Genomic DNA, 121,896 nt, shown 5'->3' with positions numbered 1-121,896 from the left:
AAACAGGAAGCAGAACCCAATCGCGTAACTTTACTCACGGTTTATTGGGGAGAAGAGGAATGAGCGCACACTCGATCCGTGGATCGTTGGCTGCGGAAGTAGATTGATTGCCACGAGGAAGTGGTCACAATCAAACAACACAGGGCGAGGACAAAACGGGGGCAAAACCCAGGCAAAAACGGAGATACACAGAGCTTGACAAAACGAGCAAAAAAAAAAAAAAACACGCTAGACAGGGATTCACAGGCTTGGCATATCACAGGAGTTTTGCAGACGCTTCGACAGCAAATGGCTCAAAGGACAGCGTTTAAGTACTCCCAGGGAGCAATCTGTTAACGCGTTTCAGCTGGGGTCCATGGGCGGGGCCAATTGGACGCGTGGCAACCGTGACAGAGCCTGGCGCCACACGGCTGGGACCAGCTGGGCGCCATGGCAACCTTGACATAGAGTCCTTCAGTTATTAACTCTTAACTACTTTTAGGCAAGAAGTAACGAGTAAATATAATAAATTACTTTTTGAAAGTATCATTCCAAACACTGAATATTACACAATGCATATTTAAGCGAATTAAAAAAGCTGAACCAGCCAGACACTCTGGGTGCTCAGCACCCCAAAGCTCTGAACCTAAAACCTCCCCCTGTGTGTGGGTCTAGTTTGTGCCTTATGTGTGTGTTTTTTTGGTTTGACGACTCTCAAAATAGGATGAGGATGAGGTTCTTTTTTTTTTTTTTATATATATTTTTAATCAAGAAAAATGTTAGAATGAACTTAAACGACACCTATTTCGTGTGCGTGTGTCTGGTTGTGCATTTGTGTGTTGGGTTTGTGTGTCATCGTGTGGTCAACCACAGCACGTTTGTGCTGAGCCAGTCTTTCCACTGAGTCTCAGAGTTTGTGTTTTTGGAATATTTTCTCTCTTTCTCCTTTACTTATTTTGATGCACACAAATGATTGTCAATCTAATGGAGTCAATTTAATTAAATGTATTCATGCCAGCGACTGGGACTTCATTAGCTCATGAGGACACAAACGAAAATGACACAATGCATTGTTATTGCCTTCACTAAGGAGGAGGAGGGATTTCTAACTTTTTTATTGGTGAAATGTTTTTAATTCCCCCCCTCCCAGATTACATTTTTGGCTGGCCTGACTCTTTCTGTGGGAAGCCATAGTTTGGAAGGCCTATGTGCATTGTGAGTTACTAGGAAACGCATTCCTGCAGCTCCAGGCGGGCTGGAACACAGTCAGGAGGTGAGCAGACCTGCCCACTCATGGGATTTTTTTCCTTTTTTTGTGTTAGTCTCCTCCTTCTCATCTAACGGTGGGGGGAACAAGAGTGACGGTGGGCGGGGTGGGCAGGAAGCGGGCCTGACAAGCGAGGAATTTCAAGTTTCAGTGTGGGTCAGGGGACCAGACCAGACGGACGCCAACATGGAAGCCGCCGCCAAGGTAGGATAAAGTGCGAGTGCGTGGGGGACATGTACTAATAAACGACTTCAATCCCCTTGTGTTAATGCTTTTTTAGATTTCAAATGCATGCAAAAAATGCAAACTTTTTTTTTTTTGCATCTTGATTTAGTTAGGAATGTCTATTTCACCAAATAAAGAAATACCATTTCACTACATTATAAAATGCTCCGGTTGAAATAGTGGCATTTGTAATATTAGGGTGACTTTCGACCTGGCTAAAAAAACAAGATCATTAAACGCTAACTACCGCTAAAACTGAAATCAGAAGTGACACAATGACAGCCAGCCCTTGTCCCACTCATGTGAGCTTAAGGGGATTCTGATTTTGGCATTTTATAGTGTATCCGCACAAAATAAAACATACTTGAGACGAGTAAAATAAATTTAGTGTAGAGCTGGTCATTTCCTGGTCAATAATGTCTCTTCAGACCTTTCGGATGAAAGTAAGCCAGGGGAGTATGGCATCAAAAGAAAGAAATTACAGGACGAGTTGACTTTCTGTAGCTTGTTAATGCTATCATGGTTTGGGGCTGAGGTGTGTGCTCACTATAGCCCTGTGCCATGAGGCAAGATAATTTGTATACCTCACTCAGCATCTGCAGACGCTCAGCATGGTGATGGGATGGGATCTAGTTCCCCACTGACCCCGAGGGAATATGTAATTAAGTAAATGAATGAACGAATGAATAATTGGATGACATGCCAGTGTCAGAACATAAAAGCGTAAAATACTGCTAGAGCCGAAAAGTGTTAATGTCATGATTATTAAATTCCGGAACATTATTTTGTTTTATTCTTATCTCTTTGCGTCAATGTCAACAGAGAAAAAACTACAATGGTGCACAACCATTAGCACATCACCTGAGTAAAATGTGAAACCATTTTTTTGTGGCATTCCCCTTTTTGGCGTGGTCTTTGGAACATGATAATGGAGTAAGCCTGCTTCCAGATGGAGGCTAAAACCCTGAAATGGTGTTATGATTCATTGTCGTTCTTGCCTGGGAGAGTGGAATGTCTTTCTACAAAACAACGCAGCGTCAACAAAACTAAAAGTGATGATTAGACTTTTAGGGCATTTTTCACATTTTAGGTAACCTACCTGACTGCCTGTGAAAAATGGTGGTCACTTCTGAACTCATTCTCTTTTCTTGGGTGTATAGTAGTCTGTAGAGACCTCTGAGACTTGTGATTAAGGGCTATACAAATGCATGACTTGACAAACAAACATATATATATATATATATACACATATATATATATATATATATATATATATATATATATATATATATATATATATACCACAGCCACATCCCCCTAGAGTCATTTCTGACTCTTTTTGGGAGATTGATTCAGAGGAGGGGATTCCCAGCCCCCTCGCTCAACCCAACTGAGGTGTTGGGAGTCATTAGGTGACCAAACCCCCCATTTCCAACCCCTAATGCTGATCGCCAAGCAGGGCGAGGTTTGAACCACAACCTCCCAGTCTTGGGGCGGGCACCATACCCCCAAGGCCACCGAGCTTGATATATATATATATATATATATATATATATATATATATATATATATATAATATTCAAAAGGAGCAGCTCATTGAGTTCATTTATAAAGACATTAAAACAATTTTCCCATCCCACAGTTTATAGATTGGTTTCTTGCTTTGCCAATCCAATGATGGATAGGATTTATGTTCATTTTCTGGTAAATCTTACTGTGCATTACCTAGATACAAACCTCACCATATGTCACTGCCAACAAACGTGTACAAGATTGGTCAATTTGACCGTATCATATCAGGAGGATGAAGCAGTCGAGAGCTAAATAAACAGCAACCATGCAAACTAACAGATTTGTAGTGACAGCTTTGCTCAAATGTTGTTGTTCACTCGTGATCACCTTGTGGATCAGGATCACCTGTCAGGGGCTAAACTCCCCCACAAGATCCCTTTGATTTCAAAAACACAAAACACACACAACTTTACACACACTCACATACTCCTGTCTGTTGTGGGGAGCAGGATACGTAACACTGACAAATTTAGCACTCACTAAGCCAGATGTGATTGTTATTGTTCTGACATTTGAAATGGAACGCCTGTCCTCATCTCACACCCTAATAGCAAGTGGCCAAATATATAACAGCACCTTTTGGAAAAAGTGTCATAGTCTTCCTTGTTGTGATTTTTGTTTTTTTATTTCGTCACTGCTGAGAACTCAAAAGCACAAATGGACAAACATCCAGTCGGCGTTCGACTGTTTGACCTTGACCTTCTTATCGCATTAGCATTTCCTGCTCGTTTCCGTCACATAGTTGGCATTATTCGAATGAGCAGGCCGAGCCAGACTTTCGTTATCGCGCTTTCTAAATATAAACGTCGGTCCTTCGTCGTTTCTCCGAATTGGCTTCCGATTCTTCCTCATTCTCAGCAGTGGTTCTACGGGGAACAGGGAGGTAAATCTGTTAAAGGTGGTGTATGTAACTTCAAAATATTCTACTTAGTAGTCTTCTGGCAGATATCATTATTGCAGCTCCTTTAATTGCGCGTGCAATTATGTGAAATTCTAAGAAGCGCTCAAATTAACTTTTCCTTTTACATTTTTTGAGAGGGTTAGGTTGGCATTTGAACCATGTTTGAAAGGGTCATTTTCTTTTACAATTTTCATCCTAGAATAAAAGAAAATAATGACCACGCGCATGATATTCCACTGTACCCCCCTAACCATCATGGCTCCTTCCCTTCAGTGAAATGGCTTAGCGGCCGGAACACTGATGACAAAAGTAAGCTAAAATAGAAATAAAGGCCATTTGAACTCATTTGGGCATTGTTAACACATCCTTAACAGAGAAAATCTTTAGTCTTAAACTTTTTAAGGACACCTCAAACTACACACCCCACCTTTGAATAATTTTGTGAGATTTCTTATCTTTAAAGTCAAAATTAGTTTTTGAATTGAAAAAAATAAAATGTCAAAGGACGTCGTATCTAAAACGCCACCTTCCTCCAGAGGGGGAAGCAAGTCACAGCTGAGCCCAATCCCCACACGCTTACACTAATTAAACCAAGACTTTATATTGAATGCTCGGACAGCACACGGCGTCGGGTCAGGGCATTTCAATTTCAGCCTTTGTTTTAAGTTTGGATATTGACAGTTTTGAGTTTGTATGGACATGTTATTCATTTGGTGACCTCTTGTTTGTTTGTTACCATTTTACTGTTTGTTTAATAAATATCGTCCTTATTTTGAGCACCCCTTTCTTCAGTTCCTGCTTCACTTCACTTAGGTCCACCGTGTAAATGTGACACTTAGTGTATAATTTAACGCTTAGTAGTGGTGAAAAAAAAAATACTTTAATCATTAAAAAAAACATATACGATTGAATAATAAGCAAAAATAATCTTGGACCAGAATACAGAACACTATGCACTATACAAATCTGTGAAGCAGCAAGCCCATGAAAGGTGAATCAGGCAGTAACGGGTGGTGATGTCCGTGTCTGGTGAGACACAGTCAGTTTTACAAATACATTCACCTACATCCTATTCAGTGTTTGATTGGCAGAGCAAGAAAGCAATGTATAAACTGTAGCATAGATAAAAATTTATGGTGTTGTACCCAACCATTATCTGCACCGCTTATCCTCAGTAGGGTTGCGTGGGTTCTGGAGCCCATCCCAGCTATCTTCGGGCAGTGAGCAGGGGACACCCTGAACTAGTTGCCAGCCAGTAGCAGGGCACACAGAAACAGACAACTCTCTTGCTCATTCACAGCTAGGGACAATTTGGACCGGCCAATTAACCTGACATGCATGTTTTTGGAATGTGGGAGGAAACCGGAATGTCCGGAGGAAACCCATGCAAGCACAGGGAGAACATGCAAACTACACACAGGAAGGTTCAGTCTCATGACCACAGAACTGTGCCACACACGCACTAACCACTGTGCTGCCGTGCTGCCCTGGTGTTGTATCCTAACTTATGAATAAAGTTTATGTGCTTGAAGGAACTTTAATACTAAATGAGTATAATCGTTTAATATATATTTCATTTTATATTTCCAGGTGATGACAGGTGAAGCACAGCCTCACTCGCCTCCCCTCCATCACCGAAATCAGGTTATACTGTAGTCATTTTGGGAGCACTGTAAATATGTACAACAGGAAAGGTCAAATGATATAGAATATTAGTTGATTTAAGTTCTCAAATTTATAACTGCTTTTGGAAAATAAACGGATGTACCGTATTTTCTGGACTGTAAGGCGTCCCATAAAATCCTGGCCTTATACTCATGCATTACCATATTTGTGCCGTTATTGATCAGTTGATAAATTCTATCCCTGGATCGATCCACTGAGCAATTGTAAGAGCACCATGGTGGACTACATCGGGGAACGCCAGACCTTACCCACTAGTCCAGTTGAGATACAGATGACATATGAAAAGGTATTAGGTCTTATCTCATTATAACACTAATTTTAGAGAATGTTGATTTACTTTTTCTCAGCTCAAACTAAGCATTGTAATCGACAAATGATTTGAATACATGCGGCCGTGCGTTTAACAATCATTCAGGTCAACCATATTGCTTCCCACAATGCAGTTCCCTTTATTCAGTTCAGAACCACCAAATTACTTCCCAAAATGCCTTTCTCGTCATTCAGTTCAATATGTAAAGCGGACCGGTGTATGTCTGACAATACTTTCCCGGCACGGTGATCTGGCAAAATGTCCTGCCCTGTTGAGACGTCCGATTGTAGGCTGATCCCACAGCAATTTTGTTTCATTAATAAATAAGTAAAACCGGCAACAATGAAAGCCACAATTACTGCTAACAGAACTTTTACTGATGATATAAAACGAGGGTTGGCATGCATACATACACTGCGTGATAACTGCAGTCAACAAACAGCATGTTAACTTTAGAATGCACAAGTGGTCAAAAATGACCCCATGGGTGATTATTCTTCAAAATCTTTAAAAATAAAAAGTATTATTGTCATATTCCGGGTATTCCTCATAACACATGTCTATGATATGATGCCATTGGTAATTTTATATTTTTTTCACCACCAATTTTCACCATAGTGCTAGTAGGTCTTGTTGAAATGCTACCACAGAAAAACACTGCAGGCTTAAAAGCTACAACAGAATACAGTATTTCAGGGCAGTGAAAAAGTCAAATATGAAAACAAAAATTGCAAATACTCACCGCTTTCATCTGAATGTATCATAACTTTAAAGGGCAAATATAGGATGAAAGCCCATAATCCCCGGCATTGGTAGGATATCTCAATGGGTAGGAAGGAATTTCAGAAGACTAGCTCAATAACAACATCAACAATTTGTTACGAGAGTAAATATAGTATGATGATGAGATAATTCTTAATGCCTTTGCATATTTCGTGTGTATAGTGGTCTAGTATGTATGATCTAGAGCGCTTACCATTGCGATCCGGGTTCGGTTCCCGTTGCATCTGAGGTAACAATTGTGATCAGTGACATGTTCTGACTGATCGATTAATGCGCAAATGTGGCACTTTTTATTTACGGTATTATGAAATCCTAGTCCTTACAGTGGTGCGCCTTACTATCTATACGAAAACATATTTATTTAAAAAGACTGTTTTCTGAGGTGCACATTATAGTGCGGAAAATACGGTAGTTCCTATTCTTGAGTTAACATGTCCCGACCCCTGAGCAATGACCTAAAGCCCATCAGCAGTGATGAACCTGAGTGGCAATTTCCTATTAATACCTGCTGACAGACAAAGCGGCGGCTGGACTGACTGTCCAATGTCACAACGTGAGCCAAAATATTTTAATAAAGCAAAGTCTGGATGGGCTGAGCATATCATGATGCACACTGCCTTTTTCCAATTGGCCTGCAGCGTATTCTAAAAGTAAATGTTACCATCAACTACCGCTGTCCTTGTGACCTCAAAGATGATATCACATTTAATAAAGGGACAGTGTGTAGTATTTAGTGCCTCCTAGTGGTCAACAAAAACTTCAGTCATTAAAAAAGTATTTTGATTTGCATGAGAAGCGAAAATACATGGACTCATGAATGTGGAATTTTCTAAATACTGTCAGCACCCGAACAGACGGAGGACCCAGACGCGTAACGTTTTCACACAAGCTTTATTTTACGGGAATGGGGCAGTCATGCGGGTGAACACAAATGCCAGTGATTCAGCGATCGCTGGGCGGAAGAAGTGAGTCAGACAAGTCAGGCGCGGGAAAACAGGAAGCCAGAGGCAGACGAGATCAAAACCGGACAGGACAGACGGGATCGATACCAGATACAGGATACACGAGCAGATACCGGACAGGACGGAACAGACATGATCGATACCTGATACTGGATACCCGAGCAAGATACCAGACAGGACGGAACAAACGAGATTGATACCGGATACTGGAGCAAGATACCGGACAAGACAGGACAGACGGGATCGATATCGGATACTGGAGACTGGAGCAAGATACCGGACAGGACGAGACAGATGGGATCGATACCAGATACTAGAGCAGGATACCGGACAGGACAAGACAGACGGGGTCGATACCGGATATTGGAGCAAGATACCGGACAGGGTGAGACAGGCATGATCAATACCGGATACACGGGAAGGATACCGGACAGAGTCAAAATACAAGTCTTGCAAGTGCAGAGGTTCGTTGACGGACTGACAAGGAGTGAATGTGAGCACTAAGTTTAAATAGGAGGGAAGCCAATTAGGCAATGAGCAGCAGCTGGCGCCAAATGGGCGGGCCCAAGTGAGGGCAATGGGCAACCGTGACATACGTCTAGAATTTTTTTTTGTTTATGTATTGTTACAGATGTTACATAAAAGAAGGATGACATGATTGATTGTTTTTCCTTTTTTTTTGCTTTTTTCCACTTTGTTCCCATGCTTTTTTACTTTTGTTCATTAAACAAATATGTGTGCATGCAAATTGGGTTTGTTCTTGAGTACCGGTAATAAATGAATGAATGAATAAATAAATGTTTTTACTTTGTGGGTTTAGATAATTGCTGGACTTTTTTGGAACGCGACCCTGCGAAAAAGAAGGGATTACTATATATCACTTTCCTTTTATTCAGAGTGTTTCAAACCCAATTTTTATGAAAATAGTAGATTGAGTGACTGAGTTGTCTGTCCCTGTGCGCCCTGCGACTGGCTGGCAAAAAGTTCAGGGTGTCCCCTGCCCACTGCCCGAAGATAGGTGGGATGGGCTCCAGTACTCCCGCAAACCTACTGAGGATAAGCAGTGCAGATAATGGATGGATGGATAATAATATAACACATGCCAGTGGATGTCTGCATGTATATTTACTCCTAAATGTATATGAGAAAATTAGAAAAGGCCTACATGACCTTTTTTTCTCATGCATTATCAATGTATTGTAATTGAGACTCCATACCAGTAGATGAAAACGAGTCTGCCCACCTATGTCCTAAACAGTGTTTCTTATGTTGAATGACATTGTTGAAATGTGCTCATTAATAAAACTCAGAAACGAGCAGAGTAATTGTTCATTATTTTTTATTTTTTCACTCAGATGTCAGTGGAGGCGAGTGCATCAAAACCAGCGATGTGTCTTGTATGCAAGGCCGGCTGCACTGGTTTCCAGCCGCATTCCTGGAGGTGACATCAATTCACTGTCAACTACTGTCTAGCATTTGTTTCAGACAACAAATAGTAATAAGGATGTCACAATCACACTTTTTTGCCCTCCAATTCTTTTAGTTTTAGATATCCACTGAAACCGAGTCTTGGTCCCACAACTCTTCAATAAATGTGGGGAAAAAATAGATATGTTTTCTATTTGTCTCTGTTGCTTATAGACCGTTGGTTCACAAAGTCAAACTGGGCCCGGACCCCCCAGTGAATCGTTCAAAAAAGTCCCGGACCCTTTATCTTAAATTACACCAATAATCTAGTGCTGCCGTTCTGGTACAAAGAAATACGAAATTTTAGTGGCTACCTGGCTCTTGCTTTTTTTTTTTTTGCGCAATAAATAAAAATGGGGTTCAACACTGGAAAGGGAAATTCTCATATCATGATTAGCTTATGGACAATTTCATTTTTTCATCTTTAAAACTAATAGAGCTGAAGATCCCGTGTCACACTTGTATGTAGTAAAAAAAGGGAACATAGTATTCCAGAGCTGTTTTGTAAAGTTCCAACCCCTTGCACCAAAAGGATCAATGACCAGTCTTCTCTTCCACTTCACCTCTTCAATCTCGTCCGAGTTGTCACTTCAAAACGATATTTGCAGCGCAAATCCCTGTCAAAGTCAAGTCGACTCCTGCTTCTTGTATCACGCGTCCCCTCTCTATCTTCTTTCTCTGTCCTTCTCTCTCTTTCTCTCCCGCCAAGCGCCCCCCCCCCTTTCGCTAAGCTACCGGCGCTGGGGTGTGGCACTGCCTGAATCACTCGTCTGGGCAGGGCTCAAAAGAGGATAGATAGGATATGAGACTAAGCGATTGTTAGGAATTAAATATATTGAAATGTACCGTTTACCAAATTGTTCGAATTAGTTATCTGACGCCATTAACCAATCATAACCTTCATTCTCCTAACAATGCATGCTCGTTTCTTTTTGGGAAAATATGGACAAGAGACCGGCATTTCCACACGGGGGCGGATTTAATTTCTTAAAGTATTCAACTAAGTGAACTCCATCAAATTAGACGAATTAGTGTCGCTTGAGTCTCCATCAAGCCTTCTCTCTCTATTCTTCCCTCTCGATCTTCTGAAGTTCTTCCAGCCAACGCTTTTTCCGCAAGCCGGCGCACCGGCTGCACCCATGAGCGCGCCAGGAAAAGCCCCCACGTGGCCCTACCATCAAGGAGAAGAGCGTCTCGATGTCTGTCCTTGTGCGTCTGGCCTTCTCCGTCAACAGAACTAAACATAACATTCGCATTCGGAACGGAGTGACCTGAAGCTCACTCAGTGAAAATCTTCTTTGCACTCGATAAATGTAACTTGTATTTAATAAAATCCTTTATAGTAAAATGTATAAAATCTTTCGTGACACAGAAGAAAATAAAAAATGGTTCTTTTCTTCAGAAAAATATTTCATTATTACTCTGTCTCAGACATTGAGATGCAGACCCCCCGGAAAAACGTTTTGTATCCCCAAGGGATCTGTGGACCCCACTTTTGGAACCACTTATATAAACATATTCTTACTGACATCCACTGTATGTGTATACATTACTAGTTTGTTAATTTATATTTAGATTTTAAGTGAAAATATATCAAATATGTTTTTAATCCAACCACAATTAACTCAAAGTACTAATTCAAAGTTAACTATGTAGTACAGTGTTTTGAGTAAAAATAAAATGTTCTAATTCACATGGCGGATAAGATATTTGTTGTAGTCCACATTAAGAGAACACCCAGAACCCAATATTGTTCACTTTCTAAATTTCTAACACACTCTGGAACTTCTTTTCATCTCCCTCTGTCTTTCTAGTGTCAGTAATTTAAATCATGACGACACAAATGATCCATGAGTGCATTATGTACAGCATATGTTAATCTAAGACACGTGTGTGTATGAGTGGATTAATGGATGTGAGAGCGAGAGAGAAGACTGTCAGGACCAGAACGAAAACAGGACCCAAATTGCGTAATGTTTACCAAAAATTTTATTGAAGGAAAGAGGAAGGGCTGCGCCCACGATCCGGTGTTCGCTGGACGCGGGAAGCAAGTCGCTCTCGTACTCGGATTGTGATCCTAACACGGAAGTGGATCTTCCGTAGCGAGCGATGGCGGTGTCAGGGACAGGAAAACTGGTCGGTGGCCGGGACTGGGAGAGCACGGCGTGGTCGGGGTCGTAAACGAGTCGTAAGCCAGAACGGGAGAGTAGACGTAGTCAGGAACAAAACAGGTCTTAGTCGGAGTCAAACGGGAGTAAAAATGGAACATGTGGCAGTCAGGGTCGAAAAAAGGCTTGCCTTGTATACACAGAGGTTCGCAGACAGACTGACCCCAGGGGATTGACAGGAGTGGGTTTAAATAGGGACAGGGAGCCAATCAGAACCCGCAGTGGTTGGCGCCAAATGTGGGGGCACAGGTGATTCGCATCGGTAATCATGACACAGACATGGTGAATGAAAACAAAGCTAATGCGAACTAGAAAGAATAAAAAGAGTTAAAACTAACGGCAAATCAATCCTTATTTTTACAAAATACACCTGTAATTTGATTAGGTCTTTTTTTATGTAAGTGTAACATATCACAATGAAAATCTTTTGTATCCTGATTACGTAAAACAGTTACATGAAATCTCTTACTCCCCAAGCCTGATGAGGACTGTACCCAAAGCCTTAAAATCCCAAAATTCCTTTCGATTATACAAAATAACAAACATAACACTGAGAATCATAAAACTAAGCTATTTTACATTATTTGTGTTTTACGGTAGCTTTGTTACCCTTAAACGGGCAGTGTTTGACCACTGGATGTCACTGTATTCTGTTGTGAAACCGAGATCGAGTGCTTAAAAGCAAGAGGAAGAATACAAACAGCAGAGACTCAAAGTGACCAAACAGCACCAGAAAAAAAGAAAATATGAAAATGAAGTCATGGTTCAAGGGTAAAAAGCAGGTGAATTTATAAAAAGGAAAAAAAAAATCAAAGTTAAAATTAGTTTTGAATCTAAAAAAAACCTTGAAAGGAACAGTGTTTATTATTTAGCACCTCTTAGTGGTGAAACAACACAACCCATACTATGCTTCAAAGCCTAGGAGCTGGGACACTTACTCTTAGCCAAAAGGCCAAGCTAAGGTCCTAGCCCTAAAGCCTTGCTGCGATCATTGCGAATGCACCGATCCCGGAAGTACTGCAATACCAGGCCAGGCCGACGCGTGGAGTGGACAGAGCAAGCTTTTAAGAACACAGTCCAAGATTCCAAGCCGCAAAGCCAGTAATCCTAATCAATAATCATATAGAGATGTAGACACTATTGGAAAAGGCATTCGAATTTATCTCATCATCAACCTACTTTTACTCACGGTGCAACTTTGTACAACATGGAGCATTATGGGAAAGAGATAAGTAAAAAAAACATTGTACATTTTAGTACTGTGAGTAAAAAACAATGTGATATTGAGATAAAATCGAATTAATTTTTCAATTTCATCGAGATCCCTAATGGTCTAGTGATTTTTGTTATTATTGTTTTGTTGTTATTGTTATTATTGTTATCGTTATCATTATTATTAATGTTATTATTGGGCCAGGCTGCAAGAATATTGTCAGAGTTTAAACTGGTCAGTGGTACAGAAAAGGTTGCGGGCCACTAAACTGTCTTGTTAATGTGCATTTTTTAGATGCTTGTAGGTCGAGAACTGTTTATTTATATTACAATAAATGCGACTCAACTAAAGGTAGCTGATATAATTGTTTGCCACCCTGCTGCTCCGGTTACCCCAGACAAACAAAAAATCCTTGTGAAGGATGTGCAAAAACTGAGAAAAAGAATTGTGTAGTTTTGTCACGTTGATTGTCTGTGTTTTGTGTTCTTCCTTGTACTTTTTAGCACTTGTTTTCCGTTGCCTGAAAAATACGGAAACAAACAGTCCTTTTAAAAAAAGTGTTATATGCAGAGACGCAAACAAACGGCGATACAAAAGCATGGGAGTCATCATTGAACATAATCCTGACTTTTGGCCTTGCTGTCAGGAAAGCGTGCGTGGCGTGCGGCTGCAGCACGGTGGACCACGCTGTTGGTAACCATGCAGATGATGACCGACAAATGGGACGACTGCTTGCTGACTCGCCCTGCGCCCACCTGACTACCAAAGTAAAAGGGGGCGGCGGCCTTCGGTTATACAAGAGGAACCGTATGATTGTGACCAATCCCATGGTGTCGCGCAAGGACCCTACCTTTAGCACCACCACCTACGATTGGGCGCCTGCCGGCCTCAACCAAATACTGGTGAGGAAATTATTTGCTCCATATACGGATGTTTTGATATTACTAGACACATTTATGCGCTGTAAGTCAGTGGTCGGCACCCAACGGGTACCAGACCATGGGTCAATTGGTACCGGACCGCACAGAAAATACAATGTCTTATTTTTCGCTTAATCCCCCAAACAATAAGTGCTAAATTCGACTGCTTGGAGTTCCGAAGTTGGGTGGTCAGATCCTGATTTTAGGACATGCAAAGATTAAGCATTACTCAAGTCAAGTCAAGTCACATTTATTTATATAGCCCTTAATCACAAAAATTTCTCAAAGGACTGCACAGGATTACAATTACACAATTACCTGATCTTAAACCAACATGCGGGCAAGGAACAACTCAAAACCTCAGCGTGAGGAACAAGAGAAACCTTGAGAAAGGATCTCACAAGTGGTAATCCCCCTTCCAGGATGACCAGGGTGAATCACAATTGTTTTCTGCAATCTTGTTTGAGTGACCTGGTTTCTTCAGTAAACCAAGGTGTATGCTTCTCAGGTTGAAATTTATGCCTTAGGGGCGCCACAGAATCAAGAACATTAACCAAAGCAGTATTGAAGTTGTTTGTAAGTGAGTCAACAGACCCAGTGTAGGAAGGGAAGGCTGCAGTTACCGTAGGTAATAGTTCTTTTAAAGCTAATATTGCGACTGCTAAAGCCTAAATTTTCATTATCACAGTAAACATTAAACAGCACCTCACACTTAACAAGATAGTGATCAGAGATGGCATTAGGATACGGTAACACTGTAACATTTGAGGCTACTACGCCACGGGTCAGAACGAGATCTAGAGTGTTACCATCTTTATGAGTGGGCACATCAAGTATTTGATTTAAATCAAATGTATCAATCAGTGACTCAAAGCAATTGCAAGTGAATTTGAAGGGGAGTTTATGTGAACATTAAAATCACCAATAATTACAACATTGTTCGCATAAGTTACTAAGTCTGTTAACAGTTCCGAAAATTCATCCAAAAAATTTGAGTATGGTCCAGGTGGGCGATACACAACAACTACTTACTGAGCGTACTCGTGGTTCAGTCCAGTACATATAGGGCATATTCTTAACTACCTTTATCATTCCGGGGGTCATACCAACATACCCCTTTTTGGCAGTAGGTCACTAAGAAACCCTTCAAATGGAAGCATATTAAACCATGTATGTTCACTACTGAGATACTTTATGATGAAAACGCACAGAAGAAATTAAGCAGGAAAGCAATTTGACTGGGTGAGCTGCACAGCGCAAAGTAATCCGTTCTCTCTCTCGCTCAGTGGAGTCTGTGTCTAGGTAAATATGATGATATCTTTATTGTTTGCAGTATTTTGTGACATTCCCACCAAACAATTTTACTCGCACCTTGTTTTGAAACCATTCTCTAAGACAAAAATGACAATTAAAATGAACCTCAACACGCTCAAGAAACTCGGGGAGTGAGACAAATTTTAAGTGGTACATGTATATTGATATGGGACACAGGCTCTGGCTTCATCATTATTTCATAGATTTGATCAAATCATCAAATAACACACTGTGAAATAAAATGTGCTGAAGAAATAGCATTTGTCTGGAGAGCAGGTTTGGCAGTTTTGCAGAATTTTGTCTTATTTTGCAGAATTTTATGGCTCTCTCACAATTTTTTTTAAAAATGTTTTGGTTTTATGTCTCTTTGGGTCGAAAAGGTTCCCAACTGCGCTGGATTAATAAGAATTGCTTTCCAGTGTTAGAAATCAAGTCCAGGTTGTATATTAAGCAGAAATTGTTGAAAAAAGTGCACATTTATGAGTTGTTCGCATACTTAAAAATGTCTGACTGACTGTGAAAACTGGCAAAAATGGGATTCTCCCAGGTTGAAAGCGCCATAAAAATGAATAATCTAATTGGCCTTTCTGCTTTCAATTAATAAGCCTCATGTCTGTTTCGGGTTTCACAGGCTACCACTGCAATGGCGAGTGTGTGTGTCGGCGAAGGAGAGTAGAATTTGCCTTTGGGGAATCTTGCATCATTGTGGTGTATCGTTGTCAAGCCAAATCTGTTAGTCATTCAAAGATAAAATGCATTCCAAAAGCAATTATACAGTATACATCAGAAGGCTGCTGCTATCATTTGAGAACATCATGGACCACAAAATGAGTCATGCTGTGGGTGGATAGACTAGATGGGCACTAAGAAAAAACACGGTAAACACTAGATCATGGTTGTGAACATGAATTACTGACATTACTTCGGTCTTGTGAAGTTTGAGTGAGCAAGTGATGACAAAAACATGAACAGAGAGTGATGATAATCCGGGTTTTCTAATGTACAGGCCAAGCAGTACATGGAGCTGATCCCAGAGAACCTGCGTCCTGTTGCTGGGACCAGTGGGGCTTTGCTTCGTCGCAGATGTCTTCTCACCCAGCTTCCTCTGTACGACCAAGACCCCATGTCATGTCAGAATCTGGCCAACAACGATGAGGTCGAGTAACCGACTGTATCGCTTACATAATCAGCATAAAAAACAGTTTTAAACTTTCAAACTTTTTAAAACGCTTATTTTGAACCTCAACTCCTAACACTCCCCAACACTTAAATTTCAATTATTTCCATCATTGCAACCATAGCCCTACTTAACACTTCATCACAAAGATAAACTCTGCAGTCCTGTCATGAACCCAATCCGGGTGGTGCAGAGGCAAAGTGCAGAAACACCCATTTGTACAACAAATAGTGGTATTTTATTTGGTACACGGGAAATCAGGTAGATTGGCATCAATAGTGGTCAAACAGGCGGGCGAGAGATCAGTGTTCAAAACAGCAAAGGCGACAGAGTTCGTCAGGCGGTACTTGTGATCCGGAGGGGGAGACAAGGGTTTCGGTAACCTGGGAAAACAAGAAGCTGAGACAAGTTTGCTCGGGACGTGATGCTGAATACAACAAACTAGCACGGATTCAAGGAAACAGACAAGGAGACAGACGAAGGAGAATCGTGATAGGAGGAAAATCAAAGCAAGTGTCCGCAGCTGTGCAAAGAAAATTTAACCCACAGATAGGAATGAGAAGAAGAAAAAAAGAGACAGTGTGAAAGAGAAAAAAACAACAGAGAAAGAGAAACCCGAGTCCAGGATTGTAAAAAGTACTTTAACCAAATCCTAACCCTAAATTCAAACGAAAAACAGACCCTAATCCTTCAATCCTTGCACTCAAAACTTTCATTTATGCTCACAATAGTCGTCGGGATGCTGGAGCCTATCACAGCTGACTTCAGAGAGTGGACAGGGGACACTCTGGACGGATTGCCAGTCAATTGCAGGGAGACTTTAAAAACGGTTTTGGTAAAAATAACCAAATTAGGTCCCAGCACAGCCCGATCCCCTTCTTTGGTTAACTATCAAACCTCCTTGCAGTGAAATCAAATCAATTTGGGACTAAATATGACTTGACAAAAATTTTGCAAGGAACTGGGTCATTTCATTTTGGATGTTACATTTTGTCCCTAGTTTTAAATAAACCCTAATTGGATCGTTTTGTTATAAGTCTTTCCCAAGAATATGTTATATTGTTAAAAAAAAAAAAGACGGGATCAATGTATTTGGAATAACCAAAGAAATCGGTTAATTCTGTACAGGAATCGAAACATTAAGTTTTGTATCAAATAATTGCCCAATCTGGTTATTTATTTAAAGGGACATTGGGAAATATGTGACCACTAGATGTTGCTGAATGGTGTAATGCAACAAAAAACAGGTGCAAACAAGCAAAAGAAAGTTACAACCGTTTTTAGCCTTGTACCATATTTTGGAGTATCTACTAAAGGAAACAATTGGCTTATAGGCAATGCATTCCCCGGCTGGCCTCATAGGCCACTATACTATATAATTGAACTTTGCAAGTGGGTAAACCAACCTAATTTTGAATGAAGGCCTCTGACTGACATCGCTAAACTCTTGCAGGTTACCGCCATGTTGCTTTTTGTCCAGCACTACAAAATGGAAGTGCTGGGCGTTGGCGAAGTGGCACTGCCCAGTGAAGGTGAAGTCCTGAGGGAAACGTCCCTTCAGAGGGTAGCAAAGGAACAAAACCACAGCAACAAAGAAGCTGCAGACCCCCACCAAGCACGCAGCGTCGTCTCAACTGAGGAAACTAAAAATGGTGCAAAGGAAAACATGCAATACGTAAGTAGTTTGGCCCATTAGCACATTCTGCTGGACTGAAGAAAAAATGCATTAAGAAATCAAAGTTTGAATTTTCCAAATCATGGGGAACACCCAAAAACTCCAAATTGGCCAGAAATTTGAACGTGCACCTTATAATCCGATCAAGCAGTTATTGATTAGGGGTAGGCCATACTGGGAATTTTAGTATCCATCCAATCCAAGTAAATACATGGTAGTATTGATTTGATACTTTTTGTTTGGAAATGTCATTATAAATGAACAATTTAACCCTCCCTCCTTGAGTTAGTTTATATTTTCGAATGCCACAGAACAAAAATATAATGCACTTATATTGTTTCAGTTTTAGTTAAATAACTGCCATTCAAACTTTAACAGTGAAGAAAAATAAATATAGAATATTTCTTTAACAACTGTTTCAGAACAAAAACCAAGAGAGTCAAATACAAAATCAGCAATGTCACAAATGTAACAATGTCAACTATACTTTGAAGTCAGAAAGTGCAAATAGTGTAAAAAAACACAAACTAAAAATCTTTAGAAGTATAAGAAAATATCAGAGCAAAAGTCAAGAGAGTCAAACGAAAAAAATGTAACGTAATGTAAGCAACAGAACAAAGAAGCCCTTTTGGGCTCTGTTGCCGTAGTGACAACTGATTTGCAGGTTTTTGTTCAGGAACAGTAACATGTTTACATTTTTGGTTGCAGCTCCTTGGTCTCTGTAACTTTTTTTATGTGTTGATATGAATTTGCCACCGTGGCGGACCACTTTACAACGCAAATAACACGTCAAATTGATTTGACGTCGATTTGGCCCTCTCTTTTGCCTGGCAGGCAAGATGCAGCAGCAGGCCAGGTTTGGAGAGTTGCTTAAAGTGTGCCTGTCAGCCACACACTCAACATTAAAGTTTGTGATATTAATATTAATATTGATATAAGGAGTGGCCGAGGGCGCTGGATAAGAGAGTGTAAGGCTGCGCAGTTTACATTGAGAAAGGGCGCTTTGAGTAAATTGGTGGAGGAGCGAAGTATCAATCCCAGGACAATCGTATCGATCTGATCTAGAGGTAAGGTCCCAGGCCTGCAGCCCGAACCCCGCCAGACCCAACCTGAAATTTGGGTTGGGTCAGGCCTAAAATGTCAATTATTAGGTTCGGTTTGAGGCTCTGACTCTTCTTTAAAAATTATCTTTCGTGTGTCATGATTGAATGTAAATGCAGTACTGTATTGTTAACCACCACTAGATAAAGCTAGTGCTTCATTTATGAATGAGCACAACTGCTTCTTACAGCAAACACAAAATGTAATTGAAATCCAGTTGAATGCAATGCCATGTTGGTTGTTTCATAAGTTCCAAAAAACAAGTGTTTATTTTAATCTTTGTCATTGTTCTGTTTCTTTTTCTTTATGGATAATCAGTGTATTCGATTTTGTGTGGCTCTCGCTGCCCCAGCGCGTACCGCTCTGGCGGTAGGGAGGAAGGGGTGGATTCATCCAAAATCACTATTCCTGTTCCCGATTGCCCACAAATATAATATGTAAATCTGGGATTTCTTTGAACTTGGTCACTCAAATCAACTAAATTTGTCGGGCCGCGCTTTAATACCCACGGGCCAGGTAGGGTCAGGCTGGACTCTTTAGGCCCAATCTTACCGCTAATCCAATCAAAGTACTTACTTTGTATGAATAATAGTATTGCCCTTTACACATTGGTTAACTGCTGTTAAAAGTGTCTGTAAAAATTGTTCAAACCTCATATTGTTAGAATATGATATAATGAAATTGTGAATGTATTTAATTGCTGTTAAAAGTGTCGATAAAAACTTATATTGTTGGGATATGATATAATGAAATTGTGTGTTTAATTACTGTTAAAAATGTCGGAAAAATTTGTTAAAACGTCATATTGTCAGATATAACGAAATTGTGAATATGCTTAATTGCTGTTAAAATTGTCGAGAAAAAATGTTCAAACCTCACATTGTTTATTTGCTGTTAATAGTGTCAATAAAATTGTTCAAACCCCAAAAAAAAAAAATTCGGATCGATCTGCTCACCCCTTCTTTTCGTGTGTTGCCCGTATCCCATGTAGCCTAAGGGATGGTATCTGGCGCTACGATCCAGGTTCGATTCTTGTGACCTCCAAATTTTGCAATTGTCATCAGTGATATATCTTGACGGATTGACCAATGCCTAGATATTGTACATATTTATAGTTCAACCCTTAACTTTGATTTAGTCAAAATTCTATGTGGCTTATAGTCCGGTGCGCCTTATATTTGAAAAATTATCACAAACGGCTCGTTTTAGGTTGTGGCCTTATAATCCGGTGTGCCTTCTAGTGCATAAAATACGGTATCATTGCACATTTTTTATCATCATTTTTCCAGCGATGCTTTGCTTGCGGCGACGATGTCCCAGCTGACAGTCCGGCGGTTTTTGCCCAACGTGCTGGTTACCACGCTGCCCTCTGGCATCCCACATGCTTCACGTGTGCCGAGTGTGGTCAGGGATTGGTTGACCTTGTCTACTTCTGGTCCAATCAGAGGCTGCTTTGCGGAAGACATTACTGCCAAAGCGTCAGGCCGCGCTGCTCCGGCTGTGATGAGGTGACCAGTCGAGGATGCGAGTCTCAATTTTCAAACAACCCTAATGATATTATTTATAATGGAATTGTCTCAACTTACTTCTAACAAGTAGACACTCCAAATAAGAAGAGGAGACATCAATACAGGAGAGGACTGTACAAACAACCCTTAGATAAGACATTTCCAATCTGTTCTAATGTTCCCCTGAGGCCTTTCTTTTTATTAAATATCCTAGATTACAAAAAGCAGATCTTCCCTACAGGATGTGGATATCAAAGATTCTCATTTGAAAATCAGAATTCAGATTCTTTTATTATATTCTCCTTTTAAAGTCAGAATTCTGATTTATAACCAAGGATTCTCACATTTTTCCCAGAATGCTCACTTTAACGTCAGAATTCAGACTTTTTCCTGTGAATTGTGACATGTTTCTTAAGTTTGATTAGTCCGAATTCAGAATTTTTTTCTCAACTTCCAGACTTTTAAAGTAAGGATTCAGACTTTTGGGAAATCAAGTTTTTGACTCCAAAGTGACTTTTGAGTCACTGAATTCTTATTTAGAAATTTATAATTCGGACTTTTTCCTATAATTCTCTATCAAAATTGGAAATCTGGATTCTCTTTTCTCAACTTTCTGACTTTAAAGTGAGGTTTTTAACTTTTTAATGTCTAATTTGTGACTTTAAAGGGAAAATTGATACTTTGTGTTCTAAGAATTCCCATTTTAAAATGAGAATTAGGACCTTTTCCAAAAATTCATTTTAAAGTCTTAATTCTGACTGATTACCAAGAATTCTTGCATTTTTCTCATAGTTTTCATCCATCCTCAAAATGTATCATAGTTCATTGAGTTGAATTGAATTGTCTTTATTTTCATTGACGACAACGCTGTGAATATAGTATGCAACAAGATTAGACATGGCACTCAATGATAAACATCTATTGAAGATTTAAAAGATGAAATAATTTCAGGATAAAGAGTGGAAAATATTCACGAGATACTGCTGAGATACTGGCTTAATGTTATCATAAAAGTGCAATAAAAGCAGTAATATACACACAGACATTATATACATACACACTATATATATATATATATATATATATATATATATATATATATATATATATATATATATATATATATATATATATATATATATATATATATATATATATATATATATATATATATATATACATATATATATATATATATATTACTCTATATTTAAAATGTAAAATAAGCTTCATGTGAGTTTTGTTTTCCATATATCATATTATTTATTTTCACAATGTATTATATTTTTTAACCAAATGCAATGTATCATTTATATATATATTTTTTTCTTCAGCTGATCTTTGTGGATTCCTTTCGCAAGACACAAGACGGCCTCGCGTGGCATCATCATCATTACTGCTGCTGGAAATGTGGGCAAAGTCTGGATACACCCTGCCATCACTGACCCATGCTCAAATATGCAGATTACAGTGCTACTTTGATTTTATGAAGCCAGCTACATTTCCTCACATTTTCTTCTTTTCTCTGACATTGATATTTTTAAAAATTGGCCTCACCCAGAAAAGTAATTTCGGGTCATTTAAGGTATTACTGTACGCATGTCGCTTGGCATTTCAGAATGTCCTAGAGCATTATTTTGAGTGCTTGCAGGACTTTTAGTTTGCAGTTGGCACCCTAGGCTGATTTAAAGGCTGGTAAACTGCAAGCAGAGTGACTTGATCCAGATGTGAGCATGTCATTTGTGGACTACAAGGCACTACTTTTATGTTACATTTTTATGACTGTGGCTTTAAAGGTAATCCCAAATTCTTAAACATCCAAAATGTTAGGAAACAGTGCATGTTTTTTGCATAAAATCTATATATATTTTATCAGCATATTCCAATTATTTTCTGAGATATTGCATTTTGAAGACAGCATGGTTTCACAATTTCACCCTGAGCTGTGACATCATTGGAGGAACAACAGCACCCTAGCAAGCCAATCGCCACATTGTTTTAAGTGTTGATTAGTCGAAGAGGTTATGAGTGTTTTCAGCCAAGTTTTTGTGGAGAATACCTGGGCGTTGTGTTGCAGGTGGATGCAGTAATGGTGCAACAAAGGGCGAGCAGCCAATAAGGATCAAAAATCTGTTTCTGAATCACTTTAAATACGGTGAAGCTTATTATTTTTGGGGCAGAACCAAGGATAACAGCTCCAACATAATTCGTCTTATACATTACAGGAGCAAAACGGGAGGTTTGACAATATTTCATTGAATATTTACCACATATTCAGGATCATTTTAATTTTTCGCCCACAAATTAAGCTTGCAATTTATACGGCCAAATTGAATAGCAGTGGAATCTATCAACCATAAAGTCTACACTTCTCTTCCCATATCATCGGCGTCAATGTCAGGTTGGTAAAGTTTCCCTTAATCATTGACGAACGATAACAAGTGAATGTAATTTGGTCTTTTACCGTGCAAACCACCAATGAGAACAACACGTGTTGCAATTTAGCACTATTTTCCACCGTATGGCTGCCTTGGTGCTGGGGTCTATAAATATGGGGCTCACATTTTGCACGACGCAGCCCTCAATCGCGTTTTCTTTCAGCGTATGTGCACATCTTTGATGATCATTTTGATGATCCGGAAACTCCTGCAGACAAAGGTGTCGATGCCATATTCCCCACGCGGCTTGAGCCAGGTGATGCTAGGCTTAAAATGTAAAATATGGACATGACTAATTTGTTCATTTTTTTCCTGTTTAAGCTTTTGGCTCAAAAATAAGGTGCGGCCTGTATAAAGTAAAAAAAAAGACATTTGAGCATGCGGTTTTTATTCAGGTGCGCTCTGTAGTCCGGAATTTACCGGGGGTCTTATTTGACAATATGTGTCAAAAAGGAAAGGCTTTGAAATTGTAAATAAAGATGTGTCAGGTATACATCAACAGACACACAAATTTAACAGGTGCTTGGTTTTCTGTTAAGTAAAAGAATACAAAACTGCTATTTCATTCTCCTGATCTGTTATTTTCCCCTGTCAACTAATGGTAAAAAAAAAGCTTAAAAACTCAGGCCCTCGTTGAAACAAAATAAGAGAATTTTATTGAAAAGATGTGAGGAACTCCATCATGTAAGAATTTATCAGGGCGAAAAAATGTTGCGTCAGGATGACGTACTCCAGGCGGGAATGTCAGTTTTTTTATAGCGTTCTTTGGCAGCTACATAACCAGTCAAAGGAAGCTCTATTAAAGCATATTTAACTCCAAAATAGGAAGTTTACTTTTATTTTCACACACTGGGTTCCTGGAATGATTACTGCCAGTAATTTACTTGGGTCTTAATTGAGTGCACATGTCTTGCTGTAGGTAAGTAAAGCAACTCCAGGGGGCGCGGTGCATTTTAAAATCGTTTGAAAATAATTATTCATATTTAAAATAAAAATATAACTTAAATTAAAACCAATACCGTATTTAAAAGGCTTTTCATTCATAACGAATAGTCCATTAACGGATGCTTTTGCTCAATTTAAGTTCTGCTCCATTTTTGCCGTGTTTTAAGTAAAATAAGAAAGTTAATAAAAAAGCGAAGATTTTTTGTAATCCCGGAAATTTTACTAACATAAATTTTATTTTTTTCCATAATAACTTTAACAAAGTATTAGCGATTCTTAAAATTGTAAAAACCATGTGTCACATCACACGATTTAGCTCATTTCAAGTGTTCTTATTCTTGTTTTACAAAAATAGTTTTAAAAAACAAAAAATATAGTAAATGTTATAACTCTATAAATCATCCATCTAGGGCTGCAACAATGAATCGAATTAATCGATCAAAATCAATTATTAAAAGGGAGGATCAGTCCTCGATAGTATTTAAACCCAATGTTGAAAGCGTTAATTTTTTTGGGGTGAATCTTGAATGCAACGTGAAATTTGTGTCCGTAGGGTTCATTACTGATCCATTAAATACCTGGGTCGTCGGTCAAAGAGCCTCTAAGCCTTTATTATGTTAGAAAAGCAAAGGATTTGACGTCATCACCACAAAGTTTGTTTTTTTTCAACAAAAATATGAAAGCCACAAGGGATGCAATGTCTCATCTCATCTCATCTCATCAGCCGTACCGCTTATCCTCATTAGGGTCGCGGGGGAGGCTGGAGCCCATCCCAGCCATCTCCGGGCAGTGGGCAGGGGACACCCTGAACTGGTTGCCAGCCAATCGCAGGGCACACAGGGACAGACAACTCATTCGCTCATTCACACCTAGGGACAATTTGGACCGGCCAATTCACCTGAAATGCATGTTTTTGGAACGTGGGAGGAAACCGGAGTGCCCGGAGAAAACCCACGCAAGCACGGGGAGAACATACAAACTCCGCACAGGAAGTCTGGAGCTGGATTTGAACCCACGACAGGTTCCCATGACATGAACTGTGCCGCACAAGCGCTAACCACTGCGCCGCCGTGCTGCCCAGGGATGCAATGTGTATTACACAATATGATACTCAAAATTTTGGAACCAATTTCTACCCCAAAAACTAGCCCGGAGAGGGCTGGGCGCTGAGAGGCTGGATTTATGTACTTTTAACCCATTCAGTGCCATAATGTATGAATATGTTGTCAAAAGCATTTTCCTTGAGTGCCAAAAGGTAAAAACGTTTTTTTTTACTTCTTTTTTTTAACTACTCTAAAGCCTTTGATGCTGATGATCAGTAAGTATCAAGCCTCTGGTAATAATTCCAGTATGATAAATCACTATATATGGTAGGAATGGCGCTGATCAGATCTTTTTCCACACATCAAGGAGCCCCCACTTTTTTGTGTTGCTTTGCTTCCTCAATCCAGCGACTGAAAGTGTGTGGGCGCATCTGAGTGGAATCATTTCACCGCGAACATTGGGCGCTAAAATGTATGCATAAGTTCAGTGTTCTTGCAATAATATGTCATTTTGCGGGCAAATTGCCTTTGTGTTTATGGAAAGCATTTATTAGATATTGGAGGTATCACAATGCAAAAAAAGCACTGAAGTGAAAGCTCTGCTTGAAATATCTCATCTCATAAAAAGATGGGTTTCTCAGAATTTTTGGGAAACGAGTATTTTCTAAGAAGCTGAGCAATGATCAAATGTTTTTTACTAAAGAATTGTAAAAGCTAGAAACGTACAGTGGCTTGCGAAACTATTTGCCCCCCTTGAATTTTGTGACCTTTTGCCACATTTCAGACTTCAAACATAAAGATATAAAACTGTAATTTCTTATGAAGCATCAACAACAAGTGGGACACAATCATGAAGTGGAACACACTTTATTGGATATTTTAAACTTTTTTAACAAATAAAAATTGAAAAAGTGGGTGTGCTTTCAGTGCAGCAAACTCTGTCCAGATGTTCAGTGAGGATCTCTGAATGATTCAATGTGATTCAATGTTGATCTAAATGACTAACGATGGTAAATCCACCAGTGTGTAATCAAGTCTCTGTATGAATTCACCTGCACTGTGATAGTCTCAGAGGTCTGTTTAAAGAGCAGAGAGCATCATGAAAAACGAGGAACACACCAGGCAGGTCCGAAATACCGTTGTGGAGAAGTTTAAAGCTGGATTTGGATACAAAAAGATTTCCCAAGCTTTAAACATCCCAAGGAGCACTGTGCAAGCAATACTATTGAAACAGAAGGAGTATCAGACCACTGCAAATCTCCCAAGATCGGGCCGTCCCCCGAAACTTTCAGCTCATACAAGGAGAAAACCGATCAGAGATGCAGCCAAGAGGCCCATAATCACTCTGGATGAACTGCAGAGGTCTACAGCTGAGGTGGGAGAATCTGTCCATAGGACAACAATCAGTCGTATACTGCACAAATCTGGCCTTTATGCAAGAGTGGCACGAAGGAAGCCATTTCTTAAAGATATCCATAAAAAGTGTCATTTAGAGTTTGCCACATGCCACCTGGGAGACACACCAAACATGTGGAAGAAGGTGCTCTGGTCAGACGAGACCAAAATCGAACTTTTTGGCAACAATGCAAGACGTTATGTTTGGCGGAAAAGCAGCACCTCTCATCACCCTCAACACACCATCCCCACAAGCATGGTGGTGGCAGCATCATGGTTTGGGCTCTCTTTTTCTCATGAGGGACAGGGAAGATGGTTAAAATTGACGGGAAGATGTATGGAGCCAAATACAGGACCATTCTTGAAGAAAACCTGATGGAGTCCGCAAAAGACCTGAGACTGGGACGGAGATTTGTCTTCCAACAAGACAATGATCCAAAACATAAAGCAAAAGCTACAATGGAATGGTTCACCAAAAAACATATGAAGGTGTTAGAATGGCCAAGTCAAAGCCCAGACCTCAATTCAATTGAGAATCTGTGGAAAGAACTGAAAACTGCTGTTCACAAACGCTTTCCATCCAACCTCACTGAGCTGGAGCTGTTTTGTGAGGAGGAATGTGCAAAACAGATAGTTATACCCCAAGTGACTTGCAGCTGTAATCGCAGCAAAAGATGGCGCTACAAAGTATTAACTCAACGGGGCTGAATAATTTTGCACACCCACTTTTTCGGTTTTTATTCATTAAAAATGTTTAAAACATCCAATGAAGTGTGTTACTCTTAATGATTGTGCCCCACTTATTGTTGATTCTTCACAAGAAATTACAGTTTTATATCTTCATGTTTGAAGTCTGAAATGTGGCAAAAGGTCACAAAGTTCAAGGGGGCTAAATAGTTTCGCAAGCCACTGTACATCTAATGAATGATGAGGGTTCAAGCTTTCTTTTGATATTTCCTATGACTATATAGTTATAGAACAATATTTTCTGTAGGCCCTCAAAAATGAGTCAAAATGGCAAAAATTATGTCGAGGTCTGGGTCATTCATTTCCAACCATCAATATCACCATCACCCTTTTTTCCGATCGCATCCTGATTTGTGAGGTTTGTGTCAAGGTTAAAACTTGAGATTGTATGAAAGATTAAGAAACTCAAGTGAATAAAGAAACACACTCTGAGTTGAAGATTGAGTTGGGTAGCCCTTTCATCGGAGTTGCATCCCACCTGAGCCATCTCTAAGATCTGCTTCCAAGATTGGCTCAGAGAGGAATCACACACATTCGATAACTACTTTCCCATTTATTCAAAACACAGGCGGAGAACCAGACCTCATATTGGCTTTAACAAGATCACATGATTACATGAACTGACATACTGCTGTTCGCTAGGTGTCAAACTATCACAATAAACGATAAAAGAAAGTTAAAGTATCCAGCCAGGCGCCCAACTGACCTTAGAAGATAAAGAATAGCCCTCCTGTTGAGAGAGGAGCTAATTATTTATGGTAAGCTTAAACAATCATGCAGTGTATTTCTAAGGGAGCATAGATAAGGAGGAGAGGCACATTTTAGGGAGGTGAGACAGGCAGGTGCCATCTCTGAAGGACTTCTTTTGGTTAAAGACCGTAAGGCGCCATATCCGTGTCTCAACTATTATTACCCCAATTATTATTATTTTTACGCAGCTCTAATGCGCGTTAAACATAAACCAGCGGCACATCAATCAGGAGCTTACTTCAGGTTTCATTATTTAAAAAGATAGACAGATAGCTCTCTTTTAGACGCCTTATGAGGTAATCCCCCTTTCCAGGATGACCAGGCTGCAATGGATGTTGCATTATCAAGCAATAAATTAAAAAATAAAATATAAACTAATTAAGGTATAATATAAAATAAAATAAAAAGGATGACCAAGTTGCAATGGACGCGGTCTTAACAAACAATACACAGATATTGTCATCATGAACTATAGGTCATTCATAAGCCATGAAACATAAGTGTGTTATAAATAATTCCAATGAGGTTGCAGATCGAATCTCAGAGGGTAGAGCATTCCACAGCACCCGGGCCCGAATGGAGAACGCTCTCAAACCTGCAGATTTCTTCTTGGCTCTTGGGATCACTCGTAGACCAGCATTTTAAGAGCCAAGGCTTCGGACAGGAACATAAGGGGAAAATAAATCTGAAAGGTATGAGCGAGAAAGTCATGCATGATTTGTATAATACCGGCAGAACCTTAAAATCACATATAAGCTTGTGCATATTACATTCTAATTGGTGTTGTACTGATCAAGAGACCCCTATAATCCATGTTTTTTCTTCTTTTTTTCCCTGCTTTTTTCTTCTTGTGTGCTTCTTTTTACTTCTTTTTCCACTTCCTTCCTTAATCCCCTTGTTCTTCATTATCCTTTTTGCTTTTCTTCTTCATTTGCTTAAAATTTTTATACGTCCACTTCTCTTTTTGGTGGGCAGAGCGTATATGTGGGTGGGCACTTCTCATCACCGCCCCCCTCTGATAACACTCCTGAACCATTTCGTTTTAGTTTATTATTTTTTTATTAACTCATTTGAATTGGAAAATAATAAATAATAATAATAAATTAATTTTTTGGTTTAAACAATTGTATTGACACTATTAACAGCAAATAAACAATGTGAGGTTTGAACATTTTTTCTCGACAATACAAGAGTTATTCAATATTAATACAAAAAAGAATAGGAAACGCCAAGTTGTTGTCCTTTAAGCGCGTTTTCGACATGTTTTCGTCGTCAATGACGCAGCGCTGCGTGACTATTGTACTTGCCCTTTAAGTACGGATGAAGGCGATTTCAGAAGAAGACGAAACTGGGGGAGGAGAAAGCGAATAATCGGACGGAATGGAGAAAAAAAACATTTCAGTTGACATTTACCGGTGATTTCTCAAAGTCTACCCAGTCAGGTAAGTACCGCTTGGCATAATATGACATTTGACTCCAAACGCTTTAAAATATTATCAAACAACTGCAAGTATGGACATACGCCTATGCGGTCAGGATTCATTAGTTGCACTTGGGTAATGTTGACCTTCTCCGACAGGAAAGAAGCGTGATTTTAATATTTTGTTTTATTGCTTTTTATTTTTTGTGGTTTCACTGTAAAAAAAAAATGATTATAAAAATCTCATACTGAACCCGAATAGTTCGTTTTTATGTGTGATATAATGCTGGTCAAATTGTATGCACCTGATGACGCAACCGATCCAAGCACCTTTGCCCAGAACTAGAGGTTTCATGGGATTCACGCCACAAAAATGTAGATTGAAAAAATGTATTGATGTTGAAAGTACCTCTTTGTTCCCCTGACCTTGAAACAGTAATGCATTTATTTTGGGTCTGCCCCCGTGGTGAAAAAAAATTCTAGTCCGAAATGGGTTTAAACCATTTTGAACTTTGGTTATATGACTCCAAGACGCATAAGTTAAAGGGACAGTCCGTGTGTAATATTTAGTGCTTCCTAGTGGTACCAAAAGCTTTCATTTATCAAAATACGACAAAATTGATTTGGATAATAATACATTAGTTATTATATAAACTTTGATTAAAAACAAATACCATAAATGGAGAAAATTGTATTTGACAAAAGATGAGGCTCACATAGAGGGAGCTTTAAATGTTTGTCTGCGATCTTGCTGCTACATTCTTCCCTTTTTTCTTTTTTTGAGCATTTTTTCCCCTTTTTTCTTTTCTCTTTTTTGAGCATTTTTCCCCTTTTTTCTTATTTGTTATTTTTTTACCTACTTTCCCCCTTTTTCATTTTTTCCTTTCTTTGTTAATTATTTATTGCCGCCTTTCTCCTTTTCTTTGTTTTTCTTCAGTTTGTTTCTCTTTCTGTTGTTTTTTTTTTTTTGCTTCTTTTTTCCTCTTTTTCTGTTTTTATATTTCTTAGAAAAAGGCTGTGCAACAAAAGAATAGGGCGGATTGGTCACTGAATTTTTAGGATTTGTAATCCTGTTACCTTTTTTTCCTACACTACACAAATCAGTGACGTCTAGTGGTCAAATATTACACACTGTCCTTTTAAGGCCAAATTAAACTTTATTGCCAATCTTATTGTCATCATAACCAAATTCTACATTCACAAAAGCAATTTCACTGGTAGAAAAATCTTTCATTACCTTCCAATGTGCAGTAAGACAATACATTTTATCCATAAAGCTTCCGCACAACCAGAAGGTCATACTACCAGTGTTGGGAATAACGCCTTACAAAGTAACGCAATTAGTTTTCTCAGGTACGATTACTGTAACACGTTACTCATAAAATTGTTTAATTCAACTGTCGTTACAACATTTTGCGTTACTCTGCAACTTATAAAAAGTAGATCATGAATTACAACGTCCTCTGATTGCTGTTCATCCTTGGCTCATGATGTAACATAAAACATTTATCCATAAAATTGTTTAAATCAACTGTCGTTACAACATTTTGCGTTACTCTGCAACTTATAAAAAGTGGATCATGAATTGCAACGTCCTCTGATTGCTGTTCATCCTTGGCTCATGATGTAACATAAAACATTTATCCAGCAACGTTTAAGATAGGTGGGCAAAGTACAACTTGATACAGTTACACTGGCGCAATCTCAAGCTCTGAGTATGAGAACGCTGAATTTCTCCTCATGAAGATATTCACCCTACTGAATATACAGAGACTCCTCACTACCTCACGCTTCAGTTATCGCTGGTCCAGTCCTTCGCAGATTTTAAATTGAATTATTTTTTTCTTTATAGTTATTGATATCAACGTATTGTGTTCTGCACACATCAGGGACTGATTGGGGAGGGCGCTACGTTTGGGTGGGTGTGACTGTCTGCGTAATATATGTAATATACAGTTGCTTTTTGAGTGGCACCTTGCTTTGGTGATATCAAGTGGACAAATTTAAAAGTGCAACTGTTTTTTTCTCTTGCGCTGCTCTCATTGTGTCTCACGGGCCAGATTAAATCTTTCGGCGGGCCCACTGGTCGCATATTTGGCACACGATCTCTTCTATTTCTTTTATTATGTAGCTATCTAGAAGCAGTTTCAGGAAGTTGGCTATTTAATTTGTTGGTTTCAGATCAACCCGCTACTTTTGGGTAACAGAAAAACTTTTTAAATTAATTAACTTGTAACTGTAACTAATGACTGTTTTTTTAGTAACACGCTCAACTCTACTACAGGTCAAAATAAGAATATCTGAATATCACTTAATTTGGGAAAAAATGAAAACAACACACCAAAAAGGACAAAATTGTGACCAAAATTCATCAAAAAGCACGTTTGCATTTTGATTGCTGTAGTAGTTGGAAGTAAAAAGGACACAACTACTAAAGCACCAATTGGAGACACCTAATGGGAAAATAATACCAAAAACTTCCTAAATTTATATCCCCATAACACTTTAGATGCATTTAGATAGCTGTAGTAATTACAGGTGGATAGCAACTTCCCACTCCTGTTCCAATTCTAGGCATAAGTACCAGTTGGAGGTAGCTATTTTCTGGCACGCTCTTCAGCCTCCTCAAAAGAGCAATTCCTCTTGCGCCCCCAAAAAGTCTCTCATCCTCCGGGTTAATTATTTTTAACGGGGTCACTTAAGCGTCTGCTCCACTTCTTTCTACATTTCACAGCCAAAGCCTATACTCTGTTCTATATGCATGGTGTGAAGGTTAAATGTAAACAAAACCCTGCCAATGAGAGCACCACTGCCTCCTATTGTAGAGGAGGTGCGATTGCACTTGATTCTTTAAAAAGTAAAGATGGGGGGGAAAAAGTTTCTTGTGGTCTAACAAGCCGGACTCCCCCTGCCCAGAGCCTAATAATGTAGAATAAGTACCAAAAATCAACAAAACGCTTTATTGTATTTTGATTAAGGTAGTACGGATGCTGAATGCAGATAAATAGCATGTTGCAATTGCAGGTTGATAGTACATAAGTTTGAGAGCTTCAATTTTAACCATAAGCCCCAATTCAGTGCTGTTAATCGAAAAACAACCAGAATTTGTCAAAAATAATCACCCAAAATCTAAAACCCTTTTTTGCCTCCTGATTGTTGTTGTAGTTGCAAGTGAAGCACAATCTTCTACTGTAGTTTCATTTTTGTTTTCATCAAAAACGATATGTGAGCTAAGAAACTTACTCTTTAGAAAGCAATTCAGAGTACCTGGACATAAATTCAAGTAAAGAGGAGCCAGAGTGGTGTACTCATAAACATTTACAGGAGTTCATGGTACAATATTCAATGTATGAGGTTCAACAAGTCACTATATTCTTATTAAGTGACTTTTCTTAATGAAAAAAAAATTATATATATATATATATATATATATATATATATATTTTACAGAGGGTTCTGAGACTAACAATTACTTATTCTTGTAATTTATTGTTGATTTGATGGACTTTGATGATTTGATTAAATTGCTACAGTTACTCAATACTTTAATAGTTATTTTCACCCTGTACCTTTTTGATTTTATTCAAGCAATTACAGAATTTGAATGACTACTATTTAAAGGAGTCAATTCTGAAGTAATGGTTCTTTTACTTGAGTGAAATGTTTGGCTACTCTACCCACATTTGGTATTATTTCGTGCCTCCTATTGGTTAAAAACAACCTTCATTCAAAAAAAAAAAAAACAACTATTGATATATTAAACTATCATATAAACTGCATTTTGTAAAATTACTCGTAGGTCAAGAAATTCTTATTCATTTGATATAAATTGCTGACTTAATCATCGGCCATCTTGCGACGGGTTCCCCCAGAAACCTTGTGACAGGCTAGACAACAAAATGAGAAGAAAAATGGTGCGCTTTGGTCACTTTGAGTCTTCATATTTTGTATTGTTTTTCTTTGTAGCACTCATGTCCTGTTCCACTACACATTATAGAGACATCCATCCATTTATCTGCACCGCTTATCTTCAGTAGGGTCGCGGGGGTGCTGGAGCCCACAGAGACATATAGTGATCAAGTATTTCACAGTGTTCCTTTTAGAGGAGTATGCAATAGGTGCCCAATTTGATGGCATCATTGTAGACTTGTAGATGTTAAAGATTTTATTTTTGGATTGAACGGCACAACCTTTGTCGATCCATTAGTATGTAGACTGCAGCAAAAGAATCTGAAATGTTTCACAATCTTAACGTGTTTTGTCATTTACACAGCGGCAATGGATGAGAGTCTCACCGTGGTGATGACGCTCATTGGTACCCTTGTGGCACTTCCCTTTGTGGCTTTTTTCTCAGCGCTGTGGCTCTGGCCCAGTCTGATCATCCACACATATAACTGGTGAGTCTGTTAATACGTAAAAAAATGTCACTTGAGGGGCATTTTGAGCAAAACCCTCCAATAAGTTGCAAATGAAGCCTGGCGCCAACCGCGTGGGGATGTTTCTGTCAATGCCTTTGGCTGTAGAACGCATTCACTTGTCATGGTTCCGAGGTTTAAAAGAAACTCCTGATGTGACCTGACAATGACTCGGACGACGACCTTTTAAGATTGCAACTACCACAGAGATCGAGTGAGCATTAAGACAAGCACCTATTTAATACCGCGTCAAACGAGACCGTGAATGAGGGCTGTGTTGCATAAAATGTGAGCCCTATATTTTTAGACAACAGCGCCAGGGCAACCATACGATGGAAAAAAGGGCCAAATTGCACATGTGATAAGTCGTCTTTTTCTGTTTTTGCCATTGAATTCCTTTTGCTTGCCATTGTTCGTCAAGGATTAAAAGAAACTGTGGTGCGACCTTACAATGACTTTGATGAAATGGAAAAAGAACAAAAGTTTTTTTGATGGCTATATTACCATGTTGTCTAATTCGAATGTATGAAATTAAGGACTTGCTTTTTGGATGAAAATGTTTCAATATCGTGAGTACGTAATACATATTGAATAAAGTACTGTCAAACCTCCCAATTTACTTCTGTTATGTATTATATGAAAAATGTTGAAAAAACATTGACTATTTTTTCTTCTGGAAGTGTGTCATTAATGTTTTCAGACGTCACCGCAGTGTACTTCGCTAGCAAGCATTTGTTTTGAAAACGGGCAGCCGTTTTCCTTTCTTTCCCGCACACTTTAAAAATTTGAGGATGGAGCGCCAACATTTTCAAACATGTCTGATACTTCTGTGTATCGACCCTTTGCAAACATGTGACCTAACCATGCGACAATGCTATGTTGGACAGCAGTAAATTTGGGTAAACATTACTCCCAGTGAGTGAGGCCAGTAAAAGTTAGACCACAACGAAAAAAAAAACTATACAATTCAACACTATTGGCAATGACTTGTCAAACGAATATTGTGCAGCTGTTTGATGAGGTGGCCCTTCTCGTCTGAAAGCACAAGGAGCACTATTTAGAATAACTGAGGATAACATGGCTAGCTAACGATCATACCTTTATCCTGACATATTCACAGATCTAACCAAATCATCTAGTCTGTTTGACTTCAGTCCACACGTTATATACCACTATATATCGTTGCTGGTTGTCTTACTGGTATACATTGACACGCGGATGCACCTCATAATGGCAAAGGTAAGACACTTGTGTTAGCTGTGTATGCTAATATGTTTTATCCAGAGTGCCATCAAGTCTCAAATCCATTGTAACCGAAAGCTGCCATTTTTATTATCATTTATGGTCATTTTGAATGTGTTTATTGAGAGTACACATCAGTCACACTCTGCTACAGTAGCACCAGCTAACTTATTGGTAGCTACATTGAGTGTCTTTGACACGACTTGTATCCACTTAACATAAAATTGCTCGGAAATACGTAAAAAGTACCTTGTAAAAATTGCTTCTTGCAAATCCTGGAGTACTTTAAAGGCTGCCAGTCCTTCCGGTTGATTGCAGGTGTCCATCGCCGTCTTCTGTTTTCATCAAAAGGCATACGACAAAATGCCAAAATTGGCTTAAGAATCTTGCCGGTTTGCACAGCAAGAAATCATCATGAAAATTCGTAGTTATATTCTTCTGACGTGGTTGATGTTTGTTTCAACTCGACTGCTTTTTCAACTGCCAGCTTCTCAGATACTTTGCCTACTTCCAGATGTGCAAAGGGTCAATACCTGACACCAAAATTTGTAAATGGTGTTTTACACATATCAAAACAATTATGTTTTGGTGTCCTAATCTGGGTCTGCGTTTTCCATCCTGCAGGTTCATGCGTCTCAAACTTGGCCTGGTGGTCAGCTACTCGTACAATGGCAGCTACCGCTTCTGCTATTTCAGCCGCGGGAAACCAGAAAAATCCAAAGCATCCCTATTGCTCCTTCATGGCTTCTCTGCCTCCAAAGACATGTGGTTTCCCCTCATTAAGGTAACACTCTAATGCATGCCCATCAATCTGGTTTTTTTTTTTTTTAATCAATTCAGTCATTCAAAATGCAAAGGAGTGCCCCCTTGTTTGTTCTGAGTGCAAGCAAGTCACACAGAAAAGGGGCAAAAAATGATTTATATTTTTACAGACATTACTCCTAGTTTGTGGCTTCTATCTCATGTGGCTGCTTATTGGCACCTCATTGTTTGCTGTGAGGGCCCATTTTTTTTCTAAGAAGCTTTTTTTAATGATTCAAACTTCAAACATAAGTGGATTGGGAAAAATATACTTCTCTGGCACATTGGCACACAAATAGACAACTCACTCGCTCATTCAGACCTAGTGACAATTTGGACCGGGCAATTAACCTGACATGCATGTTTTTGGAATGTGGGAGGAAACCGGACTGCACGGGGACAACATGCAAACTCCACACAGGAAGGTTTGATCCCATGACCTCAGAACTGTGCCGCTAACACGCTAACCACTGCGCTGCCCTGTATTATTGATCACCATTTATCAATAAGTAAATATTTGAAGAAACAAACCATTCGAATATTACTTTACTTCGAATGTAACACACAGTTTAATGCAATATAATGGCACTCACATGTAGTGCGTGGATGTGTTTCTTAATGGCACTAATTCCTACTAAACTAAACTTTTTATTCCCTGTGATTGAAATTAGTAGGTAGCTCCTAGATTAATACATACAATGTTTAAAAATAGCACCTCTGTGTCTTTGCTGGAGTTTAACCCCTTAAGGTATTAACAGTCTGACTGCCCGCCAATGGATAAATTTAAATCTTGTCTTCACGATGTCACCAGTTACTGAAAAATGTCATGCTACATATCATTGGAAAGCTTAAACTCTGGAGTCAAGATACCTTTTCGAAATGTATTCATCACAGAAACATCTCGATCATTCTGAAACAAGATACCCGAAAACTGGAAAGTTTTATCACTCTCCCAAAAGTGCTGTGATACTCCACTCATGAAACAATTCTACACAAACATGGTCTGGTTATATTCACACGAGTACAGTGAATCCAACTGTGTAAAATATTTACTCCAAAACACACGATAATGTCGACAGTTGGAAAAAGAAATCTGCCTAAAAGCATTCCTGCATTGTTTGATGATCCTTGTTGTAATCAGTCTGTTTTGCCCCATAATTCCCTTTTACAAGTCAACAAACTAGAAATGATTTCTGATATGGCTGTGGGCTCTGACCGTTCGATTGACCCCACTCTCAGCCAATTGCAAGGTTTTTGTATTTCTTATGGGCCTTACCCTGTGACAACTTATGAGGGCCCATATTGAAAAAAAAAACATGACCTACTTCGGCTTAAAAAATCTTTAGCTAATAGTGACCAATTTAATTGTTGATTGACAAATTGGTTAGCCAGTGAAATTTCCAACACAATTGTATGCAATTTTACTGGGTTTATTCAAATCAGAGCCAAAAATAAACATGCGTAAATGCAACCCGGGATCCATTCTTGCGCGCGATTATCATGCGTTAATGTGCACAATCAGTGATTGACTTTTGAAGCATAAAATCAATCATTGAAATAATTTGCACCCAAATTTGTATTTGTGTGCCATTTTCATCACTTTTCAGTTTGCATGAGTTTCCCCATGTTAAATAAACTGTATTTGAAATGAATTCAATTGTTGAGGAGAAAACCCTCAACCCTGCATGGGTGTTTTTTTCTACCATGTGGCCCCTAAAATGATTGTGACACCCTTGATCTACTGGACAGGGATAACTAATACTTTCTCTTATATTTATTTAAAGATCGCACAGATATGCGACAACAACAACATGCTTTATGCAAATAGTTGAACACTTTTCTCTGGCACACCCAGACCCGGTCTCACCGTGTGACCCGACACTTTCAGGGCATGCCTATTACTTGTCACACTGGTTGAGATACACTGTCATATGTGAGGTATAATCTCTGTGCAGTGTTTGAACAAGCTGAAACAGTCATTTAAAAAACGGAACTTTATAAATGCAAAGTTTGTTTAAATGTTACACCGTGTGCTTGTTTTCTATACCAGTACATTCCTGTAGAGCAGCACTTATTGTGCGTGGACATGCCGGGTCATGAAGGGACAAGTCGAACTGGGTCAGAAGACTACACCATCCAGGGTCAGGTCGCACGAATCCATCAGGTGAGCGTGTGAATGTTTTCTTGATGTAAAAATGGCAACCTTACTCAAACTGGACTTGATTAAAGGGAGACAAAATGTATATTCCCTTAGGTTAATCCCACCAGCAAGCACTACCATAGTGCAAATATCAAATACAGTGGTACCTCTTTATACGAGCACCTCTACACATTTTGGCGCACAAGTTTCCCTTTATTTAACAACTGGCTAGATTTAGGAAGGAAAATCCAATTCATGCGCAGGCGACCACTATAGAGCGCTTGGTGTTTTTCACGGTGCCCTTGGTTATACATGTAGGGTACCTGTATTCTGCAGCAAGTTTGTTTTGATCGCATCCCTTTAATCATATTTTATTGCATCTCCTTTATGTGACCTTAGTCACGAGTTCTGGAAAGGTGTCTGAGGATAAAAAAAGAATGAAAATTGAAACAAAACAAAAAATAATGGAAAAACGCAAGTGCTGTGTTCGATTATGATTCAAGGATCATAATCGGGAAGCTGCGAGTGCCGATCACAAAGCTGCGGAAAAATTTAGGCAGTACTTCCCTGCAATCATTTCTGAAGGATGTTATGATCCTGCTACAAAAAAAAAACAGAAAAGAGGAGAATAAACAAGAAAATCTGCCATCTACAAAAGAGATTAAAGAGGTGCTGGTTAAGTAGGAGGAAGTTGCTTGTTTTGTTGGAAAAGAAAAACACCCAGAAAAGGTGGCAACCGGTTGTGCGATAGCTCTCTTTAATGACACCGACCTTACGCATTCCTATTACATTTTGAAGGGAAAAATCTCTTTGGTAAGTTTTTCTTTTCTTTCAAAATACCTGTAGTAAGTGATTCCAGCTAAAAGGGGGGAAGCGGGCAAAAAAAACATAATAACTGATCTTTTGGGAGGTCTGGAACGTGCAATTTGTTTTGAATTATTTCTTATCTAGAAAATGTGCCTTTTACACGAGCAATTCAGTCTACGAGCATGATCCTGGAATGAAATAGGCCTGTATGTAAAGGTACCACTGTATTTAAAAAATTCCTTTTTTTCTGTTTTTAGTTTGTGCAGAGTGTTGGTCTGGACAAAAGACCATTTCACTTAGTAGGAACATCTATGGGAGGCAGTGTTGCGGGGGTGTATGCTGCCACATACCCAATGTACCTGTCTGGCGTGACCTTGATGTGCCCTTCAGGTAAAATGGCCAATCGTCACTTTCAGAACAAATTTTACATGCTTGGAAACTTGATCCTCTTTTGTATTCGCTTTCTGTGGCCACCTATGTGTAGCATTGTTTCCAAAGTTACCTTGCAAAAGTAACTTTACTGATTACCTTCTTTTAAAAGTCATACTTTTTGTTACTGATTACTTGGTTTTAAAACCAACACAAGTTTATTATAAGTATGTATTTCATTGATGCACATTCTGCAGCTACTGAAAACATCATCTCAAAATAATGGCAAACAACTATGGCGTTTTTTATCTTGTGTTTCGAAGTAAATGGGTCTATAATTTGAGTGCCATTTGCAGTTACCTCAGATTACCAAAACGGGACGTCAAATTTTCACTCTATAAAATAACTGAGTCTCATAATTCTGTTAGAGCTCCACTATTATTCGTGATTGTGGTTCATTGATGAATAACACAGGGTTCCTGTAGATCCTTGAAAACTTTTCAAAGGCATTCAATTCATTATCCTAAAAAGTAAAGCTTGAATAGCATTAAAATGTCTTAAATCCAATTTTAATCTTAAAAATGTGGACACATTCATGAGAATTATCTCTTTTGAACTAAAAAGGTTTTGTAAAACAAGGAATTCTTAATGCATCACGAAAAATTCTTTATGAATGTAGCAGAAACGTTTTTGGGAATTAGTGGTTGTCTGCCAGTTTTTACTGAGGATCCATGCATGATGTACTGGAAACATCCTTTTTATTGTTTTCCATGCCTAATGTCTAACTATAAATCATTGGGGAAAAAAACGCTGTGTCTCGCGATTATATTATCGCACTATGTAATTGCGGTATTGATTAGATTTCGGTTAACCATGTAAACTGACCCCCTATTTTAGTACCGTATTTTCCGCACTATATGGCGCACCATGTTATAAGGCGCACCTTCAATGAATGATATATTTTAAAACTTATGCCATACATAAGACGCACCCCATTATAAGGCGCTATAAGTGCATGCTGGTTTAAGATCAGGTAATTGTGCAATTTTGTAATTGTAATCCTGTGCAGTCCTTCGAGACATTTTTGGGATTAAGGGCTATTTACGGTAAATAAATGTGACGACTTGACTACAGTAGAGAATGTAGTTACTTTATGCAACCTCTAGATGTTGCCACGCTCAAGGGAATGTCAACAAAATATTCAAAAAGGTCAAACTTTATTAACAAACAAGCTTTCCACAACTCCATTCACTCCCAAAATGAATAAACAGCCGTTTTATTATTTTCTCTGAGGTAAAGCATTTTCGTGACACATCTTTGACATCTTTGAACAACATCGACATATTTTATTTTTTGTCCATTTAGTCAACACGCAAAGAAAAAAACGTCTGATACTGTTATTTTAAATGAAACGTTAGTGCAATCGCAATAAAGTGACACTCGTAATGTGCAAAAACAACGAGTGCAAAGCAATAACATAATAACTGTAAAATGTAAAACGTAAACACACAAAAGAAAAACAAAGATCACTCTATAAGCTCCTCATCGACGAATCCCTCGAATTCTTCTTCTGCTGTGTTCGAATTGACCATATCTCAGTGAATGGGCCATCCAACACGTCCGGTGTTTTTGTGCCAGCGCTGTTGCCTTCATACGTATAGTTATCGTACTGACACTTCTGCTTGCCGCTCTTTGTTGAACAACCCACTGTTCAAGTGTCTCCTCTAACTCTGGCCATCTTGCTTTATTGCCACGGAAACTTTGTTGAGTTTTCCTTACTTGGCGGAGCTTATCTTCATCCTTTCTCCACTTCCGTACCATCGATTCATTTAAGTTTAACTCTCTCGCTGCCGCTCTATTGCCGTGTTGTGCTGCGTGACTGATCGCTTTGAGTTTAAACTCGGCGTTGTACGCGTGTCTCTTAACAGGAGCCATTTTCTTATACAAATGCACGTATGAAAGAGAATCTCGCTCTCTCTCTCTCTCGCTCTCTCTCTCTCTCAAACGTGACATTCTGAATAATTCTGCGTTTGTTTAAGGTAAATTGTGCTTTACATCTTCACCAGTCATAACCCTGGATTCAGACAAATACTGTATTTGTTGAATATGAATTAAGCAGTTTAATGGGGTAGCCATTTTGCCACTTAGTAAACAAATACAACACGAGCCCCGGCAACTACCAATCGTTTAATATTTCCCAGTATGCACAGCTCGAAAAATGGAGTCGGCGGCTGTTTCTCGTAGTTGCGAGACCTTGCGAATTTAATATTGAGCCATATATAAGGCGCACTGTGTTATAAGGCGCATGGTCAGCTTTTGAAAAAAAACAAGACTTTTAGGTGCGCCTTATAGTGCGGAAAATACGGTATTTTGTTTTTATGGTTGTAAATACGGCTCGATGCGAGTAAACGGATTTGGGGGAGTATCTCGAAAAATTCAGTGCCCTCATATATGCTTGAGACAGTGCCACCATAACTGTCATCAGGTGTACTTTATAGGTATTTATAAACTTGCTGGTAATGACTTGTAGGTTGTTATATACTGTAATGTGCGAAGAAGTGACAAATAGCAATAAGAGAACGTTGTCGTTATTGATTAGCCCCTTATAAGTAGAGTATCACACCATATTGTAACGGCAGTTGAGATGAAATATTTTACTAGTGAGGCATTGCAATACTCGCTACCAAATTATTGCGTTCCAGGAAATTGCATATTATTATAACGCGTTAGTCCCAACACTGCCCGACTCTGAGAAAGATCCCCTGATGGATTTTTTTTTCCCTTCTTCAGGTTTGGATTACCCAACAGATTCTAAATTCATATCTCAGTTGAAGGAGATGAAGGAGAATCCTGGGAATTCGTCCATCCCTTTGATTCCATCCACCCCGCGGGAATTGGAGGACATGTTCCGTCTCTGTTCCCATAGGACCATCAAGCTGCCGCGACAGGTAAAAGAACTACAAACATGGCTGCCTGCAAGCATGGTTTTGACCATGGATGGTGTTTTTTTTCTGATAGATTCTGCGAGGCTTGCTGGACAAAAGGATACAACACAATGACTTTTACAAAGAACGTGCGTACATCATCTTACCTTATCCCACATGTGTCAAACTTGTGGCCCGTCACATCATTGTATGTGCCCCTTGAGATCTCAAATGTCTGAGCGTCTGAAAATAAATGGGTCAAAAGAGTGCTTTGACCAAAAACTAAATCAATTTAGTTTTATTTAGTCGACTACGATATCCGAGGAATGACATCTAAGCGTCAGCATATTTGTATCGATAAAGTGGAATTGAAAAATATCCTCAAAATGTCCAAGATAATTTGGTTGTACAGTGATACCTCTACATACGAGATTATTTCGTTCCCAGATAGTGTTCGTATCCAGATTTGCCTGTGTCTCGATTGCATTTTCCCGTTACCAAACAACAGAAAACCAATTAATTCGTTCCAGCCTCCCAAAAATATCCAAGTTAACCCTAAATAGCTATGAAAATCTTTCTGATCATTAACAACACATTGAAATAGCAACTGAAAAAAAGGGTAATAAAATACATATAAAGCCCTGGCCTTTAGTAGTAATGTCTGAAAATTCTTCTGACTTGGATTTTCTCTCATGTCAAGCAAAAGTCTTGCTCGAAAGACATCTCATATCTTAAATTTCTTGTAGATGGTATGTAGAGGTATCATTGAATGTTACTCGTAACGTATATATGTGTAATGAAATGTTTAATGCAACTGTAGTGTTGGTGATTAGAATAATTACTGAATGTAATAGCTAATTTACATAAAGGATTAGTTACATTTATTTTACATACCAATTGTATTTGGTTACATCTGGCCCTTTGAAGGCAGCCCTTATGTTGAGGTGGCCCTCGGTGAGAATGAGTTTGACACCCCTGCCTTAGAAATTCACCTGCTCATGATTGCTACACTGCTGCTAAAAGAATGAATATGTTTGTTTATGTTTTAAAGTGTTTATGGAACTGGTTGATGAAAAGTCTCGCAACTCTCTCCAAGAACATCTACATTTGATTACATCACCCTTGCAAGTACTTTGGGGAAAGCAAGACCAGGTAATTAAAATGACACCTTGAATAAAAATGAACACAAAATTGTCTTTAAAAAAACAATAATTATAATGATCAAAAGTCACTATCTCTTGTAAAACTAGAATGGCTATGCGCCATTAGAGCATCAGCTGCGTCGAGATACGAAACATTCCCTTTTTGGCAGGGTCATTCACCTCTTTTCTCACCCCGGCCACCACCTCTTTGACCTGCTGCCTTCCGGCAAGCGCTACAGGTCACACAAAGCAAAAACAAACAGACTCAGAGACAGTTTCTTCCCCACAGCCATTACCACCCTAAACAGACACCGCACAAAAAACTGAAAACTGTTGCAAAAAACTGCCTCACACGAATGTAAAATGGTACTCACGTACATGCTATCTGCACTATGTTTGTTCACTGCTCAAAACAGACACCGCACAAAAAACCTGAAAACTTGTGCCAACACTACCTCATACGAATATAATGGTACTCATGTCTATGTTCTTTCACCTGTCGACTGCACTACGTTTACTGCTCACCTTGCACAATGTCTGACCATTTCCTCTTTCTGCACTATGATGTCTGTTTGCACCAATGCATATGCTGACCATTTTTTTGCACTATGATGACTTTGCACCAAATGCAATATTGCACAACCCTTACGATACCAACGGTATCACGACAACACTGTATGTAACATCCCACATGCCGACATTTCTTGTGTAAATACCATGTAAACTATAACTATAGCCTTATCCCCCTTGTTTTATAACCTTATCTTCTCTGTTCCTTTATCTTCTTGGCTCATACCTCACTGTGAATGTGTAAAACTGGAGTGTCATGCCCAATTTCGTTGTCACAATATGTTAACCCGTTTTGTAACAATGACAATAAAGGTATATTCTATTCTATTCTATTCTATTCTAAAGTGACCTACCGGATTGCTTGTAAAATATTATGATCCTGGCCTAAGAGAGTGAGAGTCTTTTTAGCATAGTACTGAAAACCAAAGCTACACATTAGGCGTTGACATTCTGTGCTCTGATTAGCCCTTTGAGACCCCTTGTGATTAAGGGCTATACAAATAAACATGACTTGACTTTCTGGGAAAGCTATTGAGTCATCAAAACCAAAAATACTAAATCAGCTTTTTGGGGGAGGTTTTCAGCTCTGGGGTAACCCACCTGACTGCCTGTAAAAGATGATGTTGGTATTCAATGTTGTGGGGGAGAGTGGAAAGTCGGTTGTCATGGTTGCCATGGCGCTCAATTGGTCCCCGCTGTGTGGTGGCAGGTTCTGTCACAGTTGCCACGGCGACCAATTGGCCCCGCCCACTGACACCAGCTGAAACGCATTGACAGATTGCTCCCTGGGAGTACGCGGTCCTTTGAGCCGTTAAGTGTCAGAGCGTCTGCAAGACTCCTGTTAAACTCTGTGTGAAATGCCTAGTTCTGTGATTTTGCCTGTGTTTGATCCTGTTTTATTTTTGGCCTGATCTGTTTGATTTTAACAATTCTTTTGTTCGGATTTCAATCCAATCTGCGACCGTCGATCCCCGGATCGAGTGTGCATGCATTCCTCCTCTCCCTAATAACCTGTGAGTACGTTACGCGATTGGGCTCTCCATTCCTGTATCCTGTCCTGGTTCGTGACATCAGTATGGAAAAAGAATGACGAGTCAGCAAAACCAAAAGTGCTGAGTGAAGTTTTGGGGGATTCTTGTTCTTATAAAGGTCACTCCTATTTGCAAGGCATTGTTTTGAAAATTAATGTTGTTCTGGCGGTGGGGAGAGCAATGTCTCTGGGAAAGCGGCTGAGTCATCAAGCCAAAAAATGCCAAGTCAGCTTTTTTGTGAGGTTAGTTTTCCACATTGGGGGTAACCTATATGAGTGCCTGGAAAATGTAGTTCTGACTAGGCCAAATGGAAGTTCTTCCTGGGAAAAAATGTTGAGTTAACAAACCTTAAAGTGCTGAGTCAGCTTTTTGGCATTTTTTTCCCATCTAGGGTAACCTACCTGACTGGCTGTGAAAGCTGGTGGTCATATTTAAGCTCGTTCCCTATTTTATTGGGTGGGCAGACACACAAGCAAACGGATATAGTTTCTGAAATCATCAACACCACCCTTGCCTTGGTCACTGGTGAAAAGTACACAGTCTTTAGTCCCTATTGATACTCCTGTCGGTTTTGGTCTACTGCTGTGCCACATGTTGTGGTTTGACTGACATTTGTTTATGGTGTTTTTTTTTGGTTTTGTTTTTTAATGTTTTATTTTTTTTCCTTTCAGGTTCTGGATGTTTCCGGGGCATCTGTGCTACAAGAGGCGGTGCCGCACTGTCAGCTGTGTCTATTGGATGACTGCGGACACACCATTGGACTGGAGAGGCCTCGGAAGGCAGCACAGCTCATCATGGAATTCCTGTCTGCAGAGGAAACTCACAACATGGACACAAAGGAAATGTCCTCAACAACGACATGAAAACAAATTATGGAGCTGGAGATTGATTACTGTTGAATCAAATTATTTAGACGATATAGTTCATTACCATCGAGATCAGAACAATATGATTGACCACGTAACCATACTGTACACCTAATGTTTCAAACTCCTGGCCCAGATGTGGCCCTCTGTATCATTTTATGTGGTCTGTGAGACAATGCTGAGAAGCACATGAGAAAAATGACCTGCATCTTGTCGAGCAATGACTTTGAGTTTTAAATATGTCCACTGGATGTCGCCAAAGCCAGGCCCCACTCACAAAGCCTCCACTGTAGCTGCATTTGCCGTAATAATCCAATTTTACATCCCTGAATCAGAATTAAATTGTGATCCTTCAAAAAGACCCAAGCCCTCCAGTTAAGGCACACTTTTTAAGGCATTCATTTATTTGTCAGGCCCCAATGAGAATGTTTTTTTTCCCTACCACGTGGCCCCCGAGCTGAAATGAGTTTGACACCTCTGCTGTACATACACATTTATGATTTCCTTTAAATATTCCTCAATTAATCTGGTTGTTTTTAGTTTCTCCTCTGGTTGTGTATTTGTGTTTTTTTTTTTTCCAGAAATCGAAGGACAGTTATCTTTTACACATCTAACAACAATGAAATTAATTATGTTGTCCAATATATTTGTTTTATTTCCATTGACTTCATGTAAGTGCAGTAAAGCGGCCCAATAACATCAGACCTATTTAATAATTTAATAGGTGAATAAAAGCATCAGTGTACTTTTTTGACCACTAGATGTTGAGAAAGTGATATTGTGCAAGGGGTCTCCAACGTGGTCGTCGTGAACAACAGGTCACCCCCTAAAGAACACCTGAGTAGCCCGCAGAAAAGTTCTGAAAATGTTCACCATTGTTGTTATTGCGATTATCTAGTGAATTTGATGATTTCCAATCGATGGGATGTTTTAATGGTCGACTTAAAGCCTCATTGAGTAATATTGAGGTGGGGCCAGTGATACACGTCACAGCATGGTGGCAATATGTCGGACAAACCTGGCGCCGACTTAAGTGGGGATTCTTTATAAAATGTTCATTATAAAATTTAACATTGATATAACGGTTCATGTATTTTCTCCTGATATTCAAATCGGTGTTTTTTTTCTTTTACTGTATGAAAGTTTTTTGTACCACTAGGTGGCACTAAATATCCTCCACCGACTAGTAACCTAGTAACATAATAAAAACATAGAAATAAGTTATTTTAGAAATATATATAAAAATAATACCACCTTTGCGCCAATGAGTTATAGAAAGTAGCTCTTTGCTTTAAAAAGGTTGGTAAACCCTGGTGTATTGCAACCACAAACAAGTGCTTAAAAGCGCAAGGAAGAATACAAACTACAGGGACTCAAAGTGACCAGAACGCACCATTATTTATTTAAAAATGCATGTTCATATTATAGTTTATGTATTTTTATTTATTTATTTCAATTGTTTTTAATTTTTGTTTCCCACTTAGAGGTGCCAAATAATCACACTGTCCCTTTAAATATACTTGTCAACCGATAATGTTTGATCTTTTTTTCAAACGAATTGTTAAAATATTTTAAGGAGATGGTATTTAGAAAAAAAAAAAAAAATTTGAACATTTGATTTATGATAAAACCTTTCTATTAAATGTATTTTTCTTTAGCCATGGATTACAGAATGTCATAATGCATGTAAGATTTTGTGTGCGCATTGGTTCATTTCTGTAATTGATTCTTGTCCTGAATATGGGCATTGTGGTATAAAGGCAACAAGTACAGTAAATCTACAGCTTGACAAACCGAAAAGTATCTTGAGCAATAGAGCGACACTTACAAAAGTGTAATTAAATCACTAAAATGAAATGTAACAAATGCCTTGCATTCCTTTGAAGAATATTTGACAAAAATAATATAACCAAAACAAATGCCCACAGCAATGGAAGAGGTTTTTTAACATCCTCAGTATTTCTAGTCAAGTCATGTTTTTTTTTGTATAGCCCAGTGATTTTCAACCACTCTGCTGCGACACACTAGTGTGCCGTGAGAGATCGTTAGGTGTGCCATGAGAAAGCATCCAATGTCACTTTTTTAAATTTAAAATTTGATAAAACATTTATGAATCATTTTCTGCAAATATGTCATTTTCAAGTGTATGTGCTGTAAAAAACGGGGGGTATTATAAATTATATTGTAATTAAACATAATGTTCTGTTTCATTTTATAACATTTTGGTTAGTCGTGTACCGCAAAATTGTTCCAATGTAAAAAAGATGCCCTGGCTCAAAAAAGGTTGAAAAACACTGGTATATCCCTTAACCAAAAGATGTTTTAAAGAGCTGCACAGACTATTATCGACAACAGACTATCATTTCATCATCCCCTGATCTAAAAACCTACATCAGAGAAAGGAAAAACTCAAAACCTCAGCATGAAGAAAATTAAGAAACCTTGAGAAGGGGACTGACTGCACATGAGGTAATCCCCCTTCCAAGATGACCAGGCTGCAATGGATGTTGCAAAACACACACATTGGCAACATGAAATAACAGTCATTTAAATGCTATAGAATATAAGTGGGTTTTAAGTCTAGATTTCAACAGTTCCACTGAGGTTACAGATCAAATCGGGCACAAACTTTCTTGTCCAGCATGGATCAAAATTCTTTATTCCTCTCCCACAGTGAGCATCAATATTAATGGAGTAAAATCTGATGCATTTCCTTTATCTCTTGGTACCCGTCAAGGATGCTCCTCCTTACCTCTGTAATTCGCACTCGCTGTTGAACCACTAGCACTGTGGCTTCGGAGCAAAGACTCAGTATTTTTTATTTTCCCTGGATGGTGTGAACGTTCAGCACGGCGGTGCATTGGTTAGCACGTGTACAACACAGTTCTGAGGTCGTGATATCATACCTTCCTGTGTGGAGTTTGCATGTTCTCCCATGCTTGCTTGGGTTTTGTCGTGGCACTCCGGTTTCCTCCCACATTCCAAAAATATGCATGTCAGGTTAACTGGCCGGTCCAAATCGTCCCTAGGTGTGAATGAGCGAGCGAGTGTGTGCCCTGCAACTGGCTGGCAATCAGTTCAGGGTGTCCCCTGCCCACTGCCTGAAGAAAGCTGGGATGGGCTCCAGCACCCCCGCGACCCTACTGAGGATAAGCGGTGCAGACAATGGATGGATGGATGGTGTGAGCATGTGGTTGAGTGTGTTGTTTAGGTGGGAAATTTCACATTTATTGTTTTTCAATGGAGACCCCTATGTTTACTGTCTCCTTCAAGTTTCTGTACCACTAGTAAAGAGAAAACGTAAATAAAAATATTTTGGAAACAAAAAAGTTTGCCCCAATGATTATGCTAAAGTATTGTAAAACCATTCTACCCGTCAAGTTTATCGAATGATCTCTAATAGTTCAGTACTCCCCACAATTCTCAACAGGGAGCAGTGTAAAACGAGTGTCGTCCAAATTAGTGAACATAAAGAAGAAAATATTCGCGCATGCGCCGATTGGGATAACATGCAGCACTTTCTGTATTCCCCAAACCATGTGAGTTTATTTCCTCAACATACTTTTTAAGACTAAATTTGTCGAAAAACTCAAGTCTTACTTTAGGTTAGCAGTCTGGTTTAACAGGTTGAAACCTTCTGTTACCTTACTTTTTTATTTTAAGGAATCATGGAAAGGTCACCGTGAACTGTTTGATATTAAGCTGTAGTGTACTGCACTTTTGCAACCTAAATTGGAAATCACGCAGTTTCGCGTTGGACAAACCGAATACGTTTCTAAATATTCTTACGTCTTGTACGTCGAGAATTCGAGCAACATAAAGGCTTAATGAAATCATCTGATCCTACTGGCTACTGCTCTAAACCGTGACAAATCTACGTCGCCAAATCACGCAAGAAGTTTTTTTTCCTCTTAAAATCTCATCTCATCTCTTTTAAAATCATCGAGAAAAATTGTTTAAACCTCACATTGTTTATTTGCTGTTAATAGTGTCAATAAAATTGTTCAAACCAAAAAATTAGATTAGGTTTGATATTTAAGTGTTCCTTTTTGCAAAAATCACGTTACTCCCTGTCAGATTCGTCAACGTGTATGTGTTTTTGCAAACCACTCGACAATGCTAGTATGGCCCTGTTGGAATTGCCCATGCAAAATACTGAAATTTAAAGGGACAGTGTGTATTATATAGCGTATGCTATTGGTAAAAAACGGATAAGCGAGAATACAAGAACTATCATATAAATATGCAATTTAAAAAAAATATCACAATCTGTAGAATACAACCGTGTTAAATATTTACTCTAAAACACACGATTAAGCTGGCAGATAAATAGGAATCTGCCCTAATGCAGTTTTGCTTCGTTGGACGTTGCCTATTGTAATCCGTTGGTTTCGCCACATTATTTTCATTTATAAATAAACACATATAAAATGATTCCCAATGTGGTAGTTAGCCCTCCCCTTTCGATTGACACCTTTTCCATGATGAGGGTCTGTTCATGCTAGTTTTATTCATGCATAAAGCACCAAATTACATTAAACTTGCATCTTCCTCGACACTTATATTCCTCGTGTCTCACATTTACCTTTACTGCTCGGGTGTCCCTGGCAGCGGTTAGAAAAAGTGCATAAATTAGCTGCAACATTGCATAAGATGCAGTGTTGAAAGTTTAGGAAAAAGTTGCGGCTTATAGTCCGGATTTTATGGTAAATTAAATAATCCAGTGTTTTAGATGGAAACCATTTTCCATTATGCTTTTAAATTCCCTTTCTGAGCTCCAGCTCTATTTCTATTGAAACATGCAATAAATTCAAGATACTGACACATGCTTGGTAGGGCTTTGGCAGTGATCACATCTCAGTTGGTACAAGCATGGTATTTCTTCTTTTGCATGAGTTTGTATGTACAGATCTTTTTTTTTTTTTTTTCTCAGAACAGCTGCTGACGCTTAAAAAAGAAATGAATTCGGAGAGCAAGGACAGGCCTGTAGTTTACCAAAGAGTTGTGTTGAAGAACGCTGCACCCTATCAGTACATGAAAGTCTGCCTGTAAGTCAGCATTACTCTTTGGTCTAAGCTCGCACAATCAACAACGATTATAATGCTGTATAATTGTATTTCAAGTGTATTGGAGGACAAGACCACAAAGCTGAGTGCAGTTGAATTGAAGCATTTTATCATCACTGGCTTGAAGAGTCTCCATGGGGAGGTAATGTGTTAGAATGAACAATGCCATTGCAATGAAATTGTTGCTAGTTGTGTATTTCTGAACTTCAGGTGGGGGCCGCATTACACTTTGATGTCCTGAAGTACGAAGAAGACACCCAAACTGCTTTGTTGCGCGTATCAAAAAGGTAAGGCTATGAATTTTTTGTTTGTGTTTGCAGGGTTTTTATTTAGGCAATTAATTGACTTTACACGATACATTATAATAAAAGTTTTTCTTCTGATACTACTTATCACTGCAATGTTTTTTACTCTTTTGGATTACATACTATCTATTCTGGGTATCCAGCTAACATCATAGGTAAGAATCACTCTGAAAAACGTATACTTTTTAACTTTTTCCATTTGAACATTACCTATAAATTATATTTATAGACGCTCCCCTATTTACGACCATTCAACTTGCCTAAAACGGCAAATACGAAAACAAATTTCGAGATCGAAAAATATAAGGACATTGCTATAAGTTGGATTTTGTATTGTGTGCACCTTTTTCCGAGTACTGGACGGGACTGTAGTGCTTTTTTCCGTCGCTACTTGCGTGTGGCACTGTGAGAGGTCACCCAGCATCCACCCGGAATTAAAAAAAAAATCAAAATGCTTTTTCTTCCGAGTTCACGTGTAAACATCTCCCCTTCACCTGCTCTTAATCTCACCGCTGCCACCAATGTAGCGTGTCATTTTGTGTCGGTAATAGATTGCTTCCCGTTCATGAAAAAAATACTCAGAAACACTTATGGTCTCTTTGGAGAGTGACTACCGTCAGCACCCGTTTATTGTAAACACACCGAACTCTCTGCAAAAGTAAACTCTTGCACCAACTCTCGCGACATTTGTGGCCCTACTGACATCATTCATGCGCACCTCACATTCTATGCCTACACTATCTCCAGCGTGCTAAGAACTTTGACATTTTTATTGTTTAACATCTCTTGCATCCATTCTGTATGGTTGGTGTAAAGAAGAGGAGAGCCGTTTCTTTTGAAATGGAAATGGAATAAGAAAGCTTGATGCGGTTGAGAAAATGGTCAGAACGCGTTTTTTCGGCCACTTTTTACCATGAAGGAGGAGGTAGCCTAACTTTTGAAGCCCATCTTCCACAAGAAAGTTAAACTTGACTTTATTTATCTTCATAGAGCAGGGGTCAGCAACCTTTTCGGTGCGGAGTGCCACTTTCAAATTTCCTTGTAAATCAGTGTGCCACACCAACATTAATGACTCACACAACATTTTTGTAATATCCAACGGAGCTGTAATTTTACACCAGTCCAAATATACAACATGGATAGACATTTTAATCATATAACTCAGTGTTTTTCAACCCTTTTTGAACCAAGGTACACTTTTATTTATAAAAAAGTTCCGTGGCACACCGTCTGTCGAAAATGTTTGAAAATGAAGTTAGGTCAAATATTTCACTGTACTACCTCATAAGCTGATAATTAGTATATAAAAGAAGAAAATAATACTTAACATAAAAAGGAGTGATGTGCTTTATGATTTTAATTTTTACAGTACAATCTTAAACCGCTTTGTTAAACAAATTAAGTTATTAAATGTACTCTGCTAGTGGACTACTGATCTGGATGACTATTACAGTTCCTCGTCTGGAGAGTGCAAAAATACTGAATAATGGCCTCAATTTTTGGAAAGATAAAATTCCAGCAGAACACTGGTATAACTGACTTATTTATCTTCCACTATTCTTGTTCATCAATTAACTAAAATATGAATGTGAACAACATGTGGAAAGGTCTATAGCCATTCTCTTCAACTTTTTAAGTCAAGTCAAGTCAAGTCATTTTTATTTGTATAGCCCTTAATCACAATTAGTCTCTAAGGGCTTCACAAGTTATTACCTATAAGATTAGGTTACTCGTATGCTATAGAGTAGAAGTGAGTTTTAAGCCTAGATTTAAACATTTCCACCGAGGTTGCAGATCGGATCTCAGGGGGAAGAGCATTCCACAACACCGGTGCCCGGATGGAGAACGCTCTCGAACCAGCGGAACACTTCTTGGCTCTTGGGATCACCAGGAGACCGGCGCTCTCGGAACGAAGGCTTCGGGCCGGGACATAGGGGGAGATCAGATCTGAAAGATATGAGGGGGAAAGTCCATGTATGATTTTGTATAGTAGTAGGAGAACCTTAAAATCGCATCTTAGGCTAACAGGGAGCCAATGCAGGTTAGCCAAAATTGGGGTGATGTGATCGTACTTTTTTGTCCTTGTTAAAAGCCTCGCTGCAGCATTTTGTACCAGCTGAAGACTCTTGAGTCTGGTCATCGGAAGACCGGAAAGTAGTGCATTACAGTAGTCGAGACGGGAGGTAACAAACGCATGAATTATGATTTCCGCATCCGACTGAGAAAGTATAGGACGAATTTTAGCAATGTTACAGAGATGGAAGAAAGCGGTTCTAGTAATTTTCTTCACATGTGTTTGAAAGGACAGATCAGGGTCGAAAATGACACCTAAATTTTTAAGTGAGTCACTCTGTGTGATGTGGCAATTGTCCAAGTTCACTGCGGTTTTAGAGAATAAGTCACGGGACTTAGAAGGACCAATAACTAACATTTCAGTCTTTTCAGGGTTAAGACGCAGGAAATTGAGTGACATCCACTCTTTTATCTCAGTGAGGCAGGCCTCCAAAGTTCCACAGTTTAGTGTGGCAGATTCCTCCATCGGGAGATAGAGTTGAGTGTCATCTGCCACAAGAATTAACCAGAATCAACCATTCTTCATCAACTATAAACTACAATCAAAAAACAAGTAATATGGTCAGCCACTATAGCAGGGGTCGGGAACCTTTTTGACTCAAAGAGCCATAAAAGCAAAAAATATTCATTTTATTTTGGGAAAGAGCCACACCATATATTATGAGACAAATTTACTAAATTGCTAAACCGGCGCCCCAGACAAAAGCTTAGTCTTCAGCACATTTATTTTTGATGATTTGATAAAAATTATGAAAAGAGAATAATGCCAGAGCCCCTGTCCCAAATTCAACAAACAGACCACTTTAAACTTGTCTCTTTCTTGCAATTACTCAAGATCGGTTAAACTCCTTTTGACCCTTTTTTTCATACATATTGGTTTCAAAACCAGATGCAAGCATTTATTTTGTAAAAACGTCACAACATTCTGAGAATAGGGAGCCTTATGTGCTTACCTTTGGCGAGAGATGGGAGGGAATGCTTGTACTTTTTGCATAGCTCCACCCATCCCTCCCACTCACCCAAACAAATGACTAAGTTCTCTTCCGGTGTTTTGGCGTATTTACAGTTCTGTGGATTCATCATAAAGTATCTGAACACTGAACACAGATTATATAGTGAACTTTTAAATAAAGGATTCTTTAGCGTTGTACAGCCAAAACGAGTTTTTTTTTCCCCTTTTTTTGTGTGACACCTTGACTGTAAATTGTAGTGAAAAACGTGCCCTATATATACTGCGAAGTGTTTCCTTCGCATTTAGCTTTGGCTTTGCGTGTACTTGGATAGGATAGACAATTCCGGTTTTGAACAAGATGGAGAAATTTTGCATGCAATCAAATTGGTCACTGAGCCATAGATACTCATAGAAAGAGCCATATATGGCTCGCGAGCCATAGGTTCCCGACCCCTGCACTATAGCATTCATCAATGATATCTTGCAGAAAATATCAATAATAGCAGCAATGCGGAAGGCACGTGCGCACACACACGCTTCTTTAAAATATTCGCCATCAGTAAATGGTTTTCAGTGCTTTGCTATTCAGTGAGCAATTTGTCAGATAGCTTCAGTGGTGGTGTTTTTAGCAGCGACAAAAGTTTTTAGTGTCTGTGTTTGTTTGCCGTATCCGGACACAGCGGGTTTTATTGTCTCCGCCATGTTCATGTTTCGTCTCGTCATGACGTTTAACACTTGATGCGCAAGGTACAACGCAAAAACAGCATTTTTTTTCACCATTTTTTTTTTTTTTTTTTGCACAAAGCCCCAGTCATCTGTCCACGCTGGCCCCGTAGAGCGCGATCTTTTCGCTCGAGGAGCTGTTGTTATACCGAGAAATGCATCCCTGTCGAAATTTGCATCCCGTGACGTTGGATCATTTGTACTAGAAATACATGACACTGTTGCTGTGACACTGTTAGGCACAGGATGATCTGTTTATTCAAGTAAAATACAAAATACAATTTTTGACGTGTTACGTCTCGTTTGACGATGAGAAGAAATCAAACACGTTCGTCTCCCGTTTATCTGTTGATGATTTGACAGTTCATTTCAGCATAATAAGCTTTATGGTAGAATGCATAACAGTTTCAATACGAGCGATTTGAGTAGAAAAAGGCAAAATAAACACGTTACACGCTCAAAAGTGATCTAAATACTGTGTGCATTACCGTTCGATTGCATTCACAACAAATACAAGACGGAATGGTTTAAGTCGTATTACATTCCCAACAACTGCAAGACAAAGTGGTTTTTGTTATATGTTCGCCATTACATTCCCGAAAAGTGATATAAAAGTTAGATAAAACGAGGTAAAAGTGGTTATAGTACGTTATATAAGTGGTTATAGTTACGGGATGCAAATTTCGTCAGGGGTGCATTTCTCGGCATAACACCGTCATGATTCGTTGGCTGGGTCTCTCTCTTTCTCTCTTTCTTTCTTTCTCTCTCTGCAAGGCGCCGGGCAAACTCACACTGAAAAACCCACGTAAAACGCAACGTAAATCCTTTACATAACATGGCGCGCAACTTAAGATGTCTAAATTTCAGGTAAATGCGCTTTTAAAAAAAAAAAAAAAAATCATGACTATTTGGCCGTGCGCTCGCGTGCCACTGGTTAACCCCTCATGTGCCACTGCTGGCACGCGTGCCATAGGTTGCCGACCCCCGTTATAGAGCATCTTATTTTATAAAATGTTTATTTTTCAGTACAAAACAATACAGGTTACTTATACAAGCCTTAAGCATACTTATATAAACGTTAAACATACATTCCATACAATATATAGCACTGAAGCAACTTAAGAACAAACTCAACTTACCAACAATCGTCTTGTTAGCTGCGTCTGTATTTCTATTTTAATGTCTTTTGGATTTCCCAAATACCATAACTTAGGTTTTGATGAGTTTAATGATAATTTGTTTTTATCAAACCGTTCCTTGACTTTAGGTTCTACGGTCATTTCTGTATGCATTTGCTGTAAACTTGTACCTGAGCCTAATAATGTGCCATCAGTCAATACATCAATCCATCCATCCATTCATCCATTATCTTCCGCTTATCCGAGGTTGGATGGCGGGGGCATCAGCTTTAAAAGGGAAGCCCAGACATCCCTATCCCCAGCCACCTCCTCCAGCTCATCCGACGGGATTCCGAGGCGTTCCCAAGCCAGCTGAGAGACATAGTCTCTCCAGCGTGTCCTGGGTCGCCCCCGGGGCCTCCTGCCGGTGGGACATGCCCTGAACAACTCCCGAGGGAGGCGTCCAGGAGGCATCCTTATCAGATGCCCGAGCCACCTCAACTGGCCCCTCTCAAATGCGGAGGAGCAGTGGCTCTACACAGAGTCCCCCCCGGATGACTGAGCTTCTCACCTTATCTCTAAGGGAGAACCCAGACACCCTGCGGAGGAAACTCATTTTGGCGACTTGAATCCGCGATCGTGTTCTTTCGGTCATGACCCAAAGTTCATGACCATAGAGGGTAGGAACGTAGATCGACCAGTAGATAGAGAGATTTGCCTTTCGGCTCAGCTCCCTCTTCACCACGACGGACCGGTACAGGGTCCGAATAACAGCAGACGCTGCACCGACCCGACTGTCGATCTCCCGTTCCATCCTCCCCTCACTCGTGAACAAGACCCCAAGATACTTGAACTCCTCCACTTGGGGCAAGACCTCCTCCCCGACCCGGAGGGAGCATGCCACCCTTTTCCGACTAAGTACCATGGTCTCGGACTTGGAGGTGCTGATCCTCATCCCGGCCGCTTCACACTCGGCTGCGAATCGCTCCAGCGAGAGCTGAAGATCACAGCCTGGGAAAGCCAACAGCACCATGTCATCTGCAAAAAGCAGTGACGCAATGCTGAGGCCCCCAAACCGGACTCCATCCCCACCAAGGCTGCACCTAGAAATTCTGTCCATAAAAGTTATGAACAGAATCGGTGACAAAGGGCAGCCCTAACCGGGAACGAATCCGGCTTACTGCCGGCAATGCGGACCAGACTTTGACACCGGGCATACAGGGACCGCACAGCCCGGATAAGACTGTGCGGTACCCCATACTCCCGAAGCACCCCCCACAGGGCTTCCAGAGGAACACAGTTGAATGCCTTCTCCATGTCCACAAAACACATGTAGACCAGACAGGCAAACTCCCATGCACCCTCAAAGACCCTGCAGAGTGTGTAGAGCTGGTCCAGTGTTCCACGGCCAGGACGAAAACCACACTGTTCCTCCTGAATCCGAGATTCGACCTCCTGGCGGACCCTTCTCTCCGGTACCCCGTAATAGACCTTACCAGGGAGGCTGAGAAGTTTGATTCCCCTGTAGCTGGAACACACACTCCGACAATGAAGGCGCGGAACATGGTCCACTCGGACTCAATGTCCCCCGCCTCCCTCGGGACATGGGCAAAGTTCTGCCGGAGATGCGAATTGAAACTTCTTCTGACACGAGATTCTGCCAGCCGTTCCCAACAGACCCTCACAACACGCTTGGGTCTGCTGGGTCGGACCGGCATCTTCCCCCACCATCGAAGCCAACTCACCACCAAGTGGTGATCAGTTGACCGCTCCGCCCCTCTCTTCACCCGAGTGTCCAGAACATGCGGCCGCAGGTCCGACGAAACGACGACAAAGTCAATCATCGAACTACGGCCTAGGGTATTGTGGTGCCAAGTGCACATACGGACACCCTTATGTCTGAATATGGTGTTCGTTATGGACAAACCACGTCAGTCCATACAATGCATTTTAATTTTAATTATACATTATGGAAGTCATTTATGTACTAAAGAATAAAAAGTCCCTATCACAGACCCTTGAGGGGCACTAAAGCTGATTCTCATAAGTCTGGAATTTAGTTCTTTTTCACTAATCCGTACATATTTAGATGTCTTCGAGAGATATGAATTCGATATGTGATGTGCAATTCCTTGTATTCCACAAAGCTGTAATTTTTTGGAGTAGTACTCTGAAGCGAGAGTAAGATTTTGGCTTATTTATTTCACATTTTTGTAGTGGTTTGGTGAAGTTGTGGAGTTCGTTGACATTGCTGGGTTTCTACAACAAACAGAGCTGTTCCTTTCGAGTTCTGCAGGTACGTGAACAGTTTTCTTACTCTTATACCATAAAATGGATTAGATTTAGCTGTATCTATCTATCTACCTTGGTCATATCCCTCAAGAAGGGTGACCGACAGCAAGACACACACATACAATAACAAAGAAAATAAAAGGGAAATAAATGGCAAAAAAACCCACACAAACATTTTTGGACCATGGCCAACCCAATTGCCCAAACACCCAAACAAGTTAGGGACCCTGGCACCCAAGTTGGTCATGCTTTCGTCCCTCCAGATGAAATGGGACACCAGAAAGCCCCCATGTCACTCGGGTCAGGGTGACACAACACACTCTTCTGTTCAACAGCGGGGCCCGACAGCTTTCACTGGTTTACCCCTGCCGCATCATACGGGTGCCCAGCCCATCCTTAAGAACGCGTCCACAATCCCACTATCCTTTCACAACATCTCTCCACTCCTTTCTATCACCAACAAGAGCTCTAGCTTCCATTATATTTAGACCTCTTTCCTGCAGTGCACTCATAACACCATCCATCCACGTCAATCGCGGCCTTCCTCTTGGTCTCCTTCCATTGACTTCTGCTCTGTAGATCTTCTTCAACATTCGCTCCTCATCCATCCCCTCCATATATCCAAACCAACAGAGTACTCTCTTATCAACACACTTGCTCAGTTCCACGACTACTCCAGTTCTGTTTCTCACAATTTCATTTCTCAGTTTATCCAATCTTGTCACTTATAAGATAGTCCTCAAACACTTCATCTCAAAAACATTCAACTTCCTTCTTAAATCTGCGTTCAGGCTCCAAGTCTCTGCACCATACAACACAGTCGGCACAATCACACTCTCATGCAGTCCACCTCTTAACCTCCATACTCATACTCTTGCTGTTCATCACTCTCCTCGGAGCACCCAAAACCTTGCTTCCTTGATTCACTCTGTGCAATACCTCACACTCCATTCCACCAACTGCAGCCACATCACAACCCAAGTACCGTAAATTCCGGACTATAAGTCGCTACTTTTTTCCCAAATGTTCAGCCCTGCGGCTTATTCAGTGAAGCGGCTAATCTATGGAATTTTTCTGACAGCCACCAGCGGCGCTGGAGTACATAAGGTAAAAATAAGACCAGTTGAATATGTGCGCCAAGAAAGACTGTAACTTCTAAGTCTAAGCATATACTTTCTGTAAAGTCAAGATATGTTCCGATAATGAGGAAGATGCTCTTGATGGCTGTTGTTATGAGAAGAAAGTTGAAGACGATCTGTTGTGAATTTTATGAATTATGCGATATTTTGTCTTCACAAGCATATTTGATAATCCTACTAGCGTGTTGGTACCTTTCAAAGGCATGGTTTGGGATGAACGTTATATTATTATTATTAAAGCTTTGAAAACTCTCTCGGTGTACCGTCTTTCTTCTTAAATATGTGTAACCATGTATAATATGTATTTGCAACTGTATATTTTTGTAATGTATTTATTTTAGAGATTTATTCTGTTATGTGTTCTACGGACGAATCAAAACAAAGGGGCGGAGCACACTCGTGCTGATGGGAAATGTGGTAAAGCCGAGTTACCAGTAGATCTGTCTGTTGTCGCAGCGGACAATAGTGTATATATATATTTTTCCCACCCTTAACTTTGGAAATATACATTTTGTTTCCTTGGATTACTTTCAACGGGACCTGGACTTTACAAGTCTGCATCATACTATAATTACGTGTATCATTTACAATTTATGATGTCAATTGCGGTTCTGGAGTTGTGCACTATCTATGAAGTTGCAATAGTGGAACTTACAGCGTGGTTTGGGCTAAATTTGTGACTGTCGCAAGTTTAAATGCGGCGCACGCGGCTTATACAAGGTTGCCAAGGGCGCGACTTGTACAAGAACAAAAGTAACAAATCACTCAAAAAGTGGTGGGTTTGGCCTATAATCAGGTGCGCTCTATAGTCTGGAATTTACGGTACCTTAAGCTTTCAACTTCTTCCAGCACCTGTCCATGCAACCTGATTTCTAATGTCATGCCCACTCCATCACGTGAACACTTCATCACCTTACTCTTCCCGACATTGACATATAACTTACGCCTATCACATACTCTTCCAAACGCCGTTACCAACCTTCTCAATGTTTCCTCAGAATCAGCCACAAGCACGGTGTCATCTGCAAACAACAACTGACTTACCTGCCACACTGTTCCACTGTTGTCCATCATGTCTACACCTCTGCCAAATACTCTTGCAGTCACCTCTCTCACCACACATCCATGTACACATTAAACAGCCATGGTGACATCACACACCCCTGTCTCACACCAGTCAACACAGGGAACCACTCACTTGTCTCACTCCCTACTCTTACACATGCTCTGCTGTTCATATAAAAACTTTTAAATGCTTCCAAGAACGTTCCACCCACTCCATACATCACCATCACCTGCCACTACGCCTCTTTATCAACTCTGTCATATCATACGCCTTTTCCAAGTCCATGAAAGCCAAATAAACATCCTTACCTTTTGCAAAATATTTCTCACACACTTGTCGTACTGCAAACACCTGATCCACTTTCCTCTTCCTTTCCTGAAACCACTCTGCTCCCCCATCACCACGTCATTTGTTCTTTCTCTCACTCTCTTAATCAAGACTCTTCCATACAGACAACAAACTGACTCGGATTGCTACAATCATACTTATCACCTTTACCCTTATACAATGGCACCACACATGCACTACACCAATCAACAGGAACCACACCACTTAAAAAGCATACATTCAACAAGCGTACTAACCAGTCAATCATAGCTGTGCCACCTTTTTTCAGGCATTCAGAAGTACAATCATCCAACCCAGGTGCCTTCCCCCCTCTCATTTCTTTCACTGCCTCTTGCACCTCCTATGTTTCCACAGGCTTCACATTTAAATCACCCAACACGGGCATTCTCTCCATACCATCGATCGCCTCGACTCTTTCTTCTCTCCCATCCTCCACATTTAGCAACTCCTCAAAATACTCATCTCGTCCTGACTGCACTACCGCTAACCAGCAATCAACCATCCTTATCTTTCACTTTCTCTTCCTTTCCAGACTCACTGTTTCTCACTCTTTTCACTTCTTTCCAGAACACTTTTCTCCTTTCCTCAAAGTTCACTCCTATCTTTCGACACCATTCATCATTTGCTTTTCTTTTCGCTGCTTCCACTTCCGCTTTTACCAACCTTTTCTTCACTTTATGTATTTCATACGCATCGCCACTCTTATCTTGCAGCCACTCCTCAGAGGCACGTCTCTTTTCTGTCACAGCCTCTGATACCTCATCATTCCACCATTCACTTCCTTTCCTAATACCTCGACCAACTTTTCTCATTCCACACACTTTTGCACTCCTCAACACTGCCTCTTTAAACCACTTCCATTCAATTTCCACACTCTCTATTTCTCTTCTACTAACCCGTTCATACTCTTCTCTTATCCTCTCTTTAAACTCTCTTTCCTTTTCTACCTTATTCAACTCCGACATTTTCACCTCTTCCCTCACACTGTTCTTATAACTAGCTCTCCACGATCCATCTATTCTCAGTTTTCCTTCCACATAAAAATGATCAGACATACCACTCATTTCACCTCTGTAAACATGCACATCCAACAATCTACTTAACATCCCTTTCTTAACCACTACATAATCCATCAGTGCTCTGTCCACCATTTTGCCACTATCCACTCAGACAAAGGTATACTTATTCACGTCCCTCTTTTTAAACAATGTATTTGCAATCACCAACTCATTTTCCACACATAACTCAATTTCTTCCCGCTCTCATTTCTTCCTGGTACTCCATATCTACCAATCACATTTTCAACCGTTTCATCACCCACTCTAGCATTCAGATCACCCAGTATTCCCACTTTCCACCCTTCTTTCACACTTGCCACATATTCAGACAAGTCCTTCCAGAACTCCTCTCTCTCCTCAGCGCTTCTTTCTGAACCAGGTCCATATGCACTTATAAACATCCATACTTCTACACCCCACTTCAACCTCACCCACATCAATCTGGAAGATATCTCTTTCCAGTCCACCAGTTTTTCCTTTGCTTTCTCACTCACAAGCACAGCCACTCCTTCTCTAGCATGTCCAACCATAACTCCAGACCTTCTACCATACATACCTCCAAGCTGTAATTCACCCTTTCCTTTCATCTTTGTTTCACTCAAGGCTAACACATCAACCTTCCTTTTAGTCATCATCCTTTCGATCTCCTCTTTCTTCCACTCAGTCGCTTTACTTCCACATCCTCTCACATTTAATGACCCTATAACTAGGGTTTGCGAGACCTTTCGGTCTCCTGCCCCCCTTTCTTTGCCTTGCTGTCTCTGAGGGAGTAGAGATAGAGAGGAGAGGATCCCCAGTCCCCTCGCACCCTCCACTTTAGTCGCCTCTTACGACACACAGCGGACCATGGTGGGAGAATTCTCTTACCTCTCACAAGGAGAGGACCCCTCACCACAGGGGTATATACATATATATATATATATATATATATATGTATATACTTGTGAAATAATTCACATAGTCCGCATGATTTTGAATTTGGATGAATAAATCTTATGAGCTTCAAAATAAATACTTTTTAATTTAATTTCCTCTATTCATGTACTATTGTGACATTTAATGTCAAAGGATATCGACATTTTTTAATATCTCTAATTGGTATTAGCCCATCCTTGATGTATTGGACTTTGTTTGACCCAACCAATATTAAGCAATCATTGTTGTGTTCACACCAATATTATGTGGTCAGTTACAAATGTGCTATTTGCCCACCACTGCCAAGACCAACCCTACGCCCCTGTTTGATAGAATCAATTTTGCCGACTTTTGTTAAAATCTTGTTTGCTCTGTACAAAAACTCAAGGTGTCACCATTCTTACTGTCGCTGACGGGAAACAGCTGTGACCTGGAGCTCTACTGACAACTTCATAGAACCATGTGGAGTCAAGTCCAAACTTTGCTGTCCTCTTCCGTTTTGACGGCTGTGGTGCAAGCCGGGCTCCACGTGGGCCAGCGCGCCTCCCTCACCAAAGTGTTCTCGACCCGCCACGTGGAGCTGTTCGCCGAGTTGACAGGCGACACCAACCCGCTCCACCTGGACGCCGCTTACGCCGCCTCCACTGCCTTCGAAGCCCCCGTAGTCCACGGCGTCCTCATCAACGGGCTGATTTCAGCCGTCCTCGGCACCAAAATGCCGGGGCCTGGCTGTGTTTTCCTCTACCAGGAGATCCGCTTCCCGGCGCCACTTTTCATTGACGAGGAAGTGCTAGCTGAAGCTGAAGTGCGTAAGATCAAGATGTCGTTTGCGTTCATAGCCGTGACGTGCTCAGCCAAGGACAAGGTGGTGATGGAAGGGGAAGTGATGGTTATGATGCCTGAGGAGCAACAAACAAGTAAGACTTCTTAGGGAAGATTCTTTTGTGGTTAGTAAATGTTTTTCAGTTGTTCTTTATGTGATAGTGTGCATCATGTGATGTTTTCGACTAAAGTAAATAAAATTGTGTCATTCATGGTTCTTTCTCATGGGATTTCTTCCTTTCATCTGAGCCAAAAATCTGCAGAAACAGCCCTTTTCTTTACTGTAGAGGTCAACCGATTATCAGGCAACCCAAGAGATTGTTGGCTGCTCCCTGCCCAGTCTGGCTTGCAATACCGCGGGAGAGCTATCAACATTATAAAACAAAATCATTATACTCTACAGGACTGTCTCAGAAAATTAGAATATTGTGATAAAGTTCTTTATTTTCTGTAATGCAATTAAAAAAACAAAAATGTCATACATTCTGGATTCATTACACATCAACTGAACTATTTCAAGCCTTTTATTATTTGAATATTGCAGATTTTGGCTTACAGCTGAAAAAAACTCAAAAATCCTATCTCAAAATATTAGAATACTTCCTCAGACCAAGTAAAAAAATAATTTTATAACAGCAAAACTAAATCAAACATTTGAAAATGTCCATTGATGCACTCAGTACTTGGTTAGGAATCCTTTTGCACGGATTACTGCATCAATCCGGCGTGGCATGGAGGCAATCAGCCTGTGGCATTGCTGAGGTGTTAATGATGCCCAGGATGCTTCGATAGCGGCCTTCAGCTCATTTGCATTTGTAGGTCTGGTGTCTTTCATCTTCTTCTTAACTATACCCCTCAAATTCTCGATGGGGTTCAGGTCAGGGGAATTAGCAGGCCAATCAAGGACAGTGATGCCATGGTCAGTGCACCAGTTACTGGTGGTTTTGGCACTGTGGGCAGGTGCCAGATCATGCTGGATAATGAAATCCTCATCTCCATAGAGCTTTTCAGTAGATGGAAGCATGTAGTGCTCTAAAATCTCTTGGTACACAGTTGCATTTACTCTGGACTTGATGAAACACAGTGGACCAACACCAGCAGCTGACATGGCTCCCCAAACCATTGCTGACTGTGGGAACTTCACACAGGATTTCAAGCAACTTGGATTTTGCTCCTCTCCAGCCTTTCTCCAGACTCTGGCGCCTTGACTTCCAAATGAAATGCAAAACTTGCTTTTGTCTAAAAAGAGGACTTTGGACCACTCTGCAACTGTCCAGTGCTTCTTCTCCATAGCCCAAGTCAGACGCTTCTTCCGTTGTCTTGAGTTCAGAAGTGGCTTGACCATGGGAATACGGCTATTGTAGCCCATTTCCCGGACACGTCTGTGAACTGTGGCTTTTGATACCTGGACTCCAGCTTCAGCCCACTGTCTTTGAAGCTCCCCCAAATTCTGGAAGCGGCTCTTCTTCACAATTTTGTTAAGGCTGCGGTCATCTCTCTTGGTTGTGCAGCGTTTCCGGCCACATTTTTCCCTTCCAACAGACTTTTTGTGGATATGCTTTGAAACTGCACTCTGTGAACAGCCTGCTCTTTGAGAAATTTCTATCAGGAGGGTATCAATGATGGTCCTCTGGACATCAGTCAGATCAGCAGTCTTCCCCATACTTGTGATTTAGTTTACTGAACCAAGCTGAGTGTTTTTAAGGCTCAGGAAACCCTCGCAAGGTGTTTCGAGTTAATTAGATGATTCAGGTGATTAGTTGAATAGCCTACTTGTATACTTTTTCATGATATTCTAATATTTTGAGATAGGATTTTTGAGTTTTCTTCAGCTGTAAGCCAAATTCAGCAATATTAAAATAATAAAAGGCTTGAAATAGTTCAGTTGATGTGTAATGAATCCAGAATGTATGACATTTTTGTTTTGTTAATTGCATTACAGAAAATAAAGAACTTTATCACAATATTCTAATTTTCTGAGACAGTCCTGTATATTACACTCTTCTCAACTACCTTTTTGACCTGTTGCCCTATGGTTGGCGCAACAGGTCCCTTAAAACAAGGACTAACAAGCTCAGAGATAGTTTCTTCCCGAGGACATAACCAGTGTTTCTTCTAAGCTGCACACTGCTCGCACATTCTCGGCGCACAAGAAAATCTAGCCAGCGCACAAAAATGAGGGCTCAAAATTACTAATTAAGAAGCGATTCAAGTCAAAGTTAGAGTGCATGAAGGTATAAATTCACGGGTTTCCCTGACGTTGTGTCCTAAATGCGGTATTTTGAAGTCGAGTCGAAGGAGAACGCAGGTGAGTAAAGTTAGTAGAGTTTGTCGGAGAACCGGCTTCTTCGGCTCGGCTCACTAAAAGGAACCGGCTCTTTCGGGTCCTAAATGGCTCTTTCGGTTGTTTTTGCTTCTTTAATCCCAACATGACCAAATATTATGTAAAATTATGCACAAAATCACTTAAAGGAAGGGGGTAGTAGAACAAAAAAGAAAAAAATACCTAAATGAAAAAGTCGTGAAAAGCTGAGAAAAAAAGAAACAAAAGGAAGAGAAAAAAGAAGGAAAAATTTAGAAAAAAGCCAGAAAAAAGAAAAGAAAGAAATGTAGGAAAAAAGTAAATAGAGAAAAAGACAAAAGTAACAGCTCGGAAAAAAATAAACACAATGAGATTTTTTTAAAGGAATTTTTAAAAAAGTAAAAAAAAAAAAAAAAAAACACGGAAAAATAAAAAGTTTGTTGCATTCAAATAATTTCCAATTATATCAAGTGAATCTTGATGCCAAAATTGCACTTCCACTAAAAAATGTGATTAAGTACAGTTCTGTATCTTACAACCGACTAAATAAGCCCCCAAAAATGTTAATATTATGCGACAAAATATATCAGGAAATAAAAAGAAATGGATATCTTGTGAAATAATTTTAAGAACAAACGACGTTTGTAGGCCGTACAACCTTTTCAATAGTACATGAGTCAATTCATTCAAAAGAGAAAAATAATTTTGCATTGCAAATGTAACTTGATGTTAAGTTTTGGACATGTTTGATAATTAATTATCTTGCCACACTTGGGATTATGGTTGCTCACTGTTGTTTCAAGCGCTGCTCACCGACTTTGTGTGAACGCTCTGACCCGTGGAAAATAAGAGGGAACATTGGACATAACCACCTTAAACAACCATGCAAAACCTATAAAAATATATATGTTGTGACTTGTTTGGAAATTTTTGTTGAGTAAATTCTATTGCATTAATTTTCATTGCACTACTGTGGCAATGCACCATTCTTTCATTGCATTATTACTATAACAGACCAGTCTCCGAGCACTACTTCGTGAATATTTCTGCCCAATTATCCTGACAGTATTTTCTCATTTTTCTCTTTAGGGTCTTTATTACATGTCTACCGATGAGTGCCATGTCTAATCTCACAATAAAGACAATTCAATTCAATTTTTCTTCTAAAGAATTCAATAACTTGAAGTACATTGTTGCCAGTATCACAGAGAAAACTCAAATTATTCCAAAAAGTACTTTTGTCCCATTTTTCTTTATTTTGGTACTAATTTTAGCTACTGTACACAATGCAAGAAGAGTAGATGCTTCTCTTGCAAGGACGAAGGTTTTGTCTTTGCTTTTGTGGGGACCAAATCATAACCAAACATGGGTCTCACATGAAAGCGGGCTTCACTAGGGAACATACTGTATCCTTTTCTGCAGAATGAGACATTGATTGATCTTTTTTAAGTGATCACCAGGGTTGGGAAGTTACGGAATACAAGTAACTGGGTAACATTAGGATACAAAAAAATGAGATTTTATTCCGTGACATGCCTCTGGAGCATCACACTGTGTGGAAGGAACAACATATTGACTGCCCTTCAGCAGTCTGAAGGAGGAGTTTCTGATTACCCAAGCAAGAGAGGTGCTGCTGTGACAGGAGAGTCTCCTTGGCCGGCATGCAGGTGAGGACCGGAAGAAAGTGGTGCGCTCAAGAGTCAGTCAACCAGGCTGAGTCCCGCCTGGGACACAGTGAGCTGATGGGAGCAGTGTCACACGGATGAGCAGGAATTTGGAGTATCCCAAGACCTTCCTAGAAAAAGGCACAGGGGAAGGAAAAGTCAGTGCTTATCCAGGATTTTTTTTTAATCTGCATTTTATTTCTCCTTACATGTAGCACTCATTTTGTTGAATTGGCGCACGTCTGCAGTTTTGTGAGGCTGTTAATGTGAGTATTGTGTACCTGGGACAAAATTCCTCACTAGTGATGCGTTCAGGGACATTTAGTCTATTTTATAGGTTATCTTATTTTTGTATTTTGCAGTTAATTATTGTTCAAAATCCACTATTTGATCACTGTATTATGTTCTGAGAATGATTTACTTAGCCTAGAAAAGCTGAATATTTTCAAGGCGTTTGGTATCCCCACTTTCAAGAGTGAAAAACACTTGGTGTGTTAAAAACAATATTGGATTCTTAATGTCCTATTAATGTAAACTAAAGCTGCGCATATCTTGTCTGCCATGAGAAAAAGAGTTTTATTTTTGCTCAATAAACTACACTTAGTGCACTTTTATACACTTTTTTTGTAGGACTACAAGCAACCACCTAACCTCAGTTCCTTTTATGTTAAAGAAAAAAAATCCAATTTATTTATATTGTTTATTTTATCTTTTGTTAGCATATTTAGTACTGTATTTGTAAATTACCTTTTGTAAAGCACCTTTACAGTATTCTGTGATATAAACATGTTTATTTTGTTGTATTAATTAAACCCGGGCTGTTGTTTTCTTTATTTGGAGCGGAAATAACGTACACTATTATTTTGAAAGCAATACTTTGATTTTGAAGGTGCCTCGTTGAGGGTGTGCGTTTCTGAGTGTAACGGGTGTAATAATAACTTTTATTTTATTGAGATTCCTGCTAAAATATGTGTATAGTTTTTGGTAAATGTCCTGCAATGCTGAGTCCAACAGTGCCATCTGCTGGTATGGGGTGGGGTTTGGTTTTGGCTTCTAACATGTGACCAGGAGGCGGGGTTTTGTCAGTTTAACCAGAGTACTACAAAGGTAAGACATATCTTTTGGTGCTCCACAAAATAAGTTAATTTTAAACATTATAACCCCAGCTGACAAATCTCTCACCATGCATAGTAATGTGATTGATATTGTCAAGCTGTTTTGATTTATTTTCGTTTTGTTTCTGTTTTACTAAATATTAATTCCCCTTGTAGAGATCAAAGAGATCAAACCCAGCAGAAAAAGCTAATGTTGTGACTCATCCATTTGCAGGTAAATTGTACCCATTTTTATACTCATTATTGTTTTTATTCCTATTTTTTCATATACATTAAAAAAGGATGATGTTGGTTAAAATTCAGAGTAAAGAAAAACATGTTGAATTCATTGTAAACGTTAAAAATCCACTATACGATCTCTTGTTAAAAGTATCTTGTTAAAATGCAAAGATTTATAAATGTATTGTCTCATCTCATCTCATTAGCCATACCGCTTATCCTCATTAGGGTCGCGGGGGGGCTGGAGCCCATCCCAGCCATCTCCGGGCAGTGGGCAGGGGACACCCTCAACTGGTTGCCAGCCAATCGCAGGGCACACGGGGACAGACAACTCATTTCAGAGAATAGCGGAGACTGACGAACTGTTTTACACACCTGTACTTGTGCAAGAAGGCCCCACTTTCAGAGCGCTATTGGACAGCGGGTCGATGGCTTGTACAGTAAGTGAGGACACGGCTAAGTCCCTCCTGCAGCAATTCCCTGATATGATGAGTTACACGGCCGATGATTATGTCATTGTAGGCTGCGGTGGACACCAAGTTTCTCCCAGAGATATGTACGACATTCACGTCACAGTTTACGGGTGCCAAATGATAATACCAGTAATGGTGGTGCCAGGCCAGACAGAACAGATGATCCTTGGCAGCAATGCCATCAAATATATTTTGACTCAATTGAAAAGTACTGATGGCTATTGGAGATTAGTTTCCACTCCTGACAACGGTCTGTCCGATAACCACAGTCAATTCCTGTCAATGCTTTCCAACACAGAGAGATGGAGAGGTGATTGCATTCCAGACAAGGTAGGGACAGTAAAGATCAAAAGTTGCGTGACGCTGAATCCACGGACCGAGTACGTTATTTGGGGCAAGTTACCTGAGTTGGCCGGGGCATCAGCGGGCAGCACAGTTGTCGTTGAGCCAACCCAATCTAAGGCTGCGCCCAGACAAGTCCTTGTCGGACGAGTTGTCACTCCACTCTGGGGAGATGGATGGGTGCCTGTTAAAGTCTTTAATCCCACGGACAGAGTTGTGGTGCTGAGAAGAAACAGGAAAATTGCAGATGTGTCTCCTTGTATCGCAGCGGAAGACCTGCCCAATGCAGAGGAGGTCAAGTGCAACGTGCAGAGTGTACAGAGCAAAGAGGTCCGACCCAGGTCAGAAGAGGACATGATGCGTGCATTGGAAGCTCTGGGACTGCAAGACATTGACCTGAAGTCATGTGAGGTTTCGCTGCAGTGTAAAGACAAGCTCCTTCATATCATCGAACAATTCGAGTCAATCTTTTCTCGCCATAAGATGGACTGTGGAGAGGCCAAAGAGTTTGTACATCGTATCCACCTTGTTGATGATAAGCCGTTCCGTCTACCCTACAGACGTATACCACCAAGTCAGTATGAAAAATTGAGGACGACTCTGAACGAGATGGAAGAGAAAGGAATTATTCAGAAGTCGACTAGCGACTATGCATCTGCGCTTGTTCTCATATGGAAGCGGAATGGAGAACTAAGGGTATGCACTGATTTCAGAAGGCTTAATGCAAGAACAATAAAGGATGCCTACCCACTACCGCATCAAGCTGATGCTTTGGCCGCACTTGGGGGAAATGCCTTTTTCTCCACAATGGATCTGACGTCAGGCTACTACAATGTCCCCTTGCACCCTGACGACAAAAAGTACACGGCATTCTCCTCACCATTCGGCCTTCACGAGTACAACCGGCTCCCTCAGGGACTTTGCAACAGCCCAGCAACATTTATGAGGATGATGATGTCAATATTTGGTGATCAGAATTTCATGAGCCTATTATGTTACCTCGACGATCTGATGGTGTTTGCCCCCACAGAGGAAGTTGCACTCCAACGCCTGCAGATGGTGTTTACTCGCCTTAAGGAACACAACCTCAAGCTCGCACCCAAAAAGTGTTTTTTCCTCAGACGGACTGTGAAATTTCTTGGGCATGTCATCAGTGAGGATGGAATTCGGACTGACCCCGAGAAAGTGAGAGCGATAAATGACGTACAAGTCGCTGATCTAATGGAGTCGGATGGCAAGACGCCATGCCCTAGTAAAATCAGATCTTTTCTAGGCATGGTGATGTATTTCCAAAGCTTCATTGAAGCATGTTCTGCGAAGGCAAAACCTCTGTTCAGGCTCACATCTGAATCTGGTGACAAGCATAAGCGCAAGAGAGCCCGCAAGAAAGGTCAAGTGAAGCTGACGCCTGCAGATTGGTCCGATGCATGCCAGAACGCCTTTGAAACACTGAAGCACGACCTCGTGACAGGTGTCACTCTGGCCCACCCAGATTTTGATGCGCCGTTTATTCTGGCTGTCGACGCATCCTTTGATGGGATTGGAGCAGTCCTGTCACAGCTGCCACCTGGTGGAAAAGTAGCCAGACCAGTCGCCTTTGCAAGTAAGACGCTCTCTCGCTCCCAGCTCAACTACCCTGCACACAGGCTCGAATTTCTTGCCTTGAAATGGGCGGTATGTGATAAATTCAGCCATTGGTTGAAAGGAAGACACTTTACCACGTGGACCGACAATAACCCACTGACATACATTTTGACCAAACCAAGACTTGATGCGTGTGAACAGCGGTGGGTAGCGAAGCTAGCTGCATACAATTTTGACCTGAAGTACATTCCCGGCCCAAAGAACATCGTAGCCGACGCTCTGAGCCGTGAGCCATTTGTACGGTCATGTGTGGGTCATCGCCTTGTTACCGAGCCCTATACTTCGCTCTTGGACCAAGTCAACAGGGTGAACAACAGTACTGTGCAAGAGGTGTTCAGAGTATCCAACAATTGTCACGCTGTTGTAGACGAGAGTGCTGGGACATCAGACGAGTCAGTAAAAAGGGCAATTCCATCAGGCTCCAATGGTTCTGTGACATCAGAAGAAGTTGCTGCTGTCTTCAGTGCTCAGTCCACTGGTGGTGTGGGTCAAGTGATGGGAACAGATGCTAACTTCAATCTTCTGCAGAAGGGAGATCAGTCAACGGCACTCCCACAGAGTCAGCTTGTTGGTTTACAAGAACAGGACAACACAATAAGCAGAACCATGTACTTTGTGCATAGACACAAGAGACCTACCAGGCGTGAGAGAGCTGTCGAGTCGACTAGTGTGATGAAACTACTGAAGCATTGGAGCAGACTCACCATACAGAATGGCATGCTCTACAAAATAAGGAAAGATCCTCACATGGCCAAGAAAATCTTCCAGTTTGTGGTGCCTGATTCATTGAAACAGAAAGTCCTTCAAGGTTTACATGACTCAGCAGGTCACCAAGGCCAGAACCGTACTTTGTCTCTGGTGAGGCAACGATTCTTCTGGAATGGCATGGAACGTGATGTTGTGAATTATGTCAAATCCTGTCAGCGCTGTGTAGTAGGGAAAACACCGGAACCACACAACCGTGCACCACTCAAGAACATAGTCACCTCTGAGCCTATGGAGTTGGTCTGTATAGACTTTTGGACTGCTGAGCAAGAGAACAAGTCTGTAGATGTCCTGGTCGTAACTGATCATTTCTCCAAGATGGCGCACGCCTTCCCTTGCAGAAATCAAACCGCCAAACAAGTTGCTCGCCGTCTGTGGCAGGATTTCTTCCTTGTCTATGGTTTCCCACGGCGTATCCACTCTGATCAGGGAGCTAATTTTGAGAGCAAACTGATCAAAGAGCTTCTAGAGATGGCAGGGGTGCAGAAATCCCATACCACTCCGTACCATCCCATGGGAAATGGCATCGCAGAACGATTCAACCGAACATTGGGAGATATGATCAGAACCCTTCCCCCTCAGCCCAAAGCAAAGTGGCCACAAATGCTGCAGCAGCTCACATTCTGCTATAACTGCACAGAGCATGAGACAACAGGGTTTGCACCGTTTTACCTAGTGTTTGGTAGGATCCCTCGTCTCCCTGTCGATGTCATGTTTCAACATGCTAATACCAATGATGCTGTTGTCAGCTACTCTGACTTTGTACGCCATCTGAAGAAAGATCTACATGAAGCTGCTCAAATTGTACAGAGGAATACTCTCAGAGAACAGACTCGTCATGCCAAGCTGTACAACCGTAGGGCCAAAGGATCACCTCTCGTCGTGGGAGACCGGGTGTTGATCGCCAACAGAGGTGTCCCGGGGAAACGCAAAGTTGCAGATAAGTGGGAGTCAACCCCGTATGAAGTCATATCAGTCAAGCCTGATCTCAATGTCTACAGAGTCAAGGATTGTCTGACGGGCAAAGAGAAGGTAGTTCACAGGAATTTGCTGCTCTCTGTTAGCTTCTTGCCCTGTGAGGATGATCTGGCCAGCGAATCTGAACACTCAGAGTCTGACGCTGCTATGCATGGAAGTGATGTATGCCCTGATTTACCTGACGCGGTTGAAGACAGTGATGTCCGTACAGTAAACTGGGTGATACAGGCAGGTGAAGAGCAAGTTCATCCAGAGGTAGAGGATAACTCACTAGACAGCAGATCTGATGCCCAGTCCGACTCTTGCAGTGTTGATACATCCAGTCGAGGAAGTCAGCACATCCCCGAACAAGATGTTGACCATACTTCAAGTGACAATACGGAAAGCCCATCACAGTGCTCTGAAAGCATGATCTCTTTGGGTATGGGTCTCCCAGATGAGACCCCATTGAACACTGACCATCCGGACGCAGACTCCCCTGATACTGACTGTTTAGACTTGACCGTCCCAGACCTTCAAGCTCAGGTTAATTGTGCTCAACCTGACCGTTATGGTCTTAGGGTCCGCCAGTCCATCAGGCCTCCTAGTCGTCTAATTTGTCAGATGAATGACCAGTTGGTAGGTGACAATCCTCTGTCCGCAATATCTGCTAGTTCCTAGTTTAAGTTCAGTAGAGATGCACTTTCAGTTTGAGTAACAAAGCTTGAGTAAGAAACAAGAATTGTGCCTATGTGAGCACTTACAACTACAGGAACAATGTTTGATATTTCAGAGATGTAACAGGCATCTTTGAGTCTGTGCTTAGTTAGGAGTTTCATCGCCTCCTTTCTTTTCACACTCCTTTTTGGGAGAGTTTTAGAACTGACATGCACTTCAGTTTGTTCCTTGTAATACTGTACCAGTTTTCGTGTCCTCTTTTTCATCAGTATTTGCCTTTTTGGCATGTGATTTTTTTTCTGTTTAGTGTAGCACTCCCATATTTAGCAGAATTTCAGGGGGGTGTATGTAACGGGTGTAATAATAACTTTTATTTTATTGAAATTCCTGCTAAAATATGTGTATAGTTTTTGGTAAATGTCCTGCAATGCTGAGTCCAACAGTGCCATCTGCTGGTATGGGGTGGGGTTTGGTTTTGGCTTCTAACATGTGACCAGGAGGCGGGGTTTTGTCAGTTTAACCAGAGTACTACAAAGGTAAGACATATCTTTTGGTGCTCCACAAAATAAGTTAATTTTAAACTTTATAACCCCAGCTGACAAATCTCTCACCATGCATAGTAATGTGATTGATATTGTCAATATGTGCCTTCTTCATATTTCTTTAATATCTCATGTTTTGTTTTCATTGTTATCATCTTCTTGCTTCTCTCTTGCACGATTGGACCCATAGCTAAACAAATCAAAGTTTAACGAGATACTGAACTGAGCATACAGAAAGGCAGCATTGTCGGAGGATGTGACACGCTGCTTGGGTCAGTAATAATCCACAAAGTGAATGATGGAGGCGTAGCGCAGAGAGATGGAAGGCTGCAGGCCGGAGACCAAATACTAGAGGTCAACGGCATCGACCTGAGGCAGGCCACTCACGACGAGGCCATTAGCGTGCTGAGACTTACCACCCAGCGGGTTCACCTGCGTGTCTTCAGGCACAAGCTGGCCTACAGGGAGGAAGAGCTGTGGGACGTCTTCAGTTTGGTCCTCAGGCCACATCCTGTCAAAGGATTGGGCTTCACCACTGTCGGAAAAAGTAATGACACCGGCGTCTTTGTGTCAGATATCATCAAAGGAGGCGTAACGGATTTGGATGGCAGGTTGTCGCTTGGCGACCAGATTCTGTCAATCAACGGAGAGGACGTCCGTGCAGAATCACAAGATCGGGCGGAGAGACTTCTGCAGCACTGCAGTGGTGTTTTCCGCCTAGAGGTAGCTCGTTTTAAAGCCGGACTTCAATACGCAGAACACAACCAGAGCAAAGACTCGGAAAGTTCCACCTTGGCGCCCTCAAGTGGGTGCAGCGCTTCTGTCGTCCAGCAGAGGAAGACAATACATAGGACGGAGCACCACACATTTGAGGACCACCTTGAGTACAGGAAAGTAGTTATTAAAAAGGGCCCACGTTGAAACCGCGACAACCGAGGCAGCGGTGACGACTGAAGACTTGGCATCGGGGACGAAGAGTTGTTTTCTGGCTGAAGAAGGGGTAGGGATACTTGCCTGAGGGATATAGGGGGTGGGATTTGGAGGGTGAGATGAGGCGGGCGTTGTTGATGAACTGGGAGCACTGGTGGTTGTGGTGTTAGTGGTGGTGGTGAGTGCTGCGCTGGCGGACCAAGTCAACAGGGTGAACAACAGTACTGTGCAAGAGGTGTTCAGAGTATCCAACAATTGTCACACTGTTGTAGACGAGAGTGCTGGGACATCAGACGAGTCAGTAAAAAGGGCAATTCCATCAGGCTCCAATGGTTCTGTGACATAAAAGCAATAGTAGTTCTTCGATGAGTAATGATAATTCTGGCATGCCTGAGACGGCCTTGGTCAACTTTGCTGGTGACAACAATAGGCAGCAACGTGTTGCCCCACAAAGCAACACTGACCGTCAACCTAAAGATCAAAGAGCCGGCTCCTCGCAAGGCTTTTCGAACTCCTTTTCTGTTTCCTCCTCCGCTATTTTTCCTCCTGCGCCAATGCGTAATTCCTCAGCGTCTTCCTCTTCGTCATCTGTAAGCTTCCGCATTAACGCCAGCCGGAACTCGTTGCATTCACGACGATTCCTCCTCAGCCCGCACGGTGAATGGGAAAAAAAGCTGGATGAGACGAAGAAGAGCCAAGAACACACCGGTGTACAGAACCAGGCTGCATCCCATGTCTCTGCGTGTGATGACAAAGATGATGCCAGTATGTACGACCCCTCTAAGCCAACCATGTCAGACTCCAGCAGTTCTGACGTCGAAGATGAGAGCTTTCAGAGCAAGAATACACAATTAGCCACAGTTCCATGTTCAGAACCTCCTAACAATGTCGCTCTAAATAGGCAAAAGCTCGTTCAAGTTAAAACTGAAACTCAAGATTATGATGTCGCACAAGAAGAACCGAAGAATGCTCATTTACAGACTTCGTTTTCAGATCAAAAATGTGCTCAAGGACCAGTCAAAGTTGAGAAACGTTGTGGCATGAAGGTTACAAGTGATACTGCAATTGCTAATTTATCAGGGGACAAATTGTTCGGCCTCGGTGGAAAAAGTTCTCCTGGTTTGGACACGTCAGTAAATTTATTACATGTACAGCGAAACCTTGACGATTTCAAGACGAGGGAGCAACGTGGCCGCAGTGCTACTGATGACAGTAAGACAGATTTTCCGAAATTTGAATCTTTCCTTTTGAAGGTGAAAGTAAAAGAAGAAATCAAATCTGAACCCACTCCTGCCCCAACTGATTTGAGCCATGAAAAGGAAACTTCCACTACAGCGGATACATCCGCAGAGGAGTCGCCTTCAAATAGAGCCACATCTAAGGACAATCCTCTCTCGAACGAGGGCAAAGAGAAGAAGGAAACAAACAATGATGAAGACAGGCGATCGAGGTCGCAAGAGAGAAAAGGACGTTTCTCTTCAGAAAGTTTTTTCTCCAGTTCCCCTAGGAGAAAACATAAACATAGGCGACGCAGATCAAGTTCTAGCTCCAGATCAAACAGCAGAGAGGATTCCAAGAGAAGAAAACGTGACGAAAGCAGCCACGAAAAAACGAACAGCAGAAATCACGGCCGTGAGAGAAACAGAGCAGCCAAGCGTTCTAGGTCCAGATCCAGGTCTAGAGGTCGATCGAAGAACCAGAGACTTAGACGCTCTCACTCTAAATCCCCATCCAAGTTGCCTTACAGGTCCAGATCCAAAGAAAGAAGGAAAGAGCGCCCATATGGCCGACACGAAGACATAAAGGCTCGACCGAAAGACAAATGTCGACCTCGCTCCAGATCAAGCTCCAGAGAGAGAAGGAAATTAGACGGGCCATCGAAAAGTTTACAGAAAACTTCGCAGACCTCTTTTTCATCCACAAAATATAACAAAGACTCTGAAAAAGAAAAAACGGGATCAGAAAATTCTGTCAAGGAGGAGCACAATTTTCAAGTCCAGAAAGATTCTAACTTTGTTGCTAAAATTAAAAAGGAAGGTGACAGTGAAAATGCAGTAAAATTCAGAGTAAAGAAAAACATGTTGAATTCATTGTAAACGTTAAAAATCCACTATACGATCTCTTGTTAAAAGTATCTTGTTAAAATGCAAAGATTTATAAATGTATTGTGATATTCTAAAATGTATTTTCTGTAAAGTGAAAAGACAGCTCTTTGATATGCTTTGTTGTCAGTTTAACCAGAGTACTACAAAGAGATCAAAGAGATCAAACCCAGCAGAAAAAGCTAATGTTGTGACTCATCCATTTGCAGAACTGTAATAATAAAAACCTCATCATCCAGTCCAGCGTGAATGTGGATCTTTGGTGGGACACGTACAACGCGGTTACATTGGTGCCGTGACCCGTGACTTCTATCAAACTCGCCGAACCGAGGACTGTCCTACCTGCCACATGAGCTCACAGTATTTGAAATTTTAGTTACATGAGCGATATTGTTTAGCTCATTACAGTGCAGTGTCACAGTGATACGAAGGCTGCTGATTTATTTTGTGATTTTGACTTATTTACATTTTTTTCTGTTAATCTTTGAAACATGTTTAATCAGAGCAATGTGTTAGCTCCACAATTTGACACACCTATTCACTTTGGCAGGGGCAGGGGCATGTTTACCCCCATCCCCTCTGATAATAGTTCTACCCCAGGTGGTGCGACACATAGAGTAGAGGCAAGTTCCAGTGTGAGCACCCATAATGCAGCTGACCAACATGCTAGCCTACCTTCACCTCAGGTCAGACCCACATCTACGCCAAATTCCGCGAGTGAAATTTCTGAGGGTTTAGCTGATCACATGACAAATATTATTCAGGAGATAGGACATAAATTGGCTGATAGCATATTCTCAAATATACAGTCACATAATATAGTAGCTCCTAACGCTGCTGCCACACAAGATGAAGCAAACAGATTGAGTCAGGTGGTAACGCAGAGAAAGGTTAAGGAACCGCCGTCATTTATTGGGGATGGCTCAGACTCAATAACAATACATGAGTGGGAAGATCTAATGAGGACATTTATAAAAAGGAGTGATGTGAAACTTGAAGAGCAAGCAGAGGAAATCCTTATACATTTGAGAGGAAAAGCTAAAGATGTAGTTAGGTTTAGCATTAGAAACAGTAATATAGACGTCTATACCCGCCCTGACATGATTTATAGTCTTCTCAGGAAATACTTTAGCTGTACCAAGTACTCTGCTGTCCCTTTAGCTGACTTTTATTCAACTTTGCCCAAAGACCAGGAAGACCCCTATGACTACTGGCTGAGACTAAACAGAGCAGCTGACCTTGCCTCTGAGTGCTTGAGAGAGCAGGGCAAAACATTTGACAACCCTGAAATAGAGGTTACTCGCATATTTATTAGGAACTGCCCATGCAAGGAACTGGCACTCACTTACAGATCAAAAACCATCGAAAAGTGGTCAGCATGTGAGGTACTAGAGGTGCTGAATGAATACCACGCTGAGAAGAGCTACAAAGCAGATTCCCTACATATTGTGATATTCTAAAATGTATTTTCTGTAAAGTGAAAAGACAGCTCTTTGATATGCTTTGTTGTCAGTTTAACCAGAGTACTACAAAGAGATCAAAGAGATCAAACCCAGCAGAAAAAGCTAATGTTGTGACTCATCCATTTGCAGAACTGTAATAATAAAAACCTCATCATCCAGTCCAGCGTGAATGTGGATCTTTGGTGGGACACGTATAGCGCGGACATAAATTGGCTGATAGCATATTCTCAAATATACAGTCACGTAATACAGTAGCTCCTAACGCTGCTGCCACACAAGATGTAGCAAACAGATTGAGTCAGGTGGTTACACAGAGAAAGGTTAAGGAACCGCCGTCATTTATTGGGGATGGCTCAGACTCAATAACAATACATGAGTGGGAAGATCTAATGAGGACATTTATTAAAAGGAGTAATGTGAGACTTGAAGAGCAAGCAGAGGAAATCCTTATACATTTAAGAGGAAAAGCTAAAGATGTAGTTAGGTTTGGCATTAGAAACAGTAATATAGACGTCTATACCCGCCCTGACATGATTTATAGTCTTCTCAGGAAACACTTTAGCTGTACCAAGTACTCTGCTGTCCCTCTAGCTGACTTTTATTCAACTTTGCCCAAAGACCAGGAAGACCCCTATGACTACTGGCTGAGACTAAACAGAGCAGCTGACCTTGCCTCTGAGTGCTTGAGTGAGCAGGGCAAAACATTTGACAACCCTGAAATAGAGGTTACTCGCATGTTTATTAGGAACTGCCCATGCAAGGAACTGGCACTCACTTACAGATCAAAAACCATCGAAAAGTGGTCAGCATGTGAGGTACTAGAGGTGCTGAATGAATACCACGCTGAGAAGAGCTACAAAGCAGATTCCCTACAACAACCTGCGAATAGAGCGGAAATTGCCGTACACAAAGCTGAGGTGAACCATGGCCCACCCAGATTTTGATGCGCCGTTTATTCTGGCTGTCGACGCATCCTTTGATGGGATTGGAGCAGTCCTGTCACAGCTGCCACCTGGTGGAAAAGTAGCCAGACCAGTCGCCTTTGCAAGTAAGACGCTCTCTCGCTCCCAGCTCAACTACCCTGCACACAGGCTCGAATTTCTTGCCTTGAAATGGGCGGTATGTGATAAATTCAGCCATTGGTTGAAAGGAAGACACTTTACCACGTGGACCGACAATAACCCACTTACATACATTTTGACCAAACCAAGACTTGATGCGTGTGAACAGCGGTGGGTAGCGAAGCTAGCTGCATACAATTTTGACCTGAAGTACATTCCCGGACCAAAGAACATCGTAGCCGACGCTCTGAGCCGTGAGCCATTTGTACGGTCATGTGTGGGTCATCGCCTTGTTACCGAGCCCTATACTTCGCTCTTGGACCAAGTCAACAGGGTGAACAACAGTACTGTGCAAGAGGTGTTCAGAGTATCCAACAATTGTCACGCTGTTGTAGACGAGAGTGCTGGGACATCAGACGAGTCAGTAAAAAGGGCAATTCCATCAGGCTCCAATGGTTCTGTGACATCAGAAGAGGTTGCTGCTGTCTTTAGTGCTCAGTCCACTGGTGGCGTGGGTCAAGTGATGGGAACAGACGCCAACTTCAATCTTCTGCAGAAGGGAGATCAGTCAACGGCACTCCCACAGAGTCAGCTTGTTGGTTTACAAGAACAGGACAACACAATAAGCAGGACCATGTACTTTGTGCATAGACACAAGAGACCTACCAGGCGTGAGAGAGCTGTCGAGTCGCCTAGTGTGATGAAACTACTGAAGCATTGGAGCAGACTCACCATACAGAATGGCATGCTCTACAAAATAAGGAAAGATCCTCACATGGCCAAGAAAATCTTCCAGTTTGTGGTGCCTGATTCATTGAAACAGAAAGTCCTTCAAGGTTTACATGACTCAGCAGGTCACCAAGGCCAGAACCGTACTTTGTCTCTGGTGCGGCAACGATTCTTCTGGAATGGCATGGAACGTGATGTTGTGAATTATGTCAAATCCTGTCAGCGCTGTGTAGTAGGGAAAACACCGGAACCACACAACCGTGCACCACTCAAGAACATAGTCACCTCTGAGCCTATGGAGTTGGTCTGTATAGACTTTTGGACTGCTGAGCAAGAGAACAAGTCTGTAGATGTCCTGGTCGTAACTGATCATTTCTCCAAGATGGCGCACGCCTTCCCTTGCAGAAATCAAACCGCCAAACAAGTTGCTCGCCGTCTGTGGCAGGATTTCTTCCTTGTCTATGGTTTCCCACGGCATATCCACTCTGATCAGGGAGCTAATTTTGAGAGCAAACTGATCAAAGAGCTTCTAGAGATGGCAGGGGTGCAGAAATCCCATACCACTCCGTACCACCCCATGGGAAATGGCATCGCAGAACGATTCAACCGAACATTGGGAGATATGATCAGAACCCTTCCCCCTCAGCCCAAAGCAAAGTGGCCACAAATGCTGCAGCAGCTCACATTCTGCTATAACTGCACAGAGCATGAGACAACAGGGTTTGCACCGTTTTACCTAGTGTTTGGTAGGATCCCTCGTCTCCCTGTCGATGTCATGTTTCAACATGCTAATACCAATGATGCTGTTGTCAGCTACTCTGACTTTGTACGCCATCTGAAGAAAGATCTACATGAAGCTGCTCAAATTGTACAGAGGAATACTCTCAGAGAACAGACTCGTCATGCCAAGCTGTACAACCGTAGGGCCAAAGGATCACCTCTCGTCGTGGGAGACCGGGTGTTGATCGCCAACAGAGGTGTCCCGGGGAAACGCAAAGTTGCAGATAAGTGGGAGTCAACCCCGTATGAAGTCATATCAGTCAAGCCTGATCTCAATGTCTACAGAGTCAAGGATTGTCTGACGGGCAAAGAGAAGGTAGTTCACAGGAATTTGCTGCTCTCTGTTAGCTTCTTGCCCTGTGAGGATGATCTGGCCAGCGAATCTGAACACTCAGAGTCTGACGCTGCTATGCATGGAAGTGATGTATGCCCTGATTTACCTGACGCGGTTGAAGACAGTGATGTCCGTACAGTAAACTGGGTGATACAGGCAGGTGAAGAGCAAGTTCATCCAGAGGTAGAGGATAACTCACTAGACAGCAGATCTGATGCCCAGTCCGACTCTCGCAGTGTTGATACATCCAGCCGAGGAAGTCAGCACATCCCCGAACAAGATGTTGACCATACTTCAAGTGACAATACGGAAAGCCCATCACAGTGCTCTGAAAACATGATCCCTTTGGGTATGGGTCTCCCAGACGAGACCCCATTGAACACTGACCATCTGGACGCAGACTCCCCTGATACTGACTGTTTAGACTTGACTGCCCCAGACCTTCAAGCTCAGGTTATTTGTGCTCAACCTAACCGTTATGGTCTTAGGGTCCGCCAGTCCATCAGGCCTCCTAGTCGTCTTATTTGTCAGATGAATGACCATGTGGTAGGTGACAATCATCTGTCCGCAATATCTGCAAGTTCCTAGTTTAAGTTCAGTAGAGATGCACTTTCAGTTTGAGTAACAAAGCTTGAGTAAGAAACAAGAATTGTGCCTATGTGAGCACTTACAACTACAGGAACAATGTTTGATATTTCAGAGATGTAACAGGCATCTTTGAGTCTGTGCTTAGTTAGGAGTTTGCTCGCCTCCTTTCTTTTCACACTCCTTTTTGGGAGAGTTTTAGAACTGACATGCACTTCAGTTTGTTCCTTGTAATACTGTACCAGTTTTCGTGTCCTCTTTTTCATCAGTATTTGCCTTTTTGGCATGTGATTTTTTTTCTGTTTAGTGTAGCACTCCCATATTTAGCAGAATTTCAGGGGGGTGTATGTAACGGGTGTAATAATAACTTTTATTTTATTGAAATTCCTGCTAAAATATGTGTATAGTTTTTGGTAAATGTCCTGCAATGCTGAGTCCAACAGTGCCATCTGCTGGTATGGGGTGGGGTTTGGTTTTGGCTTCTAACATGTGACCAGGAGGCGGGGTTTTGTCAGTTTAACCAGAGTACTACAAAGGTAAGACATATCTTTTGGTGCTCCACAAAATAAGTTAATTTTAAACATTATAACCCCAGCTGACAAATCTCTCACCATGCATAGTAATGTGATTGATATTGTCAAGCTGTTTTGATTTATTTTCGTTTTGTTTCTGTTTTACTAAATATTAATTCCCCTTGTAGAGATCAAAGAGATCAAACCCAGCAGAAAAAGCTAATGTTGTGACTCATCCATTTGCAGGTAAATTGTACCCATTTTTATACTCATTATTGTTTTTATTCCTATTTTTTCATATACATTAAAAAAGGATGATGTTGGTTAAAATTCAGAGTAAAGAAAAACATGTTGAATTCATTGTAAACGTTAAAAATCCACTATACGATCTCTTGTTAAAAGTATCTTGTTAAAATGCAAAGATTTATAAATGTATTGTGATATTCTAAAATGTATTTTCTGTAAAGTGAAAAGACAGCTCTTTGATATGCTTTGTTGTCAGTTTAACCAGAGTACTACAAAGAGATCAAAGAGATCAAACCCAGCAGAAAAAGCTAATGTTGTGACTCATCCATTTGCAGAACTGTAATAATAAAAACCTCATCATCCAGTCCAGCGTGAATGTGGATCTTTGGTGGGACACGTATAGCGCGGTTACATGAGTATATCGGCAATTAGAAAGGTCCGTCGGACAAACAAACGGGGTTTTGGCAAACTTTACAAGGGAAAAAAATGAGTTTACTAAAGAAGAGGGGTCGGTGGGTGTCGTGTGGTGAGAACCTGACTGACAAGGAATCCAAGCTTTTAGGTTGCTACATAGTGAATGTGACGAGAACGTTTGTTTAAATAAAACACTGATGCATAAGTTAAAAAGTTCGACCATCACTCAGCCGGAGACGCTACAGTAATGGAGTAATCCAAGAGCAATCAAAAGCAATCCAGTTAAATTACTCTAATACTGTAGTATTCGGATTACGTTACTGGTTCCATTTTCAACTATATCGGATTACATTAAAGTAACCTACCCAACCCTGCGAAACAATAATTGCTCAATATTGATGGGTGACACATATCTACACCCTTGTGCTCCCAATGTCCCAATCCTCAAATGGCAAAGCACACACTTAACAAAAATGAATATCTGCAAGTACGCGCGCACACTAAATTGCATGCCACTGCTGTCATGTCGTTTGTTTTTCTGTCCTCTGATTGGTCGCGCCCCAAAAGCTCCACCCACTAAAGAGATGCTGTATTTTTCCACTCCAAAGTAAAAAAGTACATCCAGTCTATTCTTCTTCTCTTCTTCCTTGCAACACACCAAGCTCGTTCTCTCATTCGCGGTTAAATCAAAATCAGAGAATTTAATCAAGGGATGGCAAAATCTGTTTGGCTCTGGGGCAGGATCCAGTCTTTCTGTTCCCAGGCAGGCTGCATCAGTAAAAGAAATCTAAATGTTTAGCTTTGTTTTTCAGTATAATACTTTATCACTTAGACTACATAAGTAACCCACCTTTCATATTATAATCATAGATGACAAGGCATCTTTTATAAGCAAAACACATTTATTCCCAAAACACGTGGGAAAACGATTTTCATGCTTGTTAACTGCTTCATTTTAACAGTTGAGTGAATGCAGTTTTACACCTGAACCAACTCACTCACTACACAAACCCAACACTGCCCTCTAGCGGCCAGATACAACATTTGGTTTGTATTTGTATAAAAAAAAAAAAAATCATAATTTTGATAGAAATGACTTAGAGCAGGCGGTTCAAACGTAAGGCATAGGGACCAGATCTGGCCTGTTGGATGAATTAATCCGGCCCGCCATAAATTTTTCAATATCAGCGCGTGATCGTGGTTTTCTTTTATTCCAGCATGAAAATTGCAAAAGTAAGAACGGGACTATTTTAAATACAGTCCTAACCCCCGAAAACATGTAAAAGGAAACGTTTTTTTATGCGCGTCTAAGAAATTTACAGAACGACACGCACAACAAAAGGAGCTGCAAAGATTATTTCGGCCAAAAGATGTGATCAGCAAGTAGAATTTTTTTAAAGTTACGTACACTACACATAAAACCATGGTATAATCATTTATTTTTTGTTTGTACAAATACATCTACGTCTTTGACACACAGAGAAGAAGCGGGAATATTGTTTAACCAACTAGAAAATCTGTGACAAGACTGAAAAGTAAACTTGTCCTCTGGTGGGCACAACAGGTCCCTTATTAAAGGACTAACAGGCTCAGAGATCTTTTCTTCCCGGGGACATATCCACTGTAAACAAGCATGCGAACCTATAAAAAGTGAAAAGTAAATTATGACGAGGGTTAACTGTATTTAAAGCCAAAGCAATGTTAAAAAAGCTCTACTTGAATTTAGAGGAATGGTGGCAAGGTATCAGAGTTCAACCCAAAAATCGGAATTAACTCTAACCCTAATAATAACCCTAACCCCTATCCACAATCCTGAATCTAACACTAACCTTAAGACTAAACCTAACCCTCTAGCCCTGACCCTAACCCTAAACTTAACCTTAAACCGAACCCTAACCCTAACCCTAACCCTGCTTGCTGGAAAACCTCAACTCCAACAAAACCATAACTCCAGCCCCAACCAAAACCCTAACTCATACTCCAACCAAAGCCCTAACCACAACTCCAGCCAAAACCTTAGCTCCAAACATACCTTAATGATAACCCTAACCCCCACGTAGTCCTAACACTAACCCCTAAACCTTACCCTAACCCAAGCTCCAACTAAAATCATAAGCCCTTCTCCCTCCTCTGGCTCCATAACTAAACTGTAATTTAACATGGCCAGGGCTCGATCTCACATTCATTCATCTATGTCAATGATCTTATGTGCAACCAGTGATTACTTTTAAAAGTTTGTGTTTAGGAAGTCAAGTCAATCTTAAAACCCCTTAATTCAGGAAAAATGCTAACTGGTAAAAACACAATCCCCAACTTTAAAACAAACAAACACTGAGCAAACCCTAACTCCAACCAAAACCTTAACCGTAATCAGGGTTTGGTAGGGTTACTTTAACTTGATTACTTTCAATTACTTTTGGATTACTCCAATACCAAATATGCTAATAAAAGACAAAATAAACTAAATATGAATTAAATTACTAAATTTTGTGCAGGCTTGGGGAGTAACAGAATACATGGAACGGCAAAAATGATGTTGGCAAGCTGTTAGGATTTATTTTCATTTTGTTTCTGTCGCATTTTATGTTAGTTTTGCCGGAGATCAAAGAGTTCAAACGTAAGGCATAGGGACCAGATCTGGCCTGTGACTCACCACGTGTTGTGAGTCATAATTTTATTCATATTTAGTTTCTTTTTTCTTTTATTAGTATATTTGGTATTGGAGTAATCGAAAAGTAATTGAAAGTAATCAAGTTAAAGTAACCCTACCCAACCCTGACCGTAATCCAGCGAAAGCCCTAACTAGAACTCCTGCCAAAACCCTAACCAAAACCCTAACCAAAACCTTACATCCAAACAAACCTTAACGATAACCCTAACCCTCTCACTAACCCTAACCCTAAGCTAGCCCTAACCCTATACCCAAACCCGAAGCCCTACCCTAACACCGAGTAAACCCTATTCCTAGCTCCAACCAAAAATGTAACTCCAACTCAGGCAAGACCCCAACTAAAATAATCTCCCAACCCAAACTCCAACTAAAAGCATGGGCCTTGCTCCATCCAGTGACATAGGTGGGAATTAAACTCACGACACTACATCGATGCGTTAATTACCTTACCAATTGAGCTGCTAGTAATTGTTGTTAATGAAATAAAGTCAGTCCAAAAACCCCAAATTCAGGAAAAATGCAACCTAATGAAGTTCCTAACCCCAACTTTATATTAAACAAACACTGAGCACAAACCCTAGCCCTAACCCTAACCCTTTAGACACTAAAGCCTTCTTTAAAGACACAGACACACATGCGCTCTTACACAAAAACAGCCTACATCCAAAACACACCTACAGGGACTTAATCAAATCACAGTTGCTCAGATTCCACAGAATCTGCTCACAGAATACAGACTTTGAAAGGCTACCCAAACCCTTTTCAAAGCACTGAGACCAAGAGGATACTCAGGGGTGTCAAACTCATTTTAACTCGGGGGCCACACGATAGAACAAACATTCTGTCGGGGGCCGGACTAGTGGATTAAAGAGAAAGAAAAAGAGAGATAAAGAAATAAGAGAAAGAGGGAGGGAAAAGGAGAGAGGGCAGGAAAAAGAAAGAAAAAGAGAGAGAGAGGGAGAGAGCGTGAGAAACAAAAGAGATAGAAAGGCTGAGTCCCATTCTTCGCACTTTCACTCGCTATGTGCCCTAGTCACTCGGTTTGCGCGTTCACGTGAAAATGGGGTGTGTCCCGATACTCTCAAGTCCGAGGCAGAAGTGACCTCAAACCATGTCGTAACCACTTCAAGACCGAGGGGGCTCCCTACCTCACTTGGCGGCGAAGTGACTACCCAGAAGGCTTTGCGAATTCTCAATATCAACAAACATGCCCGGAAAGGAACCGCACAAATGTAAGTAGTTTTCCACAACCACGCATGTATTTGCAACAAAATGTATTGAGATATCTTAGTTAGACGTAAATGCAATAGAAAATCGTATTTTCGCGTTAAAACATGAACATTGCAAAATCGCTACTTTACGAAGTGCACAAATCTACCAAGGGAGCTGCCAAAAAATAATCTTCACGCTACAAACTGTAAAGTAGGATAACTGTGCAGAAAATCACGGTTCAGCCCATCCCTGTTTTTATCTTAAACGAGTCGTACTTTTACATCTACATGGAGCATAGTCAGAATACCGTTCTGGACATAAGCCCTTGTTTACTGCACACAATTTCAGGTGTCGTGTTTTATTTACAATATGATTATTTCATGTGAGATCAGAATGCATTAGTTTTCATCATGCATTATGAGTAATGTCTCCGAATTTCACGTGGAAATACAGTTGAAACAAATTACTATCACATAGTCCACTGCCTTCTCTGTAAACACATATTAAGTAAACTAATTACCTTCTCAAAATGTTGTCCAAATGTGGAGACAATTCTAAAGCATATGTGATGCTGGCCAATAGAAGGCTCTTACAGCCATAAGAATAACATGTCATTTTTTGTATCTATTCACTATCAAATAATTATCCAGAACACATCCTATAATTTCCTGTCTCATATCAACTTGTTGAGCATCCTATACACAGTTGTTTTGTACAATACATCAGCATTAAGTAATTCTTGTTTTTTCCACCCAACCTAAAGGCCACTGTAGAACGTCCCGTGGAAGAGCTGGTCACCATCACAGCTACCACGCCATCCACACCACCGGGCACGTCGTTGGCACCTTCTAATCCGGCGCCAAACCCCAAATCACCCAGAAAAAAAAGGAAGCACGATACACTCCTTGACTTTTTGAAAGCGGAGTCTGCCGGAGCGAGGAAAAGGCTCGAAGAAACTGTGGCCAAAACTGAGCTGTTCCCGTCCTTTTTGGGAAGCTCGTGGACAAATTTCCAGAACAGTGACATCTCTGCAATGTTTCCCTTTGTTTTATAAAAGTTTTTTTTTTTTTTTATTAAGAACTCAATGAAGTTCCAGTTTGTGTTTCCAGCTTTATGGAAGTATTGGTATATTTTTGTTAAAATTTGTGACACATTATTTATTTACTATTATGTATTTTGGCCCAATGTGAGTTTGTTTTTCTGAAAGTAAACTATTATTTAACCCAGAGTCATTTGTAGTTGTTTTCTGTCCAACAGTCACATAGTTCACACACAGTATCTCACATCATTATGAAATAAACCACCAAGGTGTTACTCAAAATGAAGATGTTTATTGAATAGTAATGCAGAAAAGCACATAATGCAAATGTGGGTCTGACTTCCAGAGCCTAAAATATGGCTTTTGGGCAATTTATTCCATATTAACTGTGGACAATTCTTTGTACGGTGGACCTGGGAACCCTGAAGACCCGTGACACCACACGGTAGGACAGAGCGTGGACCAGCCAGTACACGTAGATCAGGACCTCCAGCCATGGCCCTGTTCCCTCTTTAGCAGCTCCTGCAGGGCCCACATAACCTTCTTGCTCAACCTTAAGTCCTGAATGAGTTCTGACTCCACATCCAACCATAAGCACAGGATGGGAACATTCCTGTCCAACCTGTCCACGCTTATGGGACAGCCACTCTGGAACACAATAGATAACAAACAAATTAGACATAAATGTGGGCATAGAAAAGAAAAAGACCGCTTTAACTGTGATGTAAGCATCATGAAAAAATGTTGAAATGACCTTTTTATATTCAATGACAACTCTTTTGAATTAAATTCCTTATGAACTAAGGTTTTTGGGTCGTACAGGGAAGTTTGGTGACGATATTATGTCAGCTAAAGGGTCAGGTGGACTGTTCTTGTGTTTGTTTACGTTTCGTCATGTCACAGATTCAAGACCCCTACTATATGTCATAAAATGGCATTAAGATACTAATAAGTAGATTGCCATTTATGTCTACACAAACATAGGGTATTATGTGAACGTGCATTGTATGTTAACTCTTACTGTATTTGACCGAACGGGTCATTTTTTTTAATGAGTGTACGTACCTTGTAAAGATGAATCAGCACTACATAGCGCCGAAGCTGTCTTCAGTATAGCACATTTCTCCTCCGTTGATTGGAGACACGGAAAAGATGATGAGCTTTCAGGCAATCGGTAATAACACAGCAGTAGCGGGCATTTTTAACGTTGCACGAACTCTCCAACTGACACACTACAGGTTGAGACTCGAGTTGTTTACATGTGACGTAGACCAATACGTCACTGAGGTCTACAGCCAATTAATATTACCGCCATCTCCTGGACAGGGGTGGAACCTTGCAAGTCTTGTCCAAACCATCTCCACTTTGCACTCAACTCGCGGAGGGCACTCCTCTATCGAGGGACCTCACTGGAGGGTTCTCAGGGCCGAGTGAGAGAAATGGGATTGGGCCAATGTCTTGAGAGAGGGGAAAAAGAAAGGGAGAGGAAGAAAGAAATCCAAAGAGAAAAAGAAAGACAGAAGAAAGAGAGAAAAGAGAAAAGAAAGTGTGAAGGGTAGGGAGAGAGAAAGAGAAAAGAGAGAAAAGGAAAAAAGGAAGTTAGAGCAAAAGAAGTTAGAAAGACACAGAGAGAGAAAAAAACAAAGAGCAACAAAGCAAGAGAAAAAGAGAGACACAGAGAGTGAAAGAGACAGAGACAGAGAGTGGGAGTAAAGGGGTGGAAAAGAGATAGAGAGACAGAAAGAAAGAAATACAAGTACGGTGTCTTTGTTCGAGGCACCTGGCTTTGGCAACATCAAGTTGACATGTTTCAACCTGCAGCTTGTTTTTCTCTTGTGCCTCTCTGAGTCTTGTCTCGCGGGCCGGATTCAATCCCTGAGCAGGCCTGATCTGGCCCGCGGGCCGCCAGTTTGACACCTGTGCTCTAGATCTCTCCTCAGGCAAGTCCGTAAAACATTTTTCACCACAGGGCAACTGGACACACAGAAAATCATCCCCCTAATAAGCACCTACTCAGCATTTAGCCAAACTGCTAATAGAAAAATTAAACGAAATATAAACCAGACACTACAGAACACAGGCATAACCCAAGATTACAAAATCATCTCAGCCTTTAAAAGAAACAAAAACCTCAAAGATTACTTAGTAAAAAGTAAATTACCAGAAATCACCATAACACGAACACGGGGCCCCACATTCTACAAACAAGCCACCACAGTTAGGAACACCGCCACCAACACAAACTACCTAATTAAACAAACACTCACACCTAATACGGAAAACTGTATATATGTTATAAAGTGTAAACACTGTGACATTAAATATATAGGAGAGACAGGAAATTCATTCAGATGTAGATTAGCACAACACATTTATAACATCAGAAACAGCAGGGAAACTAACACACACTTAGTAGCCCACTTCATACATCATGGGCTACAGGCACTAGAAATATGGGGCCTACAAACAAACGGCAATTGGACGCAAGAAGAAAGACGCAAGGCAGAAAAACACTGGATAATAAAACTCAACACTCTCTTTCCAGATGGACTAAACAAACGCAGGTAAAACAAGAAAAGCTCCAGTTTCTTGAATGGCCAGTGCAAAAACTTACTTTCCCAAGGGCCTCGGATTTAGGGGACCTTGGGAAAGAAACATTGCTTCCTAACCCTAAACCTAACCCTAACTCTAACCCTGACCCTAACCCCAATCGTAACCCCAGCCCTAACCCTAAACCTAACCCTAAACCCAACCCTAACCCTAATGTTTTTATTTATTTATATATTTTCATTTTATTTTCATTTTTTTTAAATATGAACTTAACCCTTTTACCTTAACCCTTACCCCAACCCTATATCTATATTTATTTTTATTTTTGTTTTTGTTTTTATTTTTATTTTTATTTTCATTTTTACTCTTTATATTTTAGTATTTATTTTTAATTTCAACTTTATTTTTATTTAGTTTTATTTTATTTTTACTTTTTTAAAATATCACCCTTACCTTAACCCTAACCCTAACCCTACCACTACCACTACCCCTAACCCTAACCTTTATATGTATTTATTTATTTTATTTTTATTTTTGAAATTTGTTTTTCTGTTTTTTCATAATTATTATTATTACTTTTTTATTTTTATGACCCCAACCCTAACCCAAACCTAACTCTAAGCCTCACCCTCACCTCAACCTCACCTTACCCTTTTCATTTTTTGTTTAATTATTTTATTATATGAGCCGAACCACAACCGTGACCCTAACCATAACCCTTACCCTAACCCTTATTTGTTTTTAATTTTCAATCTTGTATTTTGTATTTTTTAATTTTATGACTTAACGTTAAGTGTACCCGTAACCGTAATCCCAACCCTATCCCTAACCCTAATCATAACCCCTAACCCTTTATTTATTTCACTTTCTATTTCTTTGTTCACTTCTTTTTTAATATTATTTATTTTTTAAATATATGACCCTGAATGTAACCCTGACCTTAAACCCTGACCGTAACCCGAAACCCTAAACCCTACCCTAACCCAAGTTCCAACTAACATCATAAGCGTATCTCCTTTCTCCTGCTTCATGACTTAAGTGGGCTTTGACATAGCCAGGGCTCAACTTCACAACCATTCATGGCTAAGTTGATGATCTTATTAGTTGTGCTACCAGTGAGTTAAATTTGAAAACCTTGTTTAGGAAGTCAAGTCAATCTTAAAACCCTAAATTCAGGAAAATTGCTAATTAGTAAAAACATGAACCACAACTTTAAACCAAACAAACACTGGGGAAACCCTAACTCCAAACAAAACCTTAACTCTAGCTCCAAACAAAACCGTGACCCCTAATCCGCCCAATGCCCTAAGTATAACTCAAGTCAAAACCTTAACCTAAACCTTAGCTCCAAACAAACCTTAACGATAACACTAAGCACACAGACAATTAAACAATACGTCACATTATAAGAAATTAACAAAACCAATATACCCAGAAACAGCCCAGAAAATAGAAGATATCCTACAAACACTTCTAGAAAATGAATATATAACTAAGAAACAAAAACGCTACCTAATAGGGGAAGAGAAAGCCAGACCCCGTAGATTTTACCTGCTACCTAAAATACACAAACCACCACTATCGTGGACTATTCCGTATGAAGTGCCGACAGGAAGACCAATTGTCTCAGATTGCGGCAGTGAATCCTACAGGATCGCGGAATACATAGACCACTTCCTCACTCCACTATCCACAAAACATAACAGCTACATTAAAGACACATATGATTTCGTAAACAAAATAAAACAGATTAAAATAACGCAGGACACAATCTTATTTACCATGGACATAGATAGCCTCTACACAAACATAAACACGGTCGCAGGGTTAACAGCAGTAAAGCGCTGGATGGAAAAATACCCGGACGACAAACGCCCAAACACAGAATTACTACAACTACTAGAAATTAACCTCACTAGGAATGACTTTGAATTCAACAAGGAATTCTACTTACAGATTAGTGGCACAGCCATGGGTAAAAAATTTGCACCTGCCTATGCTAACATTTACATGGCGCATTGGGAGGAAACAGCTTTTGAAAAATGCGACAAACTACCCACCAATTATTTTAGGTACTTGGATGACATTTGGGGAACATGGACACATAGCAGAGAGGAATTCAACCAATTCATAGAAATCCTCAACACACACCATAGTACAATTACGCTCAAACATTCTACAAATGACCACCAGATAGATTTTCTAGACACAACCACTTACAAGGGATCCTCATTCACTCAAACACAAACTTTAGACACTAAGGCCTTCTTTAAAGACACAGACACACATGCACTCTTACACAAAAACAGCCTTCATCTAAAACACACCTACAGAGGCTTAATAAAATCACAGTTGCTCAGATTCCACAGAATCTGCTCGCAAGATACGGACTTTGAAAAGGCCACCCAAACCCTTTTCAAGGCACTGAGACCAAGAGGATACTCAAAATCTTTCCTCAGGCAGGTCCGTAAAACATTTTTAACCACAGGGCAACGAGACACACAGAAAATTATCCCACTAATTAGTACCTACTCAGAATTTAGCCAAATTGCTAATAGAAAAATTAGACAAAATATAAATCAGACACTACAGAACACAAGCATAATCCAAGATTACAAAATCATCTCAGCCTTTAAAAGAAACAAAAATCTCAAAGATTACTTAGTAAAAAGTAAATTACCAGAAATCAACATAACACAAACGCAGGGACCCACATTCTACAAACAAGCCACCACAGTTAGGAACACCATTACCAAGACAAACTACCTAATTAAACAAAGAATCACTCCCACCACAGAAAACTGTATTTATGTCATAAAATGTAAACACTGTGACATGGCCTGGACGGATCTATTGACACTAACAAAGATGTTATATAATGAAATTGTGAATATGTTTGATTTTTGAGAAGGTTTGTTCAAACCTCACTTTGTGTTTGCTGTTAAAAACGTAATATTGGAATATAATATTGTGAATGTGCTTAATTGCTGTTGAGATTGTCATGATTGTTTTCTGTTTTTAGTGTCAATAAATTTGTTCAAACCAAAAATATATAGGAGAGACAGGAAATTCTATCAGATGTAGATTAGCACAACACATTTACAACATTAAGAACCTTAAACAAAGTAATACACATCTTGTCGCACACTTCATTCGACATGGACTACAGGCATTACAAATATGGGGCCTAGAAACAAATAGCAATTGGACTCAAAAAGACAGACGTAGGGCAGAAAAAGGCTGGATAGGAAAATTAAACACACTCTTCCCAGATGGACTAAACGAACGCAGGTAAGACAAGAAACGCTCCAATTTCCTGAATGGCCAGCGCTAATAAGACTTGGTTTCCCAAGAACCCCCCAAAATTTTTTTTGAGGGACCTTGGGAAAGTAAGATTGCCTCAAAAACCTAACCTAACCCCTAACCCTAAACCCAAACCCTAAACCATACCCTAACACTGAGGAAACCCTATTCCTAGCTCCATTCAAAACTGTAACCTTCACTCAGGCAAACCCCTAACGAAACTAATCTCCTAACCCAAGCTCCATACAAAAGTAAAGAGCTGGCTCCATCAGGTGGCGTAGGTGGGGACTGAACTAACGACACTTCACTGATATGGCAATAACCTTATCAATTGAGCTACGAATAATTCCTTTGGGCACTAGTTGTATATGAAATAAAGTCAGCCCCAAACCCCTAAATTAAATGTGCAGACTGATAAAATTTATAACCCCAACTTTAAATCAAACAAACTCTGAGCAAACCCTAACCAACCACTAAATCTAGGTCTAATCATGACCTAACAACTGTAAGTTTACTTGAACCCACTACACCCTAACTCTAACCCTAACACTGCTTGCTGGAAAACCGTATCTCCAACAAAACCCTAACTCTAGCTCCAACCAAAACCCTATCTAATACTCCAACCAAAGCCCTAACCACAACTCCAGCAAAAACTTTATTTCCAAACAAACCTTAAGGATAACACCAGCTTCCATCTTAATCTAACCCTAAACCGTAAACCATACCCTAACCCAAGCTCCAACTAAAATCTCGAGCCTATCTCCTTCCTCTGGCTTTTCACACCTACACTGTGCTTTGACATAGTCAGGGCTCAAACTCACAACCATACACAACTGAGTCAATGATCTTATCAATTGCGCTAGCAGTTCTCACCAAAGTTTTTGTTTAGGAAGTCAAGTCAATCTTAAAACCCCTTAATTCAGGAAAAATGCAAAATAGTAAAAACGAACACAAACCCCTACTTTAAACAAACAACCACTTAGAAAACCCTAACTCCAACCAAAACCCTAACCAAAAACTTAGCTCCAAACAAACCATAACGATAATCCTAACCATCTCACCAACCCTAATCTAACTCTAACCCTAAACCCAAACCCGAAGCCCTACCCTAAAACTGAGCAAACCCTATTTGTAGCTCCAACCAAAACTGCAACCCTAGCTCAGGTAAACCCCTAACTAAAATAATCTCCTAACCCAAGATACAGTTAAAAGCATAGGCCTTGCTCCATCAAGTGACATAGGTAGGGATTGTACTCATGATACTACATAATTACATCAATGATCTTATCAGTTGAGCTCCCAGTAATTACTTTGACTGATTGTTGTTTATAAAAAGAAGTCAGTCCCAAAACCATAAATTCAGGAAAAATGCAAACTACTAAAAACCCTAACCCCAACTTTAAATCAAACAAACCCTGAGCAACCCCTGACCCAACCATTAAATCTACTTGAACCGACGACTACCTAACCTTAACTTTAACTTCAACCTTAACCTTAACCCTAACCTTAACTCTAACCTTAACCCTAACCTTAACCCTGAGAAAACCCTGACTCTGCCACTCTGTGACATAAAAGGGCTTGAACTTTAATCGCTTCATGCTTAAGTCAATAATCTTATCAGTCGAGTTACCAGTAATTACTTGTCTTGTTCGTGTTTAGGAGGTGAGGTCAAGCTCGAAACCCCAATTTAAGGAAAAATGCAACCTAGTAGGAGCAGCACGGCAGTGCAGTGGTTAGCGCATGTGCGCCACAGTTCTGAGGTCATGAGATCGAATCCTCCGGTGCGGAGTTTGCATGTTCTTCCCATGCCTGTGTGGGTTTCCTTCGGGCTCTCCGGCCTCCTCCCACATTCGAAAAACATGCATATCAGGTTAATTGGCCGGTCCAAATTGTCCCTAGGTGTGAATGAGCGAGTGAGTTGTCTGTCTCTGTGTGCCCTGCGACTGGCTGGCAACCAGTTCAGGGCGTCCCCTGTCCCCTGCCCCAAGATAGCTGGGATGGGCTCCAGCAACCTCGCGACCCTACTAAGGATAAGTGGTGCAGATAATAGATGGATTTGTGTATCAAAAAAGACTGAGAAAGAATACAAACTACAGAGACTCAAAGTGACCAAAATGCACTGTTTTACTTCTCATTTTTCACACAGTTTTTTAAGGATTTGGGGTACATGTAGCAGCAAGATGACAGACAATTATCTCAGCTCCCTTTGGGTGAGCTTCATGTCGTATAAAATAAATACCAATATCTTGACCCAAGAGTATTTTATTAAAAATGCACGATATTTTATTTCATGTACTTCTACTTTTTATTCAGATCAATATCGTTTTTTAATGAATGAAAGGTTGGTTTGGTTTTTTTACCTTCAGGAGGCTCTAAAGCAGGGGTCTCCAACGTGAAGCCCGCGGGCACCAGTGTGCCTCCTAAGGACAACTGAGGTGCCCGTGAATCTGTTCTGAAAATAGCTTACCAGTGCTGGGTAATTGTGATTTTCTAGTAAAACGAGCCTTTTAGTGGTTGGCCAAGTCTATTTAACCCTTCTTTCAACAATTAACCTGGTAACAACACAGCAACAATGTAGCAATAACTTGATACGTTTTTATTTTAGAAATACATTTCAAACTGGGTGCCCTTTGCGCTAATTCGTAACAAAAAGTAGCTCATCTTGCTAAGGTTGAAGACCCCTGCTCTAAAGGATTCCGAATTTCCCAATAACTTTTCATTGGAATGACATAAAAATGTTAGTTTAACAAGTCCTTATAATTTGATACAGGTAAGCAATTTTATTTGTTATTGTTATTTTTTTTTTTCAAATTCATGCACAGTTTACGTGTATGTCTGTGTTTTTCTTCCTACTAGAGTTAAAGCTGTGAATCTACATACTGTTGGGTAATTTTCGTCTATTATCAAAACGAACAAAAGTTACTTATCTGACTCCAAATTACGGTAACCTTACCCGCCATTCATCCAACAATTACGCGCGCTCGTTCTGCAATTGAGAGGTCTTAGGAAGCCGGCATTTTCACACACGAGTGGATTTATTCCTTTACAAACAAATCTAATACAAACACCTGGATCTCGGGTCCCTCTCAATACAACCCTGTGCGTCTCTGTCACCTCAGCAGACGAACTCTCTCTTCCGAGTTGGCCAGGGCGGTTTTAGATTACACAATATGCAAATAATATGGCTAAATATGGAAAGACAACAACCTGGCATAAAATCATTGGCTATGTATATGCTGGAGTTAACTTTAGCTTTCTTATGATTGGCTTTCTTTGTTCTGCAGGATGGCGTGGCGACTCCTCCTTTCTGTGGTATGCAGGGGTGATCTGGCGCCTCTTTATCTCATCTGGGTGTTCCTGTAACATTCCAGTCATGCTTTCGCACTCAATCACTCCTTATATGGCAACACAAGCACACCGCATACCGCAACCGCTCAGCAGCACAGCATAATAACATATTCTTTTATTCCCTCTCATGACCTCAGACTACTGAGGTCATCACCTACACCACGTTCTTACAGCTCCGATGCTCGGAGAGGGACAGCACCACCGTCATCCTGTGGCTCTTTTTGTGGGATCAGCATGTACTGCCCTCCTTTTGGCAGTGGGCCCAGCGTGCGTTCGATGGTCCTTACAGTCAGGGATCTGATACAAGGTATACAACAACATCCGCACAACACCATAATAGCCGTAAAAACTGCAAGCGAAATCAAAATGGAAGCAATCAAACTCTTATACTTTCCAAACACATTCAACCAATCAGAATACCAACTTGAGTCGACTCCTGAATGCTCCTTCATTTTATTACTCAATGTACGCAGTCCCTCCAATGCCTTGGTCAGGCGGCCATCAGGAGAGGTGTTGTTGGGAATCAGAGTGCAACACTGATCCCCAAAAATGCCACACACCCCTCCTCTCTCAGCCAAAACCATATCTAACCCTATTCTATTTTGGAACGCCATCAATGATGTCGCAGCTAGTTGCTCATGCACTGCTTGGAGTGCGGAAGTAGTAAAGTTTGCCAATCGCTGGACATTATAGTGGATATAATTAATTCTATCCACGTTCTTATTTACCGTTACAAACAGGAAGATACTCTCCCATCCTGCTGCCACCTGGTCAACCAATTTATACTCATCCGGGACCCCTCTAGGAACGCCAATCGCATCTATGTACGTAGGGTCACCGGCACTAAGCCATTCTTGCATATCCCTTTTCCTCCTTGGGAGGAAGGGGACTCTTCCCCATTGTACACTATCTTTCCAATTCATCTTGGTGAGGTCTACCGCTGTCACGCTAACTGGCATGATCAACGTGACCAAGGCACACCTACCTGAGGCATTGGTGGGCAATCTGTCGTACAACACTTTCGTTCCACACCACAGCCAAACATCAGCTCGAGCAAGCGGGGTACCTGCTGGCAGAGACACATTATCGCCGCACCATGACTCTTGGATCTGGCCAATGCCAGTCCCTGTTCCATTTAACTTTAAACATATAAAATTTTGCCTAGCCACTTGAGTGCTAAAGATGGGTTTTCCTTTTTCCATCCCTGTTACAGGAAAGACCTGATCCAGTTGGGTGCAGTCCCCCTGGAGCGTTTTATTATAGAGCACCCCAATTATGCAGGACTTTGGAATCGTCGTGGCTGCCATGATTTTCAGGGTGGGGCGTGCCCCGAGGCATACCAGACAATTCTCCTTTGTGGCATTCGCCGCCTGTTCAGCCATCAATAGCCAATTATTTGTAACCATGGAAACACCTGTGTGGATCAGGAACCAATCATCCACAGTAGACATTGTTTTAGCTCTTGTCCCCGTCATATGGGTGTAATTGCTTAGCAGCGGTCGATCCCCTTTTTCCATAGTCCGATTTTCACAGATTATTATCGGGAAATATGGGTCTTTTCCCGACGAATATGCCCACAAAAGAAATCCCCAACATGATGTGTTCACAATCATCACATCCTGATTAGGGAGGGCAATAGGTCTATCCCCCATTGCCACCGTTATTTTCAACACTTCACCTTCTTTAGCCAAAGTCACTGCCTTATGATAATATCTGCTAACTTCACTTTGTGGGGGAGTCCAATAATCACCATCCTGAGTCGTAATTAATGCATCCCAACCCCACATTATCACATGTCCTGTCATATACCACCAATAATTAGGATACATATCACCTGTTACCTCATATAATGCAACCGCTGCAGATGAATACCATGACTCGTGAAACCCTCTTAATGCCTTTATTGGCACATTCACTTGGGTAGTTGTATTTGGGGCCACTGTCACTCGCAATGAATTATTATATGCCCATTTTACTATCCATGGTTGATATCCCTTCTCAAAAGAGTCCCAATAGTTTTCTTGTTTCGTCTGTCGTTTAACTCTGGGTTTCAATGAAAGTGCCACAGGCCAATCATGATAATTTGGTTGGTAATTTTCCAATTTTTCAAGCAAATCTCGCCATTGTTGTGTCCAATTAAAGATTCTCACCCAAGTGCTCACCTGCATTGGTTGTTTACATTTCAGATTTAGCAGCAATTGTTGTGTCTGTGTCCGCGTTTTACCACCATCTTGCTCTGCTTCATACCACACCGTTCCATTACAGGAATGATACTCCACCACTCTCTCCAGCACCACTCCATCATCTCGTTCATCCTGTATCACATTATCCAAGGCCATCAGCGTACAGACAAAAAGCACACATAGCAAGCATATCATAATAAAAAGAAAAGAAAAAGGACATTTGCGTCCCTGTTGGTCACCCTTAGTAGGTTTTTCACTTCGAACCACCTTTACCTTCCCTCTCTTGACCTGCCCGTCCGGGCAGGCAACTTTCAAACTAACCATCATTAGGCACAAAATCAGGCGCAGGCCGCAATTGCGAGTAATGATACCACTTTTGTCCTTTCGAGTCCAATTGCGCGGCGTGTGAGGTTCTAGCCAGAACCTTGAACGGTCCCTTCCAGCGCGGTTCAGTCCACTTCCGGGAGAGCACCCGGAGGTAGACGTATGGCGTGATGTCCGAGTCCAAAGAAGGCGAAGATGAAGACGTCTCTGCAACCGCCTTTTCAGCGACCTGTACAGACACACTGGAAACAAGTGAATGAAGATACTTCCAATATGCTGCATGTGACAAATCCGGTGTCGGTAGGTCGGCTGGAGGCACCAGAGTGGAGGCGGGACCAGGCATGAGGCGACCAGTCAATAATTCAAACGGAGCAAAACCCGTCATTTTGTGAACAGTTTGGCGAACAACTAAAAGTGCCAAGGGCAAAGCTTGCAACCACGTCATTTTGGTTTGAGCCATGATTTTCGCCAATTTCTCTTTTAAAGTCCTGTTGAATCTTTCCACTTTGCCTTGGCTTTGGGGGTGATAAACACACCCAAAGCGATGTTTCAGCCCCAAAAGGGCCTCAACTTTGGCCATTGCTTTATTGTTAAAATGAGTCCCATTGTCTGACCTGATCAATGCAGGAAAGCCATGTGTCGGGATGTAATGATTCACTAGAGCTTTGATCACTGACGTGGTATCTTCCTTGGCACACGGATAAGCCTCTGGCCAACGTGAATATGAGTCAACGATGACCAAAAGGAAGCGCTTACCATTTACTCTCTCATTCATATCTGTGAAGTCAATGACAATTTCAGCACCAGGCCAAGCCACAGGAGAAAATGCTCCAGGTTTAGGTTTTAATGTTGGCCTGGCATTAAAAGTTTGACATAGGTTACAGGCCGCCACAAACTGCCAAACCACCTCCTGTAACTTTGGATGCCACCATTGTCGGAGTTTGGGAAGCATTGCCTGAGGCCCCACATGTGCTACAGTATGGGCCTCAGACAACACTGAGGTCATGAGTTGTCCTTCCGGGAGAACCGGCTGGCCCCTGGGTCCCACCCAGAGACCATCCGACCTCCTAACTGCTTTTGACGCAATCCACACAGATTTTTGTTCGGGCGACGACTTACCTTGAGCCTCCATGATCTCATCCAGTGCCACCTCGGGGTCCACTGGGAGATCAGGAGGTTCGCCATCCCACACCACAGCGGAAGATGCTAGCATCATCTCCCCCTGTGGACTGTACCCAGCCACTTCCTTGGCAAGGGCGTCAGCCCTCTCATTACCTTTTGCAACCATGGTGTTGGCTTTTGAGTGTCCCGGGACCTTCACAATTGCCAATTCGTGAGGGCCCTTGATTGCTTCATACAATCGCTCCATCAAGGTTTTATGAGCAATTTCCTTGCCTTTTGCTGTCAGCCAACCATTGTGTAGCCAACCTTTAAGGTCAATTAGAGCTGCTGACGCAGCATATGCCGAATCAGTGTACACAGTCACTTGCTGCTGAGGACACAATTCCAAGGCCAACACCAAGGCTAATACTTCCGCCGCTTGAGCAGAAGGTTTTGTTGTCAACCGTTGGGCTTTCACTGGCACAAAAGCACCATCCTTCCACTCCACCACCGCCGCCGCAGCATGGAGTGTTCCATCCTTTGCACGCCAACAGCACCCATCTGTAAACATCACTCGACCACCTTCCAATGGTTCCGCATATAGGTCCCCACGGACCTTCTGGTCTTTCTGCACTTTCAATGCACACTCATGTGCGCCCTCAAGTAGGTGATTTGCCATGTTAACACCATCATACACATACGTAACATTCGGAGCTGTTAACGTTTTCATCATCCGTGTTTGTCTCAACGGCGTCAATGTGAATGCTGCAGAGGCCACAAAAGCCGACACTGCATGGTCAGTTAGCACCTGAACTGGATATCCCATAACCACATGTGCCGTTTTCTGTAGGACCTTCGCCAATCCGGCAGCATATCTCACACAATCCGCCTGCTTTTGTTCAATTCCATCTAAGGGCACACTGCAATACATCAAAACTGCCCTGTTGACACCCTGCTTTTGATACAATGCCGCGTTTACTGTCTTTTCATTGGTGGCCACATCCAGATGAAATACCTTAGTATAATCCGGAGTGGCCAAGGATGCTGCCGATGCCAATTCCTGAATCAATTTTACAAACTGCGCGTCGTCCTCTGGGGTCCACTGCAGTGTAGCCTTCAAATTGCGGACCCCCTGTTGTTTGACCAGGGCCCGCAAGCCTGCTGTTTTATCCACATAGCATGGGATATAGGCTCGACTATAACCACACAGTCCCAAAAATGACAGCATTTCCTGTACTGTTTCCGGACGTGGATGTCGCAGAATGGAGCTACGGTGATCTGGGGACATTGCCAAACCGGCAGGTGTAATCACACGTCCCAAGAACACCACCGACTTTCGGCAGCATTGTAACTTCTTCCTCGAGACTTTGAAGCCCAGGTCTGCAAGCTTCAACAGCACTGCACGTGTGGCTTCCACACACTGGTGGGATGTCTCTGCTGCAATGAGAAGATCATCCACATACTGTAGGAGGACCGAGCCCTGAGGTAATTCACATAAAAACAGCAAATCCCTCAATACTTGATTAAAAATTCCTGGTGAATTTTTAAACCCTTGTGGGAGTCGTTTGTATTGCAATTTCACCCCTTTATATGTGAATGCAAACACATGTCTTATATTTTCAGCCAGTGGTAGACAGAAATAGGCGTTGGCCAAGTCAATCACCGTGTACCACTGTTTCTGAGGATCCAGTGAGGACAAAATGCGGTGGGGGTCAGGAACCGGCAAAACTGGAGTTATTGTGATATCATTTACTGGCCGTAAATCGTGGGCCATCCTCCACGTCACCCCATCAGCCTTCTGGACCGGCCTCAGAGGTGTGTTCCAAGTGGACGCCGAAGTTTCCAACACCCCTGCATCCCAGAGTCCCGCCACTGTATCCTCCATACCTTTGTCTGCTTCCTTCGGCCAGCGATATTGAGGACGGCGCACCGGAATGGAACAATCAACTTCCAATTGAATTGGTTCCACTGTGTGGCAAAATCCCACATCAAATGGACCCTGTGACCACAAGGTCTGTGGCATTTGATCCAGCATTGCCTGTGCTGACTCATGGTCAGTCTGTTCTCGTCCATGATGACGGTCCAGAAAGACCAGTTCCAATTCTGATTCATCCACCATCCTAGCCATTATCCTCCAACTTTTCGTCGTGGCTGAATGCCACACATCTGGAATCTCAGTTAACATCCAATCACTTTGTTGTGTCAGCCGCTTCACCATGGGACCCAATTGGCGGGGCTCATGGCCTGGCGACACAGCCAATGACACGTGAGGCAAACCCTCATCGCTCATTTTGTACCACTGCTCCTGCTCAGGCGACAACTGAACATATGCTGCCACCCCTTCGGGGCCCACAAAGATGCATGGTGCTCTCAATGTCCAATCATCTCCCTCAATGTCTTCAAACGCATCTCTATACACATCATCCGAATTTCTATCATAATATAGAGTGCAATGCAACGGGTCCACCGGGGAATGGTATGGTGCCAGGGCCTGGATCCAGGGTTTCCACAAAAGGTAAGTGGAGTAAACGCCTCCCCCAAATGGGGTTTCAGGACTCAGCTTGGCCCAGTAAATCCGTGCCGTCTCTGGCACCGTGGGGAGTGGCGCCATCAACCACTGACCCCTGGTTGTAACTGGCTGGGAACATTCCAAAGTTTTGCCATCCGGAAATGTCACAGTGAGTCCCTTGTCTCCACACAAAATTTGTGCTCTCAGTGCTGACAACATGTCTCTTCCCATCAAGTTAATGGGAGTGTCCACTGCGTGGACATATGAATGATAGAGTTTCTGTCCAGTGTTCGTAATTTCAGTTTTCAACGGTCGAGTGAAAAGCAGAGTCTGAGGACGTCCCGAGAAGCCGACCAACGTTGTGACTCGTCTTGACAACGCTGAGCTTGGCAGTGGCATATTAATTGATGAATGTGTCGCTCCCGTGTCCACCAACATCTGGACTGGAGTATCCGCCACTGTCAACTGAAGCATTGGCTCTGCCTGGCCAGTGCTTCCCGAGCTTCCCAGGCCCCCCTATTCGTCCTGGCCATACCACGGATCAGCCTGGTAGTACTGACCCTGTGGATTCGGTTGGGGCCATGGGCGGGGCTGTCGTGGTCCCCCTTGGGGTGGGGGCCCCGCTGGTTGGTTCTGCTGCACCGCCCCTGGTGGAGGTGGGTTTCCATGGCAATCACGTGCCCAGTGATCTGGAGATCCACAGTTGAAACACGGCCCAGGGGAAAATCTGTTCCTCCCCTGACCTGGGGGGGCGCCACGCCCACGCCCTCTGTATCCACCTCGGAACCCCTGGCCCCGGCCTCGTCCAGCCCCCGCTGGAGCTTGAAACATCTGTTTTTGTTTTGCCTTTTCCTGTTTTGCCTCACCATGCAACTTTGCCAACTGCAGCTTGACCAAGCTAGTCGCCAGAGCATCAGTCTCCTTCTGATCTTTATTAGCTTTTTCCATATATATGCGGCAATGGTGTATCAAATGCCTCTTAAATCTCGGCTCTGGACAAACCAAAATATCTGGATCAACTCTCAAAATCGTCTGTACCTCATTTGGGAGGCCATTCAACATCGCCGTCCTGAACATCATCTCAGCCTCAGGAGTACTACCTGGATGTTTACCTGTTGTATCAATCCAAATTTCCAATGCCTGAGCATAATGCTGTTCAGGTGTCACATCTTTGCCAAGATTAAAAATTGTTGGCACCGCATCCACTGGGGAGGGGAAAGCTGCTTTTAATTCCCGAAAGAGAGCCTCTGACACTTCAGCCAGGGGCGTCTCTCTCCCCAACTGGCGGGTGCCTGCTGCCCCCTCAAGGCTTTGTAGTTGAACAAGGGAGCATGATCCCAAAATAGCTTGTCGTAAATCCCCCAATGCTACTCCCTGTCCTGACATGGCTGCCAAAAATTTAGTAATCCAGGCTCGGGCCCCCTTGTGTAAGGGAGGCAACTTCTCCACCAACGCAGCCACATCCCGGAGCACTAATGGCTCATACTGTCGACCTGCATGTGTCACCACAAGGGGCGCCATTGTCTGCGGGCGCTCCTGTTGTGTCATCATCTTCCTTTTACTGCGTGTCTGGTATCCTCCTACACTCACTTCCTCATTATCAGATACTTCCCCTCTGCTCAGAGCCCTGAGCATCTGTTTCTGCTCTCTCATCAACTCTTCATCATCATCATCACTTTCCTTCGCTTCGTCGCGGCCCCCCCTATTACTGGGCGTAGCCTGCTTTTGCTTCCGCGTTTCCGCCATCACCTCCTCTAACATCTCTCTTTCCTCACTCTGCACTCTCTCTCCTTCAAACAACTTTAAATTTCGCCTGCCCCCTGTGCTGGGTGTGCCCTCATTTCCTCCTCGCGCCGCCCCTGGCGTGTGCGCGGGTGACTCTGTTACTCCCTGCTGCTCTCCTCTCAGCCTCCTCCTTTCAATATTTACTGCTTGTTCGATTAACTGAATCGACGCAGGGGCCATGTGTGTATCCTCTCCTTCCACATCTAACACCATTCTGCCACCCAGTGTAACCACCGGAGCCATAATTGGCGCGGTCGGGTACGGCGGGGGCTCAACAACATACTGGTGAGGAGCGGGCAGCTGTGGATAGATGCCCCCTCCACTCCTCGTCTCATTTTCTAACTTACTTTTCTCTGCTTTTTCTTTACTTTCACCCTTCTCACTTTCTTCCTCAGCGATCACCGCCAATGCTGTCGCTATAACTGCCAACTGATGAATGCCCCGTCGATCCTCTTCCAACTCTTTCACTTTCTTTTCAACTTTCCTACGGTGTCGCCATCCGCCCTGGTCATTATCTCCCTTCATTTCCTGAATACAAGCCAACATTCTAATTTCCTTTTTCTGTAATCGTTTCGCCAGCTTCGACATATCCCATGTTCCCGGGTTTCCGCGGAACAATTCATCCTTTCTCAACTTCAAAAACAACTTCCGACTCCGTTCTTTCTCCTTCTTAATTTTCTTACTCTGAATCCCGCTTATCAATTGCGTTTCCAACTTCGAGTAATGACCATTAATCTCTGACCACACGTCAGCCTGTTCGTCTGTGCCACCGGACCCGAGATCCTTATCACACTCCTTTCCTTCTGCCATTCTCCAATCCACCCGTGCGTGTCCCAATCACTCTTATACAGAACAATTTAGACCTCTTTCACACTCACACTCACACGACTCTCACACCGATACGTAAATCCCAGATTTTAAACCGTATCAAAACCACGAATAGTTCCAAACTATTCTAGTAGGTAAATCCCAGATTTTACACCCTACTATAATCCACACGTAAATCCCAGATTTACTGCAATCCCTTCCTCACCGTTTTCCTCTTTTAATTTATACTCTTCTCCAATATGCAGAATTTAGACATATAGTAACAGGTATTCTGCTTACCTTTCAGTTGTGGGTACCCAGAGGAAAACAGGTAGGATGCAGGATTTTCCTTTTTCAGGTCGTCACCTGGTGTGGATTAGGGTCCCAGACCCTGAGTCCCAGACTCTGTGGTTTTCTCGAAGTTCCAAACTTCTTTACCTCTCATGCATCACGTCGGGGTCACCAAAGAATTGTTGGGTAATTTTCGTCTATTATCAAAACGAACAAAAGTTACTTATCTGACTCCAAATTACGGTAACCTTACCCGCCATTCATCCAACAATTACGCGCGCTCGTTCTGCAATTGAGAGGTCTTAGGAAGCCGGCATTTTCACACACGAGTGGATTTATTCCTTTACAAACAAATCTAATACAAACACCTGGATCTCGGGTCCCTCTCAATACAACCCTGTGCGTCTCTGTCACCTCAGCAGACGAACTCTCTCTTCCGAGTTGGCCAGGGCGGTTTTAGATTACACAATATGCAAATAATATGGCTAAATATGGAAAGACAACAACCTGGCATAAAATCATTGGCTATGTATATGCTGGAGTTAACTTTAGCTTTCTTATGATTGGCTTTCTTTGTTCTGCAGGATGGCGTGGCGACTCCTCCTTTCTGTGGTATGCAGGGGTGATCTGGCGCCTCTTTATCTCATCTGGGTGTTCCTGTAACATTCCAGTCATGCTTTCGCACTCAATCACTCCTTATATGGCAACACAAGCACACCGCATACCGCAACCGCTCAGCAGCACAGCATAATAACATATTCTTTTAATACCGTAATCCGAATGTACTGAAATTCCACTTGAGTTTGCCCAGCCAATAAACTGGCTGGCACGCAAGCACACACAAGCCCTGTCACACTAACTTGAAGTGCGTGTTTGCAGAGTTTCAGTGTTTGTTTTAGTGTGGTCATGACTGCAGGTAATCCGGGTCTTGTTGACCCTTAAGGTCATGGTATAAACTCACTCACTCACTCACTCACTCACTCACTCGGGTTAGTGGTTGACAAGGAGTTGATTGACTTAACTCAGGTTTCCTCTAGTGATGGGAATTCTGGATTTTTTAGAGACCCGGCTTTTTCGGCTCGGGTAACTTAAAAGAGCCGGTTATCCAGCTCCTGAAAGGTTCTTCAGAATTTTTTCCTTTGTTTTTAATGATAAAATTACTAATGATAATGAAAAGTTATGCACCAAGCAAATTACATTTGAAAATGTGTCATGCTGGTGGACAGTGATTTCATGCTAGTCCTCATTGTTTTTTGTTAGTGTAGCATGAAAATGTTAAAAGTAAGAAAATGCCTGTTTCAAATCCAGTGTAAACGCCAACCCAAACCCAAAAACAGATGACAAAAGAAGTGTTTATTCAAGCACATGTAAGAAATGCACGTATTTGAAGGATAAGCTGACTGAGGCTGAGATCATGACTTTAAGCAGCAGAGAGTAAAAAAGCTTCAAATTCCAGACACCTTTACCGACTTTTTCCTTTCATCTTTTTAAAGTTTGTTACCTTTTTTCTTGTAAATTGTTTTTTAAAATGCCATATTTAAGTCAAACAACAATTCCAAATTTGTTCCTAAATACCTCAGCTTAATTTGTGTTTTACTGCAACTATTTATTTCAAATATTGCAACCTTCCCTTTCATTTACACCTTAATCATGTGCTGTAAAATGACTTTATTATATTACTTGTGGGCTGGATAAAGTTCCACTTTGCAGGTACAGTGTTGCTTTGCATGACTCACATTTTGACCGACTGTTTTGTTGCTATGATACATTTATGGCACATTAAAGAGGCGTAATACTTTCCCTTGACTGTCCTTGACTGGGTTATGGTTTGGGACTGTGGCACAACTTTTGAAGGGATTCCCAAACTTTATATATTTTTTCAATTAGGAGCTGTGCGTTTAGTCTTCTTCCCTACAATTACGCTAATATATCGCAAAATATTCCATGTGCCAGGGGACTCGAGAGATGTAGTGTCACAGTTGACCCGTTTTTACAATTTTGGTTCCCGTGTTTATGGTTGGCCAGGCTCGCGTTTTGTCGCATAGGTTGCGGGCGCCGTTCGTTGATCTGTCCCCAGTTAACATCCATTAGCTGTCCGTGTGTTATCTTAGACATCCATCGACCTTCTGTGCCGCTTATCCTCAGTTGGGTCACGGGGGCGTTGGAGCCCACCCCAGCTGTCCTCGGGCAGAGGGCAGGGGAAACCCTGAACTGGTTACTAGCCAGGGCACATAGAGACAGACAACTCACACATTCATTCAGACCAAGGGAGAATTTGGATGTGCTAATTAACCTGATATGCATTTTTTTGGAATTTTCGAGTGCCCGGAGGAAACCTACGCAAGCACGGGGAGTAAACCCCATGTAAACCCCACATGGGGGGGGCTGCAGTAGCTGGAATTGAAACCGGGAGCTCCGCACTGTGGGGTAGCGTGCATGTTTTAAACTTTGGAAATACCTTTAAGGATTTCTGGATGGACTGAAATGGGGCAAGCTCGGTCCTTGAAAGCTGCAATCCTGCATGTTCAAAGTTTCACCATAATGCTTATTTGGTCTCCGGGGCTCACTCCCTCCATCTTTTTGTGTGTGGGGAAAACAAGTCCAGTCAAGTCAAGTGACATTTTTTTGTCACAAAACGTCTCAACAGACTTCACAGGCCACAATTACAAGGTCCCGGTCTGAAACCTGCGACACAGTCAGGGTTTCCCTCAGTACTTTATAAGCTTGGTAGGCCACGAGGCTTTTGTCGTCTTCCTCCCAACTCCCTATGATGGCCTCCCCTCTTTTTAACCTAGAAATAGAGCCATCCAGACTTATGATAAATAGAATTTAGTAAATGCTGTTCATAGTCTAATGACCAGACCATACACCCACTTTTTGTAGCTTAATTTTGCCCAGGTCCAATTACATTCCAAGTCTGTTTTATCCTTGACTATGAAAGTAACACATTTTCTGCAGGTAACACGGAACATTATAATCAGTGTCATATTTCTTTAATAGTGTTAACCCTCCGATTGTTTTCGTGTCAAACTGACCTTCAACTGTGTTAAAATCCCAGAAAAAAATCCCCATAATTACATTTTTGTTTTAAACTTTAAATATTGTGACTTTTCCTAAATCAGCCCCAACAATAAAAAAATACATTTCCCATATCTATGAGAGCTGTACAAAAACATGTTGTTTTTAATCGGAACAAGAGGGTTAAATAAATCATTTAACGTTTGTTATTCGGTTTTTGGACGTTAAAAACTGCTTACAATGTCTTTGTTTCTGTGACATAATAAACGGGGAATGATAAGTCAATATTTTTATTGCTGTTTGGATTTGTTATTATTCTGTCTTTACTATCGAACACCAGCAAAGAAGAATGATGAGCATGCCAGGGTTTTTCGTTATTTGGAATATTATTGCTAACAGTTGTTAATTATTTTGGCTCACCATTTACACTGTTATTACTATTATGCACCGTTTACATCACTGTCACTATTTTTCAGACAGGACGAAAGGAAGACTGACATCACTTGCGCTCGTTTCTTGGTTTTATTGAAAGGAAGGAAATGACAAAGTGGGATTCTTCGATCCGTTGGTTGGCGGATTGATGGAACTTGACAGGCGGGTGAAGGCTTGGCGGGAATGGTCGCGGACAGGCGTAATCGTAGTGTTGTTGGCCGGGGCTGGAGAAGAAGGGCGTCGTAGTATTCGGAAGAGTGATCAGGAGTCAGATGGGCAGGGCAGGTCGTAGGCAAATTCGGAAACTGGTCGGCAACGGAGATCAAGCAGAAAAACAGGAGGCAGGCAAAGAGTCGAGATACGGGCTTTCTGAGCAGAAGGCAACAGATCGCATAGTACAATCAGACAAAGTGTTACCGGAAGCTGGGGATTTAAATGTACAGGGTGCGCCAATCAGCTGTCCTGGCTGTTGGCGCCAAATCCTGAACACAGGTGTTCCTGATCCGGGTGATTGTGACACTATTGGCCAATCATGTTGCTGTTCTTTGGTTTCCTTACCAATTACGGTTTATCCGCTCATTGTAACCTTAAAGATCTATTAAAAATAACTTGGGGGAAGACATTTCGAACGGATTAGAATTTGCATTTTGAGTGGTTTTGTGGTAGAGTTCTCCAAAGCAGTTCAAAATTCATGTATTTTTTTGGGGGAGTGTCTAGTAATCTATAAGCTTATGAAATAGTTACATTATTGAGCATTACAAACTATGGTCGTACAAGGGGCTAAATTACAGAAAATGCATATTCACATTTTTTCTTTTATGTTTTGGTTCAATGGTGGATGGGTGGCAGCACATAAAATCACTCAATATTTTAAGAATTTCTTTTTATTTTGTTGTTTCAATGTCAACATTGTAACAGGGATATTTTTTCTGTTGTTCCAGGTCAGATGATTTTAACAGAAAATGTGAGAAATTATCTTCATGAAATCAAGATACGCTGTTTGAAATTGTTGACTGATGCAGGACATTTCTTTTTACTCACTTTGTGTTATGATCATAAGTTCGCCTATTCAAAATATATTCAGGTTTCAAACAATAAAGAAGTGTTAGCAAGCACAAACATGTGGTGAATGTTCACCAGATAAGGCAATTATCTGAACTGCAGAAAATTAAGTTGCCATGTCATATGAGCAGATCTGGTATGGAGTTGAGCTTGGTACCAAATCGCAAACACGTCTTTTTCTGTAAAAAAAAAAAAGTATAGTCCAAATACAACAGGCTAACAAAATGGTAAACGTAGTTTTGAATAATCAACATTATTTATTCTTCTCGAGCAGTGTTTTTCAACTAGTGGGTCCCGAACCAGTTTTCAGTGGGCTGCGGGCCTTTGCAAAATAATGCTAATAAAAGAGAAAAAGAGTTATTTAAACTCCTATATGGGAATAATGCCCTGAAAATGCAAATTTGACACCCGACAATTCACATGACAGAAAAAGACAGATAAAGTTTGTTATGAAATGTTGAAGTGAACATTTATTTCTTGATCTGGGTCGCAGCTTGTAATTAGGGTGCTACGGTGAGTCTTGAAGTCAAACCAGTCCAGAACCACTGTTCTAGATTAAATTTAAAGGCAGTGTACAAAACATTACTTTGTTGACAACAAAGCAGTCTTGCCTGTTTAGGACGTCAGAAAAAAATGACAGAACTGCGCAAAGTCCTTCTGCATGAAGTTGTGGCTCTGCAGGAGGTCGTCCTCAGAGGGGTAATACTGCATGCTGTCCTCATGCTGGGTCAGGTCCAGCTGCGTTCTAGTTGGAGGAACCTGATCCGGTCCCAGACTGTCCAGTAGGGCTCCCGAGTCCATGTCCAAGTTGTGACTCTGCAGAAGGTCACCCTCAGATATAGAATACTTCATGCAGTCCTCAAGCTGGGCCAGGTACCTCTGTGTTCTAATTGTAGGAACCAAATTTGGTCCTGGACTGTCAGGCAGAGCTCCCCTGGCGTTCTTCGGGGCTTTTGTGCATGAGTCTGCGCCCAAATTATGACTCTGCAGAGGACTGTTCTCAGAAAGGGAATGCCTTATGCTTTCCTCATGCTGGACCAGGTACTGTTGCGTCCTAGTTGGAGAGAGCAGATGCAATCCCGGACCTTCCTGTAGAGCTCCCCTGGCATTCTCCAGGGCGCCCAAATACGAGTCCATATCAATGAGCTCAGATTCACTGTCAGAGCAGCTAGTCCCAGTATCGCTGCCTACGGAATCAGAGCGCATATGCATCATCTGGTACTTCTCATGCATAAGAAACTGGTTTGTGTTTTTGGGGGCTCGCATGCCCCGTGCTCTGTTGCCTTTGACGTATACGGGCCGGAGGCGCAGCAAAGGGGTGCTAAAAGTAGCTTTCTTGGATTTTGCATAAGGATGAAGAAGATTTTTGCGTCCTCTCAAACAACCACCTGCTGCCTTGAACGTCTGACGGCGGGTCTGCACGTCATCATGCTGGGATTCGCGCTTGCACCCTTTCCTGGAGAGCATCATTTCCTTTCAGAGTGAAGATGCTTCCCTTGGGGGCATTCTCGACGAAGATGACTTTTCCGTATAACACCGTCCCCTCCGCCGGTTTACCTTTTGACGATTTTGTTGCCTTTCTTCTTGATTTTAGGCTTGGGCCGGTGCAAACCCCGCTCCAAGTCGCCTTTTCTGCCCGCTTGATTGCAAGACTTCTCGGGATGCACGTCACGCCCTCCTCGGTTCTCGAGACGCAATTTCTCACTTTGCTTGAGCTGAACCCCGGGAATCTTTTGCAGAAAGTTATTTGCAGGATGTAAATATTGTCGAGGTTATTCACTTTGAGGGAGGGAAAACGAGGTTGTTTTTCACCCAGCAACTTTCAACGTCACAATGCAATCAACTTAGTGGGCTTGAATAAGGAAGGGGCTTGTAGGACAAATAAAGGGACAGAACGATCCATTCCGCGCGATTGAACAGGGGGGTGACCTTTACCATCTTACTCCCAGTTCCAGACGTCTACTACCGCTTCATTTAAACAAACATGACGTTACATCTACGTTTTTCTGTGAAGTATTAACACGCGTGCAGGCGTTTTTGCGTGTTGTTGTTAATGACGGCGGAATGCCTTGACATACGTGGTTCAGTCCGCAGATGATATTTGATCACATCCCTTTTTTACAAAGTGACACCGCCCACTTCTGATGATCGACACTGTTAGAAGCGCATACCTGTCAACATATACGTTTTCCCGTAGTATATACGTTTTCTTATCATTTTTAAAATGTCTACGTTGCATTCGTTTTTTGGTTATGGAATTAATACATGAAAAAACATCGACTGATCTAGATTTACTCGGTTCGATTCGTTCACTGGTAGCAGATGACAACGTCATCGTATATCGCTAATTCTGTCGTGGTATTATGAGCTGACCGATAACGGATAATGGATAATGAATAACGAAGATAGAACAATAACCCTTAAAAAACCCCACACTACAAAATGTTATCCGATATTATGCAACACTAAAAGTGCTGCAAGTAGGAAAAAATAAAGACATTATAAGAATTGTTTGTGTTATTTAGTTGGCAGATTAAAAAAAAAATTGGTTTACACAAATGAAATGAAATGATCTGCATTTATATAGCGCTTTTCAAGTCAAGACTTCCCAAAGCGCGTTACATTGTGCATCACATTTCCCAATAGCGGCCGTGCAGCCATGCTTATTGGGGGTATTAGGGGTTCAGTGTCTTACCCAAGGACACTTCGACATGTAACACGGAGGAGCCAGGATTCGAACTGCGATCTCCTGATCCCAAGTCGAGCGCTCAACCTCCTGAGCCACTGCCACCCCTATGATATTTGCTTTTGTTCTACACTGTCTCAGTATTCTACATCCATATTTCACAGTCTTTGTGTGTAAATAGGCGACCTGTTGAATTTGTATAGTTTATTATTGCTTAATACGGGGAATAGCAAACATTTGTAAGAAGAGCAATTAGATGATGATTTTGGGTATGGAAGAGTCACTAAACACATTTCAGTAGGCCTATAGTATAGCGCGGCAGTTCCCAACGCGGTACCTGCAGGGACTAACTAGGGTGCTCCCCAAGGGCAGTATTTCTGAAATAGCCCCCCAGTGCGGGGTCATTGGGATTTTTGTTATTGCCGTGTTGCTATCTATCCAACATTATAATTTATTTGCTAGGTATCAAACACGATTTTGGCCTCCTGCCCAGGTAGCTAACTACTTTTTTTTTTAAACTTACTATAATTGTTTTTGCTATTTTAGCCAGCTATCCAGCTCCCTTTTAGTTTTTTACCTGTTTACCTTACTAGCTAACTACCAAACTACCTTTTAGCTATTTAGCAGGCCATCTAGTCAAGTTACTATCTTATAAATTCATATCTAACTCTGTGTCCTTTGTGCTAGTTAATAACAAAACCTGTCAGCTTGAAAAAGGTTGTGGACCCCTGGTATAGGGTTTACTTGTGATTCACAACATTTGACAGTATGTGATGCCATTTTGCACCGAAAAAAATGTGGTTCTAGATAAGTCTTTATGACAAAATAACAATTGAAACATTTGCTAAAAATCACAACTGCAGCCTGTATGTTTGAATCGTCTGGCAGGCCTGAGACTTTTTGACACTTGAACTTTTCCAAACAGTTTATTTTTCCCACATGTCTTTATTTACTCCCCCCCCAAACGAAATAAATGTAAAAATAAGATTAACTACTCTTTTGTACTGTATTCAAAATAAAATGGTAATTGCTTTTTATGATGATCATCATGAAGATCATACTCATAAGCAACAAAAAACAATCAATAATTACAATGATGTTTATCATTAACAACAATAATGTGACGAAAAAAATAATCCGAGGACAGACAGAGAGAGAGAGAGAGAGAGAGAGAGAGATAGAGATAGAGAGAGAGATAGGTAGATAGATAGATAGATAGATAGATAGATAGATAGATAGATAGATAGATAGATAGATAGATAGATGTGTGTAGTGTGTCAAATGTGTTATCTTGTGAGAAGTCAGTGTTAACCGTGATGTATTTATATTTGTCAAACAAAAAACAATCAATAATTACAATGATGTTTATCATTAACAACAATAATGTGACGAAAAAAATAATCCGAGGACAGACAGAGAGAGAGAGAGAGAGAGAGAGAGAGAGAGAGAGAGAGAGAGAGAGAGAGAGAGAGAGAGAGAGAGGTAGATAGATAGATATAGATAGATATAGATAGATAGATAGATAGATAGATAGATAGATAGATAGATAGATAGATAGATAGATAGATAGATAGATAGATAGATAGATAGATAGATAGATAGATAGATAGATAGATAGATAGATAGATAGATAGATAGATAGATAGATGTGTGTAGTGTGTCAAATGTGTTATCTTGTGAGAAGTCAGTGTTAACCGTGATGTATTTATATTTGTCATTCATCATCTTTCAATCATGGGTTACACCTAATATTTTTATATTTTCAAATATCAATCACTTATTGTGATTCACCCAATGACATTGTAATAAAATATCGCTTGATTTAATGCTCACCATGATAAAATCAAAAGTACACGTCAAAAAAACGTCACCCACGACTGGAAATTCGCTCATGAAAAAGACGTCAAGCGACCCCACGCGGACAAGATTCGTGTTTTGCATATTTACTCTGTGTAATGTATTTATTGTCACGCCATAAACCAGGGGTGGCGTACAAGTTTGACACAAAGAGCCGAAATTTTAACTGTGAGAGTCAAAGAGCCAAACCACGCACTGACCGGCATTAGATGTAAACTACGCAGTGGATTGTGCCCGGAGCACCCCAAAAACAACAAATCTGCCAAAATATTATCTATTATTTGTTATTAACTCTGATGGATTCGGGTGTGTTTTAAGAGGGGAAAAAATAAGCATGAAACGAGGCAAAGAGCCACAGTATATAGAAAATATGATGAGGCAAAGAGCTGCATTCTTATTGGCCAAGAGCCGCATGCGGCTCTAGAGCTGCGTGTTCGCCACACCTGCCATAAACAAATTGTGTGCCAGATCTTGAAAATGGAATGTTGATTTGTTGATTTATATTGAAATTCTATTATTGAAGAAACAAACTAAAGACACCATGTGAAAGAAACACCGTGGGGGCTCAATAACGAATAGTATTATGTAATATTATTATTTTTTAAATGAGTTAGAACAGCAGATGGGCAGCACGGCGGCGCAGTGGTTAGCGCATGTGCGGCACAGTTCATGTCTTGGGGACCTCCTGTGTGGGTTCAAATCCAGCTCCAGACTTTCTGTGCGGAGTTTGTATGTTCTCCCCGTGCTTGCGTGGGTTTCCTCCGGGCACTCCGATTTCCTCCCACATTTTCAAAAAACATGCATTTCAGGTGAATTGGCCGGTCCAAATTGTCCCTAGGTGTGAATGAGCGAGTGAGTTGTCTGTCCCCGTGTGCCCTGCGATTGGCTGGCAACCAGTTCAGGGTGTCCCCTGCCCACTGCCCGATGATTGCAGGGATGGGCTCTAGCACCCCCGCGACCCTACTGAGGATAAGCGGTGTAGCTGATGAGATGAGATGAGAACAGCAGATCATTTTTTCTTATTTAATTATTACTTTAAAATTAGACTAGTGTTTATTACCATCGATAACAACGTAAATTAGACATGGCGCACCGACCTTAAAAAGATAAAAAAAGATAAAAAGAATGTCAGGTTAAATGGTCGGAACCCTTAACCACTAGGGTTGTACGGGCACCATTTCCTGCCATGTGTCCTGGGCAAGTTCAGCCTGTTGGCACCCATCCCTCACCAGGCCAACAAATGTTTCCACCTGGTCCGAGACCGAAGACCTTTGAGTGGAAGGATGAACGTGCTAGCCACTGCACTAAGGTAATACAGTGCAAGCACGTAGAAGGCATTGTAAAAATGGTGGGACGAAAAGTGCAATAATAACATTAAATAGCAACAAAATTCCCAAATACAATTTGAATACCCATTTTTCTACACAATAGCGATTATTCAATACGATTGGCGAGATATATATTTTACAGTCTTGTACACTTGTGTAGGGTGGCGATGACCCTGGGGAACAAACTCTCTTTGAGTCCGTTAGTCCTTGTTTTAAAGGACCTTTAACAGCTCCCAGCAAGAGGTGGTGGCTGGGGTGAAAGGAATCCTTTATAATGTTGTTGTCTCTGTTGCGGTAGCACAAAGCGGCAACGTCCTCCGGACTGGGCATAGTGCAACCGATGATTGTTTGGCTTGTGTTAATTTCTCTGTGTGTTTTGTTTGAGCGCTGCCGTGCTCCTAGCATACCACTCCGTGATGCCGTGATACAAAAGATAGTTATTTTTTAGAAGAAAAAAATGATCAAAATAGGCTTGAATAGGTTAGAAATGTAAAAATATACAAAATTAGAGCTAAAGTATTGACCAAAAACGAACAATCCTGAGCCACACATGATGAGAAAAATTGTATACTGTCAATTTAGACAACATGCTTATTTAACCTTAAAACATTAAAATAAACATAAAAGTGGTGTTTGGAAATCAATTTCTAAACACTTTTCACGGACAGTGTGCCACGAGCAAGGGGAGGGGGGGGTTGGGGGGCTGTGTATTTCTCACCTATGCCTTTAGTAATGGCTTTTAGTGATGTGTCATTCGCAAACGAAACCGCTCTGTTAACCGGCTCAACAGGAGCTGGCTCCCCCACCAATCAAGATGCTTTTTTCCCCACATTTGTTTGGTCAGAATGCAAGTTTTTTTTCCCAGGGATTCTATGTTGTTGAGTTGAATTTGTTTGGTATAAAAAGGTTACAATTGCTTAGTATTTTATCTTTTTTTGTACATCTGTCAGTATTTTTGTTTTCGTTTTTCAAGGATAATGCGTTTTGCATAACAAATGTGATTAACATGCAGGTAATTGGTGTTTACTGCTTGGCATCTCTGCCTGTTGCACCTCCTCCAGTGCCCATGGCTCGGCTGCAGGGTGATAGGAACCTCCTCTCGTCAATGTTTCACTCTTTTAGGGTGCCCTGCAGAGCAGTGACAGTGACATCTCCCCGCCACCTCCTGCAGCCGATAAATGCACCCCCACGCTGCGGCTGTGTTTGGGGTTAAGCCCCTTTCCGTTCGCCTCAACTAGATCCAAGAACTGCTCTTCTCGGCCTCCTCTGACAGTTCATTTTTTGCCCTTTTCATTTGTTTCCAGTGTCACAGATAATGTTTTTTTCATTAGAAATGTAAAGTTTATTAGATAGATAGATAGATAGATAGATCGATAGATAGATAGATAGATAGATAGATAGATAGATAGATAGATAGATAGATAGATAGATAGATAGATAGATAGATAGATAGATAGATAGATAGATAGATAGATAGATAGATAGATAGATAGATAGATAGATAGATAGATAGATAGATAGATAGATAGATAGATAGATAGATAGATAGATAGATAGATGGATAGATAGATAGATAGATAGATAGATAGATAGATAGATAGATAGATAGATAGATAGATAGATAGATAGATAGATAGATAGATAGATAGATAGATAGATAGATAGATAGATAGATAGATAGATAGATAGATAGATAGATAGATAGATAGATAGATAGATAGATAGATAGATAGATAGATAGATAGATAGATAGATAGATAGATAGATAGATATACTTTATTAATCCCCATAGGGAAATTCACATTTCCAGCAGTCTCCTTTGTTGTTTATTAACAGATTAACAGGATACCCTCGGGATGCTTTGTTGTAGTTTAGCCACAGCGGAGTAGATGATGTCACACACGCTAGTCCAAAAGTTTGACGTCCCTACAGCAGATGGAAATCTTTCTGCCCAGGGATACACCACCTCGTGTTAGCGAGTCCACCTCCTGTCCGCTTCCCGCAGGCTTTCGTGTCTCTGTCTAACAGCTCTGAAGCCGGATAGCTCCGGGTAGCTACACGTTAGCCTCCGGGATGCTAGACGTGAGCCACATTTCCGTAAAACACAGCAAACTGCACTCCCTGTGAGCTTTGATGTTTTTTACCAGCACAGCCAGTTCGTCTGTCTTATTTGGTAGAGAGTTCACATTTACCATGATTACGGACGGTACCGAAGACTTTTAACGCCACTAGCTGCTTAGCTAGCTCCGGCTCTCCATCCACGATAGGCCCCCTCGTAGCGCCGACATGAGAATTCTTCAGGGCAAGGAGTTGATTCCTCGGATAAACGGATTTTTGTGTGTTAAAACCCATAACAATAGGATAGAAAGCAATCCAAAGTGTAGTTGTCAAACGGGACGAAGAACACCGAAGACAGAAGCAGACATTAAAACAATAAATCACAAAAAGTGCGAATTAACACGGAGCTGCTGGAAAGGCTGCTGCTATTCTTGTATTTTATATTTCAATTAACATTGTGTTGCTTTTTCAGAGATTCTAAGTTAGTTGACATGCAAGCGTAGTATAAAAAAGTTCAAAGTTTAAATGACTTAGAAGCACACAGTAGAGTGAAAATAAATGCTATTATAATTTTGTAGGGTAATAGATTTTAGACTTTGGTGAACTACCACCCCCCTAGATGACCTTTCCTTACGCCTGCGAACAGGCCTTGATGTCACCAACTCAAAAGCAGATGGACTGAACCAAGAACTTTACCAAACACTGATGTTAAGCTTAAGAGCCTGCAAATCTTAGAGTGAAGGCCTCTCAGAGATATCTGTGATCGGTTGAACGCATGAATATGAAAGCACACATCTGGAAGCAGCCCAACCAAAGCGGAAAAATTGAGGGAAGCTGACAGACAATTTGGACTTATTTAATAGGTATTGATGGACAAATGTAATGACAATATATGATACAGATACATTTTAAGCAGTGGGTAGGGTTACTTTAACTGGATTACTTTCAATTACTTTTGGATTACTCCAATACCAAATATGCTAATAAAAGACAAAATAAACTAAATATGAATACAATTACTAAATTTTGTGCAGGCTTGGGGAGTAACGGAATACATGGAATGGCAAAAACGATATTGGCAAGCTGTTTGGATTTATTTTTGTTTTGTGTCTGTCACATTTTATGTTAGTTTTGCCGGAGATCAAAGAGCCAAAGCCAGGTGAGAAAGCTTACCACGTGTTGTGAGTCATAATTCTTTTCATATTTAGTTTCTTTTGTCATTTATTAGCATATTTGGTATTGGAGTAATCCAAAAGTAATTGAAAGTAATCAAGTTAAAGTAACCCTACCCAACCCTGATTTTAAGGCAAGTGGAGAAAGCCTTGCAGGCCCTGAGGGGTCACCTCTGGCCTCGAGACTTTTTTAATGAAAAATGTGTGCCTCGTCTCAAAAAAGGTTTCGAAACATTGTCCTATAGTACACGAAAGGAACTGCAATACAAGAAGCAAAACGTCATAGTTGTCCTCAGCCAATCATATTTGAGTAAAAGAAGAAGTCACTCGCTTGGCGTAACAACAAATTAAATGGCGGCTGACGGCAATAGCAGTGACACAATCTACGCCGCTAAAAAGCAATTCAAATGACGCTTCGTTTTTACACCCACACAGATCTTAATAATTAACCATGGAACCTGTCGTGTTTGGCGAGGACATGCCAGAAAGAAAAGTATGTGTCGTTGGCTCGGAGTTGGTGGAAAACTACACGGTAAGATTGTCTTCCGCCATAATTTCCTTACCTTAGCTTGTCGTTATACTAGCGTCGTTGGGCGGCCAGTATTTGTAAATAATACTAGTTGACTTGCTGCACCCCACTTGTGTTTAATTTTCACGCGACTGCTGCGTTTGTCAATAAGATCGCTAAGGCAAGCTGTCAGAAATGACAATCGTCATTATTCAAATATGCTCGCAGGACATAAGGAACTTCGCGCTGAGAGTCTAGAGTCCCTGTAAAATTGAAGAGAAAAAACTCTCATGCAATAATTTGGATTCAAATTTACAAGTGTTCCAAGTGTAACAATCCATTCTGTTTTTGATGACGCTGTGTAATAATTCAAGTTAAAGCACATTTATTTGTAAAGCCTTAATCAGAAAAAGTATCTAAGACAGATGCGATCGCACATGTATGACCTGGCTGCAGTGGATTTTGCAAGGGCATCAACAGACAACATACAGTCAACATCAACAACATACATAAGTAATTACTGAAATTGTACAAAAAGTCCAGCTGACATCAACGACAAATCGAAAGAAATGAGAAAATCATTGTTTACAAAACAGAATTGCAGGATTTCTTAACTAGAAAGTGTATTGTCGGTGTTGCAGTTGATTTTACATTTAACCAAGAGGAAGCACAAGAGTGTAGTTTTGGCATAGAGAAGGGAATGTGTCCTTTCTAATATCTAGCGAACTACTCTCCCCACAGATGTCAATATCAATTCTATGCCATTGAGGCAGAATATATTTAGTACATGTAATTAGATTTTTTGGTGACAACAACTAGCATCTTCATTAAATACTGCTTCATGTATGTGTTTGTTGTTTTAGAATTTATTTGTCAACCTATTCTATTTACAATTATTTACCAAGATTATTATATTAAAGGTGGGGGTGTGTCATTTGTGGGGTCCTTAAAAAATTGAAAGTAAAATATTTTCTCTGTTAAGTATTTGTTAAAAATGCCCAACTGAGTTCAAAGAGCCTTAATATATTTTTTTCCACCGCGGCTGTCTGCTTTTATCTTTTATCAGACGTGTTGGGGATGCGCAACACTTAAGGAAGCAGGAGAGGGGGTGGTGTTGTGGAGTGATTTCATGCTCGTCTTCAGAGTTTTTTCTTGGTGCAGTAATACTTAAAATAAGAAAACACAAAACCAAACCCAAACAAAGATTAAATAAAAGAAGAGTTTATTCGAGTGTGTCTAAGAAATGCATGTACTTGATGAGTGACCTGGCTGCGACTTTGATCATGACTTTAAGCAAGGAGATGGCGGCAGAGAGTAACAAAGTTTAAAATTCCAGACCGCACATTTAACTAATTTGTATTTTTTAATTTCACCTGATTTTTGACCTAATGATCGTTGTCTTAAATTTTGAATGCGGAATACAAAAAAACCCCCACCCCAAAACTCTGGAGAAACATTTATTCATGCACTTGAGATGCACATGTTTGTGTTGGTATTACAGATACAAAATTCTCATTGTAACTACAACTCAATGACAGTTTATCTTTTGTCTTTTAAGGTGTACATAATCGAAGTGTTTGATGGTGACCACAACTGGACAGTGAAGCATCGCTATAATGACTTTCATGATCTTCATGACAAGGTA

The 121,896-nt window shown here is 41.1% G+C and overlaps 8 protein-coding genes and 3 long non-coding RNA genes across 14 annotated transcripts in view; 8 read left to right on the top strand and 3 right to left on the bottom strand.

The window, feature by feature from the left end:
- The first annotated feature begins 1,353 nt into the window (after nucleotides 1–1,353).
- On the top strand, nucleotides 1,354–23,226 carry lmcd1 (LIM and cysteine-rich domains 1). 2 transcript variants are annotated; one of them, XM_088337080.1, is made up of 8 exons: nucleotides 1,409–1,450; nucleotides 5,535–5,588; nucleotides 9,041–9,126; nucleotides 13,180–13,435; nucleotides 15,774–15,923; nucleotides 17,398–17,619; nucleotides 20,010–20,228; nucleotides 21,563–23,226. In XM_088337080.1, the coding sequence occupies exons 1-8, from the start codon at nucleotides 1,433–1,435 to the stop codon at nucleotides 21,671–21,673; spliced, it is 1,116 nt and encodes a 371-aa protein (XP_088193206.1). In that variant the 5' UTR covers nucleotides 1,409–1,432; the 3' UTR covers nucleotides 21,674–23,226. The 2 variants fall into 2 exon arrangements, with proteins under 2 accessions (XP_088193207.1, XP_088193206.1); XM_088337081.1 differs by lacking the exon at nucleotides 5,535–5,588 and having other exon boundaries at nucleotides 1,354–1,450.
- A 4,003-nt stretch (nucleotides 23,227–27,229) lies between these two features.
- Nucleotides 27,230–28,754, bottom strand: LOC148363645 (uncharacterized). The gene is made up of 2 exons (XR_015850670.1): nucleotides 28,317–28,754; nucleotides 27,230–28,231 (listed from the first exon to the last, which is right to left on the bottom strand). It is a non-coding gene; the product is annotated as an uncharacterized LOC148363645 (long non-coding RNA).
- Nucleotides 28,755–28,825: 71 nt separating this feature from the next.
- On the top strand, nucleotides 28,826–46,353 carry LOC148363644 (monoacylglycerol lipase abhd6-B-like). Its single transcript, XM_088337602.1, has 9 exons — nucleotides 28,826–28,988; nucleotides 33,240–33,363; nucleotides 35,248–35,407; nucleotides 37,475–37,588; nucleotides 38,629–38,761; nucleotides 41,531–41,688; nucleotides 41,759–41,813; nucleotides 42,716–42,816; nucleotides 45,079–46,353. Exons 2-9 carry the CDS (start codon nucleotides 33,245–33,247, stop codon nucleotides 45,268–45,270), a joined length of 1,032 nt encoding a protein of 343 aa, XP_088193728.1. The 5' UTR covers nucleotides 28,826–28,988; nucleotides 33,240–33,244; the 3' UTR covers nucleotides 45,271–46,353.
- Nucleotides 46,354–48,695: 2,342 nt separating this feature from the next.
- rpp14 (ribonuclease P/MRP 14 subunit) lies at nucleotides 48,696–62,864 on the top strand. Of its 2 annotated transcripts, none has more exons than XM_088337600.1 (6): nucleotides 48,696–48,812; nucleotides 50,207–50,321; nucleotides 50,397–50,481; nucleotides 50,550–50,626; nucleotides 57,728–57,806; nucleotides 62,717–62,864. In XM_088337600.1, the coding sequence occupies exons 2-6, from the start codon at nucleotides 50,233–50,235 to the stop codon at nucleotides 62,771–62,773; spliced, it is 387 nt and encodes a 128-aa protein (XP_088193726.1). In that variant the 5' UTR covers nucleotides 48,696–48,812; nucleotides 50,207–50,232; the 3' UTR covers nucleotides 62,774–62,864. The 2 variants fall into 2 exon arrangements, with proteins under 2 accessions (XP_088193726.1, XP_088193727.1); XM_088337601.1 differs by lacking the exon at nucleotides 48,696–48,812 and adding an exon at nucleotides 48,857–48,878.
- LOC148363642 (hydroxyacyl-thioester dehydratase type 2, mitochondrial-like) lies at nucleotides 62,789–63,364 on the top strand. The gene has a single exon (XM_088337598.1). The coding sequence runs from the start codon at nucleotides 62,789–62,791 to the stop codon at nucleotides 63,257–63,259; it is 471 nt and encodes a 156-aa protein (XP_088193724.1). The 3' UTR covers nucleotides 63,260–63,364.
- An 11,769-nt stretch (nucleotides 63,365–75,133) lies between these two features.
- On the top strand, nucleotides 75,134–76,877 carry LOC148363641 (uncharacterized). Its single transcript, XM_088337323.1, has one exon. The coding sequence runs from the start codon at nucleotides 75,147–75,149 to the stop codon at nucleotides 76,875–76,877; it is 1,731 nt and encodes a 576-aa protein (XP_088193449.1). The 5' UTR covers nucleotides 75,134–75,146.
- Nucleotides 76,878–86,664: 9,787 nt separating this feature from the next.
- LOC148363640 (uncharacterized) lies at nucleotides 86,665–88,112 on the top strand. Its single transcript, XR_015850614.1, has 2 exons — nucleotides 86,665–86,910; nucleotides 87,654–88,112. It is a non-coding gene; the product is annotated as an uncharacterized LOC148363640 (long non-coding RNA).
- Nucleotides 88,113–88,201: 89 nt separating this feature from the next.
- On the bottom strand, nucleotides 88,202–89,346 carry LOC148363639 (uncharacterized). The gene is made up of 2 exons (XR_015850613.1): nucleotides 88,995–89,346; nucleotides 88,202–88,577 (listed from the first exon to the last, which is right to left on the bottom strand). It is a non-coding gene; the product is annotated as an uncharacterized LOC148363639 (long non-coding RNA).
- Nucleotides 89,347–90,522: 1,176 nt separating this feature from the next.
- On the top strand, nucleotides 90,523–97,670 carry LOC148363638 (uncharacterized). Its single transcript, XM_088337322.1, has 5 exons — nucleotides 90,523–90,529; nucleotides 92,083–92,942; nucleotides 95,442–95,444; nucleotides 97,268–97,437; nucleotides 97,604–97,670. Exons 1-5 carry the CDS (start codon nucleotides 90,523–90,525, stop codon nucleotides 97,668–97,670), a joined length of 1,107 nt encoding a protein of 368 aa, XP_088193448.1.
- A 12,778-nt stretch (nucleotides 97,671–110,448) lies between these two features.
- On the bottom strand, nucleotides 110,449–112,604 carry LOC148363637 (uncharacterized). The gene has a single exon (XM_088337597.1). It carries the CDS (start codon nucleotides 112,110–112,112, stop codon nucleotides 111,258–111,260), a length of 855 nt encoding a protein of 284 aa, XP_088193723.1. The 5' UTR covers nucleotides 112,113–112,604; the 3' UTR covers nucleotides 110,449–111,257.
- Nucleotides 112,605–120,047: 7,443 nt separating this feature from the next.
- nisch (nischarin) overlaps nucleotides 120,048–121,896 on the top strand; it is a 55,982-nt gene continuing 54,133 nt past the window's right edge. For both annotated transcript variants that reach the window (XM_088337596.1, XM_088337595.1), the window contains exons 1-2: nucleotides 120,048–120,275; nucleotides 121,810–121,893. In XM_088337596.1, coding sequence (XP_088193722.1) covers nucleotides 120,195–120,275; nucleotides 121,810–121,893 — 165 coding nt within the window. In that variant the 5' untranslated portion in view covers nucleotides 120,048–120,194. The remainder of the gene's footprint in view (nucleotides 120,276–121,809; nucleotides 121,894–121,896) is intronic.

This window comes from Urocampus carinirostris, chromosome 6 (genome assembly GCF_059441175.1).
Source record: "Urocampus carinirostris isolate Australia breed hairy pipefish chromosome 6, RoL_Ucar_1.0, whole genome shotgun sequence".
NCBI classification, from domain to species: domain Eukaryota; kingdom Metazoa; phylum Chordata; class Actinopteri; order Syngnathiformes; family Syngnathidae; genus Urocampus; species Urocampus carinirostris.
Note: the sequence above shows the minus strand (reverse complement) of the source record. Positions and strands in the feature narration are given on the sequence as shown.

Excerpts from the sequence above, each read along its gene's own strand:
- lmcd1 (XM_088337080.1), top strand. Across the intron at positions 9,127-13,179 it reads TTCCAGCCGCATTCCTGGAG|GAAAGCGTGCGTGGCGTGCG; the intron begins GTGACATCAATT and ends CCTTGCTGTCAG. Across the intron at positions 13,436-15,773 it reads CCGGCCTCAACCAAATACTG|GCCAAGCAGTACATGGAGCT; the intron begins GTGAGGAAATTA and ends TCTAATGTACAG.
- LOC148363644 (XM_088337602.1), top strand. The coding sequence starts at position 33,245 with ATGGATGAGAGTCTCACCGTGGTGATGACGCTCATTGGTACCCTTGTG. Across the intron at positions 33,364-35,247 it reads ATCATCCACACATATAACTG|GTTCATGCGTCTCAAACTTG; the intron begins GTGAGTCTGTTA and ends TCCATCCTGCAG. Across the intron at positions 38,762-41,530 it reads GACCTTGATGTGCCCTTCAG|GTTTGGATTACCCAACAGAT; the intron begins GTAAAATGGCCA and ends TCCCTTCTTCAG.
- rpp14 (XM_088337600.1), top strand. The coding sequence starts at position 50,233 with ATGAATTCGGAGAGCAAGGACAGGCCTGTAGTTTACCAAAGAGTTGTG. Across the intron at positions 50,482-50,549 it reads TGAAGAGTCTCCATGGGGAG|GTGGGGGCCGCATTACACTT; the intron begins GTAATGTGTTAG and ends TCTGAACTTCAG. Across the intron at positions 50,627-57,727 it reads TTGTTGCGCGTATCAAAAAG|TGGTTTGGTGAAGTTGTGGA; the intron begins GTAAGGCTATGA and ends ACATTTTTGTAG.
- LOC148363642 (XM_088337598.1), top strand. The coding sequence starts at position 62,789 with ATGTGGAGTCAAGTCCAAACTTTGCTGTCCTCTTCCGTTTTGACGGCT.
- LOC148363641 (XM_088337323.1), top strand. The coding sequence starts at position 75,147 with ATGAGTAATGATAATTCTGGCATGCCTGAGACGGCCTTGGTCAACTTT.
- LOC148363638 (XM_088337322.1), top strand. Across the intron at positions 97,438-97,603 it reads AGTCAGGGATCTGATACAAG|TCCCTCCAATGCCTTGGTCA; the intron begins GTATACAACAAC and ends CAATGTACGCAG.
- LOC148363637 (XM_088337597.1), bottom strand. The coding sequence starts at position 112,112 with ATGATGCTCTCCAGGAAAGGGTGCAAGCGCGAATCCCAGCATGATGAC.